This window comes from Xenopus laevis, chromosome 1L (assembly GCF_017654675.1).
Source record: "Xenopus laevis strain J_2021 chromosome 1L, Xenopus_laevis_v10.1, whole genome shotgun sequence".
Classification (NCBI taxonomy): Eukaryota; Metazoa; Chordata; class Amphibia; order Anura; family Pipidae; genus Xenopus; species Xenopus laevis.
In genome coordinates this window covers 180861751-181005929 of record NC_054371.1, presented here as the reverse complement: position 1 = coordinate 181005929, position 144179 = coordinate 180861751, and the positions used below count along the sequence as shown (strand labels likewise).

Below are 144179 nucleotides of genomic sequence, written 5' to 3'. Positions count from 1 at the left end.
AATGTGTGTGTGTGTGTGTGTGTGTGTGTGTATATGGCCACCAGCCTGCTGGGTCTCCACATTCGCCATTTTGTCTGTGTGTTCAGTGTTCCAGTCTCTTCCTACTGCAATCGCCTGTACAATTATGTGGGCTAGTGAATTGTTTTAAAGAAAACAGGAACCTGCCAGGCAAAACAGACTCCGTGACCTGGTATCCGTGTATGTGCCTGACAAGTAGCTTTATGTGGGATTGAGCAGGAGAGACTGACCCACTGGCCCCTGTATGGTTGGTCCGCGTAGAGCATCAGTCATGAGTGGGAACCAGTATTCTGGAGTCAGTATTCTGTTGCGAATGTGCAACATTTTCACATGTTTAAATAACCGGATCTCCTGTTGCTGGCTCAGTTGTGCATTTTTTGTATAATGACAATGCTTGAGACACTTAAAGGGGAAGGAAACCTAGTCGGTGCAAAACCCCCCACCTCCCCTCCTCCCCCGTGGCCTACCCGTCCCGCTGGGCAAATGCCCCTAACTTGTTACTTACCCTTCTGCGCAGGTCCAGTCCAGGGAGTTCACAGACGACATCTTCTTCCACACGATCTTCTTCCTCCTGTGAACGGCGTTTTGGCGCATGCGCAGTAGGATCATTTCGCCGGTACGGATCTACTGCGCATGCGCAGTAGATTGTACTGGCGAAATGATCCTACTGCGCATGCGCCGTTCAAAGCAGGAAGAAGATCGCGTGGAAGAAGATGTCGTCTTTGAACTCCCTGGACTGGACCTGCGCAGAAGGGTAAGTAACAAGTTAGGGGCATTTGCCCAGCGGGACGGGTAGGCCAGGGGGGAGGAGGGAGGGGGGGCAACAAACGGGTGGGGGGGTTTGCGCCAACTAGGTTTCCTTCCCCTTTAAGGGGCAAAACTATTTTTTTCAGGATAACCAAGGCTTTCACAAACTGCTGATATATTTTGTGTGATTCCACTTTACAAGCTTCTAAATGCATATACTGTATATACATTTCATTTGAAGCAACAAAGGGGGTTCATCACAGTGAGGTTGTGGAATGCACTGCCGGGTGATGTTGTGATGCTGATTCAGTTAATGCCTTTAAGAATGGCTTGGATGATTTCTTGGACAGACATAATATCAAAGGCTATTGTGATAATAAAATCAATAGTTAGTATAGATATGGGTATATAGAATTTGTGTGAAATTAGGGAGGGGTGTGTGTATGGATGCTGGGTTTTCATTTGGAGGGGTTGAACTTGATGGACTTTGTCTTTTTTCAACCCAATTTAACTATGTAACTATTTAATTGTAAAAAATTAGGGTCATTCTATTTCTTGCAATTAAAAAAAATATTTTTCATAAACCTGGAAATAGCAAAATAACTGGTGGCTGAGACTTATTTAAAAGTGAGTGTGGCCTACAATTGTGGGTGTGGCCTACAATTGTGGGTGTGGCCTACAATTGTGGGTGTGGCCTAATATTTTTTGCCGCCACGCTGCGCGCGGCTCATATACCATCCCTACACCTTTTTCAACCCAATTCAAGCACTGATTACAAATATACCATAACAAATACTCAACACTAGATAAGAGGTCTTCAGCAGAAAAATAGGCAGTTGCAATTCTTTGTGGGGTTTGTCCAGTATAGTGTATATTTATTTGAACTAGCTTATATCAACCAGGGATACCAAGCATCTGTTTATCACTTGGCTGCTTAGATTTCACACCATCTAAAACCTGCCGAATTGCTGTTTTGAAGGAATTTGATTGAATGCGCTATTCCTTCAATTCGATCGATTCAAATTCGGCCGAATTCGGACCTACTCGATCGAAAACGGACCTATTTGGCAAAAAAAACCTTCAACTAAATTTCGGTTGGTCTTTCTGAATTCGAATTTCAAGGTTTTTTTCAATTTCAAAATTCGACCCTTGATAAATATGCCCCTTAAGTTATAAAGATCTAAATTACGGAAATATCCATTATCCGGAACACCCCAGGTCCTGAGCATTCTGGAAAATAGGTCCCATACCTGTATAATAATATGCCCTACCATGCACTGTTCCTTTAATTTATCTTGTTTTTCTGTTAACAGGTGCCACAAATTACAGACACAATAAATCAGTGAAAAAAGATATTCCAAGCAAAAGATGTTTAGAAAAAACTGAAAAATCTGCACTACTACAAAGCCAACTACCAAAATGAGGTGCTTAAAAATGATATATATTGGCTGGAATTCACTCAAAGGGCAGAAATGGCAATATCTTTTTCAGAGAAAGAGATAGCAACATCCATTCAGCTTTGGTTTATTCACAGCAGGTCTTCCATAAACATGTATTTCACAAAATATAGGAAAAGAAGGTCCTCTGGCAGCCTGAATGCCTCAGAAATTTGTTTTTGACAGTGCCTCGGCCAATACTAGGATAACTTAAACCAGGAAATTTACAAATAGTTTTCTTTAGAAATGTTTTTTAATTTGTTCTCCCAAAACTGCACAAATTCAAACATTACATCTGGTTCCCAATAACTATTTCCAGAAGTTCACTCACTAGCTCTCCCCTCTACCACAGGCAAATCACAATCCCAATCTTGGTTTTTAGTGCCAAGAATCAACAATTCAGTATTGGAACCAAAGATTAGTAAATTGTTTTCTAAATAATTAAAGCTAAAAACAAGAAAACTGTGGTGTTTATACAATTGGCCTGTAGATGTCACTGTGCTCTGACTTATACTGTGCATACCTCCTGTCAGCCTAAAAGTGAAAGTTACTGTTGTGTAATGGCTGCATGAGTCTCTGCTAATAAAGCATTGTTATACTCTACTCATCCTTGGCTACCAAAATATAACACAAACCTTTGGCCATTTTACCAATGTTAATAATTACTAATGATTTATTAATCAGTGTTATAATTGGTGATATAAAATAAGTCAGATACACAGACTAAAAGGTGAAGTAAAGAAAAAGCTGCTGGCAAAGACCTTCATAAGACCAAGGGGCATATTTATCAAGGGTCGAATTTCGAATTTGAAAAACTTCGATAATCGAATTCAAAAAGACCAACCGAAATTAAGTCGAAGGTTTTTTTTGGCCGAATAGGTCTGTGTTTGGCCTAATTCGAATCGTACGAATCGAAGTAATATCGCAATTCGATCAAATTCGAATCAAAGTTTTTTTTGGATTCCACCAATTGACTCCAAATAGGTTCTAGGAGGTCCCCCATAGGCTAAAACTGCAATTTGGCAGGTTTTAGATGGTGAATGTTCAAAGTCGTATTTTTAAAGAGGCGGAGCATGATAAATTTTAATATTCGAATTTTCGAATTCCCTAGTCGAAATACACAAAAAATAGTGTGGAATTCAAATTTTTTGAATTTGAAAATTCCCCTCGACCTTTGATAAATCTGCCCCCTAGTTTGATACTTTTACCATGTTACATACTGATACAAATGTGTGGTCGCTTTGAGAAAATTCAAGAAACATTTGCATTATGCAGCACAGCAAAAAAGAGTTAAATTCTGAGCAATGCATTTTAATTTTTCTTTATCTTGTGCAGGACAAATTGAAACAATTTCTGACATTTAGAAATGTTCTGCACTAGCTTGCGCTCACTTATTAGTCAACATAATTAAGATTATTTTTTTTCTTTTTATTGTGCACAGTTTGCAGCAATGATTTGATTTCTAGGCTGATTGTTTTGTTAAAACAAAAAAAGAGTCTCGGGGCAGATTTACTAACCCGCAAAAATTCACCAGCGTCCACTTCGCACCCAGCACAACACTTTGCCAGGTGAAAATTCACTCAGACAGCGCTAATTCACTAAAATGCGAAATTTTGTCATGGGTGCTGAACTCTGGCAACTTTTCTCTAGCGTTTCTTCGGCAATGTGAGCATTGGATAGTGAAGATGCGCTAGTGTTAATTTCTGCCGAGTGAAACTTGCTAAGGATCTTGCGCTCAGGTCAATTTGCATAGGGCGGCAAATTTTAAGTTGTATGGACGTCTTTATGTTAAACGTTGGTGCAAATTTTATCTTTTTATATTTCTGTCAATATATTTTCTATGTAAAATTTCTATTAAATAAAAAATAAAAAAAAATGTTGGTGCAAATACTTACAAATTAAATTTTTAAAAACACATGTCCAGGGAACCTTAATAAAGACAATAGAGTTGTTATAATGCCCTACTCATGATCCCACTGTAAAGTTAATGTTCCATATGTTAGAAAATCTATGGAGAAAACTAGTTACCAGAAAAAATATTTTAACGACTTTTGCAGCCTTTTGCAACCTATCACGCCAGTGTTTTTTGAACTTTGATGCATTTTCCAGTCACAGAATATGATTTAAGTGACAGAAGATTGAGGAAGATCTATGTACTTCATTGCACTTCGCCTGGTCTGAGCTGGCGAAGGCAAGTCTGGTGAAAAGGGTAACCTTCAGTAAAATCCGCATTTTATTGAATTTGCGGAGTAATGTCCATTGGTGATGTCCCTGCGGGGGGTAACGCTAGCGAATTGACTCTAGTGTTGGCCACTTTGCCCTTTAGTAAACCTGCGCCAGGTATACTTGAAAACTGAACATTATCATAATTGGTTTAATGTGGCTTCTACTTCCAAGAAAAGAGGTTTGTCTCATGCATACATTTTACTTTTCATATAAGCATATTTGTTTTTATTTGCCACCCTTATGACTGTGTATAGAAATTGAAATAGGGGTTCGCACCATTTCTAAATTGTATATATATATATCTAATACAGTGGTTTATGGACCAATCTTCTCCTTTCAGATCCCACAGATGGTCATGAACACCCCTTTAGCTTATAGAATAGGGTAAATATATTTACCATAAAGCCCACTGATCTAGACCTCCAAATTCATAAACCACTTTTATGATCACTGTCCAAAACATATATGCTTTTGTGGTCTTCCACTTGATACAAATAATTGGCTTGTCACTAGTGTAAACTAGCCTGTAGTCTCAAAATCATATAGAATTTGAAATGGAACTGTACAGTGTACATAAAGAGGTAGTTCATGTTTAAGTTAAATTTTAGTGTGTTATAGAATGTCTAATTCTTAGCAACTTTTTTTTATAGTTTTTAAATTATTTGCTTTCCTCTTCTGACTCGTTCCCCCTTTCAAATTGGGGTCACTAACCTAGAAGTATGATTAACCTAGAAAACGTGGAGTACGTGATGCTACGCATAATGTTTATTCAGCCTCCAGTAGCCCTAAAGGGGAAGGAAACCTAGTTGGTGCAAAAACCCTCCCCCCCTCCCGTGTGTTGCCCACCCTCCCTCCTCCCCCCTGGCCTACCCGTCCCGCTGGGCAAATGCCCCTAACTTGTTACTTACCCTTCTGCGCAGGTCCAGTCCAGGGAGTTCACCGACGACATCTTCTTCCACGCGATCTTCTTCCTGCTTTGAACGGCGTTTTGGCGCATGCGCAGTAGGAGCATTTCGCCGGTACGGATCTACTGCGCATGTGCCAAGATCGTACCGGTGAAATGCTCCTACTGCGCATGCGCCGGTCAAAGCAGGAAGAAAATCGCTTGGAAGAGAATGGCGTCGGTGAACTCCCTGGACTGGAACTGCGCAGAAGGGTAAGTAACAAGTTAGGGGCATTTGCCCAGCGGGACGGGTAGGCCAGGGGGGGGAGGGAGGGTGGGCAACACACAGGAGGGGGGAGGGTTTTTGCGCCAACTAGGTTTCCTTCCCCTTTAAGAAACCAATTAGCATCAAGTATTTACTGGTTCAATGTTTTAAAGGAAACATCTGACTGGTTGCTATACGTTACTAGATCTGGAGCAAATTTTGTACCTGTTATTAAATTTATGAATAAAGAGAGACAAACTTTGCTCAGGATGAGTAACACATAGAAACCGGCATTTGCTGTCCTGCTGGTTAACAGGCAACATGTTAATAGTTGCTAGACCTAAAGCAAACTCTGTAGCCCTTTTATACATTCATTAAACCCTGCTAGAGGAAGCACACATTAATAATGCATATGTTCCGCAAATTTAGCAATGAATGTAATTTGTTATGATTCTAATCATATTAGGTAAAAGCTAATCTCTAACTCGGCACACGGCTGCAATACCTCAATAGCTTGCAGGGTTTTAATAACTTTTATGAACGAGTACAAGTTTTGATGCAGTGTTAGTGGTGAGGCTTTACATTTTATACCAAGGATGAAAACCTTCAGCTATGCAGTTGCTTAAAAGAACAAAGCCCAATAAAGACCACAAGGCTACAGCTACACCCCCTTCTGGTGAAACTTTGAAACTATCCCTGACCCACAGCCATGGGCCCTTTATAAAGTTAAATATTTGTTTTAAAGTAATGAAAATATCATGTACTGTTGCCCTGCACTGGTAAAACTGATGTGTTTGCTTCAGAAACACTACTATAGTTCATATAAACAAGCTGCTGTGTAGCAATGGCAGAAATTGGAAAAAAGTCTATATGGCACAGGTTAAATAGTGGATAACAGATAACACCATTATGTTCTACAGAGCTTATCTGCTATCTATTTGTAACCTAAGCCTTTTCTCCTTTGAATGGCTTCCCCCATTGCTACACATCAGTTTATTTATATAAACAATAGTAGTGGTTTTGAAGCAAACAAAGCAGTTTTACCAGTGCTGGGCAACACTACATTATATTTTTATTAATTTATTAATTTGAAATATTTTTTTTATGTTACTGTTCCTTTAGGGCTTTAGCACACGGCAGATTCAGGGAGATTTAGTTGCCTGGCGACTAATCGCCTCTTCTTCAGGGCTACAATCTCCCCGAACTGCCTTCCGCCTGCTATAATGAGAAAACGCCAGCACCCATGCACTCGCAGCGCTTCTATTTCTGAAGTCACCCGAAGTTGTGTTCATTTTAGCAGGCGGAGGCAGGGTGAAGGCAGTTTGCGGAGATTGTCACCCCGAAGAAGAGGTGATTAGTCGCCAGGCAACTAAATCTCCAGAAATCTACCCGTGTACTAAAGCCCTTACGGACATTATCCAGGACTCTAAACTAGAGTGTTCTCACCCCTCAAACAGAAATACAAACTTCCCACTTCAATGTTTCTCCAACAAAGACATGCAGCGCAAGCCCAATTTAGGGTTTTCCCTAAGATCCAGCAATATTGGACTTCCATAATTGATGTTAAACCTATTCAACAAGATCTGCTGGTAGTTCGGCTCAGCCAAGTTTTTGAACTGGCTCCAACTAGGGAAGAAAGCACATTAATATCCATACTACTGGCATATGCTAGGAAATACATAACTATGAAATGAAAAGAACATGAGCCCCCTAGAATTTCCTTTTGTAAAAACAAATTGACTATGTCCTACATACTGTGCATATAAACTTATAAAACCCCTAACATCACACCAGCTCCCTACAGGAGCCCCTCATTCTCTACCACCATTTCCCACAACCATAACCCAAAACAACTCCATGGCTTCCAATGGGAAACTTTATTCACTATGTTTATGTTTCTTTACTATTATTGTTTTGCAAAATGTAGACATTATGCTTCTATATTGATCTTGAGATACACTCTGTATTAGTCTCTGTGTTTTCCCCTTGAAAAGTAATTGCATTGATCTGTGATACTATAATGGACACTCAAATGAAACAGAATTGTTATAATATGCTACAAGGCGCCTGCTTAAATTAATAAGCATATCAGTAGCTTTCATAGTAAAAAAAACACTGATATCCCAGGGCATATACATTAAAATGCTGCTCGACTGGGTTCCAATATCCATTCGTTAGAAAAATAGGATGGCACACACCTAAGCACATTTGCAAAGGTGTGTGCCATCCCTTTAGTTCATAGCCTAAAAAATAAAGTACTTCCGCTGTACTTTCCAAAAGAGAAACTACATTTCAAACAGTTCACACATCATTTGCAAAATGCATTAATTGCCATTTTCCTCCATGGATCTCATGTGTCAATTTGCTTTAATCTCTCAGTATAACAAGAGCCTTCTGCAAAGAAACATCTGCAAATATGGATTTTTTATGCTTCAAGGTCCTTCAATAACAGTTGATCGAAAACTTGTGCTACTTCTTTTGAATCTTACAGACACTGGATACATTAGTCCTTCACCAGAGAAAGGAACATCAGTGTCTGAAAGATATTGTCTCATATGCTTTAAATGTTCTAACCTATTTGTAGCATTGTGATCCTTTTGGTTTATTCAGCTACTTAACAATTTCCTTTAAGAAATGGTCTTTTGTCTAAAATCTTAGATTTGGAAGAATATTTTTTACTACCAAAATATCTAAATGCATTTTATATATAGATGTTTATATAAAAATGAGTAACTAGTAACACACTCCCCTTATAGGTAAAATAGCCCAGGTTCATCCAGGTAAAGTTTATACCCATATAAAAAATGGAGCACTCACAGAGCTTATAAATGGGTGAAAATTCATTTAGTAGTTGAAAAAGAAAAAGAAACATTGAAAACTTATATAATTATAAAGTTATACATTGTGTATCATTTTTTAAAAAAAACACATAGGTATGCACTGTAACTCAAACTAAAAAAAAGGCAAAACTACTGTTATCCAGGTTTTCTTTAAAACATGCAAAGATAAAATGATCGAAATTTATTTTTTTACCCTAAATGAATAGTTTCTCCATACAAAAGGACAGGAGTGGGCAGGAATTCTTAAACATTTTCTCCATTAGAAGCACAGCCGTGCCCTGGCACAAAAACAGAAAGCAATTTCCTTAATTAACTTCACTTTCAATGGTGAAATGTTAGAATACTTTGTGATTTCAAGGGGAATAATCAGTAAGCCTGACTCTAAGGGGAACTTTCCTCTTGTTTCAGAAGCCCTTAAAAATATTTTGCCGAACGCAGAAATAGAGGGGAGTATAAGTGTTGCTTTCAGTCAAGTATATAGAAACATTAGGAAAGTCAAAAAAAGAGCTGTTAGAAGATGAAAGACTGCAAATTCATAAATTCATGAAGAGTTTGCAAAGCTGAAACAAAAATGCAATAGTTTATTTCATTCAACAACATTCATTCCACTGACTAGTTTAGTGCCTTCCTCTATCCCTCTGTTTTTTTTCTTCTTCAAATTAAAGAAATTCTGCACTCCTGTTTCAGAACAGTTTACAGCCTAATTCATGTTACTTTGAATTCAGTCAAACAACTACCCTTAAAGGAACTGTTTAGCGTGAAAATAAAGTTAGGTAAAGTTGCTGTACCGTGTTAGCCAGTAAAAATGTTACAGGGCAACCCTTGTGAAATAAAAAAAATAACAAAAGTGGTATAAAGGTGATACCTTTATTGGCTAACTTGCTATGATTATATTATTTAGCCAATAAAGGTATTACCTTTATACCACTTTTGTTTGTTTTTTTGTTTCAAAAGGGTTGCCCTGTAATAAAGTTAGGTAAATAGGCTGTGTCAAATGTTTCTAATATAGTTAGTTAGCCCAATATGTAATCTATAAGGCTGGAGTGGAATATATCTAACATAATAGTAGAATGGTATTTTCTCATTTGCAGCTCTCTAATGTGTTAGTCAGAAACTTAAAGGGAGGCCACATAGAACGTTACTGTTCATTTAGTTTGCTTTTGATCCTTAGCATAAAGGTCAGATTCAAAAGCAAACTAACTAAACAGTTATGTCCCATACGGTCACTGATTTGTTACTGAGAGGTTACAGGTTAGAGAGCTGCAAAGAAGTAAGTAGTGTCCTGGCTATTTGGTTAGATGTCGCCTTAAAAAATTACATTTTTGGATAACTATATTAGAAATGTTTTTTTTATCTATTTACCCAGTTTTATTTTACATTGAACTGTTACTTTCACTTTTAACTGGTTGTGTGTTCCCATATACAGTAGTAGGCACAATACAAATATCCATGGGGCTACATTATGTTAAAGACTTAAAAGTGTTTGCATCTACCAGTCACCTGAAGAGCCTTTGCAGGCACATTAGTATTAGTCCCTATATAGGAACACAACTCCAGCCATTTGGGACTGCTTCTAAAGCCTACACTATTCAGTCAAAACATAAATAAATAAAGTCTGTTTAATCCATCCTAAAACCTGGCCAATGTTTCATCTCTACTGCTGTCTATGTTATAATTCTACAAAACAGTCTGTTAACTCTTTCCAACTTCAAAATTCTTGGAAGCCACACATTTTTATGAGGGGGCCCTAATCCTACAAGTATGGGATCCATTATCCGGAAACCCAGTATCCAGAAAGCTCGGAATTATGGAAATACCGTAGACTCAATTTTATCCAAATAAATAAAAATTATTTCCTTTTTTTTCTGTAATAATAAAATAGTACCTTGTACTTGATCCCAACTAAGATATAATTAATACTTATTGGAGGCAAATCAATGCTATCTGGTTTATTTAATGTGTAAATGATGTTTTAGCAGACTTGAGATATGGGGAGTAAAATTAATGAAAGGTCCCTTATCCGGAAAACCCCAGGTCCATAAACATTCTGGATAACAGGTCACATGACTGTTATGTTTTATTCTGTGACTCTCTGTTGGAAATTTATTGTAAGAGTGATGTTTGTTTTAACAATTTTGTGTAAACATGCAGGTCCTAAACAAATAAATAATGAAGATCGGGATTTCAATTTGCAAGTCCATTACACTCTCTTAATATGAAGTAAAAGCACAACCTGACACGATTGATTCTTAATGTAATTCAAGAGTTGCCATAAAGTAAGGAAGCACTGGTTGCTCTGGCATTAAGTGCATGAGTGGAAACTGCATTTATTTTCTTGGCAAAGCAGTCAGCATGGATGCTGATGGGAACTTTCGAAAGGTGAAACATATGGCAACCAGGTAAATGCACAATGGGAAGTAAAAGTGTCACCTGATAAAACTGGCACATTTGAAGAAAAATGTGCCCCAAATAAAAAGCAAAATGTGGTTGCCTCTGTATAGGATTATATAGCTGACACATCTGTTTCACTTTCCCACCATGTGCAATGTAATTTAGAAACTGTTGTGTTATGAATAGCCAAGAGAGATCAATCTGATTAGTGAAAAAAATCACATCAGGTAGAGGAGCAAGCAATCAGATTGGGATGACCATATCCAATCAGTATAGAACATTTTTATCTGAATGATGAATTTTGAACCAGTCACTGTCCTTGTAAAGGCTCCAAGTCTATTTGTCACAGCTGCATAAAAGTCGTGTTTTATCTTCAAAGTAACACTTTAGGATCCTGGATCCTGAATGACATGACCAGTTCTGAATACATATATATACAAGCTTCTTACTATATATATATATATATATATATATATATATATATATATATATATACACAAGTATATACATATAAACTGTATGTGTGTGTGTGTATATATATATATATATATATATATATATATATATATATATATATATATATATATATATATATATATATATATATAGCAACAAGAAGGACAGAATGATCTGTTCTGTCCCCTATTTTTAATCTCCATCATAATCACCCTATACATAGGGTGATACATAGTTTGAGTTAAAAAAAAAAGTCCATTAACCCCTCCAAACAAATCTGAGTGCACACACACACACAATATACCCCAATATACAAATATCTATATTTAACTAACTGTAGATCTTGAGTTCCATATAGGTGTGGATATCATGCTTGTCCAAAAAGTCTTTTAATCAATCCAATCTGCTTTCCTAATCCCTTATAAATACAATCTATCTATGCCTGGCCCTGTTATCCTCCCCACCACTACTAGAGAGTCTCATCTCCAGGCTGTTAGAAAGTTCACCCCAATCTGGAACTGCCATTCTTTCAATCTTGCTAGCACTCATTATGCCATTTTCAGTGCATGAAACAGGGGCAAACAAGAATAAATTATAAATGTTTTACTTTACTCCTAGTTTCAAACACAGGCAAGCACAGGGGCTTAAAAGAGTTCTGCTCATGTGGCTGCCAGGGGACAGGGAGTTTGTGAAGAAGAGAAACCTTTGTGACATCAAGCAGGTCAAAGAGATCTACTAATGGTCAGGGAAAATTACAGATGTGGATTAAAACAGAAAACTGTGCAGCACACAATGCGCATTTCATGGCTTATTTTTTACTGTAAGTTTACCTCTTCATAAAGTGAATTCATCCTGTTTACTTTACATTAAAACCTAAGATTATCTAGTCAAACATCTGTATGCTTAGGTTTCTTCTTGCAAATGCTCCATATACTTTTCCAGCTTCAAGAACATATTCATGCAGTTTTACATAAGGCTAAAACAAATATACTGTATGTAATAGTTTACTTAAAGGTTACTTTAAATACAAGGTTAGCCAATTGCTGGCTATAAATTTCAGAAAGGTCAAGGCAATCATTAATAGAATGTTACCAAAACAGGCAAACGTTGATATGGCTTTTTTCAGGTATAAATAAAAGCCCAATTATTCTCTAATATGATGTAATCTAAAGAATAAGCACAATATTGATAAATGCTATGTTTGTAAGCTGATTTTAATTGTAGTGAAATAAGTGACCAACCTATTTAATTAAATGGGTGAGTATAATTGATAAAGTTAAAGCATTTATGAAAGTGTTAAATATTTTGTTTCATATGATTTGGTTCAGAGGATTTTGAGCCATAGTGATCTTGACCAGAAATGATAATGGATTGAAAAGCAACTGAAAAGCGTCAAATAGAAAAAAAACATTTCTGTCATGATATAGGAATGAATAAATATGTTTATTAGCATGTCTTGAAATTTAGTATAAAATACTAATTAAATTTTTCTTGTCCCAAGAAGGGCTTCCTTCTGCAACCTTATCACTTCTTGAAGAATTCATAAGCACTTGTTAAAGCAACATTCACTTTCCATGCAGCACTTCCTAGATGTCTCTGCACTCTCACATTCACAGTCTCCCTCCTCACCATCTCTAATTGTGTAGTAAGTGCATGGACTTCGGGTCCACCATTCTGGTGCATAAACCAAATTTTAGGATGATGTAAAGCTTCCCTTTATAACAGTGTCCACAAAATGGCACTCACCTAAGTGCCCTAATTGTGGATTTTAAAGGAATGCTGGAAACAAGATTTAAGTAATTTCTGCAGTGTAAATATATTTATTTTGCTTGAGAAATACAATAGAAAAGATTTTGGAATTATCTTTTAGGGTGAAAGGTCCCCTTTAATATTGGGGGGGGAGAGAGAGAGAGAAAGAGAGAGAGAGAGAGAGAGAGAGAGAGAGAGAGAGAGAGAGAGAGCACTGATCTTAACATTTGGTGAAAAAGAGATCAAGTGACATAGAATGACAGAGGATCTGAACCGGCAGGGCCCACAAGAGCTGGGGCCCAGTCCAACCCTGTTTATATATATATATATATATATATATATATATATATATATATATATATATATATATATATATATATATATACATATATATATATATATATATATACATATATACATATATATATATATATACATATATACATATATATATATACACACAGTATAGAGGTATTTGGAATTTAGGCTTATATTACTTTTATTTAGAAACCTTTTCCTTGCAGAGCTATTATTCACTTTTAATTCAGCATATTGGGACTCAAAGAGAAATATTAGTATTACCCTAAATAGTTTTCTATTTAAAAAAAACTATATTTAATTTGACAAACAAAAATCTATTTTAACATATTTTTCCTAAGAGCTAGATATTCAAAGAATGACTTTTTCCTTTCAAAATGTCCTGCTGAGTAGTAGAAACTGTTACTTTCAGAAATGAAGGTCAGTTTTCTTTCTGTGTAAGATTAATCCTTTTTTATACCCATTACAGTTCTCAAACATGCTTGTCTAGACAGGCTCTCTCATTAATGGAATATTTATGCTTCAGAAGAAGGGCCTGAAACAGCCAGTCTATTTTAAGCATATGGAATGGAGAGCAGAGAGGAATATTGCTTGAGGCAAATAGCCAAGCATAGAAAATGGATCCTCTATAGTACTTAGGCTTTTATGTGTACAGACAGGATCTTAGGTGAGATATTAAAAGATGTCTTGCACCGTTTCTGAATGTAATTGACTGGAGTGTGGACCCTTTCAGTCGCAATAGAAGACTCAATGGCACTCATATTACCATTTTGGCCATGCAGCTCAGAATATAAATAGAACAGAGATGTGCTTTTGCATTTACGCTATATACAGTATATAAATATATATAAATGTATATATATAGACGTGTGCACCATCTTATAATTAGATTTTTCTGCTTTGCAAACATTATCCAATTTATGGTTATTGTTTTTACAATGATTTATTTGTGTAGCGCTCTCGAGATTATAGATCCTCCCATTACTTTAAAAGCCTTGTAATATCACTTTCCATGTGCTCCATGTGACCCTTGCTTTATGCAATCTGAAGTTGTCCTCTAAGACTGCATCAAGGACATGGACTGCTTGAATATAAGTGTTGTATTCCCTGAGACCATTAAGAGAAACTTAATAAATACTGTTGCACTCTGTACAAAGAGAACTACATCAAGGGACGAAAATAGCAACTGCTGTTATATACAGTAGTTTTAGCATCTATAATGGATAAGGAATTCTCCAGCTCTAGTAATAAACAGCAAACAATCACATATTTGCCTTAAACAGGTTACGAGAAAATACATTATCACAATTTGGACGCTGTCCCGCCATCAGTGCCTCTTGCCGCAGGTCACTTTTAATGGCCCTTTTACAGCACAAATATGTAGCGTGCTAGAAAATATATTTTGACCAACTAAACCTTAGGTTAGACTTGAGTAACAGAACTATTTAAAGCAGCATAAATGGCTCTTTACGGTGAAGGCAGTGAGGTTGTGGAATGCCCTGCCTGTTGATGTTGTTATGCAGATTCTATGAATGTCTTTAACAGTGGCTTGGATGATGTCTTGAACAAGTATAATATCCAAGGCTATTATGATCTTAAGATCTACAGTTAGTTTTGTATATCGATGTATGCAAACATATGTGTGTGCGTGTTAATATATATATATATATATATATATATATATATGTGGAAGGGCTGTGGCACACACTTACTGGAGTAGAGACCCAGGTGCTAGTCAGAAAGAAATTGTATAATCATGTAGAAAGCTGACGCACACTGGGATTTTTCTCAAAAAGAAGCATATTTATTGGATCCAATAAATATGCTTCTTTTTTGAGAAAAATCCCAGTGTGCGTCAGCTTTCTACATGATTATATATATATATATATATATATATATATATATATATATATATATATATATATATATATATATACCCATGTGCTGCCACAAAAAGTAATATCAGCATAAAGAACATGGAACACTCGTGGGATTCAATTTATGTGCAAAATTTTCAAAATTTTACAGAAGTGCCCCAGGACAAATCACAAAAGTAATTTACTAGATATATATTTTTTGTTTGTTTAATTTTTGTTTAAACTTTGTTTAAAATATGGTTTCAACAAAAAAACTACACGTCTTTATGGTATCTTGGTTCTGGAAACATGCTTTTTAGTTAAAGGAGAAGGAAAGGACTTGGGGTGCCAAAAGTTAGGCACCCCCAAGTGATTGCATGTACTTACCTGACACCGCAGGCCCAGGATTTATCCAGTGAGCACCATGGAGTGATCGTCTTAAAAACCTATATTGATTTCTATCAAACCTTAGGGTCTTCAGGACTTTGAGGGTCACCAGAATATAGAGATGTTCACTGCATCTTTAAATAAGAACAAGTAAATGTCTTTAGCACATATGGAGCAGACATAAGGACTGCCAGTGATTAATCCCAGGGTACTCATTTGCTGATATCTAGAAAGCCTCTACACTGCAGATATTACAGTTGTTTAATAATGTATTCTAATGTTATGCGGCAAATATTTCTTGGGATGCTTTCATTTGAGTTAAAGGACACACTCTTGCTTGGTTGGGCCATATTCGTGGATTTCCATACATTCTGGTAAGAGCCCATGATGTGTGAAGTAACAGTGAAATGGTACAGTAGGTAATGAAATGTTGTGCCTATGACAAAGATGACTAGGGTTTATCTGTGCAGTTTTCCCCTGCTATTTGTGCATGTGTGGTATCCACCCACTTAGCCGGTAAGCTTTACAGGGCACAGACCACTTTCCTATGGTGCAAAAAAGGCCACAATCTGTACTTGCACTGCATTCTGTTGTTGCTCTTTGAAGCACAAAAATCCAAGGCAAGAGGTAAGGACAGGGCTCATCTGTACCTCCCTGCATTTTTCTTCTCTTCTTCTTTGAAAACCTTCCTTCCTTTTTATCAACAGACCACAAGTCCAAGTAACATAATAAGAGGATACAACCTGTAAGACAAATCCTTTTAACAAGCAAGTGGTTTGGGCAGGCATTAAGCTGAAACAATTCCAAAACCAAAAGATCAGATATTAAAGATGAGTTACAGGAACTTTGGAACTCAGGACTCGGGAACAAGGGTCAAGAAGGAACAAGGTAAACCAGGAACTTAGAAATTATTTTGTTTGAAAATAAGAAGAAGACTGCATTCAACTTTACCTGCCACCCTTGCAACCCCATCAGGATTTTCACAGAAGTGTTCCAAGACATGTCACAATATAATTTTTGTATTTTTTTTTAATTATTTAGCTTTTTATTCAGCAGCACTTCAATTTAAGTATCCTGCTTGCTAGGGTCCAAATTAACCTAGAAACCATACACTGATTTGAATAGGAGACTGGAATATGAATAAAAGAGGGTCTGAATAGAAAGATAAGTAATAAAAAGGTAGCAATAACAATAAATTTGTAGCCTTACAAAGCATTTGTTTTTAGATGGGGTCAGTGACCCTAATTTGAAAGCTGGAAAAAGGATGAGACAAATTCAAAAACTATAAAAAAAAAAAAAAAAAAAAAAAATATGAAGGTCATTTGAAAAGCTGCTTAGAATTATCCATTCTATAACATACTAAAAGTTAACTTAAAGGTGTACCACCCCTTTAAATATGCCCTTGATGACAAGATTGTTGGTGCCTAGCCCTTACAAGATTAAAGGAGGAGACTGTTAGGACACTAGAGAGAGGATATGGTTAAGGGTTTGAAACCTGACAGCTCAGATACATCACATGTACTACCTATTTCACTGCTCCCCTGTGGCCTTATATTTAATATATGGCTTAAAATGTTGAAGTATTCTATATAAGAATGGAAGATGCCATGCTAAATGTGAAGCTAGAGGTCATCAGATGCATCTGTTAAAATGTAAAAGAGTGTAATTTAAAAGCTACAGTATGGTGAGTAAGAATTTTCTGTCAACATTTCTGCCTTGTTTATATTAAACATTTTTTTAATTGTATTTATTAATGCTAAGAGCATTGCTTATACACATTTAATTAAACTGATTTAACTTTTCAACCTTAACACTATCTCAACTTTTCTTTTGAATGAGAAATCATTTTCTTCCTGTATAATTTCACTTTTTGTATTTTACAGTATAATCATGTTAGGGCTCCATTGAATCCTCCACCAAACATTCAGCCAAATAGAAAATCTAATATGCAAATTCAAATGTAAGCAACATTTTTTATAAAAAAATAGCTTTGTGTAAAAAAAGATTTTTAGCTTCAGCTGTTGAGTGTTATAAAGTGCCGTGATATTAAGGGTTCAGATTAGATTTGGTGTTAGACTCAATTCTCAGCTATTAATGGCCAAAGGTACATGAACAATGGATTGTGCGCACTGTGTTACATGATTTAGCAATATTGCTTTGGAACGAAAATGATGTCCCCATTTCTTGCTGCTGAATTTCTCTTTTCATTAAATTCGTTTTTATCTAGCAGATGTATCAGAAATCTATTTTGTGCCACCAGAATTCAAGGGCACAAAAGAGCTAACTATAATGTATTAGCAATAGTTGTGCCTCTGTTAGCACCAAGAACTGTCAAAACAAATGGGGCTTAGTTATGACAAATGAAATAACAGCACCAGATTTCACTGGAGAGTCCTCTGCTGCCCTCACGTGGAACTTTTAAAAAACTGAATTGAAAAGAATTGTATGTACGAAAGTAATATTCCCAACTTTTATGTTCAAAATTATGTCGGAGCCCCCCATAAGTTGCATATTTGAAATGATGAAAAATATTTAGCGATTTGTATAGAATTTCAAGAATATCTAGGAGAGCAAATCTTATTTTAAATGACCTTCAAACTGGACATCCAGGTGTATCAATCAGAGCCAATAGGCATGTTGCTCCAATATCATCCCTGACTGGTCTACAGACTAAGCACCCTAATTCACTATTCCATACCCCTGCCACTGCAGTAGAAAACTATATAATAACAAGCCCTGGCATTTTTCCCATGATGAGGCCACTATACTGTTACCTATAAATTTCCAGGCTATTAAGAGGAATCAGAGACATACATAGAAGAGGGAAAATCACAAATCTGCTATCATAGGTAGTCATTATAGTATCCATTTAATCATATGCACCTGCTGAAATCTGAATTTAAAAAAAACTGGCTCGTAGTGGTGCTCACATATATCTATTTTTAAAAAAGAGCTTATGATGATTAATTGACCCATTTTACACTACATGAAGAAGGCCTGGTCTCTGCTCTATAAAATTTACAATTTTAGTGAGTGGGTAACTTACAGGCACAAATTTACAATGTAGAAGCATTGACCTAGCAACGCCAAGATTAAATCAGTAGCTAGTACCCCAGGGGATAGGATTTCAGTTTGCTTTTAAAAGAGACTGATGGAAAATTTTGGTGATGGAATTCCAAGTAAGGAACAGTTTATGGTAGGAAAAGGCAGTGAATGTGTGTGGGGTGAAAAGGTTATACTCTGAGGAGCAGCAGAAAGCATATGGAGACCCAAGTGAGATGTTGAAAAGTGAAGGGCTTTGACATGTATTTTATTTATAATAAGAGCTAAAGATTTTCTGTTAAAGGTTTTAACAATGAAGGAACAAGGTGAGAGCACGAGGATTCTAGCAGTGGAGAATTGGGAGGGAGTAGTACCCCGCATCCCTCCTGATCTACTCCAGCTCCACTCAACCCCCCACCCCCCACTGCTGGGGCCCCTGGAAACCAGCTCATCCCTGCTCTCTCCTGACACGACTGTCACTGCTCCCTCTCGTGATTGGGGGAAACAGGGAAATTTATTGCAGGTGGGGATGGTGAGAGGGGTGACAAGCAGTGGGTCCTGTCTTGGGCTCAATCAGTTCCACATAACAAGTCATAACCAGAAAGAATCAGTGTCACACTTATCATACAAGAAAGCCTGGTTTCACTATTTGTAAAATACTACAATGTAAATTCTTGGTATAGATCAGTGGTTCCAACAATGGGTTTTGTATATAGACATACTGTACCTTGAAGAAAGGGTATTTTTCAGAGAGAGTTGTGACATTGTGGAATTCTCTCCCTGAAGTGCTTGGGCAAGCAGAAAAATAAGATACAGTTTAATAAAGGGTTGGATGGATTTTTACCAAATGAAAAAATACAAGGTTAATGATAGTAACACTCCTAATACAAAGTTCATCAAGGGACTGGTCTAATATCCCTTTAAAGTCAGGAAGGAATTCTTCTTTTTCTTTGTTTGATGCAAACATAAGCTACATAAGGATTTATTCATTTTCTCTGGCTCAACTAAAAGTAGGGCATCATTTTCCTGGGGCAAAAAAACAACAACTTGGATATGTGTGTTTTTTCCTCTTTACTATATTCTGTAACCATATGTAATATTTATAGCCGAGTGTAGTTTATTTTTGCATCCAGATTCTAGACCTAGCATGGATGTTTCAAATGGAGCGATTGAACAAATTCTGCATTCAATATACATTACTCTGCTGAACTATAGATATTGGCTCTTGCTGATTTTTCATTTGTTCTCAAGAATAAGGGGAAAAAGCTACAGCAGCTTAATCTACAAACTCCGTTATTGTGTACATTGTGCCTGCTTATTCATAGTCTTAGTGTGGACATACTGCTGTGAACCTGTCTTGCTTGATCATTTACATTGCAAGTGATGGTGTGCTTTCATACATTTCCCTCCTCGATATATTGGCTCTGTCTCTGAGATGTGAAACCTGATGCCCAGCAGCTATTTCTAAGTCTCAGCATCCAGCTGAAATAGTTGCAGTTCTACAACAGCTTGAGGGCTGTAGACAGAAGCTCAGAGTCAGCAACAAAGCACCTGAGAAAACCTGATAACACCAGGAAGAATAACTGAACTCTCAGTTCGTTCCAAAGGATGATTATGCCACGAGGTAATATTTTTGCAGCATAACTTCTGTAGGGACAGCATCTGTCTCCTTCTGAACAGCGCCTTTTATTTTTTATAACAATTCAGAATATGAAAGAGAAAGATAAAAAGTACACCCACTGGGACAATTCCAAGAAAGAGCAGAATACAATAACAGACAAAGAGAAAAATAGACCACACAGAGGATATAACCTGTTTTCATAATTGATCTATTGATCATAAATTCTTGAGAGACTACAGCATTTTTTTTTCTGCAAAAGTACATAAAAGTGCTAATGAATGAAGACCATGCTAGCATAGAAGCCTCCTGGGGAGACAGTTTGATCCGGTTAGCCAATAGCAGCTCTGAAAGGGTTCAATACCAGCTAGAAAGATTAAAAGACATGATCACAGGAACAATGTTTGTACTCTATTTGTACATGATATATTGTGTTCAACGGAGTAAAGAAGGATAGATGTTTAAAGGTTTGTGCTTTTTTTTGTTATCCCCCAACTCAGATTATACTTTCAGGGAACATACGTCTTCCATTTTTCTTTAGTTTTAAATTATTTGTCTTGTTCTGCCTCTTTTACTGACACAGCAGCAAAAAAAACTGCTTCCCTTTGGGACTACAATTTAACGGCTATTGTTAGTTTTTATGACATATCTTTCTGTTCAAGCCTGTCCATATTCATCGTTCAGTCTGTCATTCAAACCACAGCCTGGTTGCTAGGGTAAACGGAATAGCAATCAAAGAAAATGCACGCACTCCTGCAGCCAGCTGGTGAGGTAAAAGTGAAGTTTTATTCCATATTGTTAAAAGTTACACGTCCTAAACTGAATAGCAACATGATAGCTGCTGAACTTGCCTACTGGAGAGAGAGATTAAAATTAGTTTAAAAAAAATGAAAAACAATTGCTAATAGTCTTAGAATGTCTTCATAATGCTAAGGGGCATATTTATCAAAGGTCAATGGTCTGAGTTATAAAAACTTTGAATTAAAAAAGACCAATCGAATGGAGGTCGAAGTTTTTTTGGGGGTCGAAGTGGGCCTTCTTCGAATCGTACGATCGTACTTCGATTCAAAGTTTTTTTAACTTGGACCTTCGATCTCCCAAACTCCACCAATTACCTCCATACAGGTTGTAGGAGGTCCCCCATAGGCTAAAACAGCACCTTCGGCAGCTTTTAGGTGGTGAATGGTCAAAGTCGAAGTTTTAAAGAGACAGTACTTCAAAAAAATTCGACCTTCGAAGTTTTTTCAAATTTGAATCGAAGTATCACTATTCCCTAGTCGAAGTACACAAAAAATATCTAGAAATTCAACGTTTTTCACTTCGAAAATTCACCTCGACATTTCCTAAATCTGCCCCTTAAAGTTAATTTAAAGGTGACCCACCCCTTTAAGTAAGTCACTGTCCAGTTCTAAATTCAAGTATGGGACATGTTATCCAGAATGGTTGGGACCTGGGCTTTTTTTAGACAAGGCATCCTTCTGTAATATGGGTCTTTATAAGTTTACTAAAAATTATTTAGATATTAAATAAACCCAACAGGATTGTTTTACCTCCAATAAGGATTAATTATATCTTAGTCTGGATCATGTACAAGGTACTGTTTTATTATTACAGAGAAAAAAGGAAATGGTTTTTTTTAAAATGTGAATTATTTGATAAAAATGGAGTCTGAGAATGCTCAATTCTTAAAAACACTAAATCCAAAAGAGATGAGAGGACCTCCAGTAATAAAGAAACAATAATGTGTAAAAAATTAGAAACATTTTATTATCACAATGTGCACCATAACACTTGAGGAAGTGATTGTATGTGATTTATGTAAGTGTAAAAACTTTTAAAACTTTTTAAAAAAAATAAAGGCAAATTACACTATGGGCGCTGTATCTGCGTTTTAATGTCTTTACAGAAAAGGAATACCCTGGAGTTGATATGCTGTTTTGAAATAAGGAATCGTGTAAATTGCTAATCCCACCAGAGACGCCACATGCTGAGTTTTATTGTTTATAGAAAACACCATTGCACTTTGCTTTTATTCGTTCTACCCTTTGAAGAAAGCACTACAAGCACCTTGTTTTACTTAATTACAATTTTATTTTTGAGATAGCACTTTGTAAAAATCACTGTAGCACTTCAGAACACATAAGAAAAATCTGTACCTAGACTTTCTATGGTTCAAGACACACACAGATTTGTGTTGCAGCACTCTGGTGACTGCACTGAATATTAACAATATTGCACTAGGTTCTGTTATTTGTTTTTTTCCATAGCCTGTGGCGCTGATCTTTAATTTTATCTTGATTCTATGACAAAGAATTTGGAAAATAAATACACAAAGGACAAACGTCATAGAGTAGCTCTTCTTATATTAAGGAAAGATAAGACAGACAGCTTCTAATATCACTGTGTTTTTAAAAGAATCCTTACAAAGCTGATAGCACTCAAAAGTCTGCAAGCATTTCGAACTTGAAAAATTTGTATTTCCAGTGTTTTTTAAGTAGCTTGTTATATATATTTAGTAACACTGCTTGAGGAGTCATGACGAAATTTTTTGAGTAAAAGTTGTAATGAAGCAGAAATTCAGAGACTCGGGGGTAGATTTACTGGAGGGCGAAGTGGCTAACACTAGCGTCAATTTCGCCAGCGTTACCGCTTTCAGGGACTTCGCCGGTTTACTAATGGGCACTGGTGTCACTTCGCTAGTGAAGGATATAGACGGTAGGGGTGATTCACACTCTAACGACAGGCGACTTTTCGCTCTGCCGAATGGACGTTACTCTGCAAATTCACTAAAATGCGGATTTTACTGAACGTTACCTCTTTCTCCAGACTTGCCTTCTCCAGCTCAGACCAGGCGAAGTGCAATTGTGTGCACAGAACTTCCTCAATCTTCAGTTACTTACATCATATTTTTGGAGTCCAAAAAACGCTGGCATCTTTTTCTTTTTTCAGGCTGATAGGCTGCAAAAGTGTTTAAAATTTTTTTTTGTGTTACCAGTTTCCCCCATACATTTTATAACATATGGGAACATTATTTTACACTGGGCTTTTGTGTAGGGCATTTTAACAACCCAATTGGCTTTATTAGGGTTCCCTTGGCATGTGTAGCTATCAGTCTAAATCTAATGTATTAGATGCAACATGTAACAAAAAGACGTGCATTCAACTTTAAATTTCCAGCCGTATGCAAATTTGCCTGTGCGCAAGACCTCTAGCGAAGTTGCGCTAGGCAGAATTGAATGCTAGCACTTCTTCGCTTTGATTTGCGCTTTTTGCCAAAGTAACGCTAGTGAAAATTCGCCTGCGTCCGACACTCAGAACTAAACTTCACATTTTAGTAAATTAGCGTCTGCGAATTTTCGCCTTGTGAAGTGTTGCGATGGGTGCGAAGCCGTCGCTGGTGAATTTTCGCCCACAAGTAAATGTGCCCATCTGTGTATTATCACAAGACCACCATATATGAAACATGTCTCCTATGCCTTTCTGACACCTACAACAAAGATTTGAGTTTCCGGGATATATTTTTTTAAATTTTGGAGGGGGTGAGGTAGTTTTTATTGTTTTTGTGTACACTTAGTTATCTTTTAGTATGTTATTAAATGGCTTATTCTAAGCAACTTTTCAACTGGCCTTCATTTTTTATCATTTTTGATTTCCCGCCTTATGCTTACTCTTTCCAGCTTTCAAAAGGGGGTCACTGACCCCATCAAAAAAAAAAAACAAATGCTCTGTGAGGCTACAAATTTATTGTTATTGCTACTTTTTATTACTCATCTTTCCAGTAAGGCCCTCTCCAATCCATATGCCAGCTTCTTGTTTTAATAAATGCATGGTTGCTAGGGTAATTTGGTACCTAACAACCTGATTGCTGAAAATGCAAACTGAACAAAAAGCTAAATAACTCAAAAACATAAATAAAACATAATCACTCTCTAGGTCATACTGAAAGTCAATTTAAAGATGAACAACCATTTAAAAAACAAATAATTACTAATAAAGATGAAAGGCAGATTAATGGTTACTAAATGTAATTTTTGATGCAGCAGTGCTTGTAAGAGCTGCCATATGGTACAGAGTGTTGAATATCAGGGTATTGTTAGAACACTCAATAACTCATTCCCTGACCTTTCTACAGATGCTATACCATACTCACCTGATTCATTTTAATGAGTACTGCCTAGAGAGAGGGAAGAGGACAAATGCACACTGATAATATCGAGGTACAAAGAAACACTTCAATCATTATAAAAGCTAGGCTTAAAAGGTACAGGGCATAAAAAGTTTCTGCATGATCAGAACATCAAGTCAACCATTTAACTATACACGTTAAAGGGTAATTGAAACATGATAATATTCTGCAGCAGTCTAGGGGTAAAAAAAACTATCATGCCTTATGGAATTATTTACTCTATATGGACAGTTGTGAATCCAATCACAGCCCCAATTTGAGACGGATAACTGAAACAGTGTACAAAATTGGGGGGTTGTGGAAGCACTCCTAAGGCTAAGCCTTAGGAGTGCTTCCACAACCCCCCAATTTTGTACATTGTATTAGCCTGAAGCTGTGGCTTAGCTTCATGTGGTTTTTAATAGCACCCCATACCCACCCCTATATACTAATGGTGGTCCTATGCTTTTAAATATGGGCGTTGGTTTGGGCAATCTCTCTCTCTTAAAAGCCTTAACTGGCGGGGGAGGATCTAGGCTCCAGAGTGAAACCAATGTTCCACAAACACTGAATACAGGTAATGCTATTATGCAGAGAATTGTCTTTTTATATTATGACCTGAGAATAAACAAGTTAGGGACCGCCATATGGGGTTTACCTTGACGTGGTATGGTGGCTTTTCAACTTTATGATCATAACTTTGTAACTAAAAACCCCCTGTCTTTGTAAACACATGCACTTGCATTTATACTGAATTACTTATGAGACAGGGGCCCAGGGAAGTGCATTGTAAGTAGCACTTCCATTATACTTAAATATACTTTGATTTAGCCTTAGGAGTGCTTCCACAACCCCCCAATTTTGTACATTGTATTAGCCTGAAGCTGTGGCTTAGCTTCATGTGGTTTTTAATAGCACCCCATACCCACCCCTATATACTAATGGTGGTCCTATGCTTTTAAATATGGGCGTTGGTTTGGGCAATCTCTCTCTCTTAAAAGCCTTAACTGGCGGGGGAGGATCTAGGCTCCAGAGTGAATCCAATGTTCCACAAACACTGAATACAGGTAATGCTATTATGCAGAGAATTGTCTTTTTATATTATGACCTGAGAATAAACAAGTTAGGGACCGCCATATGGGGTTTACCTTGACGTGGTATGGTGGCTTTTCAACTTTATGATCATAACTTTGTAACTAAAAACCCCCTGTCTTTGTAAACACATGCACTTGCATTTATACTGAATTACTTATGAGACAGGGGCCCAGGGAAGTGCATTGTAAGTAGCACTTCCATTATACTTAAATATACTTTGATTTAGCCTTAGGAGTGCTTCCACAACCCCCCAATTTTGTACATTGTATTAGCCTGAAGCTGTGGCTTAGCTTCATGTGGTTTTTAATAGCACCCCATACCCACCCCTATATACTAATGGTGGTCCTATGCTTTTAAATATGGGCGTTGGTTTGGGCAATCTCTCTCTCTTAAAAGCCTTAACTGGCGGGGGAGGATCTAGGCTCCAGAGTGAATCCAATGTTCCACAAACACTGAATACAGGTAATGCTATTATGCAGAGAATTGTCTTTTTATATTATGACCTGAGAATAAACAAGTTTGGGACCGCCATATGGGGTTTACCTTGACGTGGTATGGTGGTTTTTCAACTTTATGATCATAACTTTGTAACTAAAAACCCCCTGTCTTTGTAAACACATGCACTTGCATTTATACTGAATTGCTTATGAGACAGGGGCCCAGGAAGTGCATTGTAAGTAGCACTTCCATTATACTTAAATATACTTTGATTTAGCCTTAGGAGTGCTTCCACAACCCCCCAATTTTGTAACTGAAACAGTGCCAGTGCCACCCATCAATTGGTATATCATAATGTCTAGACATAAACTCAGTTAAAACACAGTTGCAATACAGTAAATAAATGTAAATCAGTCTGGAATTAGCATAAGAGCTTTGCTTTGATGAACTCTCTTCAGGTCAGTTACTCTGGCACACTTCTCGTGTTCCTACTGCATGATCTGTTCTTGGTGTAGTTTCCTATGAACGATTTTTAAAACTGCCATCTGTTAGCTCAATAGGAATCAGGAATGCTATACAGTAGGGCTTAAGAACATAGGCGATAAACTCTAAATATTTGCCAACCAATTGTGTCTTACTTACATTTCCAACTTGTAGTACCATATTTAGCATATATTTTTGTAAGTCAGCACCAGAATTCCCAGTCTTGGGAAAACATGTTTTTTTCACATCAGTTAATAGTGCTTCTCCAGCAGAATTCTGCACTGAAATCCATTTTTCAAAAGAGCAAACTGATTTTTTTATATTAAACGTTGAAGTCTGAACTGGGGTTAGACATATTGTCACTTTCCCAGGAGCCCCCAGACATGTGACTTGTACTCTGATAAACTTTAGTCACTCTTTACTGCTGTACTGCAAGTTTGAGTGATATCACCCCCCCCCCCAGCAGTCTAACAGAACAATGTGAAGGTAACCAGATAGCAGCTCCCTAACACAAGATTAGCGTGAGCTTGTGGAGAGAGTTGTTTTCCCAGGCCCCTGGGGGTCTGGGAGGGACCGTTTGAACAGCAAAAGCAAGGTTTCAGCCTTGTAAATTCATTTGTTTGGACTTTTATTCAGTTTTTCCTCCCCAAAGTGGCAGCATGAGGAAGAAAGTGGCTAGGAGCCCTAAGAGCAGTGGGGAAGCCAAGGCTAAGAGTCCTGGTGCACATCTGGCCACAAGCAAACGTGTGACTAGAACTAGAGTTTGTGCTGCAACTGTGGAAGCCAAGAAACCCAGTGAGTATTGCAGGAGAAAATCAAAGCTGTTTCTGCTGCTGGGAGGAAAGGTAATGGAGGAAAAGGGAATGAGGTACCTGCGGCCATCTTGAATGAGGGAAAAAGTGCCGAACACCTGAAAGGAATCCCTGGTGAATGTTCTGGTTCTATTGCTTTGGACTGTGACTCCCTGGACGGTCAGGCTGTGTGGAGGTCTGTGCTCCCCCTGAGAGGATAAACTCTGCAGTCACAGCGAGACCCCCCTGGGAAGTAACCTGCACAGAACTCCCCTGGGGTCACAGACTCCATGGAGGAAAGACACAGCAGCGGCAGTGCAGGGCAGGAGGAAGCAGCTGTACCTGAAAACTCCCATGGGAACCCAGGAGGATGCTGGGAGGAAGGTCAAGCAGCAGGAGAAGTGAGTTCCATGTGCTGGTCAGAGGAGAATCCAAGATGGTGCCGGTGTGTGAGAATCTGGCAGTGAGTGAAGCAGAGAAGGCTCTGGAGAGAAGGAGCAGTGCTGGGGCCACTATAAAGCAGGTAATACCTTTCCCTCATATTCGCTCTGCTACTTATGGGCCCCAGGGGGCCAATATTGACTGTGAATTGACTGTAGTAAACTGGGTCCTGTATCCCCCAATGAAACTGTTTTGTCTCTGGTGCAATAATGGCAGCCAATGCGAGTTATGGAGACTTTGCAGTGCAGGAAAGTGGAGCTGGAAGCTGCCATACTGACTGAGGTCAGTGTAATGTCCCAGGCTGAGAGAGAAGTGAGGGCCCAATCCATCAGAAGGGTCACACTGCTGAACAAGAAGCTGGAGGTTGTGGAGCAATAAATCACACAGACTATGAGTTTAATCAAACCCTGGAAAGATTTCTATACAAACAGGCCCCAGTGTAAGGAGATAGAGGGCGCAAGGGAGTTGCCTTGTGAGACTGTGCAGCACTTACTAGCTGATTTAAAGTACTTTCTGCCTGTGAGTAAGCAGCAAAATCCTGATCCTGTGCAGAATGCTATGGACATTACCCACACAGACAGTGTGACTGGAGAGAAAGTGGTGAGTGAGGATAGAGGAGGGCAGCAAGTGGAGTGTATCAGTGCTGTGACTGGGGGTACAACTGATAATGGGGGGGTACCTACACAGAGTGACTGTAAGGTGCTGGGTGAACACATGGTGTCAGAGGGGGGGGGCAGATGCTCATGACAGCACTGAGACACAGGAAAGGGCCCAGAACCAGTGAAACCCAATATCTGGGAATGGAGATTCTTTGCCAGGCATCCTCATAGGAATGAGGATTTTGAGTGACAGGTGTTCAAGAGAAGGAATGTAGTGAGGATCAAGTGGGAGGGAGAGAAGGCCCCTGTGGAGAGGTTTGTAGCCAACAATCTAATAAAACAGTCTATGGGCTTTACCCCCAGTGATATATTTGCCTTTATCTCTCTGAGTTTGACATCAGCTTTAAACTGTCCCAAGGCCTGGAGAAATTCTGGGCTCTGTATGAGCAGAAGGAGGGCTCCATAGAGTGGGAGGGGTTTCCAGCGACCCCCATTTCTAGGCCTGAAACCAAAGCAGTCACCATATTGTTTAAGAAAGAGTGCACTCCACCCAATAATGTTCTTGTGTGTCTACAAATACAGTGCTGCCCCCCTTCAGCCAGTTTATAATGAGGAGGGTTTCTGGGTGGCAAGATGGAGGGTGCAGGTCAGGCTTCAGGTACAAAACAATGTCCCTAAACATCTCCCTAACTCCTTCTTTATAGGCAAAGAGAGGCTCCTGTTTCTACCCGGGCCAGCCGCGGCAGTGTTTCAGGTGTGGGTCAAGGCGCCATCTGGCCAGTAAAACTCTGACAACAAGGTGTGTGCACTGTGTGGGGCCCATGGCCACATCAGTAAGGAGTGCAATAAGATCCGCTGTAATCTGTGTTCATCCTTGGGCCACACATACCGCCAGTGCCCAGATGTTTGGCACTATTTTGTCAAGGCTTGTCCCTGGTGGAGAGGGAGCTCATTGGGAAAGAAGTGATAGAGCAGGAAGTGAGGATGGAAGCAGCAGAGGAGATGAGGCCGGAAAGGGAATGTTATGGAGGCAGCAGAAGGGAGAGTGGAGGGACAGATTGAGAAAGTGAAACAGGAAGTTCAGGGAGGCAGGTGGGAGGTTCCCCAGTACAAGGATTGAGGGAGGAAGACTGGCGAGTAGTGGGGAAATCAAGAAAGAAGCCAGGAAACCGGTACTTGGTACTGACATACCCGCCTCAAACAAGTACCTCCTGCCAGACGGGAAGAGCTGGGGAGACCTAGCAGAGGAGGAGGATTTGAGAAAGATAGAGAGGGAAGAGGAAGAAATGTAAGTTACAGAGGAAAAGAAAAAGAAAAGGCAGAGTAATAAGGCAGAAGGTGACAGTGAGGTGGAAGGCCGGGAGGAACAGAAAGGGAGGTTGCAGGTTCATGCAAGCGAATCCCCTGTTTTTCTACAAGAGCAGCATGTGGGGAAGGAGCCCATCATAGAGGATCGGGGGAAGAAAAGGAAAGGAAGGGCCCCTAAACTGGGAAAGCAGGAGTTTCAGAGGGAGGGGGGCTGGTGTTTCTGGAGGTTGAAGGTGATTCCCAAGGAGTAAAAGGAATTCAGGTAAAGAGATTTGTGGATGGATTGGGTGAAGATTTTGTTAAATCCCCAAAGGCCCCAAAATCCTCAAAGAAATCTAAAGGGGCAACTAATTACAGTTTAATGTAATATAGTGAGTGTCTGGAAAAGGAGAGGAAGCTTTCAGTTAATGATACAGCTGTAAGGGAAAGTTTTTCGGGGAGAAACAATTTGCTTATTAACTGTTTGGTTTGTATATGTTACATTGTTGTTTGTGTAAAGAAGATAGTATATTGCTCTCTTTTTTTGTGTTATGTTATAAGATTTTGTTACTTTGTTATAGTATTTTCTCAATAAAAAAAATTCCCTAACACAGGATAACAGTTGCCTGGTAGATATAAGAACAGCGATCTATATTAAAAATCCAGGTCCCACTGTGATACATTCAGTTACTTTGAATAGGAGAAAAAAATAGCAGTCAGAAAGCAGTGTTTAACAGTGTAATTTAGTAATAAAAAAGACACCATAAAAAGCATGACAGAATGCCTTTAAATGCCTAACATAGATTAAATGATTTTGCGATTGCAGATCCAGTTTTTATTGGGTGAAATAATTTTCATATATGATGCAGATGTTAACTTTCAGTGTATTCCTAAAGGTTGTCATTCAGCAGCAGCTGGAGAATTTTGTAGTCGTAAAACCCCCTCCACTCATTGGGAGGGAAGAGTTTTTACCTTGGTGTTCAGATGTGTTCCGACACAAGAAATATGGAATACTTCATTAATCTTGACTATAGATGACATTAAATATATAGAGTACTATCCACCCTGCTATAGACAGGCAGTCATGACTACAGATTTAAGGGCTTAGATTGAGAGTGCTACTGTGCAGTAGGCTAGTTAATGATCTGTTGCTGAAAAGTAAGCCAGACACATTGCAGCTGAAATCCTTGTTGTGTACTTTATACTGACTGTGTGTGATCACTGAAGGATGAAGTAGAAGGTCTAAAAATACAGTTGTGACAAGATACATAAAATATGACACACACAGATGGATACGGGTTGTTTCGCCTTATAGTTAGGAGCTGCTGGGTCTATAAAACGCTCACTATCTATACATAATAAGCTGTCAGACTGAGGGAAACCATCATTTGTTAAATGGACCCACATACAAATAAAACTAAAAACAAGTAGAATGCATGAACTTGAATTTCAAGTTGCATTTCATGTGCCCCCCCCCCAATTTATCCCCATTGTCAATGCTCCCCTGCAATATCTCACCCACAGCAAGACATGCACCCACATACTATTACACAGCAGGGAAAGGGTGGGCATTCAATATGATCCATTAGGCGTCACTTAAATTATTTATCCTACTTTGGCTGGGTTTTCCTGCATTACTTGCTCCTTCTATCCGATCAGTAAATATCATTAACCTGTGCCAAGCTCAGCCGTGAATGCCCCCCCCTTTTTTTTTTTTTTTTTTAAACCTATTTTCCACGATCCTTCCTTTCCCCACATTACATGAAGCATCTCCCTTCACATCACATAGAATATACAGGTACAACATTTTGTATTACTGATTTTAGAGGCCCATTTATCAAAGGTTGAATTGTGAATTCATGTGAATTTTTTTTTTTTATATAAATTCGAATATACTCGAAATTATATATAAAGAGGTTATTTAAGAAAAAAATTGAATATCTAAAACTCGAAATAATATTACCGACCCAAAAACTCAAATCGAGTTCTTTCTCCGAAAAAAACTTGAATGTCAGGAAGGATATTAACATCTTCAAAAGGGTCACTGGACCTCTCCCATTGACTTATGCATGAACTCAGTAGGTTTAGGTGGCAAATAGTCAAATTACTCTCAGGGTATAGGTTTTATAAATCTCAAATTTCAAATTTGAATTGAGTTTGGATAATTCCCAATTTGAATATGTGAGTTATGACCAAAAAAACCAATTTGAAAATTCAATTTCCTATTCGACCCTTGATAAATCTGCCCCTTAATGTTGTTTTTGCTTGGAACACTTCCCTTTATTACAATCCCTCTGTGAAATATAAAACTAAGCATCAGCAAACCAGTAGAAAAAAAAAAGTATGCTTTTTTTAATTATCTCTTCGTATAATAAGGTAGGGCGGCATGAAGGCAAAAGCATTACACAAATGGCATTTTGTTGACAGCCCAATGAATCACGGCGGCTGTTACAAACACACAATGTACGCATCAGGAAAAAAATCTTTCTTGCAGCAACAAAATAGATAAATCAACCTGAACAGTGTTATGCAGGAGAAAACTCTATTTTGTATCACACTACTAAAGCCCTCCCACGAGAGACAGTCATCTAAAGAGCACGCTATGCTCTATAATGTGTTTGCTATACTTGTAACACTATTAAAGAACAAAACTGTTCTGCATTAACAACGTTTAAAGACTCCCTAGCCCAAAACTTTAAGGAGTCATATAAGTATAAAATCTTGGGTCTCTGATTTCATGGGACCTGCTGCAATCTCATATACAAGAGGCCTGTCTGACTGCATTGTGATACTCTTAGGGCTGTATGGTTCTCAGCCACAGTTCTAAAATATAATTCAAATCATTTCATTGGTTCATAGCCATATACACGCATAGGAAAAGCTTTGCATGTGTTTTGCAAAATGCATAAAAAGTGAAGGGGCTTTTAAAATGATCTGTTTACTTCCCTGCCCAAAAGGTAATTTCAAATTTTTTTTTGTATTATTATTACCTTATTTTACATTATAATAAAACAGTGACCCCAGGTCACAAGGATTTCTAATAATAGATCCTATATCAGTATTTAAGGGGAAAAAAAACAATTCATCTAGCCTTAAATTTTTTGCGAATCCTTATGTTTATATCAAATAGAGAGGAGTCATTTTCAGTATGCAGGTAAGAGTATTGACCACTTACACAATAGATTTAATATGCAGACAAATAAATGAACAACCTTGTAACTGTACGGTCTATAAATGGGTCATTTAAATAAAGTATCATTTTCAGCATTATAGATGACATAAAGAAATCATATTACGTTGCTAAAAAAAAGTGAAAAAATGGAAATACAGGTATGGGATCTGTATCCAGAAAGCTCGGGACCTGAATTTTTCCATATAAGGAGTGTTCTGTAATTTGGATCTCCATACCCCAAGTTCTACTAAAAAAAGTTTAAATATTAATAAAGAAAATGTTGCATCCAATAAGGATTAATTTTATCTTAGTTGAGATCAACTACAAAAAACAGGTTTTTTTTTATTACAGGGGATTTTTAAAAATGAGAATTATTTGATTAAAATAGAGTCTATGGGGTGGTAGCCTTCCTGTAATTTGGAACTTTTGGGATAATGGGTTTCTGTATAACGGATCCCATATCTACAATATATCCCACTGCTATTTAACAGCAGAACATTGCAGAGTAGGTTATTCTAGAAGCAGCACTGTTTATTTTGCACTAGTCAAGCCGAAATAGATTCAGGCACTAGAAAAGGATTTGTTTGTAAAACTATGTAGCTAATGAACTCACTAGCAATAGATGTTGGGATTATTAGTACATTTTGGATTATGTGGCATCACAGGAGGCCGATAAACAGGATTTAATTGTTTAAACATCTATTCCAATTCTACAAAATAGGGAAAACAAAAAAGCTCAGACAAAAAATGTTTTTTAAAGGGGTGACGAGCAATGCGAAAATGAAAATATATTACAAAACACTCAACATAATCAAATTTAATTTCAAGGAAAGCTATTTATTACACTTTATTTTGTGGCTCATCAAGCCTTCAAAGAAACAAACGCATGAATGTTAAGCATGAAGTTCAGAGAATCTGTTTCATTGGATGGGACAGACTGCAGTAACTGATTTGGCTTGCTGTGCCTGGCAAGCTACTAGCCTGGAGGCCAGCCCATCTGGCGTCCACCAAACACATGAAGGTGAATGTGGTACACAGACTGGCCACCATCTGGCCCTTCATTCAGCGCCAGCCGGTACCCATTTGTCAAACCCAAATCAGCTGCACACTTGCTGCCAACGATCATCAGATGCCCAAGTAGCTGTGGATTACAAGTGAGAAATAACATGGAGTTTATCATATTGACATTACAGCACACAGAAAAAAAGAAACAAATATCATGATTTCCTAATAATGCTGAGAAACAGAAAAAAATGGGATTTTAACCAGGACCTGGTCCTTTTTGTATTTGAAGCATGGTTAGTACAGTGCACCTACTGTATGTTTTTGCCTGTCCCTGCTGCGGCACCCACATTGCTTACAGGCACTAACCTAATACTTTCCATGGATATTTCAGACCTTTCTCAGCTTTCAATCTGCTGCTTTTATATTGTTATGGAACTCCAATGTGTCTTCTAGTAGCCTTATAAATTACAGCAGAGAGTACATTATTCTCTATGTTTCAAAGCTTGGCAAGGCTTTCTTTAAACACCACACTGCTGTTTAGCAGCTTGGGAAAGCAATTCTCTGAATCCCTTTCAGCTCAAAGGCTAAATTTTACTTAATTAATCTTTTGGGCTCCATAGGGATGATTGCTTTACAAAAGGGCTGAAATGCAGCAAAAATGTGACAAAAAAATGTGTATTTCCATAACAGAAAGTCAGGTTAGCTCCTAAACTATTATGTGACTGATTACTTCCCCTTATGTTTACTGTGGGTGATTACTCTTTACTGAGTGACTCTCCAGCTGTTGCTAAAACCAATCAGCCAATTGTAGTTTTGAGAGTTGTAGCTCGGCAATTGCTGAACGTCACCTCTTCAAGGCTATCTACATACAAAGTGCGCCATCTAGTGTTTGGATTTACATAGAGGTGTTTTCATCAAAATATTATCAGGTAACTTTCTTATTATAAGCTAGCTTTCCACCAGTTCTTATTATAATCTTTCTGCCTCAAATTTATATTTACAATATATATATATATATATATTATTAGGCACACAGTGCAGCCAATCACGGTCATGAGCGAAGCTAGTCTTGTTCACAAGACCAAGATAAAGAAAGTTCTGGAACTGTAGCCTATAGGTCTGTACCCATGGGAGTGAATTTGGACGGTGAATGCAGATTAATCTGGACTGTCCAGTTTTATCTGTATCCAGTGTTTAGAAGCATGCAAGAGAGACAGACCAATTATCCGCATCCTCCATAACAGTGTGCTCCCAAGGATACAGATCAATAGCCGAGGTTCAAATCAATTAACGTCTGTGTTGCTGTGCACTGAAATAATCATAAACCCACCACAAAATGTCAAACACATGACTTTAGAGTGACATTCTGGGACACATGACTTTACTCGTTAATAGTCTGAGCCTGTATAACAAAACTGCAACTCACTCAGACGGGCTGCTGAACATTACAAAAGTACAGCAGTTAATATGCAGTTTATGTAAAAGGGGTGGTTCACCTTTAAGTTAACTGTTAGTATGTTCTAGAATGGCTAATTCTAAGCAGCTTCTCAATTGGCCTTCATTTTTTCTTTTTTATAGTTTTTGAGTAATTTGACTTTTTTTCTTCTGACTCCGTCCTTTCAATTGGGGTCACCATCCAAAAACAAATGCTCTGTAAGGTTTACACATTTACCGTTATTGTTACTTTTTATTATTCATCTTTCTATTCAGGCCCTCTCCTATTTATATTCCAGTCTCTTTTAAATCAGTGCATGGTTGCTAGGGTAATTTGGACCCTAGCGAACAGACTGCTGAAAAGACAAACTGGAGTGCTGCTGAATAAAAAGATAAAAAATAACTCAAAAACCACAAATAATAAAAAATGAAAACCAACTGCAAATTGTCCCAGAATGTCACTCTCTACATTATATTAAAAGTTAATTGAAAGGTGAACGACCCCCTTTAAATTATGGCAACGTTCCCACTAAGACTGTAAGCTCTACGGAGCATGGACTGCCTTCTCTCCTGATATTAATTCTGTGTATATTTATTATGTATTTTGTCTTCCCTGTGTATACTTTTATATATGTTGCACTTTTATGCATGCTGCAGCTCCTTAACAGCGCTTTACAAATAAAGTTACACATACATACGTACGTACGTACATACGTACACAATGCTGTGCGACCTGTCTCTCGTTTCTTCTTAATGCCATATTGGGGTTGAGGGTAAAAAAAAATAGTACAGGTCTAGGACCTGTTATCCAAAATGCCCAGGGTTCTGGGGTTTTCCATAGAAGGGGTCTTTCCGTAATTTGGAACTTCATACCTTGCTATAATCTTTCTAACATTAAATAAACCCAATTGTTTTCCCAATAAGAATTCATTATATCTTAGCAGGGATCAAGTACAAGGTACAGTTTTGTTATTAGAGTAAGTTTTGAATTATTTAATTAAAATTGAGTCAATGGGAGATGGACTTCCCATAATTTGGAGCTTTCTGGATAACTAGTTTCCATATAATGGATATTTTACCCGTACATTGAATTACTAGAGAGAAACTGGGCAGGACTCGTATTTCTGAAAGCATGTGTATCTTTTTACCTAGTCGTAACCAGCATTACCAATCAGTAAAAATTACTGATGCCCTGTAAGAAGACCACTTAACTTATATACTGCAACACAACTCAAACACTAATCATTATAATACGTGCCTGTTTATTGATGTGCCATGAATCATGGGACTGTTGCTGGTAACAGCTGGACCACAAGATGGACTTTGCAAAAGCTGGACCACAAGATGTCACACAAAATGTAAATGTGATGTTACTGGCACTTTAAAATGTTACACAGTGAACAAATATTACTTACTTCCCTGTCAGAGGCATCTGCTTTAGACAAATGGGAGATGAACTTTTTCGGGACCACCAGAAAATGTACTGGGGCTTGTGGAGCTATGTCATGAAAAGCGATACACTGAATGGAAAATAAAAATAAGAAAACAAGTAAATAGATATATCACAAGTGCAGTAACAGTTAGGGGCAGATTCATTAAGGGTCGAATTTCGAAGTTAAAAATACTTCGAAATTCGACCCTCGAATTGAAATCCTTCGACTTCGAATATCGAAGTCGAAGGATTTAGCGCTAATCCTGCGATCGATCGATCGAAGGATTTTTCGTTCGATCGAACGATTAAATCCTTCGAATCGAACGATTCGAAGGATTTTAATCCAACGATCGAAGGAAAATCCTTCGATCAAAAAATCACAGGCAAGCCTATGGGGACCTTCCCCATAGGCTAACATTGACTTCGGTAGGTTTTACCTGCCGAAGTAGAGGGTCGAAGTTTTTTTTAAAGGGGAAGTACTTCGACTATCGAATGGTCGAATAGTCGAACGATTTTTCGTTCGATTCGTTCGATTTCGTTCGAATTCGAACGAATTTAACCAATTCGATGGTCGAAGTACCAAAAAAATACTTCGAAATTCGAATTTTTTTCATTCGAATCCTTCACTCGAGCTTAGTGAATCGGCCCCTTAATGTCACCTAAGGTAGTAGTTCCCATACTTTAGTAATGCGAGGTCTACTTTTAGTGATTATGATCTACATCCATAATATTACTGTTAGCATTCTGTTCCATGGAATATATTACTTAAATATTATATTAATTTATAAGAGAATTTATATTACTATATTTAAAAAAAAAAAACTTTATGTAGCTTTAACAGAATAAATATCTGAATGAAAAGAATAAAGCAGAAGGGTAATTTAGTCAAGCTGTTTGTTGACATTGTCTTGATCTACTGATCACCAACTTAAGGTCTACTGCTAGATCTGATCTACCTTTTGGACACCCCTGGTCTAATGGAATAAACTAAGGAGCCTGTAAAGACTAATAAAGGCTATGTAGTACACACCTCTTCCTTCAGCTGTCATTTACTTAAATGCGAAACATGTGAAATTTCTGGTACAAGTGTTATTTTGCCCATTATAGGCTGGAAAAGCACCACTACTGGAGGTTTCATGGAACAGTAACACCACAAAAAAAAAGTGTTTTACAGTAATTTAAATATAATGTACTGTTGTCCGGCACTGGTAAAACTGCTGTGTTTGTTTCAGAAAGACTACTATAGTTCAAATAAACAAGCTGATGTGTAAACATGGGGGCAGCCTTTCAAAGCACAAGTTACATAGCAGATAACAGATGCACTCTGTATAATACCATTGTATTCTATTGCAAAGCGTATCTGTTATCTGCTAAGTAACCTGTGCCTTTTCTCATTGAGGAATTCTTGTACTGCTAATGTAAACAGCAACCCCTGCTGGTTAATTCGGCTGAACCAGCTTAACCGGAAAGAAATTCAGACAAACAAAAGTAAAATAAAAGTATTTTGATGTAGCCCTGCTCAGAAAAGATCAGAGAAACATCAGATGACTGGCAATTATGCCACTCAAAAAAGCACCATTGAGCAATTCCAAGATATAACCTTTCAAGTAAGTAGGTTGTCACTTTCAGGCACTCTGCATTAAAAGTGAATAGGAAGGGGGGCATTTTATACATTTATCTCCCAGAGCATCAAATTACCCATTATAGCCTCACAATCACTGCAGAAGGAATGTCTCACTATCAACCTATAAAATACACCTCTGCAAATACTTGGAAGGTCTAGATAATTATGCAGCATCCAGCCCACTGCTTTTATAAGGTTAGATTTAGGGCTCTTACTGACGAGCGTTTTTACCTGCGCTCCCCCTGCATTCCGTTTTTCTGCGTTCAGCCGCAGGGGAGCGCAGGAATAGACGCATTACATTTTTTCCAATGGGGCTGTACTCACACAGGCACGTGTAGGTGCCGAACGCAGGTTGAGACGCAACATGCTGCATTTTTCCTGCGTTCAGAGCCTACACGCGCCTGTGTGAGTACAGCCCCATTGAAAAAAATGTAATGCATCTATTCCTGCGCTCCCCTGCGGCTGAACACTGAAAAATGTAACGCAGGGGAGTGCAGGTAAAAACGCTCGTCAGTAAGAGCCCTAAAAATGGCAATGCTATTTACGTTAACAGTTCTGGCAAACGTGCATTAATTAGCAACCAAACTGCAATAAATCAGCTGACGATCTAAAAGCAGAGTGATGGCTATTTGCAGTCTCAGGCAAGGACGTGGGGTTACCAGTCTATGGGAACTGCAAATCCTCTGCCAACGGAACTCTCATCATTGTTGCCCCTTACATTTCACAGCAAAAAAAGGGGGGAAGAAAAAAGCGTATTTTCTTAAAAACACTTCATAATAATGATCGCATAAGAGCAATTTTCTAAAAATCAAACTTGTTTCTTTTCGATTTTTCTGATGGTACGTGTTCTCACATTTTTCCCTAGAGGACTTATTTCTTACATTTCACTATTCCTCTTGTCAAATTGAATTGCACTTTTTTTTGGTGAAATTTCTAGTTTGTACAATCTTGCGCCTCAACCTTTCATTAATAATCTCATTAACAACAGTTTCCTATATTACATTAAAAAAACTGCATAAAAAAAGTAACTTAAACGTATGTTTGCTGCTTTTATGTTGAAATCGATATGTTTATTAATACTTGTATTTGAGATATAACCTTAGTCTACATTAAAACATGAAAGCTGTTGATGCAACTGATTCAACTGTCACACGCCATGTTTCCTGGCAGAAAGTCCCTCACTGACAGACGGATTACAATTCTGCCAAATCACATAGATATGAAGCGGAGGGGTTTGAATTGGGGTTTTCACCGCCTGCATAAAACGTGATATTTAACAGTGGCCTAAAAGTGCATCCGCAATTGTGGTGAAAACCATCATTGTGAGTAAAAAATATGGCAACTTGTGTCCAAATTTTCCACTGCTTATGTAAATAAGCCCCCCCCCCGCCCATTTAATAGAACAATTACTACAGAACAGAAGGAAGCCTCAGCATGGAATGAATAACTGCAGCAACACCTTCTACTGAAATAGGGACTACATATATTTTTGCCAAGTGGGAAGCTTATGTCACTTTCCTTTGTGGTTCTCATAAATGCCTTCATATCTAAAAAAAACACTTTAGAAAAATACATAAGGCGAGCTAATACCGGTTCCCACACGGCCCACATTACATTCCCATACGGAACGCATTTTAGGACATCCTGCAGCAAAATACAGGACATCGCATGAATGACAGGTATTTCGCTGCAGCCTGCAGGATGTCCTAAAATGCGTTCCGTATTCCCAGCCCCTTTTCTGAGTGCGCAGGGATACACGTGTCTTATAACTCAGCACGCTGCCTCTCTATGCCCTAAAACATAGATTCTGCCGCATACTTGCTCATCTTCATAGATAATCTTGGCCGGTATTTCTTTGCGGATAATTTTCCCAAAAATGGTATCTCCCCCTGGACAAGCTGTCTGGGCTTTACTGATCTCATCAGCCATGTCTGCCTCCTGCAGCAGAAAAGCCTGACAGGAGGTCCGTGCTAATGTGACGTACACATGCGCACTACGTCACATGAAGCCGTTGCGACGGATCTGCATTAACCAGCAGTTGTAATAACCGATATCTACGTCAGACGTGGATGCGTCACGAAGAGGGCGTGTCAGTTCATGGCATGACCAATGGCTATCAGGAGGAGGGGTCTGCTGACCCTGTCTGGTGTATATGCGGTATGGAGAGTAAGATGAAGGTGAGTGAAGTGGACTGAGTACGCTTTTATATTGCCCGTTGTGTTTTTAGTTGTGAGTAGTCAAGAATTTGAGTAGTTGGTGCTGTTATTCAGTTTCAATTCAGCTATAGTTGGAATTATATAATTTAGGATATTGAACTCAGCATGTGCACCAGTGTAAGTCCCACTTCATGTCTTCAGTACAAACAACTGTGACAACAACACTAACCAACAACTCCTGATGTAAGGGCTGAACAGTGTGGACTTTCCTCATGCCATTTCTCTACAACTATACGATTTGAGCCAGGCACGTAGGGTAAAGGTGCTGTTCAACTTTAAATTAACTGTTAGTATGACAGAGAGAGTAATGTTCCGAGACAATTTGTAATTGGTTTTCATTCTATGTTATTTGTAATTTTTGAGTTATTCAGCTTTTTGTTCAGCAGCTCTCCAGTTTGCAATTTCAGCAATCCGGTTGCTAGGGTCCAAAATACCCTAGCAACTATATGAATAAGAGACTGGAGCATGAATAGTAGAGGCTTTGAATAGAAACAGGAGTAAGGAACAGTAGCAATAACTATAAATGTGTAGCCTTACAGAGCATTTATTTTAGGTGGGGTCAGTGAACCTTAAAAATTAGGGATGCACTGAATCTACTATTTTGTATTCGACCAAATCCGTCTCAAAAGATTCGACCAAATACCGAACCTAATCCTAATTTACATTTGCAAATTAGGGGTGCGAAGGGGAAATCATTTTTTATTTCCTTGTTTTGTGACAAAAAGCCACACAATTTCCCTCCACGTCCCTAGTTTGCATATGAAAATTAGGATTTGGTTTGGCCAGGCAGAAGGATTCGGCCAAATCCTGCTGAAAAAGGCTGAATCCTGGATTTGGTGCATCCCTATTAAAAATTGTCAGTGAGCCTTAAAAATGAGCCACCCCTATATAGGGCATTCTTTAATGAAAAAGAAACTTATCTCCAATATACTTTAATTAAAAAATGTGTACCATTTTTATAAGAAACCTGACTGTATGCAGTGAAATTTTCCCTTCATTTACTGCTGTGGATGGGAATTGTCAGACGGTCCCTAACTGCTGAGCAGAGAAACAATCATACTTATGAACAGCAGGGGGAGCCTTACTTCCCAGCCATGCAGAACTCAAGCAGCTTTGTTTATGACGTTTCCTAAGCAGCCCAGACCACACTGAGCATGTGCACAGTCTTAGTCTTGCAAAGATGTTTAACATAGTTCAAGATGGTGACCCCCTGTAGCCAACTTTGAAAGCATAAATTATTTGTTTGATTAGGCTTGTGGTGCAGTAAGTTCATGTTTATATTTAGTATACAAAATACAGCATTTCTAGCCTTATTCTATTTTAGACTTTACATGCCCTTTAAGTTAACGTTTAGTATGTTATTGAATGGCTAATTATAAGCAACTTTTCAATTGCTCATCACTTTTTTTTTTTTAGTTTTTTTTAGTTTAGTTAGTTTTTTAATTGTTTGCCTCCTTCTGACTCTTTCCTGCTTTCAAACCTGGGTCACTGACCCCATCTAAAAACAAATGCTCTGTAAGGCTACAAACCTATTGTTATTGCAACTTCTTATTCATCTTTCTTTTCACATCCTCTCCTTTTCATATTCCAGTCTCTAACTCAAATCAATGCATGGTTGCTAGGGTAATCTGAAACTGGAGAGCTGCTGAATAAAAAGCTAAATAACTCCAAATCCACAAATAACCAAAAATGAAAACCAATTGCAAGTTATTTTAGAATATCAATATCTACAGCATAATAAAAGTTAATATAAAGGTGAACAACCCTGAGTTGTGCAAACTGTTGAAGTGGCTATACATGTGTGTGCCTACCTTTCTGTAGGTTTGTTCATTTGGCTAATAGCCTAAACAAAGTGTACTCGCTGACAGCACATTGGCATATGTAGTGTTTAGACATTGGATTGCACGATGATCACACAAAGTTGCCCCCAAAATGGCATACATGTTGAGATGGTTAAAATTGCCCTACCAAATCTGGGTATATATGGGAAGCGTTTGTGGTATGTAATCGGTTAAATTGCAGTACACTGTGCTGATTTATCCCCCTGCCAACAAAAAGCTGTTGTGGTATTTTTTTTTAATATATGTTACAACTTTAAATCATAGCAAGGGCGAAAGCACTTGGCAGGTCAGACAGTTTCAGATCACTAAGGGCTATGTCTCGGGTTTCCACCTTTTCTGGAAATAATTCTTAGTATTATTATTTATTACTCTTATTAGCTTTCTTCCCTATTGTGAACAGTGGATAGCGTTCCATGGTCTTTATTATTTATGCAGTCCTGTCTAATAACCAGTTTTTACTTTAAGGTGTTGAAACTTTTCAGAACGTTGCATCGCACAAGGCAGTGTGTATTTCAGAATGACCATCGTGCACTGGAAGGTGAGTATCTTGCATTACTAACAGATACAGAAGATCAAACAGAAGTTAAATCTATTTTATTAGGACATGATAAATAGCCATGATGCATCTTGTGCCTGATGGGGCACTTACTCATAGACTGTTCACACTAATAGACTTGACTTGGTTTATGCAAAGTGCTAATCCAATCCTTATTAGACATACCCCACCAGCACCCAAGGCAAGCCCCCAGCATCACCCACATCTCCAAATTGGATATGTTCGGGTTGTATTTGTAATGCATTATTATTATTATGGGTGCAGGTTGTAACATATATTTGAAATGAAGCATTCATCGTTATTGAACCTTTTATTGCATTTATTTCTGTTTAAATAAAAATCTGTGAAGATATTTGTTCTAGCCAGATGCCGCTAAGCAAAGGCAAAGCACTTTCTACACTTTGAAATTCATTTTCAGTTTTTTGATACCCTAGCTGCCAGACAAAGAATCAATGAAGAGTTTAAGAAAAACAAAAGGGAATGTTCTCCTGCAAAAATATCAGAGGTAAAATCCCACCATGTTGTAATACTTTATTTATAATTTACAATTAAAGGTTATGTTCGCCTTCTGACAATATTCCAAATTTGAACAGCCCCTATTAAAAAAAAACATTTTTCTAAATCAAAACATTTTGAATGTTTTTAAATGTATAATTTTGAAGCTACACTTGATGCTGTGTATGCCTTTCCTCTCATGCTTCATTTGAAAGCCATAAGCCGTGCCAGTACGGTGTGACCTTCCTTATTAGGCGCTGTACATCCTGGTGTCAGTGACCCCCTACAGAGAGAGAGAATCTTAGCAGTGCTGATCCACATCATATACAGTGCCCTCCATAATGTTTGAGACAAACTCTTTTTCTTTGATTTACTCCTCTGCCCCTCTGTAAAATTGTGAAACAAACAATTCAGGCATTTATTCAGCTATTAAAGTGCACATTCCAGACTTTCATTTAAAGTTATTTGCATGCATTTCAGTATCACCATGTAGAAATAACAACATTTAGTATACATAGTCCCCCCTCACTTCAGGGCACCATAATGTCTGGGACAAAGTAATGGTAGGTGCTTTGCTGCCTGTCCCTGCAATGACTGCTTGAAGTCATATCACCAGGTGCTGCAGCCACCTTCAACTCCTGCTTGTTTCAGGGACTTGTTTCCTCTTCAGCATATGGAAGGCATGTTCTCAAGTGACTGGCTTGACCATTCAAGAATTTTCCAATTTTTTTTAGCTTTGAGAAATTCTGGTGTTGCCTTAGCAATATGTTTAGGATCATTATCTTGTTGCAGGATGAAAAGTTGTCCAGTGAGTTTGGAGGCTTTTACTGGAACTTGAGCAGATAAGATGTTTCTATAAACCTCAGAATTCATTATGCAACTGCCATCAGCAGTTAGGTCATCAATGAAGATAAGTGTGCCACTACCCGTGGCAGCCCTACATGCCCAAGCCATGACACCCCCACCACCATGTTTAACAGACGAACTGGTATGCTTTGAATGTTGGGCAGTGCCCAACTGTGATCTTGACTCGGAGAAAAAGTGTGTCTTTGTCCCAAACATTATCAAGGGCACTGTATGATTTGTAGCTTCAGAACCAAACATTTAAAATAATAAAGATGATTAAAAACAATGGCTGTTCAAATTCAGACTATTGTTTAATACAGAAGGGAAGAGTTTTTCTTTTCTGATTCTGTATGTACAGAAATGGCTACTAGCAATTATTGTGGTTAATTTTAAGCACAACGTTTTGGAAAAATATGTGTATGTATTGTGTGTAATATATATATTGGGCTGGAGCACACACAATCAAGGAAAACAACTGCCTGGGTGCTGGTTATAAATTAATGTAAAGGTATAAAAAAGGAAGGAACCGCACTCACAGGTCTTTCATGAAAAATTCAGTGGTTTCGTTTAACGTTTTCGCTCCTAAACTTAAAGCGAGGAAGGAACCGCACTCACAAGTCTTTTGTGGAAAAAAAAGTGTGTGTGTGTGTGTATATATATATATATATATATATATAATTTGTTCTAAGAGTACCTGCACTCTTCCTTTTACAAGGAAGCTGTGGTCAAATTTAGTATAGAACCTTGAGAATGGACAAGCGGACTATAAATAAAAATAATTTATTCAAACATCACTTCTGTGTCCCAAAACAAATTTCTGGAGTGCTGGTCCATTCTGAAGGGGACACACACACTTCCCCAATTTATTTTCCTGTGGTTCATTGTCCGTGTATCTCAAGGTCAATGTAAGCTTAAGTTTAGTATATATAATCAACATTTTAGCTGTGTTAACATTTTAGTTTTACTTTGAAGTATATTGTACCATCTGTTGTGAACATTTATTTGTATTTTTCTTGACAGTTGCTGAAATTTGGAACTGATGTAGAAATTCTTCTCAGAACATCTGTTGTTCAGGGTATTCATAAAGATTCAGATACATTAGGTATGCCATGGTTATTGCGTTTTCTTACTCGTAACTTCATTGTATACTACAGTGCCAGAAATATGAGTAGAACAGGGATTGCAGAGGCTGTTCTGTGTTTAGATTGTTATCCACTACAGAAGATTGTTATCCCATAGAGAGTGTAATCTCAACAGGTTAAAGGCTCATTAAAGCATATAATGGGTCAGTTTAATAAAATTGGGCAATATACAAAAAAACTGCCAAATCGGTCCTCTGATTTTTGCATCTTTCTCTCATACTCTTTGTTTGGAACATAAATTGATTAAATGGAACATAAATTGATTTTGGATAAAATAGGGAGATAGATTGATCTGCACATGTAAATTGAATTTTAAATTGTGGCTGTATATGTGTGTGTGAGAGAGACACTTCGAGATATGCTCTTACAGCTATAGCACATGTAAGTAAAATGTTTCCCAAGGGGAAGGAGGGAGTAGGACAGAGACATTTGTATCATGGGTAAAAAAGAAACAGGGGCTCTAGACTAAGCAGGGAATCGGCTCATTTTCTACCAACATTATTGTGAAAGTTGTAAATTTGTATTCTAATTGTATTCTAATTGGCAGAGTATACGTTAGGAGCATAGCTATTACTTTCCCAAGTCAAGCCTTGGTCACATCTTAATTATGTATTATAAACATCAGTTATGCACCTTAATTCAAGTGATGGAGGACCGGTCAAGGGTTTTGTTTCTCAGAGCTGATGAATTACATTCAGATGTGTTTGGTTGCATATTACTCATCTGTTCAACCATCTTTATCTTTCCTTTTCAGTGCTACAAGCTAGGAAAGACCTTCTTCTAGATAATATACCATTTTGTGATGCACCGGAGAAGCAAACATGAGCATAAAGATTTATTTTAATGTTTTCAATAAGTTGATTTAATCATCAGTATTTTTTTATTCCAACAATTTTGTGCCAAAAGTAAAAGGACATTTTCAGAGAAAAGAAATTGTGCCTCCATACTTGTATCGCAAAAGTTTGGTTCTCATACCATCACTTTGACCTTATTTCTATGTAACAGAGAGTTTTTGTGTTAAAGGAGAAGGAAAGGAGGAAAACCATACCTTGCTCATAATATAGTACTCCCCCAGACCTCCTGAACCGCTATATTGGAATTGCCATTGCGCTGATGAAATCCGTTATAACCGATGTTACTGTGCGCAACGGTTCAATATGCACGCAGGCGCCATATTAGTGCAGGTGCGCCCTCTTCCTGTACTTCTTAGTTATTAATGCGCATGCGCAAGAAAAAAAAAACAATCGCATATGCTGATTACTATGCGCGTCATCATGGCTTGAGGAAAGGAAGCGCCCACTGTACTTGCGCAGTGGATGTTAATTGTACACAATGCACATCGAGGCTGCCTCTGGCAGCCTGAAACAAGATGCCTCTGCAAAGCGTGACGTCACCCCACTCTGCCACTGCAGTCTGCGTTTGAGAGCAACAGCTTACTGTCCATTGAACGGATTAATATTTTCAAAGGCTGTGTAAGTACTATTTGTAAAAGCCTTTGATTAGAGGCCTATTTATCCTTTGCCTTTCCTTCTCCTTTAATATAAAAATAAAAATGTTTTCTTGTTAAACCTTGTTTTATCTTTAATATCAATAATACTGGTTTTCATTTGCAAGCAATAGCCAAGCCACCCTTGGTTTGTTTACTTGCATAACATAATAGCCTTATGTGTTAATAAAGAGTAACACTGGAGTGCTCATAGCCCACCAGAAAACAATATAAATGGCTCAATTTTATTTTTGTCCCTCCCTAACCTCGTTCTCTCATTTCAGCCTTCTTCTCCCTCTGTCCTGTTATGTCTTACCGTTTTTTCTCTTTTTTATCTTCCATTTTTCTTCTGGCACGGGCTTTCCTCTCTTCCTTTGCTTTTCTCTCACTATATGCCTGATGATCCTTTTTTTGCCATATTGTGTTATATTGCTTGTGCTGCTTTTTGCATACATATCTACGTGTCCCAATAGTTTCCTGTGTACTGGATCTGCTTTTCTATATTTTGCATTCATAGTCTTTTCAGGTGCAAACCACTCTGTAATTGACCAATATGGGAAGTTCAACCTTGAAGCCTGCTGGTTTCAAACCAAAGTAGTAGTTGGGCTATACCTCAGTACATTAATGCATCATTCTCACATTGTTCTGCTATGCTGGTGGTAGTGTTCTGGAGCCCTAGAAGTGTTCCATTAACTGGCACATGTTTACTGACCAGAACTTCAGATTGTTGTAAGTAATATTCAAGAGCAAACTGTCTTGTCATGGTTTTTAGAACCAGGAAGGAAACGCCTATCTCTGCATTAATAAAAAGCAGATAAATCATATGGACTGCAAATTCCAAAGGCAAAAGTACATTTCTGTTATCAGTTAGAAGGAATAAGATTAGAGGCAACTGTATTAAAAGGGTCAGGATCAAAAATCCAGCCAGTTCTGGAACCTGCCAAAATACAAGGAAAAAAAAAAGTGTACTGTGATTAGTTTGTAACATGTTTTTCACATTAATTTGTATGTTTCTTCTACTGCTTTTAGTATCTACATTCTTCATGGAAAATTAGGCACAATTAGACTCACATGGCTTATGTTAGGTGTGAGTGGCTATCGCCTAAAGTACAGCAATTTGAGGTGGTAGTTATTCATATGCGGCAGTTGATTTCCATTAACCGTTATCGGAGACAGTTGTAAGTTTTCCACTAAGATAGAGGCCGTAGCTACAAAGAGGTAGGAATCATCCATTTTTAGATCACTTGGCACATGCTATGAACGTACTTTTTTTTGTACAGAAATAAATCAAACATACCTTTTCCTGTAAATTTCCAACATATCCAATATATAATCTCAAACTTTCTACCATTGTAAGAATCACCACAGATGTAGTCAGAAGAATTTGATAGTAACCAGACAGGTGACCAAACTGAAATATACAAATGTAACACATGTAAAATATGTGATCTCCAAAAACAAATAAAAATAATGAGATGGAGAAACAAGATCAAACACTATTTGTTTTTTTTCATGATGTAAAGAACTGTGCTCTATGCATACATATACATAATTGAAATTACAGTATGCTATAACCCAATTCCTGTTTTGATTAATCATGAGAATTCATTTTTCTTCATATTTTGCACCCTTGATAACCAAGATCTTTCTTAAGATAGTAAAACATAGAATAACACTTGTAATGGTAACGATTTCTAAAACATAAATATTGGGATATAGGTTGAATAAGATCCATAAAAAATAGGTGGATTCTGCAAAATTGTATATCTTTTGGAATACCATTACACGAGTGAAGTATGTAAAGGCATAAATGTGCTCTCTTCATAACCTACCCTATTCCTGTGACCCAGTCCAAGAGCATTGTTTTCATTTACTCTACAAAGCACAATACAGACATTTATGGGCCGATTTATTAAGGTTCGAATTGTTGTGTTGGATTTTTGGTCAAAACTCACAAATCCGAGTTGGGAATAATTCAAATTAGATATTTATCATTATATGCGTAAATAATAATCATGCCTATGACTACGTATCTTAGGATACAAAACGCGTCCGGATTTGATGATTTTAATCTGCTGAAATAAAGTTGCTTTCTACTTCATGAGTGGCGTCCGGAGTGCTTGCTGATTTTTCTTCAATTGCACAGATACTGTATTTATCATGCCTTGACCCTGGGAAGAACTTTTTGCCACCTAAAACCTGCCGATTTCATGTAGAAGTCAATGGCAGAGGTCCAGTGACCCATTTGAAGATGTTAATAGCCATCCTGACAATCAAGTTTTTTTTTTTATTTGAGTTTAGTCGAATTTGATTTGAATTCAATTCGAGTTTTCAGGTCGGTAATATTAGTTTTAGGCATTATATATTTAAATAAGATACTATTCGAGTTTCAAGGTCTTTAAAGGGATCTTGTCATCAGAAAACATGTTTTTTTTCAAAACACATCAGTTAATAGTGCTACTCCAGCAGAATTCTGCACTGAAATCCATTTCTCAAAAGAGCAAACAGATTTTTTTTAAATTCAATTTTGAAATCTGACATGGGGCTAGACATTTTGTCAATTTCCCAGCTGTCCCTGGTCATGTGACTTGTGCCTGCACTTTAGGAGAGAAATGCTTTCTGGCAGGCTGCTGTTTTTCCTTCTCAATGTAACTGAATGTGTCTCAGTGGGACATGGGTTTTTGCTATTGTGTGTTGTTCTTAGATGTACCAGGCAGTTGTTATCTTGTGTTAGGGAGCTGTTATCTGGTTACCTTCCCATTGTTCTTTTGTTTGGCTGCAGGGGGGGGGAAAGGGAGGGGGGTGATATTACTGCAACTTGCAGTACAGCAGTAAAGAGTGATTGAAGTTTATCAGAGCACAAGTCACATGACGGGGCAGCTGGGAAATTGACAATATGTCTAGCCCCATGTCAGATATCAAAAATTGAATATAAAAAGATCTGTTTCCTCTTTTGAGAAATGGATTTCAGTGCAGAATTCTGCTGGAGCAGTACTATTAACTGATTCATTTTGAAAAAAAATTTTTTCCCATGACAGTATCCCTTTAAGTTCATTCGAGGTAAAAAAAAACTCTGGACATTTGACCTCTGATAGATCAGCCCCTTACTGACACAAGAAAATGTTAACTCATAGAAACACATTAATCCAAGAAATCTGCTGCTTATGATCTTGCTCTGATTAGCTAAGGGGCACATTTACTAAGGGTCGAATATCGAGGGTTAATTAACCCTCGAATTCGACCCTCGAGGTAAATCCTTCGACTTCGAATATCGAAGTAGAAGGATTTACCGCAAATCCTATGATCGATCGATCGAAGAATTTTTTCCTTCGATCAGGAAAAAGCTTAGAAAACTTATGGGGAAGGTCCCCATAGGCTAACATTGTAACTCGGTAGGTTTAAAGTGGTGAAGTAGGTAGTCAAAGTTTTATTTAAAGAGACAGTACTTCAACTATCGAATGGTCGAATAGTCGAACGATTTTTACTTTGAATCGTTCAAATCAAAGTCGTAGTCGATGGTCGAAGTACCCAAAAAAAAAGTCTAAATTCGAAGTTTTTTTACTTCGAAGCCTTCACTCGAGCTTAGTAAATGTGCCCCTAAGTGTTTGGAAATGCAGAGCAAGCATTCAGGACTGACGCATGGACCCTTGACGGGGCGCGTCAGCTTATGCATATTTTGTACAAACGTTGCAAATAAAAGTATCTCTTTTTACTAAAATGTAGACATGTTTAATGTGTGCAAAATTAGGTTTTGTTTTTCTCTTAAGGCTATATAATGGAGTCCTAAGGTAATGTGTGTGTGTGTATATATATATATATACTGTATATTTGTCTTGTTATTCAACGATAGACTATTTTTGGGAAATGTTTGCAACAAAAATAGCATATCTATTCATTGCAGCTACCCACATTTTTGCTGCCAAATGTTTTCATTTAATATTTCAAGTTTTTTTCGATTAGTATATCTCGAAAGTTTGAGTTAAAAAAAGTAAAAATTGTTAAAAGTTAAAATTGCTGTGCTTTTCTTGATTTGCAACAAAAACTCAAATATGGGTTTTAATGAATTTGCTCCATAGTCTTGTGTGTACAAATACAGGACAACATGGTTCCTACAAAAAACTTCCTATTAGAAGAATAGAAATATCTCACCTTGAGTTCCAAAGTGATGATCTCTGATAAAATCCAAAAAAGAAAAAAGAAAGCATTGAAATATAGCATCATCTGTAGTGGAAGGCTTGACAGTAGGACATGGCCTAAAAAATGGAAAGTACACAAACATTTCATTTATTTTCAGCCAGTTAATCAATTTTTAGCCTTAGGTTTTAATTGTGGAACAGCTTGTAGTATCAAACCAAAATCAATTAAAATAGATTATATTCCCTTTTTTCATTTTCTTTGGTTTATTGTACGGTATTTGATAAGAATACAATTGATGCCATCCATTTGTACTAGGAAAATAAGCTCAGCAACCTCTGAATGAGGATCCAGTACTGGCATAGAGTTCTTATCAAATACCCTGCTATCACATCAAATGATTCTATACAACATAATAACGATATAATAACAATGTAATAATAATTTGTTTTGAGATGGTGGGCAATGACTTTTGGAGCATGGATAAAGGAACTCAATATTCATGGAGTATTTGAATTTATGGTAAAATAATACCATTAGAGCCAGCATATTATCTGAATCCTGCAGACTGTAGTTGTGAATAGCTACTGAACGCTATCTTCTTTCCCTGATTATTGGGATAAAGCTGATTGGCCTTTGACAGATGGAGAAATGTTTCTGTCTCCATAAAATGTGCCAGATGATAAGAGCTACATAAGCTGGTGTATAAAAAAATGATGTGCTTGTTAATAATAAAAATAAGATCTCTAAAGTGTATTGTATTAAGTGTGTTCATTGACTATCAATTACATTTGCCCTTGTTTAAAGTCCCAAGTGTCACGTACCATCTATTCATTGTCAAGAACAAATGAACACATATTTATAAAGCTCCAGCATAGTCTGCTGCACTGTACAATGAATGTATGTGACTGTGTACATTAACCTTACAGATTACATACATATATTGTCAAATCAAGACAGTAACAGCTCCTCTGTTTGATATTAAACATAAGCTCAAACTATATAATAAAATAAAGGCTACCTCTGGTCTACACTCATGAGACTTACTTTCTGGAAATATTTACACTGCAAAAGCAATCACGAGTTTTTCCTGATTTCCAGAACACTATACCTGTTTGATATGCATGTTCTTCCCCACAGTCTCTGGTTTTATTTTGAATGAAGAGAGATCCACTAATTCTGGCAAGTCCATGCCGAACGCTGCCAGGCAGTGGAGTAAGAAGAGCCATCGTCACTGTTTAGCAAACGTTAACTCTGTCTTTCTATAGAGATCAGACAGGATTACTGTCATCCTTGCATGCTAATTAAAATGTTTCAATGGGATTTGCAACAGGCTGCTTTACTAAAGGATTACATTAATCAGAACCCGAAAAGAGCTAATTTGATACAATCCTGCTGTATTCGACAGTATTTTTCCCATTCAAAGTAAACTTTTCTATACTCCAATAGTTTGTAGTCTAACCTCTTCCACCTTATTGCTTGTCTACAGCAAATAATCACTATTAAAATTATAATTGACCTTTGATATTGTTTACTTTTTACTGCTACAACCAATGATAGGTAGATTATTCATATGCCCTGTCATTGAATGAGTGATTGAAGGGTTCCTTGGAAAATGATGTTTCCTTCTGTTACTCTTATTAAGGCCTATGTTCATTCTCAGACATTTTGCCACTTTTCCACACATGAAAATGAGCCATCAAACTGGCCCCTGTTGTTTGATATTGGAATTGTGTCAACATTGGATGTTTTAAACATTGTGTTTTGCTGGGGAGGGATACTTCCAACTTACTTACTTTTCTGACTGCTTTGATGATACCACCCAACTGTTTACTAGTCCAAATGGACGTCTCTAGCCTCTATACTGTTATCCCTCCTGAAGAAGGCATCTCTGTGAAGCACTGAGTACGTCATACTTGGGGACTCCTCCCACCGAATTATAAATAACCTTATTGGATCTAATCTTATCTCATAACTATTTCACATTCAAAGAAGCGTTTTACATACAGACATCGGGGACAGCCATGGGATCAAATGTCGCCACCTCATTTGTTCATGGAACAACACGAGACAAAATGGCTGCTACCCATGGGGTTGGAAAAAATGTATTTCTATAAAGGCTACATTGATGATCTGTTATTGATTTGAAAAGGGACTGTAGTAGAATTGAATGAGTTCCACCGTGCTTTGAATGAGTTCGATTCACTAATTAAATTGAGTCTGGAGTACGACATACAACAAATCCATTTTCTAGACATCACCAGGGGGACACGTTAAGACCACTCTTTTTAAGAAACCCACTGACCAAAACAGTCTCATTCATGCACACTCACACCATCCTCCACACATGTCTCGAGGGATCCTATATTCACAATTCCTGTGAGTTATCAGGAACAACTCTGACAGAAATATAGCTGAACTGTAACTCACCACTATTGCCAAGCAATTTGCCTCCAGAGGATACACTGTGGAGTTAATTAATGAACAGTTACAAAAGGCCTAGATCTCAATCCCAGGAAGAAGTTTTACAAACCCATGAACACAAGCCTAAGAATACCCCGGAACTCCATTCTGTGTGACAGAATGGAGTGACATGAGTACAAAGATCAACAAGGCTTTGACTGAAAGATGGGACATAGTAAATTCGGATGTCAATCTACCTTTTTTTGGTAAGAAGAAACCATTGGTGGCGTATAGAAAAGGATGCAATCTAGGTAATTTACTAATGAAAAAGGACCTGGTTGAAACCCATAAGACGTGTCAAACTTGGCTCGACAGACCCCTCAAAAAAGGTTGCTTTAAATGTGTGGGCTGTCTTACATGCTATGGAATGTTACAAAATTATTTTTTTACTCATCCCAGGACTGGCATCAAATTTGAGATTAAATACAGAGTCACCTGCACTACGGACCAAGTGGTATACATGGCCTGGTGCCCATGTGGACTCCACAACATATAGGGAGCGCATGAACAATCATCGGTGTGCCATAAGGACTGCATTGAGCACTAGGAAGGATGACCAACCAATCTCCAAACACTGGCAATCAAATAAACATACAGTGCCAAAGTTCCGGCATATGATCATTGATCACATACCAATCTCACGCAGAGGAGGGAATAGAGACCTTCTTTTGCTACGTAGGGAATCGATGTGGATATTTAAATTGGACACCCTGGCTCCTAAAGGGTTAAATGAAACTCTTCCAATGTCTCCATTCTACTAAATAACTCTGATTGACTATCAATAGTTATATGAACAAAAAATGATTTCACATGATTCACCAAACTTCATTACATGTCCTATGTTCAGTCTTATTGTTACAGGTGGTACATTGAGTTACTCAAATTTCCCCAGTTATGTATAATTTTGTATCATTTATGTATAAACTACAACATTGTATTTAGAGTATTATATCTTATTGCCCAATTTAAGTCTTTTGGCTACATGATAACTTGTTTCACATCGGTGACAGACATTCTTTCCAGGTCTTTTTAACCCCAAATGGAGTGCTGATACATGTAGGATGCAGGTCGGCCCGGAACTAGTGAGCAGACCATTGAGCTGGGGTTCCCCTGTGTTTGAAGGCAGCGCCGCACTAGGTACCAGGGGCAGCAAAAATGCTGCTCCTGGTACTTTAAGAGCGAATTACCGGGGGAGGGGGGGCAGCAGCAACTGCTGCTGCCTCAGGCAGCTGAGGGGCCAGGATCGCCCCTGGGCAAAAGTACCTAACGGGAGCGCTGGGAAAATATACCCGATTGTCGTATAAACTGAATGTCTAAGCTACAAACATAGTTACATAGTTAGTTACATAGTTAAATTGGGTTGAAAAAAGACAAAGTCCATCAAGTTCAACCCCTCCAAATGAAAACCCAGCATCCATACACACACCCCTCCCTACTTTTAATTAAAATTCTATATACCCATACCTATATTAACTATAGAGTTTAGTATCACAATAGCCTTTAATATTATGTCTGTCCAAAAAATCATCCAAGCCATTCTTAAAGGCATCCCCTTTAAGAATGTTTTGTGTCCCCCTGGACCACAAAACAATGGGTTAAAACCACCAAATAAGTGACTGCAGAATGGGATATCTATTAGGGCAGAGTACGCAAGTGCCACTGGGTATCTTGTGGTACACTCTTGAAAGATTCCCAGATGATCCTGGATAACTCCGGTCTGAAGTGTGTAAGCTGCGTGGTGGTGCCTTGGTGTCTGTAGGTCGCATTGAACGATTACCGGGTCCTAGACAGACGGGGGGGTGTGTAGCGAAAATTATGTAATGGACTCTACACTGCGAGTGCAGATCCTGTGGTGGCTAAGCGCTGATGTCAGCGGACACTACACAACAAGGGTTTCCTGACGATTTTTGTTGGTATGGCTCCAGGGCGACAAAGAGGTAATAGTGCGGTTAATCATCAGACATACTCCGTGGGGTTGGGGCTCCTAATTTGGGACTCCGGACACAAAGGCTAAGGATGCCCTCTTTTTTAACATTTACGGTCACTTGTGTCACAGGGCTAATACTGATGCACAGGTATTACACTGATTCACACACTTGGGTCTCTCTGATAAATAATACAGTGGTGTGAAAAACTATTTGCCCCCTTCCTGATTTCTTATTCTTTTGCATGTTTGTCACACAAAATGTTTCTGATCATCAAACACATTTAACTATTAGTCAAAGATAACACAAGTAAACACAAAATGCAGTTTTTAAATGAGGGTTTTTATTATTTAGGGAGAAAAGAAATCCAAACCTGTGTGAAAAAGTAATTGCCCCCTGAACCTAATAACTGGTTGGGCCACCCTTAGCAGCAATAACTGCAATCAAGCATTTGCGATAACTTGCAACGAGTCTTTTACAGCGCTCTGGAGGAATTTTGGCCCACTCATCTTTGCAGAATTGTTGTAATTCAGCTTTATTTGAGGGTTTTCTAGCATGAACCGCCTTTTTAAGGTCATGCCACAACATCTCAATAGGATTCAGGTCAGGACTTTGACTAGGCCACTCCAAAGTCTTCATTTTGTTTTTCTTCAGCCATTCAGAGGTGGATTTGCTGGTGTGTTTTGGGTCATTGTCCTGCTGCAGCACCCAAGATCGCTTCAGCTTGAGTTGACGAACAGATGGCCGGACATTCTCCTTCAGGATTTTTTGGTAGACAGTAGAATTCATGGTTCCATCTATCACAGCAAGTCTTCCAGGTCCTGAAGCAGCAAAACAACCCCAGACCATCACACTACCACCACCATATTTTACTGTTGGTATGATGTTCTTTTTCTGAAATGCTGTGTCACTTTTACGCCAGATGTAACGGGACGCGCACCTTCCAAAAAGTTCAACTTTTGTCTTGTCAGTCCACAAGGTATTTTCCCAAAAGTCTTGGCAATCATTGAGATGTTTTTTAGCAAAATTGAGACGAGCCTTAAAGGGGAAGGAAACCTCGTCGGCGCTAACCCCCCTCCCCCCTCCCGTGTATTGCCCCCCCCCTCCCTCCTCCCCCCTGGCCTACCCCTCCCGCTGGGCAAATGCCTCTAACTTGTTACTTACCCTTCTGCGCAGGTCCAGTCCAGGGAGTTCACAGCCGACATCTTCTTCCACGCGATCTTCTTCCTCCTTTGACCGGCGCATGCGCAGTAGGATCATTTCGCCGGTACGATCTACTGCGCATGCGCGTGACTTTTGGCGCATGCGCAGTAGATCCGTACCGGCGAAATGCTCCTACTGCGCATGCGCCAAAACGCCGGTCAAAGGAGGAAGAAGATCGCGTGGAAGAAGATGTCGGCTGTGAACTCCCTGAACTGGACCTGCGCAGAAGGGTAAGTAACAAGTTAGGGGCATTTGCCCAGCGGGAGGGGTAGGCCAGGGGGAGGAGGGAGGGGGGGCAATACACGGGAGGGGGGAGGGGGGTTAGCGCCGACGAGGTTTCCTTCCCCTTTAATGTTCTTTTTGCTTAAAAGTGGTTTGCGCCTTGGAAATCTGCCATGCAGGCCGTTTTTGCCCAGTCTCTTTCTTATGGTGGAGTCGTGAACACTGACCTTAATTGAGGCAAGTGAGGCCTGCAGTTCTTTAGATGTTGTCCTGGGGTCTTTTGTGGCCTCTCGGATGAGTTGTCTCTGCGCTCTTGGGGTAATTTTGGTCGGCCGGCCACTCCTGGGAAGGTTCACCACTGTTCCATGTTTTTGCCATTTGTGGATAATGGCTCTCACTGTGGTTCGCTGGAGTCCCAAAGCTTTAGAAATGGCTTTATAACCTTTGAAATTGAACTCAGGTGTGATAAACCACAGTTAAGTTATTTTTTAACAAGGGGGGCAATCACTTTTTCACACAGGCCCATGTAGATTTGGAGTTTTTTTTCTCCCTTAATAACGTAAACCTTCATTTAAAAACTGCATTTTGTGTTCAATTATGTTATCTTTGACTAATAGTTAACGGTTTTTGATGAGCAGAAACATTTAAGTGTGACAAACATGCAAAAGAATAAGAAATCAGGAAGGGCGCAAATAGTTTTTCACACCACTGTATATACTATACCTTGTCTTTCTAATGTGACTCACCAATGCGATTTTTTGCTACACTTTCCCCGTCACTAAGATACACCCACACAAACGAATGACACACCCACCTATGATGTCACTGTTTGCGCCAATTTGGCCGTTAAACAGTCAGTTTGGCTTGTTGTACTTCACTTCCTGAAGACGGCTTGAGTGAGGAGCCGAAACGTTGAAGGAATAAATGGAATATGTTTTTGCACCTAAAAGTCCTGTGTAGTACGGTTTTGTTTCATTGTGCTAATTATATATTTACTAATTTTTTAACCAGCACCCAGGCTTTGATGGACAGTGTGTGTGCACCACATACATACATATATATATATATATATATATATATACACATACATATATATGTTCCTCCTTTGGTAAAGATGTTAGAAAGACTGTCAGGCTCATTTATTAACACTGGGCAATTATCTGATTGGTTTCCATTGGTTACTGCCCAGGAGCAAATTTGCCCAGTGTTTATAAATAACCCCCAGTGTTGTTACTCAAAATGGAGCATGTTTGGGGCAGAATGGCCCCTGTTCATGGGAACGACCACTGATGTGGCACTTGAGGATCAAACTGTCTCTGGCTCCACCACCACTGCAAGAAAATAATATTTTCCCGTTGCACTAAGCACAAATGAAATGAATTGGCATGGACATTTATTACTGTAATCTAAGCTACATGGTCACTGTTGCACAAGAGCCCGGGACATTTGCTGCACATACTGTATGTATTCTGGGCTCCATCCTAGTTTGATTTGTAGTTAGTTGCTAATTTCCAAATCAGCAAGTATAGGCAGTATTATTAATATCTTGATAACCTTCAAACCAGAAAAATTACTGAGCTAATACAGACTTCAGATACAATTAAAGTGCAGAGGCCAAATACTGTATAAAGCTATATTATCAATAGGCCTATTGGGGGTCAAGTCCTATAGTGTGTTATGATTAATGTATTATTTGATATCTTGCTTCTTGCAGATCCAACTTTTTTCATTATGAATATAGGGTTTGAAAAAAATAATTTGGGGGTTAAATAACATATTTAATACACAGTATGGGGACTGTTGTGTAACAAAACGTCAGTGGCACAAAACTGTAACTATACGTTTACATTGAAATCAAAGTATTTATTGACATCTAGTGGTAACTTAAGGTAATATAGGGGACATTCACCTTTCAGTGGCCTCCGTTGTTTACAAATAAGATATCATGAGATGGCACAACATTTTTAAATTATTTTTGGAATAGAGCTTAAATAGTGTTCACTTATGCTGAACAGTAACTAAAATAATTGAAATGTTTAAATCGTTCTCTTTAGTCTCTGTGGATATAAAAGAGGTCAACATTTTGTGACTCATGTCTTTGGCTCACTTTTTACCATTACATTAGGCACCTATTTATCTCCTACTTATCATGCTGTGTAAAAGAGTAGAGAAAAATATCACCGGTGATGTTGCCCATAGCAACCAATGAGTAGTGATGGGCGAATAAATTCGCCAGGCATAGATTCGCTGCGAATTTCCACGTTTACGCTGCCCGCTAATAAATTTGTGAAACTACAACGAAAAATCTGCCGCGACAAATAAAAATTGTCGCATGTCAAAATTGTTGCACGCATAAAATTTTCGCGATTCAAAATGATACAGACTCTCATTTACTTTAATGCATTTGGACCTAATAGTCGTGTGTATAAAAAATTGTTGCAAGTGAAAATTATTTTGACGCCCATTGACAATGCGTTTCGCACATTTTATCGGTGTTTCACAATTTTTTTGGCGAAACAAAACGGAATAGATTCGCCCATCACTACCAATAAGATTTTGTTTTCTAACTTGTAGCTGTCTTTTCAAATCCAGTTGCTAATTGGTTGCTATGGGCAACATCACAGCATGAAAAATGAGATATTTGTGATCCTCCCCACCTGAGATACAGGTTGTTTCCTCCATTCATTTTATCACGCAGTGTTCCTCCCTTCTCAGACTTTTCTGACACCCCTGAAAAAGTGGAGGGCGATTTAAAAGCAATATTATATAATGCATGCTTTACATAACGCATGTTTCTACAGTATGTATTTGCTTTGTTTTATTTTTAGTAGAAGATTTCCCTGCAAGATGAGATGAAAATGAAATGAATGTGAACTATGGACATTTTATTATAAAAGTGTAATCACTGATTTTTCGTTAATGCTTCTGGCATATATGCCAATTTAGGACAGCACAGGCTTTGCAATCAAATTTTCACAGCTCATCCCGAGGTGCTTGGAGAGGCAGGTGCTGGAATTCCTTAGGCACCTCTTCTCCTTTCTGTGATTTCTTGTAGAATCCGGCTTCGTCCAAGATGGCGCTAATTTCATCCGCTGTCCTGCCCCCTATTTTTATCACCTACAAAATAACAGAGAACTTACCATTTGTTTTATATTTTTACAAAACAAAATATACCCTATTTATTAGGGTTATACAGAGCATATAAAGCATGAAGGTGCTTCCATTCTCTCTATAGATACAGTAGACTTGATAGAGAAGTGGAGGCTACACATTTTTGAGTTTTTTTCTCGACCACTTGAACGTGAATGGAAAAACGCAATTAGTTTGTAATGAAAAAAACATCATTGCAGAAAAATATTGCAGTGTTCCATTCAGTTTTTAAAAATCTGTTTTAAAAAGTCAAAAAAACATAACTGCTTGAATGTTAAAAATCTCCCATTGACTTCTATAGAAACTTGCCCAGTTTCTGTTGCCACATTTTTTTATTAGAATTTTAGCGATTCTAGTAACTACTGAAAGTTTTTAAAAAATCAAGTTCAAAAACTCAAATTCAAAAAAATTTGAGATCTTCTTGTACTTTAATATCTTTTTTATTATTATTATTTTTATTATTACTTTATAATATTTTTTTAATGCAATATGGCTGATTTACTAAGTATTTGCATTTTTTACTGAGCAATAACTAAGGTTAGCAATCCATTAAAACAAGTGTTTCCCAAATTGTTGATCTCCAAATTAAATTTCATTGGGGATTAATGATTTTAAGAAGTGTTATGCTCAACAACCCATAGGTTAAGAATCCCTGCTCCAAACACAGTTACACATAAATTACAACACAGTTTAAAGTGCATCATTTTGGAAATGCATTGTTTTTTAAGTTAGGCTCACAGAATATTTTTCCATAGGAAAAATTTCCAAACTCAAATTCACACTTTCATGCCAAAATCAGTTGATACCAGCAGTGTCAGTCAATTACAGACAGTACAGCTGAGTTTAGATGTTTTTCATACTGGTGGGAAAAACACCACATGGATCAGGAACCTTAAGAATACTGTCAGTTTATTTTTATGGGGTTTAGGGGCAGGCCATGAATATGTATTATCAAAAGCATCTTTGAACACAATAGACTGGGTAATTTTCAGAAATTTAAAAAAAAATTATGGCTGTACACAGTGGAGTAGATAGGAAACACAATCTTCTCTGTGAGCTTCAGAGAAAACCAATGCCAAATTTTATTTTCATTGTTCAAATTGTTTTTCATTACATTTTTCTTGAAATATTATATAATACCAACCTTCAGAACTTCATTTTTAAAATTGTAGAATATTATCTGAGGTTCCTTTTCTTCGGTGGATTCGTATTTCAGGTTATGGCTATACATTTAGGGTTAAGAGAAATGCATGTATGAATTCATTTTTTCTTTCATTTCTGTAGGTTTTTAAGGGCATATTTATCAATGGATTAATGTGAGAATTCACCGTTTTATAAATATGATCAGAAATTTGCACAATTTCACTCTGTAGTAAGTTCTAGCTTCACTCGATGATAAATATTTCCCATTTCCAATATGCTCCATTTATGCAGTTTTTACAGTTCAACAGGTAGCATTTCTGATCACCCCTTGTAAAGCTAATGTCTTATTGGTTGCTGTAGGTTACTGCACCTGGCAACCTTAGTGCCTTTCATAGTGATAATGTGTTCATTATTTATTAAAAGATCCAAATATAAAAAGCACAAACGAATAGAAACATGCAACAAATCAAAACAAGTATATGAAAACCTCAAAATCCTTGGTTACTCCTAATTTTCCATGCATTTATTTATGAAAAAAAACCTTGAAAAAATCTAAAACCTTAAAGTAACAGAATAGTTTTTCATCAGATTTCTTCATGGTTTTTAAGCTTAATAAATATTGAAAATTTAAAGTTTTAAAACTTTCACATGCAAGATTTTTAGGGCTGGAAAATTCCAATGGTCAAAAAAAAATTGAAAATAAATAAATAGTTATGGGCGAATAAATTTGGCAGGCATGGATTTGTGGCGAATAAATTTGTGAAACTGCGGCAAAAATTCACCGCCGCAACAAAAAAAAATTATTTTGACTTCAATGTGTTTCACAAATTTTCGCCGTTTCACGAATTTTTTCGATGTTTTGTGGATGGGAAAGTCAGGGCAGCCATCAGCAAGGCTACACTGTCAGAGCTGTCAATTCCCCCTATTTTATTGGGAGTTACCAGATTTTACAGTGTGTCCCTTGGTCTCCCGCATACCCCAGATTTTTGGCTATCTCTGATGATTTTGCACTATTGCCCCCGAAATTTACCCCCGAAATTTACCCCCGAGTGTTGCTGTTATAAAGTTGACAGCTCTGCACTGTCCATGGGACCCTGAAAAAGCAATACTTTTTAAAACAGTTGGCCCCAATGTCCTACTTGTATTGGGCCCTATGTGTCCAACTAAGTTTCTAGAGGTAACCCTCATTCTTTCACAGATTCTGCCAGCCTTTTGGAACAAAGGATACTAAAGTGCCCAGATCTCCATCATGAACTTGTAAAGTTCTGGCTTCCTTTTTATAGAACATCCTACAACACTTGGTGCCTAAAAATTAAACAGATGTGTTAAGTCATGACATACGACAAACATGCAGTATTAATACTCTGGAGAGGAGAACCCATCAGTCATGCAGTCATCTTTGTACAGTGTATTTCACTATTTCTTGCATGTGCTCTTGTTAATGTGACAGCATTTCTGCATTTTAGAAAGGACATCAAAAAGTTCTTAAGGCATCAAAGGTCTAAATCTTTCCATAAATTGGATGTAATATATGTGTAATATTTTATATTGGATTAGGGGGAAAAATCATAGGGTCCACAAGAAATTGCAGTTAGAATGCTGGATCATTAATTCACAAGGTGCCAAGTCAAAGGTGAAAAAAGAAAATAGCTTTTCTAGGCTAGATGTCTTCCTCCTGGACCACAAGGGGTCACCAAACCACCACAGATTGCAGACAGGAACAGAAATGGAATTGACACAAAGGGCCTTTTTTTATAAAATTTTGGATTTGTGTAATTTTAGAGTTGTTTCTACTTAGAATAAACTCAAAGGTTACCTTATTTATTAAAAAATCAGAACAAAAAAAACAAGTGAATAAAATCAATGAAAAAAAAAACTTGAATAACTCAAGTTTGTGAGTTTACAAGCTCAAAAATAAAAAGTGAAAACCTCAAATTGAATACGTAGTTTAAATTTTGTATGGACAAACCCGTTGACTTCAACATGACCTTGCAAACTTCTAGATGCTGAAGTTTTACATTTGATTTTTTTAGCTTAAATTAAAAATTTGGACCATTCGCCATCTAAATCCTGCAGAATTGCTGTTTTAGCCTATGGGGACCTCCTAGAACCCATTTGGAGTCAATAGGTGGACTATGAAAAATCTAAGTTTTTTGGGGGAAAAACTTTGAATCGAATTCGATCAAATGCGCTATTCCTTCGATTCGTATGATTCGAATTCGTCCGAATACGGACCTATTCGATCTAAAATGGACCTATTCGACCAAAAAAACGTTGACATAATTTCAGTCGGTCTTTTTGAATTCGAATTTCGACATTTTTTCAATTCCAAATTCGACCCTTGATAAATATGCCCCTTGGTTAAAAGTTATAATTCCAGTTTGTGTGTTTTAACACAAAAAACCTCGAATCGTGGTAAAAAATAAAATTCAGCACTAAAGTGTTGGGGATTAAAAAATGCACCTATCACTAACATTTTAAAAATATCTCGTCTTTTTTTCACTGGAGGAACAAATTTGTTTTTAAGATAATATAATATTTTTTGCAGCATATGTTTAATTGATGGAAAAAGAGTGAAAATCCCGTTTGACAGCCATGATAAGAACATTTCTCCCAGCATAAAAGCATATACAGCAAAATAATTTTTAGAAATTCCAAATTTTAGTACATTTCTGGAACATTTCTGGATCCTAACTTGACTTTTTTTTTATCAGTTACACTGTTTCCTATGACATGACATACTATATTTCACTGTTCCAGAGTCCCTTAAAACGGATTAAGGGAATTCAAATTAAGGAAAGCCCAATTATCTGGAAATCCCCAGATCCCCAATTCTGGATATCAGGTCCCATATCTGCATTATTGTGAATGTACTTACTATTACTGTTCCTCTAGCAATTTCAGTGTCTTCTATTAGTGTTATGTTTTTTCTGTCTTCTGTCGCTGTGACATAAAAGCACACGGCTAAGAAGCACAAGAGCACCCGTACAGCCATTACACCAGATTCTGCGTTACAACTAAAGCATTGCTAGTGCCACATCAGTTAAACACTTTGGGAATGAACCACCTTTCCTATGGGGGTGTACTCATCTATATATATAAATATACAGGATTTCGTTTGTGAGCAAATAGGACAGGTGGTTCTTTATCGATTTTCCCCACATTAATCATTCTTTCCTCCAAATGTGTAAACTTTTTTTTTTATAGATATCTGCATTTATGCTGTTAAACATTACTTAAGTCGAAGAAGACTCGTTGTACATAAAAGTGCAGGCTGACTGCAGGAACCAGACATTTTTGCTTTCAGTTATATTTTAACATACATAAATGACTTGAGACAAAATGCCATTGCAGGAATAATATTCAAGTGGCTCTTCAACAATTGATAAATTACACAGATCATTGGATGGCTGAATATGCCTTATTTTTTCAGTGGCAACTAGAGGTACATAATGGGAATTCCAGATGTAAGCATTCCAGAACTTTGAACCTATCTTTACTTGAAACTGACGTCATTATTGCTTATTGTGTTAAAGGATCAGTAACATCAAATTTTTTAAAAATAAAATTTTATGTATACTATGAAAAAAAACACCAACACATATTAAACTTTAAAATCACGAAGTCTTTATTTAGAAATAACTGACCGAATCTCCGCTTGCGATCCCCTTCAGAAAAGGCGATCGGGTGATCCCTGCCTTCCTTATAGGAGATCGCCAGGGAGGAGAAATAGAGCGCCGCACGATGGATCCTCGCCCTGTTGCCTTTTCTGAAGAGGATCGCAGGCGGAGATAAGTTATTTCTAAATAAAGATTTTGCGATTTTAAAGTTTAATATGTGTTGGTGTGTTTTTTCGTAGTATACAAACAAATTTTTTTTTAAAAAAAAAATTTGATGTTACTGGTCCTTTAAAATTAATTGTGCTTAAACTTCTATATAAGTTGGACGCATTTGCTCTGAAATATTTCCAGTTTTGTTCGGTTGACATAATTTCCAGCACTCACAGTAGGAGTGACGTGTGCACTCAATTCTTTTGCCACATCTGTGCTGCAGCAATTAAAGCATTCCCCCATGGGAACCCTGGAGCTACCACCTGGTTAGGAGTTGGCAGTAGCTCCAGGGTTTCCACAGTGAGGTGCAGGTGCAGAACAAGATGAGGATGCAAGCAGTTATGCAGACTGTAACTATACAGAAGTGCAAGGAGCACATAGTCATACAAGTACCTTTAATTAATTGGATGTTTGGCGCAACTGACTGTGAGGAAATCTGGGGCCCACAACTGCAGTAAGTAAATGAGTTCTATAGTTTTATTAGAGAGAGACAATTATTTTAGAGACAACTCAACAAAACTATCTTGAAATACATGTTTGTGGCACATATATAGTCTCTCCATGGGTTATTTAAGCACCATTTACAGTCCAAGGTTCAATATTGATAAAAGCAAGGTTATGCACTTTGGTAGAAATAATATAAATGTAAGTTATACACTAAATTGCGTGTTGGGAGTATTGTTAATTAAGAATGATCCGGTAATTTTTGTAGATAACACATTGTCTAATTCCAGGCAGTGTCATTCTGTGGCTACTAAAGCAAATAAAGTTCTGTCTTGCATAAAAAAGGGCATTAACTCAAGGGATGAAAACATAATTATGTCTCTTTATAGGTCCCTGGTAAAGCATTACCTGGAATATGCAGTGCAGTTTTGTGTTTCAGTCTTTAATAAGTATACATGAGCTGGAGAGAGTGCAGAAACAATCCCTTTTTTACTTTCTTTAATGAAAAAGAAACCTATCTCCAATATACTTTAATTTAAAAATGTGTACCGTTTTTATAAGAAACCTGACTGTATGCAGGGAAATTTCCCCTTTATTTACTGCTGTGGATAGGAATTGTCAGATGGTCCCTAACTGCTGAGCAGAGAAACAATCATACTTACGAACAGCCATGCAGAACTCAAGCAGCTTTGTTTATGACGATCCCTAAGCAGCCCAGACCACACTGAGCATGTGCACAGTCTTAGTCTTGCAAAGATGTTTAACAAAGTTTAAGATGGTGACCCCCTGTAGCCAACTTTGAAAGCATAAATTATTTGTTTGATTAGGCTTGTGGTGCAGTAAGTTAATGTTTATATTTAGTATACAAAATACAGCATTTGTAGCCTTATTCTATTTTAGACTTTACATGCCCTTTAAAGGGATGGAAGATTTAAATTATGAGGGTAGAGGTCACAGTTGTGGTTGTTTTTCTGGAATATAGATGCTTGCGAGAGGACATTTATGGGACCCTTTTTTTCCATAGAAAGAATCAACACACCAGAGGCCACCCCTTCAGACTAGAAGAAAAGAACTTTCATTTGAAGCAACGTAGGGGGTTCTTCACAGTGAGGTTGTGGAATGCACTGCCAGATTATGTTGTGATGGCTGATTCAGTTAATGCCTTTAAGAATGGTTTGGATGATTTCTTGGACAGACATAATATCAAAGGCTATTGTGATACTAATATCTACAATGAGCACAGATATTGTTATATAGTTTATGTGAGTGTGAAAGGGTCAGTATGAGTGTGTGTGTGTGTGTACATTGGGGCTCACTTGGAGCGGTTGAACGTGATGGATATTTTTCAACCTTATCTATGTAACCCCACCTCCAATCAATACACACACATATATAATTAGAAGAAAAAAAGCGAGAGAGAAAATGAACAAATAGCAGCAAAGATTAACTAGAGGGCACATTCACTTACCATGTGAGCATTTCGAGTGTAAACACTGTTTTTTCCCCACTATGCAGCATTTTTTCCTAGAATTCCAGCATCATTGCAGACGTAACCTGCGATTCTGCAATTCCACTTAACCTCCTCCATCGCAGGTGACAAAATGTCTGAAGTTACCTGAGTACATTCCTAACGGCTTTAATCTAAATTTCCGGGCCTAAAAGCTGCTGGGGGAAGTGTGGAGCATAGGGCCCTCTCCCACATATATTTTGGGACTGCCCCACTATCCAGCCTATATGGCAAGAGTTGGTGGCCTTCATTGTAGAATTTTCTCCTGTCAGAATTCAGTAGATTTTGCACTCTCTTCGTAGGCAAACCTCTGCCAAAATTATGCAAATGTGGCCATGCACTTATCAACAACGTACTCACAGCGTACTCACTGTCAAACTAGACCTTTCAACACTTAACTGTCTCACCCTCAAGCAGTTATATATCTATTTTTGAAATTGTATTGTTTTATCTCTTTGTATTAATTCTTGAACAAATGACACAAAAAGCACAGTTACTGTAACAGTACTCACTGTAATGTTAAGATTCTAATATGGGATGTATCATGTGTCTTTTGCAATGTAAACTTATTTAAAACTAAACATTATAAGTTACAAAAAAAAAAACCAAATGCATTGCATAGTAGCCCATGGTTGCATTACATATGTTTTATGTAATATACTTGTTTTTCAATGCAATTTTTTACCACTGGAAATATACATGAATGCAGGTAGAAATGTAATTTTTTTTTTAGGTTTTATTGTCCATGTAGGAGAAGATTAAGCACAAGCAAAAAACTCCCATCTGAAATACGTTGCTTAACCCTTTAAGTGCCAGCAGAATTTCACATTTTGGTTACGCGAAATGCCAGCCGTTTTTGAAACATTTTGTGCTCTCTCACTTTAGGGGCATTTTCTGAGGGGAAACCTATAGTTTACCTAGGAAAACTATACATTGTTTTTTTCGGTAGAAACCGAGCTTTCTAAATCTGCCTGAGTTTTCATGTATTTCCACCTGTGCAAAAAAATTTATAGTGCTAAATACCAAAAAAAAATGAAAAATTATCATTTTTCATCGTATATCAATTTATACCAGAAAAATATTTCATTTTACGGATGAAAATCCAACTGATTTGGAAAGCCTTATGTCTCTCGAACGTGCCAATACCAGATATGTATAGTTTTAGGGAGATTTAGGACTTCTGTACCTCAAAAACTCCCGGCAGTATATTGCCGAATTTTGAAAGCACTAAGGCAGAAAACGGCATGCTTTAGATTCCAAGGCAAAAACTCCTGAAACCGTAGGTTTACCCCAGAAAACCATACATTTTTGAAAAGTACACATTCTGCCGATTACAAAATGGGTAACTATGTCTCTCTAATCCCAACTACCAAACATAAAAGCTTGTCTGAACATAGCGGTTTTTCAAAAAAAAATTCAAAATTCTGAAAAATCATTGCAAAGGTTTTATTTTGCTGCTCCGCATATCCCAAACTATATTAGGTACCAAGAAAAAGCACCTGAAATATGATTGCCAGGGGTCCACTGAACAGTTTGATACCCATTATGCATAGGTTTACCAAAGTATCTGGCATTTAGAGACACCAATATGAAGTTAGCACATCCAAATTGATCAGGACTTTACTTCAGCTACTGAGAAATCAACACATTGACTGCATTTTTTGTGGGTAAAAACACAGAAATATATGTTTACCCCCCAAACCCATATATTTTTGGAAAGTACACATTCTACAGAATCTAAAATGGGTACCCATGCCTTTCTGCTCCAAACTACTGAGTCGCAAGGCTTTCCCAAAATTGTCGGTTTTGGTGAAATATGTGAAAATTGCCTCAAACCTTCAACTTCCCAGCACCATATCACCCATGTATCATTATGTACTAAGAAAAAGCACCCTAAATATGATTGCCAGGGTTCCTCTGAACATTTTGGTGGCCATTGTTCATAGGTTTACCAAAGTATCTGGCATTTAGAGGCCCCAAAATGAAGTTAGCGCATACAAACAGTCCCGTGGGTAACTTCAGCTAATGAAAAATCAAACACATTGACTGCATTTTTGTGGGGTAAAAACACAGAAATATATGTTTACCCCCAAAACCCATATATTTTTGGAAAGTACACATTCTACTGAATCTAAAATGGGTACCCATGCCTTTCTGCTCCAAACTACTGAGTCGCAAGGCTTTCCCACAATTGTCAGTTTTGGTGAAATATGTGAAAATTGCCTCAAACCTTCAACTTCTCAGCACCATATCACCCATGTATCGTTACACACCAAGAAAAAGCACCCTAAATATGATTGCCAGGGTTCCTCCAAACAGTTTGGTGGCCATTGTTCATAGGTTTACCAAAGTATCTGGCATTTAGAGGCCCCAAAATGAAGTTAGCGCATACAAACAGTCCCGTGGGTAACTTCAGCTAATGAAAAATCAACACATTGACTGCATTTTTGTGGGGTAAAAACACAGAAATATATGTTTACCCCCAAAACCCATATATTTTTGGAAAGTACACATTCTACCGAATCTAAAATGGGTCCCCATGCCTTTCTGCTCCAAACTACTGAGTCGCAAGGCTTTCCCAAAGTTGTCGGTTTTGGTGAAATATCTGAAAATTGCCTCAAAGCTTCAACTTCTCAGCACCATATCACCCATGTATCGTTACGCACCAAGAAAAAGCACCCTAAATATGATTGCCAGGGTTCCTCCAAACAGTTTGGTGGCCATTGTTCATAGGTTTACCAAAGTATCTGGCATTTAGAGGCCCCAAAATGAAGTTAGCGCATACAAACAGTCCCGTGGGTAACTTCAGCTAATGAAAAATCAACACATTGACTGCATTTTTGTGGGGTAAAAACACAGAAATATATGTTTACCCCCAAAGCCCATATATTTTTGGAAAGTACACATTCTACCGAATCTAAAATGGGTACCCATGCCCTTCTGCTCCAAACTACTGAGTCGCAAGGCTTTCCCACAATTGTCGGTTTTGGTGAAATATCTGAAAATTGCCTCAAAGCTTCAACTTCTCAGCACCATATCACCCATGTATCGTTACGCACCAAGAAAAAGCACCCTAAATATGATTGCCAGGGTTCCTCCAAACAGTTTGGTGGCCATTGTTCATAGGTTTACCAAAGTATCTGGCATTTAGAGGCCCCAAAATGAAGTTAGCGCATACAAACAGTCCCGTGGGTAACTTCAGCTAATGAAAAATCAACACATTGACTGCATTTTTGTGGGGTAAAAACACAGAAATATATGTTTACCCCCAAAACCCATATATTTTTGGAAAGTACACATTCTACCGAATCTAAAATGGGTCCCCATGCCTTTCTGCTCTAAACTACTGAGTCGCAAGGCTTTCCCACAGTTGTCGGTTTTGGTGAAATATCTGAAAATTGCCTCAAAGCTTCAACTTCCCAGCACCATATCACCCATGTATCATTACGTACTAAGAAAAAGCACCCTAAATATGATTGCCAGGGTTCCTCTGAACATTTTGGTGGCCATTGTTCATAAGTTTACCAAAGTATCTGGCATTTAGAGGCCCCAAAATGAAGTTAGCGCATACAAACAGTTCTGTGGGTAACTTCAGCTAATGAAAAATCAACACATTGACTGCATTTTTGCGGGGTAAAAACACAGAAATATATGTTTGCCCCCCAAAACCCATATAGTTTTGGAAAGTACACATTCTACCGAATCTAAAATGGGTACCCATGCCTTTCTGCTCCAAACTACTGAGTCGCAAGGCTTTCCCACAATTGTCGGTTTTGGTGAAATATCTGAAAATTGCCTCAAAGCTTCAACTTCTCAGCACCATATCACCCATGTATCGTTATGCACCAAGAAAAAGCACCCTAAATATGATTGCCAGGGTTCCTCCGAACAGTTTGGTGGCCATTGTTCATAGGTTTACCAAAGTATCTGGCATTTAGAGGCCTCAAAATGAAGTTAGTGCATACAAATAGTCCTGTGGGTAACTTCAGCTAATGAAAGATCAACACATTAACTGCATTTTTTGTGGGGTAAAAACACAGAAATATATGTTTACCCCCCAAACCCATACATTTTTGGAAAGTACACATTCTACAGAATCTAAAATGGGTACCCATGCCTTATTGCTCCAAACTACTGAGTCGCAAGGCTTTCCCAAAGTTGTCGGTTTTGGTGAAATATCTGAAAATTGCCTCAATGCTTCAACTATCCAGCATCATATCACCCATGTATCATTACGTATTCACAAAAAAGCACCCAAATTGTGATTGCCAGGGGTCCTCCAAACAGTTTGGTGCCCACTGTGCATAGGTTTACCAAAGTATATGGCATTTAGAGGCCCCAAAATGAAGTTAGCACATACAAATTGTCCTGTGGGTAACGTCAGCTAATGAAAAATCAGCACATTGTCTGCATTTTTGTGGGGTAAAAACACAGAAATATATGTTTTGGAAAGTACACATTCTACAGAATCTAAAATGGGTACCCATGCCTTTCTGCTCCAAACTACTGAGTCGCAAGGCTTTGCCAAATTTGGCGGTTTTGGTGAAATATCTGAAAATTGCCTCAAAGCTTCAACTTTCCAGCAACGTATTGTCCATGTATCATTACCAGCATAAAGCATCCTAAATATAAACATAGGGGTCTACTAAATAGTTTGATGCCCAATGTGCATAGATATACCAAACTATGTGGCGCACAGAGACCCCCAAATGACAATATGTATAGACATTTTCACGGCTGACGCGCTGGCTGCTGCAACATAACCACCTGGTGTGTGTATTATGCGACATTAGACCACCTAACAGTACAGAGACCCCAGAAAACCATATATTTTCAGAAAGTACACATTCTGACGAATCCAATATGGGTAAATAAGTGTTTCTACTACAAACTGCCAAACTGCAAAGCAATGCTGAACATAACGTTTTTTATCAAATTTCTGAAAATCGTCACAAAGCTTGAATTTTACCCCATTATATGCCCCACATTTCGTAACTTATCAGCATAAAACATCCTAAATATGAACGCCAGGGGTCTACTGAACACTTTGATGCCCAATATGCATAGATATACCAAACTATGTGGCGCACAGAGACCCCCAAATGACAATACTGTATATACATTTTCACGGCTGACGCGCTGGCTGCTGCAATATAAGCACCTGGTGTGTGTATTATGCGACATTAGACCCCCCTAACAGTACAGAGACCCCAGAAAACCATATATTTTCAGAAAGTACACATTCTGACGAATCCAATATGGGTAAATAAGTGTTTCTACTACAAACTGCCAAACTGCAAAGCAATGCTGAACATAACGGTTTTTATCAAATTTCTGAAAATCATCACAAAGCTTGAATTTTACCCCATTATATGCTCCACGTTTCGTAACGTATCAGCATAAAACATCCTAAATATGAACGCCAGGGGTCTACTGAACACTTTGATGCCCAATATGCATAGATATACCAAACTATGTGGCGCACAGAGACCCCCAAATGACAATAGTGTATATACATTTTCACGGCTGACGCGCTGGCTGCTGCAATATAAGCACCTGGTGTGTGTATTATGCAACATTAGACCCCCCTAACAGTACAGAGACCCCAGAAAACCATATATTTTCAGAAAGTACACATTCTGACGAATCCAATATGGGTAAATAAGTGTTTCTACTGCAAACTGCCAAACTGCAAAGCAATGCTGAACATAACGGTTTTTATCAAATTTCTGAAAATCGTCACAAAGCTTGAATTTTACCCCATTATATGCCCCACATTTCGTAACTTATCAGCATAAAACATCCTAAATATGAACGCCAGGGGTCTACTGAACACTTTGATGCCCAATATGCATAGATATACCAAACTATGTGGCGCACAGAGACCCCCAAATGACAATACTGTATATACATTTTCACAGCTGACGCGCTGGCTGCTGCAATATAAGCACCTGGTGTGTGTATTATGCGACATTAGACCCCCCTAACAGTACAGAGACCCCAGAAAACCATATATTTTTAGAAAGTACACATTCTGACAAATCCAATATGGGTAAATATGTGTTTCTACTGCATACTGCCAAACTGCAAAGCAATGCTGAACATAACGGTTTTTATCAAATTTCTGAAAATCGTCAGAAAGCTTGAATTTTACCCCATTATATGCCCCACATTTCGTAACGTATCAGCATAAAACATCCTAAATATGAACGCCAGGGGTCTACTGAATACTTTGATGCCCAATATGTATAGATATACCAAACTATGTGGCGCACAGAGACCCCCAAATGAATCTATAGCAGACAAAATTTCCATGGGCAAAACGAAGTAACATAGAACTGAGCCAAATGGTATAAAATCAGTAAAATCCAACAAAACCACAAAAATCAATGGCTTTTTTTTTTTAGCCTAATGTAATTAACGGTCAGAATCAAAGTTTGATTATTTTAGCATAGCTAAATAGGTTTTACAGATAGAAATAAGCGAACAACACCTACGCAAAGCTGAAAATGAAATAAAATGGCTAAACATGCAATAAAATGGCTAAAAATGTACAAATATCACTGAAATTGCAATATAATCACCGAAATAACATACAAAAGGTATTGCGCGGTGCAATTAGCAAATACGCTATTCGCAATGGCAATAAAACAGTTTTTACAGGCAAAAATACAGACGATGCGATAAAAGAAAATAAAAACACACAAATAGCGTATGTGTGTGTACAACAGGCAAATTGTGTGTTGTATGCGTGTTGTTTGCATGTGCAAGTGTGTGCAAGCATGTGTAAGGGCTGTGAATATATGTGACCCCCCCTGATCCCCCAAAATTGAATGTATGTGTGTGTAAGTGTGAATATAAGTGGGAATGTAAGTGTATTAGTACAATAGGTGTGTGTGGGTGTGTGTTTGTGTGTATGTGTGTGTGGGGGGGGCACTAACCTGGGGTGGCAGGCTGTAGGTTGTCCAGGAGGGCTGCATGATGAGCTGGAATCGTCTTCATTGCTGGATCTGGTGAGTGGGCGGTGCTGTAGGGCTAGGAAGCACAGGCAGCAGCAGGGCACCTAGATTTCATTGTGCCTGCTGCTGCCTTGGGGCCCCTGGGCGATCGCGCCTCAGGGGCCACTCGTTCCCCGCTTCTGCTCGTTGCCTAGGGGCTGGGGGACGAGTATGAACGGAGCGAGCGGCTTTTTTAGCCGCTCCTCCGTTCAAAAAAAGCAGGCAGCAGGCAAACAGCAGCAGAGCACGTTTATTTTGCGTGCCTGCTGCTGCATTGGGGCCCCTGGGCGATCGCGACCCAGGGGCCCATTTTCCCTACGTAGGCTCGTTGCCTAGGGGAAGGGTAAGCTGGCAGGGACACTAAGAACGGAGCGAGCGGCTTGTAAAGCCGCTCCTCCGTTCTGAAAGTGCAGGCAGCAGCAGGGCACATATGCTGCACGTGCCTGCTGCTGCCTTGGGGCCCCTGGGCGATCGCGACCCAGGGGCCACTTGTTCCCCGCCTAGGCTCGTTGCCTAGGGGCTGGGGAACAAGCAGGAACGGAGCGAGCGGCTTTACAAACCGCTCCTCCGTTCCCAAATCTGCAAATGCTGCAGAACGTAGAATCTACGTTCTGTGGCATTTCAAGTTACTTTGCTACAGAACGTAGATTCTACGTTCTGTGGCATTTAAAGGGTTAATAATATGGACAAAAGGTATTGTCTATTTTGGACCGGCGTCCGAAAAGTCGATCGCGTCAAAATTGCCGCGTATCAACACTATTCGGACAACTATTGACTTTAATGCCAGCGACAAAATTAACACGATCGACTTTTCGGAAGCGCGTCCAAAATTTACGCAGGTGTCCATTTTCGAGCATCACAAATTTTTAGCCGTTTTGTGAATTTTGCGGAAAATTCGCAAAATGGGAGAAATTCGCCCATCACTACAAAGAACCCTTAGGTTAATATAATTTGGATAACTATTGCGTGCTTTTTAAACTGATACAGGTATGGGATCCATTATCCGGAAACCCGCCATCCAGAAAGTTCAATTACAGGATGGCTGTCTCCAAAAGGCTTCATTATTATTTTATTATAATAAATTAATTATTGTTTTTGCACTTTGTAAATACATTATCCCTTAATATAAATACGTTAATAATATTCTGAATTGTTATAAATGGATGAAGAACTTAATTTGTGTAATTCAACCACTTTGTCGCAATCTTCCACTTTCCTTTCATATTTGTGATGTAAATAAATACAAGAAGAAGATTAATACTTTGCCTCTTTTATTTCCTCTGAAATATATTGTATATTTTGGATGAAATTTTTATGTAAAGTTCAAAAAACTACCAAAATGATTAGGAGCAGCATACATAGGTCTTGGTTACACCACCATATTCCTTGCAACTTTGGATAACCAGGAGGTTAAATGATTTCATCTTAGACATTTTAGTAGTTGCCCCTGATAGGTCAGCAGGATGAGCAGGGAGTTTGCTACAGGCCTTGTATAAAATGTTCAGTTCTTTAAAAAAAATAAACTCTGGTTCCTCTTTCTGTAAGTTTTTCAGATGATTTGTTTCAGTGCATTTACCAGTAACACTTGAAGCTTATGCAATAAACGTCTTTATATAATCTTTCTTGGTTTCATGATCTACTTGGTACTTCCCTTGTGATCACTGAAGTCTCAGCAGAAGGCCATGGCTAAATATTCCTTCGATAACTAGATGAGAAATGCAAAAGCATCTATGTCACAGCACACAATCAACAGTGCGTTGGCACGTTTTTTTGTTTTTTTTTTAAAGTAAAATGCTTTGTATTGACAGTTCTACATGCGCGTGTTGCTTGATGCAATTGCTTTAGTTTCAATGCGAACAATCTTCTGTGCTAAGATCCCTTCCCCGTCAGCCAAGATATATCTCCAGTCCTTAAAGAAACACAAAAAAGTGCTGTATTAATTGTACTTTTTTTTTTTAGTGGGATATATGCAATACATTTAGGGGCAGATTTATCAAGGGTCGAAGTGAATTCGAGGGAATTTTCGAAGTAAAAAAATTTGAAATTCAAAGTCATTTTTTGGATACTTCGACCATCGAATAGGATACTGCGACTTCGACTTCGAATTTGATTTGAAGTAAAATCGTTCAAATGTTCGACCATTCGATAATCGAAGTTCTGTCTCTTTATAAAAACTTCGACTTCAATACTTCGCGAAATTAAACCTGCCGAAGTGCTATGTTAGCCTATGTGGACCTTCTAGAGCGGTTTGAAGTCAAAGAAAAATCGTTTGATCGATGGATGAAATCCTTCGATTCGTTCGATTTTACTTTAACCGCAAATGGCCAAATTCGATGTAAAAAAACTTCGACTTTGATATTCGAAGATGAAGTATTCCAATTCGATGGTCGAATTTCGAAGCTTTTTCTACTTCGAAATTCAACCCTTGATAAATCTGCCACTTAAAGTGATACTGACACATTCCTATAAAAATCATAGGAACTTGTCCATATCAGTAAAGAGATGCTGCACGCCTAATGTTTGCAGCCAAAATCCCCCCAAAGATGCCCAAGCCTTATTGAACCTTAATGAAGCCGACCCACCAACACAGCTAAGGGATCTTCAGCAGCTGTTTCAGTCATGCTGGGTTGGGGGCAGCGAGATCCTTCCATAGGCTGGAATAGTTTTTTCATTTGTATTTAGCATGTGGATACCCAGCATGACTGAAGCAGCTGCAGAAGATCCCTTAGCTGTGTTGGCGGGTCGGCTTTATTAAGGTTTGCTGGGGGCGGCTTTGGGGGCTTTTGGCTTTTAGGAACGAGTCAGTATCGCTTTAAGTTGTATTAAATGTGCTTGCAGAGAGTGCTGTAGTGGCAAAAGGCTGTATCAGACCAAGACGCCACATAGTATAAATGTACAGTGAAAGGATACTTTGCAGGTGTCAGTGTCACTTGCATTAAAGCAATGGCTGCATTTAAACCCTAATGTAAAATTAAGCCTAGGTTTTGTGCTACAGACAACTCATTTGGGCTTCTTGAAAGATTTTAAAAAAATTAATCTGAATGTACCACCTGCCAGGACAGTGCTATGCACTTATTTCTAATCTGGCAAAATCCCTGCTCGTGTCCAATGTGTATGTGAAGGTTATTTTGTCCCTTTAATTTTTCTGCATGGATAGCAGTAAATGACCACCAAAGACCCTCAAAATAAACCCTGAAGACAACATAGGGTTTTTTGCAGATGAAAGTGGAATGTTGCTCTATAGTGAGCTTTTTACTATGTGTAACAAAATGAATTGCACAGTATGGGGGTAATTCTAAAGTGGTAATCCAATGCATACAGGAGTCCTACAGGGGTCAGTATCATATTAAATAACAATGAGGATTTTTTTTATTCTAGTTAAATCAAATATTCTGAAATCCAGATCTGTGTTAAAATTATTTGCCTTCTTCTTCTGACTCTTTCCAGCTTTCACTGACCCCATGTAAATAACCAATGCTCTGTAAGGCTACAAATGTATTGCTATTGATACTTTATATTAATCAACTTTCTACTTAGACCCTTTCCTGTTCATATTCCAGTCTCTTATTCAAATCAATGCATGGTTGCTAGGGTAATTTGGGCTCTAGCAACCAGATTGCTGAAATTGCAAAACGGAGAGCTGCCGAGTAAAAAGCTAAATAAGTAAAAAACCACAGATAATAAAAAAATGAAAACCAATTGCAAATTGTGTTAGAATATCACTCTCTATATCATACTAAAAGTTAACTCAAAGGTGCACAACTCCTTTATGCATCAGCATGATAAAATAAATACAGTGTTTCTTGTATGAGCACATCTAATGGTTTTTGTTAAATAAATATACCACTGCCAATTATCTCTAGACACACATTGCTTCCCAATAAATATATCACTGCAGCCCCAATGGAGAATCAATAAAGAAGCCAAGGGTTGCCACCTATTACAAATGCCAAATATGAAGAAAGTGTATGTGTATATATACTCCAGTTGAAATTAGTATTTTTAAAGATGGAATTAAATTGTTGTCTCTTTCTAACCTCTATTGGGGGAATGTAATATGTTTCCTTATCGCAAAAAAACATTCACAAAGACCATTGCGAATGTTAGCGACCATGGCTTTTGTGAACATTCGCAGTGTATGTAATAAAATTTCGCAATCACAAAGCCTATTTTGCAACAAAATATTTAACGAAATCGCTATAGATTCGCAAAAACACCATTGCTTGTGATTTTTAATGACATTCTCCGTTATGTATTTTAAAAGTAGGAGGATGAATAGAGTAAATGAAATGAATACTGGATTTCTGCATTTTGGACAACTGTGAAAGCCTTTCCATACCTCTCACACTTAGATAGGTGGCAACCCTTAATTCATTACATATATATGCATTGCTACCATATTGCTATAATAAAAGTAAAATACAGGATCCGTTATCCAGAATGCTTGGAGCCTTTGGTTATTTGTATAAGGGGTTGTGTCTTAATTTGGATCTCCATACCTTAAGATGCCGGATTTTCCGAAAAATTTGTGATTTTTTTTTAATAAAAACGGACTTTTAAAAAAATCACAAATTTTTCATGATTTTTGCATTCAAAGTTTAGTAAATAACCCCCTAGATAAATCCAATATGATTGTTTTGCCACCAATATGGATTTATGCAACTTAGTTACCTTTAACTACACAGTATTGTTTTATTATTACAGAGAACAGGAAATCATGATAAAACAGAATTGTTTGCTTAAAATGGACTCCAGAGCTTTCTGGATAACAGGTTTACACAGATAAGGGATCCCATACTATTTTTATTTGCAAATCACAAAACAAATGCATGTTTATTTAATTTGAACATACTTGCCATGGCAGACAAAAATCCTTGGAAGCATAGAGGAAAAATGTTTCAACATTTATTATAATTGTGTTTTCTTGTGATTTGAACATATATGATGTGGTGTGACTTAAAGCACTGAGCAATGCTGTCATATGGTGAGGGAATATACTATAACAAGATGTAATCATGCCATTTGTATAAAGTATTAAAAGTAGTAATGGCTGCAATTAGTCATTTTTTGCACTTTGCTCACTCTCAGTGTGTGGGACGTTGTGAAAATAGCCACATGCTTGCGGGAATCTAGTGTGAGCTGCATTAGGCTGTGCTAAATTCAAACGGGGGGGGGGGGGGGCACGTAGGAGTCCTCCCATAACTTGTATGTCATTCTGAGGCACAAGAAATGAGAAAGCATATACGAACTATGCCCCAATTTCATATTACCTTTAACAGTGACACAGTGACAGTTCCTGGAGTACGTTTACCAATATAATAAAGTCATCAGAAGTTTTAATCAACACAGTACTTACTCAACATCCCGTTTTCTTATAGTTTTTCCAGATGCCATAATTTCAGCCACTTTGGACACTATAGGATCATAGTTCATACTTGCAACGGCGATAACCTCATCATTCCTGCAAAACATTAAAGCGAGTTTTGTTTGATTTTGTATTTTGTGGGGGGTTTTTTTTTTTTGCCAAACCTCTTTTACAATGATTACAAGTAGCATCCAATCTGGAATACTAAGCTTATTATAGTATGTAGCAACTTTTACATAAATAGTAAAGCTCCTCTTATAGGGACTTTATCATTTTAAAACAAAAACAGCATGTCAATGTGGTAGGTTGAGTAAAGTAAAATAGTAGAAACAGGGCCGGATTTACATAGTGGGCGCCCCTAGGCCCACTGCCGTTCGTCGCCCCTGTCCCCTCCCCTTTATTCGTGCAAATTTTCCTAATCAATGGGGATTGGCGCATAGGGAATTTAAAAAATTAATGTATCTCCAGCGCATCCCCAGTGTTTTTGAACCAATGTGGGTGTGGTTGGGCAGCATGCCGCCCCCCTGAAATCCTGCCGCCCTAGGCCCGGGCCTAGGGGCCTTTCCACAAATCCGGGCCTGAGTAGAAAGGTCTATTTATTTTATGTTTTTAATGTTTAGCCTGCCTTGAGAAAACACCAGGGTAAATAATTCCAATGGGACTAAGGGGTAAATTTACTTAACTACGAAAATTTGCCGTTTAGATGGTTTTGCAGCCATCGCAACACTTTGCCAGGCGTAAATTCGCTAGGATAATGCTTATTTACTAAAATTCAAAGTTGTGTCCAGGACGCAGAAGGCTAGCTTTACTTCGGCAATCAAAGCGAAAATGCACTAGCGTTCAATTATACCTAGCGCAACTTCGTTGCGCAGTCTTTGATCAGGCTTATTTGCATACGGCGGATAATTTAAATTGAATGGACATATATGTTGCAGCAAATACATTACATTACACAAGTCCAGGGAACCTTAATAAAGAAAATAGAGTTGTTATATTGCCCTACACATGAGCCCACTGTATAGTTTGTGTGCCATATGTCAGAAAATGTAGGGGGGAACCCGGTTAAAACAAAAAAAAATTTAAGGACTTTTGCAGGCTATCACTCTGAAAAAGGAAAAGACGCCAGCGTTTTTTGGGACTTTTTCCACTAAAAATATGATGTAAGTAACAGAAGATTGAGGAAGATCTATGAACTTCAATGCACTTCAATGCAAGTGTGGTGAAAGAGGTAAAATCCGCATCTTAGTGAATTTGCAGAGTAACGTCCATTCGCCAGAGCGAAAATTCACCTTGCGATAGAGTGAGAATGACCACTAGCCTCTGTCTCTTTCGATAGCGAAGTTACGTCTGCGCCCGTTAGTATATCCGCAAAATGCCTGAAAGCGGTAATGCTGGCAAATTGTCGCCAGCGTTAGTCACTTCACCCTTTAGTAAATCTGCCCCTAAGTCAGTGTAAAATATGGCTTTCGTAGAACCATATAAAAATTAAAAAAAATACACTAAAGCAAGAAAAGCCCAATCAATAGAAATGAGGTGCCACAAAAAAATCTATACCTCCTTGTACCCAGAGCAAACAAGAAATTATGGTCATTTAACCCAAAAACTATACTGAACTAGCATTTGCAAATGTGCATATGGGCATGCAGGTAAAACCACATGGACTTTATGTAGGTCTGTAATGGAATTATTTATCATTTTAAACTCTGGGATATATTTCAATTCTGTATGACTTGTGACTATATTCAATGTTTATGGTTTCTTTGCCACATTTATATTTATATGGTGCATATTATGTTCATATGTCTATTGTAGTGGATCATTGTAGCCAACTTTGGCCATGCCCATTGTATTACTTCTAACAGATTGGTAAACTTTACATGCAGTAAAATGAGCTAAACAGCCACAAGGCAAGAAGGTTCTGCTGCAGCTCTAAAGAAAAACTGACCAGAACCTGCAAGTTTAGAAAGAAGAGGGGCTTTGGTCAGCATTTGTAGGTTAGCAATTGGGGTTCCCAGGGGTTACTTTTCAAACTGGCACCCACCCAACTTTATGAGCTCTCCTTGTTGTTGAAATACAGAAATGAACTGTGATAGTAATTCTAGGCCATAGCTGTGGGTGAGCATATCAACACGCCTTTAGGGGCCTATTTATCATGCTGTGTAAAACATTAGAAAAACATCAAACATTATAGCAACCAATCAGAGCTTTGCTGATTAAAATCTAATTATTCATAGGTGAATTTAGGATTTATTAAAAAAGCCCACATTTATCTAAAAGGATGTGAGATTGAACACCAGGTAGGCATCAGTCATATTAGCAAAGATATGTTCTAGCATGATAGCTGCATCCTAATTACAATATTAAATCAAATTTTTATAAAATCATTTTAAATAAAAAAACACTGACACCGAAATCAAACAATTTATATTTATTTCACCTAGAAACCAAAATATTAAATATAAATAAGAGGTAATTAATGGCAAGTTAGATTTAAAAAAGAGAAAATAACACGGTCATTGTTAATTTGTATTATGAGTGACATGCAAGTAGGCAGATGTACCAAGCTGCAGGCAGGTTGACAATGAACAGAGGATTTTGGGGGAGAAAAATACAGCTAGACATATAAACTGTATTTGAAAGTATGAAGAGTTGTTATTTTCCAGTTTTGCATAGGTTTATTAATTATTTTTTAGGTAATTATTAAGACTCCTCTTCTATCTTTAGACATGTAGAAAGCTTTTGGCTGGGTGTCATGGCCATATAGTAGGTGATAAATAGGAATTCTTTAAAGGAAGAGTAATACCAAAAAAATTAAAGTGTTTTAAAGTAATTATAACATATTGTACTGTTGCCCTGCACACGAAAAACCATTTCATTTGTTTTAGAAACACAGCTATTGTTTATATACTGTATACAAGCTGCTGTGCAGCCAAGGGGGCAGCTATTCAAACACAGGATACACAGTAGATAACGGATAAGTTCTGAAGAATCCCATTGTATACTACAGAGCTTATCTGTTATCTTCTGTGTATCCTGTGCCTTTTCTCCTTTTTCAGCTTTGAATAGTAGCTCCCCTGGCTACACAGCAGCTTATATAAACCATTGTAGAGTTTCTGACGCAAATGCACTAGTTTTACCAGTGTAGCACAACATTTATTGATGTTATGATTCCTTTAAAATGCTTGCAGCAGCAATGATGGTTTAGCCAAGACATTCTGGCTAACACTTTTAAATTAACAAAAGGAACTTACCACGATTGCTCCTATCATCTCTGCTATTACCTGATAGGGAACTACTGACAGTGTCAGATTGGGATGCCAGTGGCCCTCCAGAAAACCTTAGATTGTAGGCCCACTTTACAAACTTATTCCTACTCTCCTCACTCAGCCTCTTCGTTTTTCTAGTCTTTTATCTCTACTTACTATACTCTATTCTGCCATTATTAAGCCTCATAAAGAAATTTGTAATGAGCATGAAATAGGCCAAATGGTTAGAAGCAAGAGGCCCATTGACACCTGGGCCCACCGGGAGTTTTCCTGGTATCCCAGTAGGCCAGTCCGACACTGACTACTGAGGCTAGTAAAATAGGATCAACAAACATCAGCATAAAACAGGCCTTTTTGCAAACATGTAATAATATTTTCAACACCACCATCCCCTAATGAAAATCCTCTCTGAATGTTGTCTTCTACATAGTCACCATGACAAAAACCCCTATGTCCATTGACATTGGCTTGCCAATCAATTGCTATCTCCACTATCTCCACTGAGACCCAAGTTAAAGTTGACAACATAAAAATATACAATATCTAGACATTTCCTCAACTATATCAGGAAAATACCCAATCACTCATAAAACGTGTGTGTGCATTCATGAGGGCACAGCTTAAATAAAATATTCAACATAAATCTCTTCTATATATGAAAGACCTTCAACCTCAATGTTTCTCCATGCTCAGTGATAAACTATACAATCTCTTTCATGCAATGACCACACTAAGATGAAATACATGTTTGAGTTTTGCTTTATCAGACTGTAAAGCCTCATTACTTGGCCTATGCTGTATCTGTTTTGCATCAATTTCTTATTCTGTTCGGTCCAAAATTATGCTTGATGCCAAAATTATTAATAGGAAAAAATGGCAAGAATATAGGAAGGCTGGTATTTTTTTCTATAAAAGGTGACAACCCTAGGTACAATACTGAGCAATGGTCAATATTTTAACATGGTAATTCCATGCACTGACCTTCTGTATAATGTGCTATACAAAACTGGAAACGTAAATTACATATTTTGTACGATCATGAACCAGAGCCTATTGGGTCCCTTTATTTCTTTTAAAAGTGTTTAATAAACACCAGGAGAATAGAGACGAATGGAAGAAATATGTGTTTCAAAGCCCGCTTCCATTGTAATTAGAGGACTGAACAGTAGTATTGCCATCACAGTGGTAAATAACATATGTTTTAATGTTAATATTCTGTTATGTATTTTATAATTTTATAACTAAATATATTCTGCTGTTGATTAATTGGGGTTTTTATGCCAATAACAGTATATTCAACAGCCCGCCAACATCCTGTTTTAGGAAAGAACCTAAATCCAAAATAATGAATTTCCTTTTATGACAATGTAATCCTAAAGTGGACATTGTAGGCAATGCTAATGTTCAGTGCAGAAGGAATCCAGACAGAGAATACCCGTTGACCTTGAGCCATCAATATGTGCTCTTAAATATTACCTCCAACGGTCTACGCAGGATGTCATCCTACTATAGGAATAGAACCTTCGTTTGGATCTCCTGAATAGCAAAATAATGCACAGCTCTTTTATTTTAGTGACTGAGAATCTTTACAATGAAGTCAGACATTAGCAACATAATATTGTTTTTATTGGAGATTTGCGTGATTGGTAAAAAAAAATATATGTTTTTAAATGAAATGTCATGTGTACCCATGCTCCAGGTGCAGTGATATTCATTAATAATTTAATTAATAACAATGTAGAAATCACAACAAGGAGCAACCTGTAATCTCTCAGAAAGTGTGTAATGTGGCCGTTGTTTTGCACATTGCACAGTGCCTTCGCCTCTTTTTTAAATCTGGTTCAGAGCAAGAGATATACAGCTTTAGGAATATATTACTGAATGTGTTTAAACCGGCATTAGATGCATTTCCCGGGGCAAAGTGCTAGTTAAATACTAAGGGGCACACTCTTGCACCCCTTAGTGCTCTAGCACTGTAATGTGATGTTGTTTGTCTAATAATAATATAGGGCATTACTTTTAGTTATTAACATGTTCCCCTAATCATATGGAATGTGTCAGTTTAAAAATAACAAAATGGCCCGGGAAATCATTTTTCAAGAATTGTGGGTTAATTTTTTGAATTCCTTACCTTGTATAAAAAGCCACAAACTTTAATTCATCAATGTCTCCTTGAATGATGACATCATCAAAACCTTCACCATGTCCTGGTTTAACATAAAACAAGGAGGACCAGTAAATCACTGTGCCTTGGGTCAGGGCTCTTATAAATATATACTTTTTCTTCCATATAAGTATATCAGGGAACATGTTGTTCTAGCCACACTAATAACAATATTCATGTATACAATGCACTAAGGGGCAGATTTATCAAGAGTCGAATTTGGAAGTGATAAATACTTCGAAATTCAACCCTTGAATTAAAATACTTCAACTTCGAATATCGAAGTCAAAGTATTTTTCACCGAATTTGGCCATCATACGATTGAATTTAAATCATTCGATCAAATGATTTAATCATTCGAATCGAACGATTCAACCGATTTTAGCGTACGATTGAACGATTTTACTTCGATGCGTAAAGACTTCGGGGCAGATTTACTTATGGTTGAATATCGAGGGTTAATTAACCCTCGATATGGTTAATTAACCCTCGATATTCGACTGTCGAAGTTAAATCCTTCAATGTTGAATATCGAAGTCGAAGGATTTAGCGCTATTCGGTCGATCGAGTGTTTCGAAGGATTTTAATCCATCGATCGAACGATTTTTGTTCGACCAAAAAAAGATTGCTAAGCCTATGTGGACCTTCCCCATAGGCTAACATTGACTTCGGTAGCTTTTAGGTGGCAAACTAGGGGGTTGAAGTTTTTTCAACTATCGAATGGTCGAATAGTCAAACGATTTTTAGTTCGAATCGTTCGATTCGAAGTCGTAGTCGAAGGTCGAAGTAGCCCATTCGACGGTCGAAGTAGCCAAAAAAACCATTCGAAATTCAAAGTTTTTTTTCTTCTATTCCTTCACTCGAACTAAGTAAATGGGCCCCTTAGAAAAATGGTCTAGAAGGTCCCCATAGGCTAACATAGCACTTCGGCAGGTTTAATTTGACAGCGTTTTTTTAAAGAGACAGGACTTCGATTATCGAATGGTCGAATATTCGAACGATTTTACTTCGAATTGAATTCGAAGTTGTAGTAGCCTGTTCGATGGTCGAAGTATCCACAAAATTACTTTGAAATTAGAACTTTTTTAACTTCGAAAATTCACTCGAACCTTAGTAAATCTGCCCCTAAATGTGTGATGGCAGCCTAGCACTAGCAGGGGCATTTATTTTATTAAAAAAAAACCTATTGTTTCCCCCATACCTATGGTGGGGGAAACTATTTCAGGTGACAGGTGCCCTTAAGGGCCATATTTATCAAAATTTGTATTTTTGCAATTTTAGAGATTTTTTTCTAAACTCAAAATTAAAAAAAAACCACAAATGTTAACTTATTTATTAATGAATCTGAATATAAAAAAACTTGAATAAATAAAATGGTGGAAAAAAACCTCCGATTTCTGTTTTATTTTTTAATTTTACTACTTTTAATTACTTTTCATTTTTAGTGAGTTTACAAGCTCGAAAAATTTGAAAAACTTCCAATTGAATAAATAGTTTACATTTTGGCTAAAACAGCTCCCACTGACTTCTACATGACCTTGCAAGCTTTTAGATTCAAGTTGTTCGTATTTGGAAATTCATGCTTTTTAACCCATAACAATTTTTAGTGCAAAATAATTTGAATTGCTGTTAACAAATAACCTCAATTGCTTTGATATAGGAAGACCATTAGACCATGTTATACTTTCTGTGATCCCATGTCTGTAATCTATTCAGATAATGTGTCCAGGATTTGACCATGACTGCTTAACTTCTGCTTCTTCTGTGTCTCATTATTTATGATGAATGAGGCAGCAGCAGCTAAATCACAAACTGGCACCTGCTTTCAGTAAATCTACCCAAGTATGTGGAAACAAATCCCCTGTATTTCAATTATTTACCTGCATATCGTATACTTTTTCCAAACATTGCTGTCCACAGATATGGAACTGTATTGATTTCAGTGCCTTGGGCCAACATGTTTAGTGCTGCTATTCGGCCTGTGAAAGAGAAGGAAAATAATAAAAAATGGTTACAAGAAAAAAGAAAATAGAATAAAATGAACATTGGCTTTAAGTGTCATATTAATGTAATCATGAGCTGATTTATTAAATGAAGCAGAAATGCTGCTGTGAGCTTATCCTCTCCTTTGCTTTAGAGAAAGAATGGGGCACATTTAACAATTTAACAATTTTGTAAAGTAGAGCAAATGTTTCCGGTGCAGTCACAAAAATATACACCATTATAGTCGTATTATTGTAAGAGATACTATGTGCCTGCATTATATGACAGCAGAATGTGGCTTGATATACCCTATAAAATTGCAATATATAGACCAGACATTTATGGTTTGATAAAGGAAGTGGATGCTTCTGAAATGTCTACAGCGGGGTCACGATCTGCCAGGGGGGATTTCGGTGGTGCGAGCCCTGATCCAATGGCACCCCCTGCTCTCCCGGTAGTTATACCAGTACATTAGTCCTGATGCAGAGCTGAGAGAAGACTGACATCACTGACTAAGCACCACCCACACTGGAAGGAGAGAATCTGCAGCGTCAGCGGAAGAAGCAAGCCGGAAAAACCCGAAGGAGAACTGCTCCCCTCCACCGCTCCGGAAAATCCAGAGAAAACCCTGAAGAAGCAAGAAGTGCCGGAAGATCCGAACAGCGGGACATCTTCACTTGCTATCCGGGACGGCGGGACAGGCAGGTAAAAGCGGGACTGTCCCGTGTAATGTGGGACAGTTGGGAGGTATACAAGAGTGAAAAGGAATATAAATCAGGGTCTGTCGTGCTGGGATTGGATCAGCTGAAGTCCACAGAGATACATCAGAACAGAGCTCAATTTTACAAGTACTAATACATTATCTACTTTTACATAGAGAGCTCTCCATAGATTAGTGACATATTTGAGCTACATTTTACATATATACTATTACACACTAGGGATGCACCGAATCCAGGATTCGGTTCGGGATTCGGCCAGGATTCGGCCTTTTTCAGCAGGATTCGGATTCGGCCGAATCCTTCTGCCCAGCCGAACCGAATCCGAATCCTAATTTGCATATGCAAATTAGGGGCGTGAGGGAAATTGCATGACTTTTTGTCAGAAAACAAGGAAGTAAAAAATGTTTTCCCCTTCCCACCCCTAATTTGCATATGCAAATTAGGGTTCGGATTCGGTTCGGTATTCGGCCGAATCTTTCACGAAGGATTCGGGGGTTCGGCCGAATCCAAAAAAGTGGATTCGGTGCATCCCTATTACACACATATAGTTTTAAATACATTTTTGGCAGCAAAATGAAGCAATTAAAAAGTGATGTGAAATCCCTTACAAGGCAGTGCAGAGAAAGGTAACTCTTGATCACTTCAGTACAGGTTAGTATGACATTACATTTAACAAACTGATGAATATGCAATTTATTCAGCTGTTATCAGTTTCACAATCTGTCTCAAGTCTATTTAAATGGCAGGTAAATGTAGGATTCTCTAATAAGATAAGCATCCTTTTCCCTTTTGAACTCTTGATACCAGACTGCGGCACAGTACTGAATAATTCTGCTGTACTATCCCTTTATATAGCTCATTATCTTTATGGGACAGACTAATCAGACTTGAAGATAAAAAAGCACTAAAGCCATGTACTCACATAAGATCTCAAAGTTCAGAGGTGTCTTTTTATGGGTAGGTACATGATTTTAAAGGGAAAGTATCACAATGACACAAGTACTTGTACTATGGATATCAGTTAGTTTGGGCAATGGGCAGGTGTGAAAACTTAATGCCAATGCATTCTGGAGGAAAGAGTTTTTTCCCGACCCGACTTTTTTTTTTACTTTGTTTAGTATTTAACTCTATAATTTCTTAACACCATTCAGGCAGAAAACCAGGCATCAAGTAAATTCTGCCATTTCTTACAACCCGAGTGATCATATAGGGATGTCATTATGCTGTTTTTTTAGTTTGATAAATAGGCAGATCTAGTATACCCTCTGTCGGTTTACAGACAGATGTCAGTTTAGAAACTGATGTAAGGTCATGCTTATCTATTTATAATACACACATACAGTATATAGGTAGTAATAATGTAGTAATTGGTGTACAGCAGGCGTGTCCATACTTTGCTAATGCAGCCAGGGTCTACTTTTAGTGATGATCCAGGTCTAAACCACAAACAGCAAACCAGTATACTCTACCAGTGTATTCTGATCAGAACTGAAAACAGCCCTACTCAGCAAAAATAATTGTAGAATGTTGCTTAATGCAAGACTAGGATTACCCATCAGTAACTACCTTGCATGTGTGCCATCTGCCAGTGAGGCACATTCATCTTTTTGTTGTTCCGAAATGCTAGTGGGAAGGTAACAACATCTCCAGCAGCAAAGACGCCAGGAATGTTTGTTTGCATCATCTGAAGGAAAGAAGCCACAGTCGTGTCATTAATATAGCACAGCAGCAATGCTCTCTGCAAAGGCAGCATATAAAATGATTGCATGGATTAGTTGGAAGGATTTTTAGATTACTTTAAGATATTTAGACACTAAAATTAATATTTTGGGTGGAACTCCCATTTAATAATACAACATAATATAAAACACATAGTTCAAGGTTGAACTGTTCACTATGCACCCCTTTAAAATGGGAAAAATAAATCTTTTTTTAACCCTACATGATATGCAGGGATATTTTTTTCAAAGTGGCATAAAATATAGAAAAATACTCTCCAGTTATAATATGTAACCATAATACCCTAGGCAACTGTCATTACTTTTTGGGTGCCAAGTCAATCATCAGACAAGCCTTCATTAATAGTGATGAGTGCATTTTTTGCCAGCCATGAACTTGTGGCGAAATTCCTCATTTCACCATCTGCAAATTATTTGCCACGGATACAGTCGCTGAGACTAAAATAGCCTCCATAAGAAAAAACACCCATTGACTTTAATGCATTTGGACAAAAAAGTCCCTATAGAAAAAAACGCCCATTGACTTTAGTGAATTTGGACAAAAAAGTAGCAGAGACAAAAAAGTTGCCACAAGAAAAAACTCCTAATGACTTTAATGAATTTGGAGCAAGAAAAGTTGTCGCTCATGTAAAAAATTGTGGAAGAAACTTGACACCCATTGACTTTAAAGCATTTCGCAAATGTTTTGCCATTTTCACAATTTGCGAAACTGCTCATCACTACTCATTAAGAAGAATGAATAAATAAGTTCAATTTATTATGTTCTATCCCTGATTAACATAGTTGTATCTCTTCTTCAAGTCTGTTGAAGAAGCAATACAACTATGACAGAATCGGTATTTCTCAACTCTATTCCCAGTAGTCTATAAAGCCTTTTAATTACAGTATCTAAGTTGTTGTCATTTCTTCTATTCTGTCATTCTGTAGAGCAGTAAATATAAACACTAAAATTACCTTATTAACTGGAATATATCCTCTGGAATCTAGGGCAACACCACTTTGTTTCAGAAACCCAGTTGTTGGACTTGCTCCTAAAACAGAGAATCATAAACATATAATTTCTAAAAAAAATCATGTAGTTAGCATCCTTCCATATCATCTATTAAGTTTTCGGTAAAAAAACTTGAATTGCTCATATTTATAGAGTTTTCAAGTGCAAACCATCGAAAATGTCACAGCTGTTAGACTACAAGGTCATGTCCCCTTTTCTTTCTTTTTTTTTGTTAGAATTATAAAGACAACAGGATACATGAGGAAGGTGATAATCCTCATCCTCAAAGCATTGTGACATAGAAAATCTGAAAATTGTCCAACCCAGAGTTTGGAATATCATTGCATACCCTTATTAGGGAAAGTCAGGGTTCCACGTCTATGGTTTAGGTGACATCTCCAGGCCCAGCTACTCACAGTGAGATATTCTGACTTTAAGGTGGAACAATGGCTTGTACAATGCAGCCCATAGAATTCTGTTAATTATAGACCATAGTAGATATGTTTCCTTAGATTTAATTAGCAAATGAACAACATTACCTTACCTATACCAATTACACACACATCAGCTCTAAGGACCTTCCCACTTTTTAGCACCACTTCCTTCAGCTGAACAAAGACAATAAAAGAACAGAAAGGTTAACATGCAAAGTAAATTACAAACCTATAGTAGAATCTCCTCATAGCATACAGGCCACATCAATAAATATTACCTTTCCTTCTTGTTCTCGTAGTTCTGAAACTTCTGTCTGCATATAAAATTTGACTCTGTTGTTTTCAAACATCTGGAATAATTTTTAAAAAATGCATTTAGCACTTTTCTTTCTTCGGTCTTTTATATGAACTATAGAGTCACGGACACTGCCCGCTGATAGTTTCATTATATAAAAAAGCAATAGATAAATGCAATGATAATAGGGCCCATTTACAATTCGCTAGGCTTTTCAACCAGAATAATCTGTACTCAATGCTTGGGGCACAAATATTAGAGTAGGTGGGTAGTGACTAGGGCTTATTTGGGTTTTCACCTACCATGTCCTATAGGTGGAGCTCACAGTAGGAACTCCATATAACACCTGCTCAACAATGTGCTCCCTTGTTTCCAAGAGTGCTGTGCATCATGTGTCATTCTAGGTGCAACTGCCAGAGCAGTCCTATAATGGTGTGCAGGTAGGCACAGCATTAGTCATTTTAATGGGGTCTACTTTGCACCCTTTATTACACTTAGCAATCTCTCAATGTGCTATAAATAGAAGTTGAACCACAAATATATTTTGATCAGGCAATGAATTCATATGATACCTATATACACCTACCTATTGTACAGCATTGCAGAACCTTTTGGCGCTTTATATACTGCACATGTTAATAATAATCAGGAGCCAATTATCTTATTCAAATCTTTTGGATCTTGGAAGGAATCCATAGATACCAGAGGGAAACACAGACATGCTGAACCCAGATTCCTAGAACTACACCAGAGCTACTCTACATCCATTTGCCTTTATAAATCCTATACAGCTTCTGGTTATTTAATTCCATGAGCCTAGATTATACTGCAGAGGACACTGAGGATGCTGGTAAAATGTTATATAAAACTCCTGTGAAACCTAAATAAAACAAATATATGTGTTTTATGAGCCCTTCTTTCAATAAGCTACATTATTATGCTCTTTGGCCCAATTACTAACCACCCTGTGATCAACAACAAAGGAGCAGAGCAGTTCTAAATGTTTTCAGTGGAAATACTGATGATATAGTACAGTGCATGCTCAACTGAAGCTGAAGGAACATTAGTGATAAACTGTTTTGGCATCAATATATGTTAATATAATCCTAGAAAGCCATTAATATTGCACACAATTGCTCTGGATCAATATTTATTTTCTCATTGTTTATGAAAATTGTACTTTTACATTCTAAACAATCTGTATGGAAGATATATTGCCACTTTTTTCAAGCAAATTCTTTTTACACCTACTGGCAATATATCAAGCATGAACTGACTACTTACTATGTAACACAAATAATGCCCCTTACACATCCAATCAATGACAGGTTAATTATAAGTCTACTATCAGGTAGATACTGATAATAGCAATCTGCAGTATCAGTGGAATGACTTATTAGGCTACTTTACCTCATAAAACTGTTACTATAATTGCTATGAAAACCAATCAATCTATAGATATTAGTAATACCAACAAAAGTATTATTCCGAATAGCAGTTTATTGGTTTACAAATAACAACTTTTTGTGCTATTATGAGTATTAAGATTCCTACTCAGTAACAAAAAAACACTAAAGCTGAATTATTGGACTGAATAAATTGGACTAGTAGCAACCAATCCGCTCTATTCTTCCATGTATTAAAACTGATTTTATTGGTTGTTGAGCCTCGGGTTAGAAAATCTGTCCCAATGTATTAAACGTTCAAGGATATTGTATAGCTGTGTCAGCAGCTAATTCAAGTTTGTCCAGATCTTTAAGTCCATTTGACAAAAAAAATGTAAGCCGATAATGACCTAACATAGCACAAACAACCTTAAACACTGCTCCCTCCTTTCTCAAATGAAATAACATAATAACTTAATATGATTAATTGCGTTGAAATCTTTTTCATAATTCTTTACTTCTTCTGTGTAAGTGGAACTATGGCTTTTGAGAGTTGCCCCATTTAAAACCATACAGGCTATTATTGAAAGGCAGCAACCTTGTGTTAATGCTTTGCATACTTGCTGATAGGCTAACTAGCTTCTTGTATATGATGCTATAGGAAGAAGAGGTTTGTGGCCAGACAGCCAGTAAATAGAGGATGCACACATACTGCCCCAGAATAAGAAACAATATCAAAGAAGGTAGACTGGATAATGCAGAAAATAGCTCAGCTCTTTATATTTCCATTACATAAATAAAGTATAGAATATTAAGCTTATTGGTAGTAAAGTAGGGATGCAACAAATCCACTATTTTGGATTCGGCCGAACCCCCGAATCCTTCGCGAAAGATTCGGCCGAATACGGAACCGAATTCAAATCCTAATTTGCATATGCAAATTAGGGGTGAGAAGGGGAAAACATTTTTTACTTCCTTGTTTTGTGAAAAAAAGTCACGCAATTTCCCTCCCCTCCCCTAATTTGCATATGCAAATTAGGATTCGGATTCGGTTCGGCCTGGCAGAAGGATTCGGCCGAATCCCAATCCTGCTGAAAAAGGCTGAATCCTGGCCGAATCCCAAACTGAATCCTGGATTTGGTACATCCCTGTAATAAAGACTTAAAATAATAAACTAGGCCCACTTTATTAAATGTACAAAGTCTAAGTATGAATATTACAAACTGGACCACCAACATGTATAACTGAGACTTTACACTCTATCCTAATAGCACAATTTGCTTGAATACATTTTACTTGTTTTCCCCACACTCATGGTAATTATTGCCCAACACCCAATTATAGCAACGGAAGATTTTAACACTGATTAATCTAGTTACATCAAATATGTTCCTTTGTGAGCTCACCAATAAAACCAGAACTTAGCTGATAAGTTTATTAAAGTTATTAAATGAATTTAAGATATAATTTGCATAAAAGGATGTGATTCGTCTTCTTAAAACAAAGAGTTACCTTCATGATTGCAAGACCAACTTTTTCGCCTAAAAATTTCTTGAAGGGTATATTTTCCAGTTCAACCACTGAGACAGAATGAGCTTTTTCACACAGATAGGCTGCAACTTCCATACCTGAGGATGAGTGTCAGTTATAAATATTGATATGTACAAAGATAGCTCCTGTACAACACAAAGCCTAACAAAACATTCAGGTGAAAGGGAAAATCTTGCATTTTGCAATTCTCAAGTACCTGGTGGTAAAAGAAGAAACGGCATATGATACAATCCAGTAGGTATTTTTGACAGAAATAAGCAGTATAGGACAGGGGTTCCCATTATTTAACAGTGTGTTTTAGCAAAATTTGTCATATTGTGATCCTTTGTCAGATTAACTGGTGAGGAAGAATATAATTTTGTGTATGCAGCTTCCCCCAGGCGCCCCCCAGACTTGGATGGATTCTGTTCTCAAGCTAGCTTTTGTTACTAGCACCCTGACCTTAAAGCAGAACCACCTGATTGGCTATAGGAGCAGTTCTTTGTTTTTCTGTGCTAGGAAGCGATATCTCTACGCTCTCCTACCGGTAACTCCCTTTAACACACGTATGTTCTCATATCTATAAAACTCTGTGATCCCTTGGATTGGGATTCTGACTCTTTGTGGAGCTCTTGTCAAATTAACTTTATCTTTCACCTCAAGTGATCTCCAGTAGCTGAATTTCTACAACAATGGACACCAGCTCATGATCGACTGGTAGATCACAATATACATTTTGTCAGACTATGAAGTCCTATTCTGATTAGGTAAGGTCAACTGATCTTTGATTTCGGATCAACCAACATCACAGTAATGAAAATCCAGCAGACATTATTGATTCAACTTGTTTAATGGCTTGTGGCTGGTAATCTGTGTATGGGGCTGCTCACTATTATGAGGATCCAACTTCTGTGCAGTCCATATTATTAAAGTGGAATTTTTTGTAATCAGGTTTTTGCAACAGCTGAGATAAGATAAGCAAGCTGTCTGCTTTTTGCCTATGGCAGCAGTTGCAGGGAATTTATATAACCCATTGTAAAACATCTCACTTGCAGCTTGTGGAGCACAAAGTAAATGAGTGGAAAGCTGAATCTGTTGTACTGGCCATAGTAATGATATGTTGTTGATATGACGTCCTGTGCATCAAATTACACAAACAGTATTGGCTGCATAATGAGGATCTTGGTCCCATGATCACTCACAAGAGTCTATGGAAGATGGCCTTCCCCTAATTCAGAGCTTTCTTGGATAACAGATCGCATACCTGTACTGGAAGAAGGTATGGATGACAATAATCAATCAAGTCCTATGGACCTGTGCCTTTTCTCCTTTTTCAGTTTGAATGGTTGCCCATGGCAATACAGCAACCTATTTCTATAAACTATAGTAGTCTTTCTCAAGCAAACACATAACTTTTACCAATGCAAGGCAACTGTATATTTTGATTACTTTACAACATTTAAGTTTTTTGGTGTTACTGCACCTTTAAGAACTTTTCCAAAAATACTTCACAATCACCATGGCGAGAACCCAAACAACTGTCTTAGTGTTAATTTAGAATGTTGTCTGAAACTATTAAGTAGGTATAAACTACAGTATATAACAAAAAAAATGTTACATGAAAAATCAGATTAGGACTGTGGAGTTAAGTTACCTAAAAATGATGCTCCCACAATCACTGCATTCTTGCTGCTAGCCAACCTCACCACTTTATTGGCATCTTCTGGTGTTCGGATAGTTATTACATTATCCAGTTCTTTGCCTTTACATGTCAGTGTTTTTGGCCTGTAAAATAAATTGACTATTTAATGCCATTATTATGGGTAGTATATATAGATTAAAAGATCGCTGGTTATTAAATTCTAATGACAAGAGAGCATAACAATAAGGAAAGACCGAAACATGGTTCAGCTTTACAAAATGTAACTTTATAACTTGTAAGCTTGAAAGTAATGCTCTAATGACAAAATGTGCACTTGAAAGATACAGAGAGAGAAGTAAAAGAAGCATCTTCAAGTGGTTAGAACTCCATTGCTACTGAATTCTGAAAACTTTAACATAAAAAACATGACATGGCTGTAGCTTTGCCCAAGTTAATCGAAATGGCAACAGCTTTGCTCAAGTTAAGATGAGTTCTTGTTATAACTTATCTTAACTTGTGCAAAGTTGCAGCCGTTTCCAACTTCTGCACTAAAACTATAACAAACACTTATTAAAAACAATTAAAGCAACCCAAAGGGAGAGTGCTCCTTAATCTTATTTGCACAAGTTACACAAAGAAGATTGGCGCTACGGCAGTGTGCAGGCAATTCTAAAAGTAGGCAAAGTTAAGGTAAGTAGGTGAATGTAATAAAAGCTGTAAACTGGAAGGCAAATTTGTCTCTCACAGTGTAATGTTCTTCATTAGCCAGTTATTATATTGCAAATTGGATTTGTGCATAGTTTCAAGTAAAGAGCTTCAAAAAAAGCTTTCATGATAATTCTATATACAGTAAATTTATCTGTAAACATAAACTTACGTGCTCCCAGTGGCAATCAGAAGCTTGTTGTATTCCATTCGGAATCCATCCTTAAACATCACTATTTTGTTTTTCGTATCCACACTGACAACCTGAAAAAATATTCCTACAGAAGGTGACTTTTGATTCCTTCAAGGAAGTTCTATAAGTAGGCAAAGAATAGTACCCTGCACAGTACAGCAATCATGTTATAACTAGCAATTGTGGCAATAAAGACAATTCCAAAAAAATACATTACAGTGGGGTATGACTATAGGATGCAATGGAATCCCTTTATCCAGAAAGCTCCAAATTACTGGAAGTCTATCTGCCATAGACTGAATTTTAATCAAATAATTAAAAAATTTTCCCTGTAAAAATAAAACAGTATCTTATACGCCATCCCAATAAACAGTATATCTCAAGGTTTATACAGTATAACCCTTACTGAGGGTAAACCCATGTTTAAAAGGTGTTATACTAGATTAAGGGGCAAATGCATCAAGGGTCGAATATCGAGGGTTAATTAACCCTCGATATTCGACTGGGGAATGAAAATCCTTTGACTTCGAATATCGAAGTCGAAGGATTTTGCGCAAATACTTAGATCGAACGATCGAAGGAATAATTGTTCGATCGAACGATTAAATCCTTCGAATCGAATGATTCGAAGGATTTTAATCCAACGATCTAAGGATTATCATTCAACCAAAAAAAGTTAGCCAAGCCTATGGGGACCTTCCCCATAGGCTAACATTGCGTTTGGTAGCTTTTAGGTGGCAAACTAGGGGGTCGAAGTTTTTTCTTAAAGAGACAGTACTTCGACTATCGAATGGTCGAATAGTCAAACGATTTTTAGTTTGAATCGTTCGATTCGAAGTCGTAGTCGAAGGTCGAAGTAGCCCATTCGATGGTCGAAGTAGCCAAAAAAACACTTCGAAATTCAATGTTTTTTTTCTTCTATTCCTTCACTCGAACTTAATGAATGGGCCCCTTAAAGTAATTAGATGCAAATTCCGGAAAGACATCTTATCCCAAAAAACTCCAGCCCCCGAGCATTCTGTATAGCAGGTCCCATACCTGTACTTGCACCATTTTACTGTGGTGGGTTTTGTGCAAGTTTACTAAACGTGTACCATTTTCATCCCATTTACTTTAATGGATTTTGCCTAAATTTCACTGTAACTCTGAAGAATACATTTTTATCTGTCTATAGCTGCACTTCTGAGTAGAATACAAGTACATAGCAAGTGCAAATTATTAATGAATTTAGAAACATTTAGTATGTTAGCATATTTGCCCATTTATAACTGAGAATACAGTACATTTTGTTCTTACTATTACTCTTACTCTGCTAGTAAACAGGCTATTATTGTGGTCTATAAATATTCATTCTGTACTGAGCAGTCTTTGCAAATCTGTCAGAATCTAAACTGAGAAGGTCTTGTATACTCTACCATACCCCACAAGGACCAGAAACATAGGGGGTATTTATCAAAGGTCAAGTGGTATTTTACCCAAAAAATTTTTTCAAGGTTATTATTTAGCAGGAATTCACCGAATCCACTATTTTGGATGCGGCCGAACCCACCAAATTCTTTGCGAAAGATTCGGCCAAATGCCAAACTGAATCCGAACCCTAATTTGCATATGCAAGTGGGAAGGGGAAACATTTTTTACTTCCTTGTTTTGTGACAAAAAGTCAGGGGATTTCTCTCCCCACCCCTAATTTGCATATGCAAATTAGGATTCGGTTGAGCCAGGCAGAAGGATTCGGCTGAATCCGAATCCTGCTGAAAAAGGCTAAATCCTGTCTGAATCCCGAACCGAATCCTGGATTCGGTGCATCCCTATTATTTAGTCAAAACTCAAATTTTTCGAGTTTTTTTTTTTTTAACTTGAATTTTTTGAGATTTATTATACCCCTGTAAATAGCTTGAATCTACAAATACTCCAAAAACTTGTGGAGGTCATGTAGTAGTCAATGGCAGAGGTCCCTTGAACCATTTGAAGATGTTTGCAGCCTTCATGATGTACAATTTTTTTCTGTGGGTTTTGCTCAAAAACTAGTTTTTTTCTGCAGAATTCACCCCAAATTCACTGATTCTCGTTTTTTCCATTGGAGTTTTTTCTTAAATTAGAAACTATTTGAGTTGTGAGTTCATTCATAGTATGAAAAACCTCACAAAGTTTTAAAATTGACCTTTGATGAATAACCCCCGTAATGTAATGGCTGCCATGTTGATACTGTAAAAAGTGAGAGATCCAGCTCCAAAGGTGAATGTTCATGTTAATATAGCGTATGGAAGACTAATAAATTAAAGCCCAAGATGTTTAATATACAGCATACTGTATATGTAGATGAACATATGCTAGGTTTCTGGATTTCAATGGCTGCTGAAGGACTTCCCAAGGCTGTTTCTAGAAAATCACTAAGTTATAATCAGACCAGCAAATGTTTGAGGTGCTATAATGAAAAACTCAACTAAATGAATGTCCTACGCCCCCGTGTAGAACACAAGTTCCCACTGCTCCTCTTGACTACAAATACATATTCTTTGTGCATTATAGTGTTAGCTTTGATTAAATAAGGATCCCAAATTCAAATCTAAGGCATCTAATGCATGTAGAAACATAGTATTATCAGAACTGCAGAACCTACAAAATTAACAAATTAATTTATGACAAATTATTCCATATTACTGTGGGTTACCTGGGTTTCTGTCAGCACTTCAATGTCATACGTGTGGAAAAATTCTTTGGACCGGAGGAAAATCTGCTCTGCTTGAGAATCCATTGACTAAAACCAGAATTTATTCTATCAGTCATAACAATAGCAGCATATGCCTTATGAGAATATAAAGTGCAATTAAAACTATAGGAATAAGCCTAACCCCTGGATACTTTGAGAGTCGTTCTGTAAACATCAGGATAATCTCAGTTGGTAAATTATAGTTTAGTTGTGCTTTTTTTTGAATTATCTCACTTCAAAACAAGTACATTTTATACCAATAGTGATTCATCACTATAAGTGAATTTATACACCTTTAATAGAGCTAGTCCAATAAAGAACAAAGCTCTAGGGTCTATTTATTAAATGGGAGAAAGGTGCAAAATCACACAATGAATTCCAGCCCCGTAGAAGTTGTGCATGCTTAAACTTCCAGAAAGCAGCACAGAATGCATTTAATAGGGTTTGCAGCACATACACAACACCTAGGCCCTATAGCATGTCTGTCTCTTGTACATAATTTAAGGAAGCAGTGCTAGAGGATGTAATGTGCTCTGGAAACCAGTAATTAATGCCTGCTCAGGAAAGGCATTGATTACATGGAAAATTGTGCTTTACTCCTTGTTGCTCCTCTTCATCAGTGTCAAGCATTTTTAAATGTGCCCTTATAGGCTTAATTAACAGAGGGAATATTTTACTGCTGCTCCACATCGATCATGGTTCCAGATGCAAAGGGACACATTATCATGAATGATGCAACTTTTATAATCATTCTATGAATTTTATTTTAAGTGACCTGCTCCAACAAGAAAGGCCCACATTTCCAGGAGCAACAATGTATTATTTCAAGCTCTGTTCCATTGCGTGGATTATTATTTTCTTTGTTTTCAGAGAAGTCTTGCAACTATCTCAAAATAGTATTGCAGGCAGAGTACACTCATGAAAGATTTATTCCTAAAGTGTATGATAGAGAATGGCACATACCTTGCTTAATTTGGAACGGTCGTACGGTAAGTTTTTCTCTGAAGTGCACATAACGATTCTGTCTGAGAATCCCTCCTGCCTGAGTGTTTCAGCGCACACTAACCCAGCAGGGCCTGCAAAACAGCAAAATTGTCTGCTTAAACTAAATCATTTTACTGAATAATATAGCACACCTGTTCATTTATATTTATGTTTTGTTTATTTTATGCATTTTATACAGTGTCTCTCTTACATCAACCACACTCAGATTAAAGGGATACTGTCATGGGGGAAACATTTTTTTCAAAATGAATCGGTTAGTAGTGCTGCTCCAGCAGAATTCTGCACTGAAATCCATTTCTCGAAAGAGCAAACAGATTTTTTTATATTCAATTTTGAAATCTGACATGGGGCTAGACATATTGTCAGTTTCCCAGCTGCCCCAAGTCATCTGACTTGTGCTCTGATAAACTTCAATCACTCTTTACTGCTGTACTGCAAGTTGGAGTGATATCATCCCCTCCCTTCCCCCCCCCAGCAGCCAAACAAAAGAACAATGGGAAGGTAACCAGATAGCAGCTCCCTAACACAAGATAACAGCTGCCTGGTAGATCTAAGAACAACACTCAATAGTAAAAACCCATGTCCCACTAAGACACATTCAGTTACATTGAGAAGGAAAAACAGCAGCCTGCCAGAAAGCATTTCTCTCCTAAAGTGCAGGCACAAGTCACGTGGCCAGGGGCAGCTGGGAAATTGACAAAATGTCTAGCCCCATGTCAGATTTCAAAATTGAATATAAAAAAATCTGTATTCTCTTTTGAGAAATGGATTTCAGTGCAGAATTCTGCTGGAGCATCACTATTAACTGATTCATTTTGAAAAAAATTTTTTTCCCCATGATAGTATCCCTTTAAAGAAACACACACGGAATCATTACCTGCACCAATGATTAGGATGTTGGTAATTGCTGTACTGTAGTTGCTGAGTGCTATACATTTAGCCATAACCTTTGTCCTCCTCTGTGACAGAAGAGCCTGAAAACATATGCATGATTATGAAAAATGTTATCACCATTTAATAAGAGAATTGTGCACTTAAAAATCACACAGTATTTTGATACACTATGGATTGTAGAATAAACATGAGGTATTTTGTCTCCATGTAGGCATTCACTTCCATACACCAGAATTCAAAATAATCTACCACTTGAACCATCATTTACATATTGCACCTATAATTATAATATGTTTCCAGACGTGGTGCAACAATAAATGCATTTAGGTAGAAAAACAGATAAATATTGTTGGCATATTATGTGCCATTTGTACCTGCCACTTAATTTCAGCACTAGATATTACACCTATAGTAATAAATATTAAAGGGGTGGTTCACTTTTGAGTTAACATTTAGTATGATGTAGAGAGTGATATTCTGAAACAATTTGCAATTGGTTTTCACTTTATATTTTATGTGGTTTTTGAGTTATTTAGCGTTTTATACAGCAGCTCTTCAGTTTGCAATTTCAGCAATCTGGTTGCTAGGGTCCAAATTACCCTAGAACCCATGCACTAATTTGAATAATAGACTATGAATATGAATAGGAGAGGCCTGAATAGAAAGATGAGTAATAAAAAGCTATAACAATATATGTGTAGCCTTACAAAGCATTTGATTTTAAGATGTCAGTGACCCCCATTTGAATGCTGGAAAGAGTTAGAAGAAGACAGTAAATAATTAAAAGACTATAGAAAATAAATAATGAAGACCAATTGGAAAGTTGTTTAGGATTGGCCAATCTATAACATACTGAAAATTAACTTAAAGGTGAACCACCCCTTTGAAGTCTAGAGTTTGCTGTATATGAATTAAGGAATACAATTAGGGCTAACTCTGTAAAGCTTTAAATTTTTTCCAATTTATAAGTAATTTTGAAACAAGGAGGCTTATTCCAATGCACTGTGTGCAACAACAGAAAAAATTAATTCTAGATGCAGTTGTCAAATTATCCACTTACCTGTTTACTTGCCCGAATATACACTCTCTCTTTCTCAATTTTGACCTACATCAGAAACAGAACAGTTTTGTTAGAAATTTGGAAATACAAGGCTCATTTTGAAGCACGTGAAGGTGCAATATCACTCACTGACTCCATTCTTAAAAGGTACTTGTGCCCGTACAAGCTCCTTGCACTTTTGAGTAATCCTCCTCATGCAACAACAAGAGCAACACTATCTATTAATGACCACTTTAAGATCTGCAGCTCTCCCATATAGAAATACATGCATAGGTAAAATTTACTTCTACTGTCTGAAATAAGTAAATGATTGATGAACCTCACCTTTACAAGTTGATGTAAAGCCATACCGTAAATTTAAGAGAATTCTAGAATGCCTAAAAGTAATCTAGGTTTGTATCTAGCTAAATGGTCTGGTTAACTTCACTAGCTCTGCTCACAATGTTCAAGAAATCCAATTGGTCTCCAGTCACTCTGTCTTCCCTGTGCAGAAGGAGCCAATTGGGAGCAAGTATACCTGGCAACTAAGGATGATGGGGCATATTTACTAGTGCGAAATTCTCCTCATCTTACATCGTCAAAGTTCACTTCTAATATTTACTAAAAATCGTAAGTACACTTTTTCAAGAGAAATATGGTCAATTTTCTCCTAGTGTAAATTCTCTGTCAAATCTGCCAGTATATTTTCCCCATACAATTGTAGTGGGGAAAATTCTCTATAAAATTTTCACTACTGCAAAGTAGTTGTATTTTCCTTTTAGTAAATTGTCAGTGTTGAAGGGAATCTTCATTTTTGGTGAATTCACTCCAATATCTCTCCTATATACTTGGTTCTGATTGATTGAGTTACTGGGAGCTTGTATGGGTACAAATACATTTGTGAATCATTTTTGTGACTTAGTGCTTTTCACTTGCATTTGTAAATATGCTTTTGTGAGGTCTTTTGGTTGTAAGAGAGATTTGGGAGAAGCAAGCAGGTTGTTGGAGGCAGAAAGAAATACGGTCTGAGATAACAAGTGGGAATCTGTAGAAATATCTGCATTTATAAATATTTCCATTAGGTAAGCACCAATGGAAAATGCAGTACTATTGAGTTTGGTAACCTTTTAATGACTTCATTAGTTGGCGCACTGTATCATTTTCTTTGCTTCCAGTAATCCTAATAATCTGGTACACACCTAATATTTATCATCATAGATAATGATTATAAGAAAGCTACAGTTCCACAAATTAACGTGCTGTTTGTTGAATAATTTTGCATGAGCCAGCTGAGTACCTGAAATTTCGGCAGACCATCCAATCCTGGGAAATCCTCTATGTCACCCGTTGCGATATTAAAGCATGCTCCATGCCATGGGCAACGCACTCGACCTTTAGAGAGCACACCTGTGTGCACAAAAGCTAATTAGATTGTTGGTATACTAAACTAATTTTGAGTAAATTTGTAGAAAAGTATTTTACCCTACACTATCCTATCTGTAGTGGGGATAAATAATTAGACAGACAAGATAACACATATACCTTAGAACGGTATTGTCCAACATTTCCAGAAACATCAGTAATGACCTTAGTAGCATGCATTGCTGACATGTACATTACATGGAAAGCGATTTGCCTCAATCTTCAATCAACTAGCTAGGAATACTTAATGGGGTTGTTCACCTTTAAATGAACTTTTAGTATGACGTAGAGAGTGATATTCTGAGACAATTTGCAGTTGGTTTTTATTTTTTATAATGTGTGGTTTTTGAGTTATTTAGCTTTTCATTTAGCAATTCTCCAGTTTTTTATTTCATCAATATGGTTGCTAAATTACCCTAGCAACCATACATTGATTTCAATACGAGACTGGAATATGAATAAGAGAGACCTGCATAGAAAGAGAAGCAATAAAAAGTAACAATAACAATACATTTGTACCTTACAGAGCATTTGTTTTTTTAGATAACCCCATTTTTAAAGTTGGAAAGAATCAGAAGAAAAAGGCAAATAATTAAAAAAAAAAAAAAAAATAATGAAGACCAATTCAATAACATACTAAAAGTTAACTTAAAGGTGAACCATCCCTTAAAACTGAATACATTCCAAGTGAAGAAGAAACTAGTAAGGTTGGGTTGAAATAGTTGGTCCATTTTATTTTGTTTGTAAGGCATTAGAATTGCTGTATATCAACCCCATGCATGTCTGAATTTCTTTACTGAATTAGTCAGTTCCCACCACTTTAGGAGAAATCCTATTCATGTATATATTATTCTTTTTGTAAATAAATGTTTCCTTATATTGTCATTGTTTTCCCTCCTATTAATTGTATCCCCTGAGCTGACTGATGACTATAATGTCACCTTTCTAATAGCAATTTTTACTCTCAATCATATAATTAACCCAATCTATGATATGATTGACTTAACCAAGGCAAAGACAACATGAAACAGCCATGAGTCCACATTCTAAAAAGAATATTTCTTTGCTGCTTACAATCAGAGACATAGTTCATACATTATTTATTTTGAATCTATCTTGCATTTAAGAGCTGAATAAGAGGATGGTCATTCAGAGAAAGAAAACGATTCAGGGAAGGAATCAGCTTTCAAGGGTTAAGGCTTTTAGTGAATCGGATTTCTTCTATTGTTATTTGCTTTATCAATTAGAGGCAAGCTATGGTAAGATTGTATTCATGCATTTCCATTTGCTCAATAGATTTGTGATTAGCATGAAGGTCCTACAAAGGTCCAAACCTTTGACTAGTGGTGCACCATAGTGAGGACACTTGTGTCCCATTGCATAGTATTCTCCATTCTGTTTAACCAGCAAAGCTTTGCCACATCCTAGATCAACCTCCCGCATTCTATTGGGAAAAACAAAAAGAAAGAGTCAATATCCCCAGTGTTCTCTAAATGTACAGTGAAAAAAACTGATTTTAATACAGGTATACAAAATAACAATAAAAAACATAACAAAAGTGGAGCCAATGTGATACCTTTATGGGCTAACCAAGATGATAATCACAGCAGCGGTTTAGAAGATGTCAGTTCCTTTTTCAAAGCTGGTTACCCAGTTCTGAAACTAGCTTCAAAAAATAAACTGAAATCTTGCCGTGATTTTCATCAAAGTACTTCCACTAAAGGTATCGCATTTACTCGATATTTGTCATGTTACATGTTATATAATGTAAGTTTTGACCTGGAATAATTGTTAAAAGGAACTAGAAAAGTGACCTTTACTAAAATAAATTAAAATAACTACTTGAGTAATAGTAGGAGCATGCTAAAAAGAAAACTTGGAGAAATCCCCACATCCCTTAAAATGCATAAGTGCTCCACAGTAGTGATGGGCGAATTCGGGAAAAATTTGCGAAACGATTTTGTTTTTGCTACCGGCGTCTCGTTTTTGATGCTGGCGTCCATTTTTTTTTACGCCGGCGTCCGTTTTTTGGACCCCGGCGAAATTTTTTTTGACACCGGTGAATTTTCACTAGTGAATTTTCAAAGCCGTTTTGCGAATTTATTCGCAGGCGGCGAATATCGCAAATTCGCCGTAAATTCATGCCTGGCAAATAAATTCGCCCATCACTACTCCATAAATCCGACCCTCTACATTCTACATGTTATTTAGATACATACTGTCCATTTTCTAGGTCCTTCACATGACACACTGAGGCTTCCACCACATCCTTGGGATTTGTATAGGGATTAAGGACTATTGGTCTCTCCTCGTGGTGATATAGCCGAGTTGTTCCATTTGCTTTGTAGGCAAGAGGGCTGGCTTTCCCATTTGGAGACATCTCTTCTTTTTCTCTTTCTTTCTCAGGCAGGACAACCTCAACTTTTACCTCAACTGCAAAAAAGGACAAGGTTCATTACTTGGTCTGAGCATCAATGAAAAGTAAATAGCTACACACAAGGTAGAACAAAATAGTAGCCATAAAGAAAGCCAGGGCATATTTATAAAGGTGTGTAAAAAATAATACCCACTGCCATCATTGTAACACCATGGTATAATGCAGGGATCCCCAACCTTTACAACCCGTGAACAACATTCATAAGTAAAAGGAGTTGGGGAGCAACACTAACATGAAAAATGTTCCTGGAGTACCAAATAAGGGCTGTGGTTGGTTATTTAGTAGCCCCTATGTGGATTGTCAACCTACATTGAGGCTCTGTTTGGCAGTACACCTGGTTTTAATGCAGTAAAACTTGCCTCCAAGCCTGGAATTCAAAAATAAGCACCTGCTTTGAGGCCACTGGGAGCAACATCCAAGAGGTTGGAGAGCAACATGTTGCTCGCGAGCTACTGGTTGGGGATCACTGGTATAATGAATATAAAATGTGGGTTGAAAAGATCTTGTTTTAAAAGAAGCTTTAAAATATCCTTTTTTTGTACTGCTTTTCACATTAGATATTCCCTTAATGTGTCTTATTGATGTTAATGTGATTCTGTAATTGAGATGCATGGTGTCAATTAGACATAAGTACTACAACAGAGCATTATAGATGCATTATTTTAGAATTTTTTTTTCTTGGTGTCAAATTTTCCATACTTTTATAAGTATCCCCTCCAGTTTGGTAACAGATAATACCTTTCTCATATATGCAGCTCTGATATCAAGATGTATAATGACTTCACTCATTTCTAAAATACCACTTTGGCAAATATAAATATATTGGTGCTATTAGTATTTTTTTCTTTTTTTATTAACTTGTTTTTATTTAAGTTACAACATAGTAATTATTCGTTGCATTTTTACAAATCTTTTCAAAATGTAACAAAGTTGTGTAATTATAACAGCAAATATCAACATTTTAGTAACTGTTCCAACTTGCAGCTCGTATAAAGCATATGGACGTCTAAATATAGATAGGTCCTATGAGGAATTACATTAGATAAGAGGCTAGTAATCTGTTAGTCTGATGACTCCTGGGAGGTGTTCTGAAGTATTTTTAATACAAGAGAGGATAGTGACCAGAGAGGATAATGACCAAACCAAGAGATGGCCTCCAGGGGTTTTCTTATTGAGAACTGGAAGCAAGAGAATGTCAGTATGGCATTGGCCTTGGATGTCTACCAGAGGAATAAAGTCGCTGCACCATTAATGAAAAGTGTTCTGTGGAAGTTACACTGATTCAGATTGCCAAATGACTGTCTCTAAAGATCAATATGAGAGGAGACTAGTACTAAATATGGTATAGGTATAGTCAATACAAAATTACATTCTCCTCTGCATTAACCTTCTCTCTATTTATCTCTCTTCTCTGATATTCTGTATAGTTTCTCCCCTTTAACTTCTGTATTGTCTCTTCTACATCCCTGCACTCTCTTTTCCTCACAATTTCTGTCACTCATCTCATCTCTATAATTCTGCTTTCTCCTTTTCCTCCTCCTCTTCGGTGTCCTTTCCCTCTTTACAAAATACCCAGAGCATCCATCTTTCAACTATGTTCAAGCCTCTGGTACTTGGGTGCTGTACTTTAAAGGGATACTGTCATGGGAAAAGTTAATAGTGCTGCTCCAGCAGAATTCTGCACTGAAATCCATTTTTCAAAAGAGCAAACAGATTTTTTTATATTCAATTTTGAAATCTGACATGGGGCTAGACATTTTGTCAATTTCCCAGCTGCCCCAAGTCATGTGACTTGTGCTCTGATAAACTTCAATCACTCTTTATTGCTGTACTGCAAGTTGGAGTGATATCATCCCCCTCCCTTTTTCCCCCCAGCAGCCAAACAAAAGAACAATGGAAAGGTAACCAGATAGCAGCTCCCTAAAACAAGATAACAGCTGCCTGGTAGATCTAAGAACAACACTCAATAGTAAAAACCCATGTCCCACTGAGACACATTCAGTTACATTGAGAAGGAAAAACAGCAGCCTGCCAGAAAGCATTTCTCTCCTAAAGTGCAGGCACAAGTCACATGACCAGAGGCAGCTGGGAAATTGACAAAATGTCTAGCCCCATGTCAGATTTCAAAATTGAATATAAAATAAATCTGTTTGCTCTTTTGAGAAATGGATTTCAGTTTTGAAAAAAACATGTTTTCGGATGACAGTATCCCTTTAACATAACTGGGTTGGCAAAGTCCCTTGGGGAGATCACTGTTAGGCTTGTAAAAAAAAAGGCTAACATAATGGAATCCAGTTAAGAATTGCTTGTGCAACCAGCCATAATATCCTGCTGGGTTTTCGCTCATGTTTGGTCATTTTGCACTTCTATTTAATTGCTGCAGAAAAAATAACCAATGTTCTGCTTACTAAATACATTTATCTTTTTACTTATTTTTTCACCCTTAGAAATGTTACCATTTTAATCTGACTGAGCTAGAGTAAAACTCATGAATGAAGCATAAACTCAATTAAAATAGTTCATCACTTTTATACAGTATTGAAATAGGAAACATTATATTTTGAGGGTTGTAAAAAAGAGCCTCATAGGATTTGCCTGTGGAAAACCAATTAATGAATATCTTTACAGAATTAACTTTTTCTATGGGACTGCCATGCAGCAAAAAGTTAGCCCAATTAAAATGATTTTTAGTATACTCATTGCTTTGACTCGGCTGCCAAAACAAAGTAGATCTAGAAATACCTCCTAGTCATGTGCAACCAAGAATGATAGGATTTTAAATTATTATTATGGCATGGCCTTGCCTAGTACAGAATATATGTGTCAGAGCTCATTATAGGAGCGTCTGTGTTCTTTGCAGCAGAATTTGCTGTACATGAAAGAAAGCAAAGCATACATTTTCCAGGATTAATTGTAATTTAGAGCACTTTTTAATCCTCTCTGCAAGAGCTAAGAATTAAAATTCCTTCCAGCAGTCACCACAGAGTTTGCATGTCTGAACTTGTTCATTATGTATAGCAGTGAGACATGGCATTTGTGGCAATTCCAGTAACTCACCTGGTTTGGGCTTGGAGAAGCATCCTCCCATGGTGAGTTAAATTCATGAAACTAGGAAATCCAGAACAACCAAAGTTCCCCCAAACATGGATCTCATGGGGGATGCTAAGCCATATTTTAATTGAGCAGAGACTATAAAAGATCATATTGATTGCAGGAAATCTGAGGCATCCACACGAGTGAAAGAGCCACTGTTGTCATTGTGCAAGCTTTCTTTATACCCTATATAGACAGAACCCACAAGCAACCAATTAATAAATGATTAGAATTAGATTACCCAAGATCTAGCAGTGCATAAAGGCATCAATCAATACAACATTATAATGATTCAGGTGGCTGCTGTGTTGAAATGGCCAAAGCATGATTTTTGAAGCCGTCCTCTGTACCTATGATGTCAATTAAATAACAAATTATTCCACATACAGATTGGGTGAGCGATAGATGTAATTGTGATTTTCAGATGTACCATAGCCATATACTGTTCAGCCAAATGTTACCCACAATTTTCCCATTCATTTTTTTGTAAGCGATAATATTTTCAGCTTGGGGGCAAAACAAGTTGTATATTTTGTATGTGGAACAAAATTTTTGTGCCCTCCACAATTATTTGTTGTCACTGGGTCATAACTCAGACACCTAAAGAAGAGCATACACACAATGGGGTAGATTCACTAATGGGCAAATTTTCGCCAGCATCAACTTCGCACAATTACCCTCAGTTTGCCAAGCGCAAATGCACTACGACTAGGCCAATTCACTTATATGAAGAGATTTGTCATGGACGCCAAACGCTGGTGATTTTTTGCTAGCGTTACTTCGGCAGTGCGAGCATTTCCTAGCAAAGATGCGCTAGCGTTCACTTGTGCCTAGCGAAAATTTTCTAGTGATCTTGCGCTTAGATCAATTTGCATAGGGTGGGTAATATAAAGTTTTACGGAGGTCTTTATTATAAATGTTGGTGCAAATGCTTGAAGTTACCACTTTTTATTACAAATGTCCAGGGAACCTTAATAAAGACAAGAGAGTTAAAATAATGCCCTACACATGAGATCACTGTAAAATGATTGTTCCATATGCTATGAAATGTCTGGAGATAACCGGTTATCCAAAAAAGGTTTGTTAGGACTTTAGCAGCCAATCACGCTTAAAAAAAGGAAAAGTCGCCATCGTTTTTTGAACTTGAATGCATTTTTTCGGCACACAGGATATGATGTAAGTGACAGAAGATTGAGGAAGATCTAGCTTCTTTTAAACACTTCACCTGGTCTGAGGTGGCGAAGTCAAATCTGGCAAAAGAGGTAACGTTCAGTAAAATCCACACTTTACTGAATTTGCGGAGTAACAGCCTTTCGACAGAGTGAAAAGTCGCATGGCAATAGAGTGCGAAAGAACGCTAGGGATGGTCTCTTTCACTAGCGAATTGACGCCTGCGCCTGTTAGTGAATGGGTGATGTCCCTGCAGATGGTAACGCTGGCGAATTAGCCACTTGGTCCTTTAGTGAATCTACCCCAATGTTTGAACATTTATAACTCAAACCTTTGGTTGCAAACTACTTACTGTAAGTAGCTTGCCCTGTAAATGTTAACTTGTTTGCTCATTGTTTACAAATTCTAATATTTGGTATTTATAAAAAAAAACTTGAATGTCAAACTTTGGCATCTAAAACCTCGCAAGTTCATGTATAAGTCATTGGGAGTTGTCCTAGGCAAAATGTTTTTTGACATGTTTTTTCTTTCAAGATTTTCACTTTTTTTAAGTTTATAAACTCATTTTCCAAAATTGTATTCATTCGAGTTTTTTTACATTCTGATTTTTAAATAAATAAGCGAACATTCAAGTTTTTTTTTTTTAATTATGAGTTTATTCAAAGTAGAAAAAAAGCTCTAATACTTCACAAATTTTTGATCAATAAGCCCATTAATATTTGATTATGACACAGTTAATGTGGAAATCTTACATACAAACTGTGAATTTGATTGAGCACTGTGTACAAGATTTTGTTTGTTCTTTTACACAGATTGTTAGCAGTAGTGTTTTCACTTTTATAATGTAGACTTTTAAATTTTTTCACTTTTATAATTGGATTCATATTTAAACATGAATATTCAAATTAGTAATTGCAAATTCAGAGGTGTATGCAATGTGGGGCTAATTGAAAATGTAGTCCCAAATGAGACTGGGTGGATTTTGGAAAGTCTAACATTTTAAACAGTGTTTGGATAACCTGATCCTAGTTCCCCACTGAATTGCGGAAAGTGTGTTAGTGATATTTGGCTTGTTTGGCAGAAATAGGAACTTGTCAGTGGGAATGTGTGAATGTGTCATTGACATCATATCAGCAACAAATATCATATCATAATTCAAATGCAAAAACATGCCAAACTCTTTGGAACTATTAGAACTTTCACCACACACTGAGGGACATTTCAATGATTATGTCAAGGCATAGAAAGCTTTAAAATATAATCAATGTTTTCTATTGGTATTCTGTTTGTATTTAAAACATTTTTATTCATGTTTTGATCTGAGACATGGGCATGTCTTTATTCCCAGGTGTATAGAGATCCAGGTGCCATGATTTCTACCAGTTTAGTGCAAAGAGCTTGTGTATTTGAAGTCTATACAAGCATGGGATCTGTTATCCGAAAACCCATTATCCAGAAAGCTCCAAAAGGCCATCTCCCATAGAATCCATTTTATCTAAATAATCCAAATTTTTCAAAAGGATTTCCTTTTTCTCTGTAATAATAAAACAGTACCTTGTACTTGATCCAAACTAAGAAATAATTAATCCTTATTGAAAGCAAAACCAGCCTATTGGGTTTAACTAATGTTTACACGATTTTCTAGTAGACTTATGAAGATCAAAATTACAAAAAGATCCATTATCTGAAAAACCCCAGTTCCCAAGCATTCTGGATAACAGGTTCCATACCTGCACTTCATTAATTTCATTTCCATCATTTTTATTTTTTTTTTGAAATCTCTGTTTATTGAGTTTTTCACACCAAGTTTGTGCATAGAAAAATAATAAGAAAAATAAAAAAAATTGGAAAAAAAAGGGGGGGGAGAATGAAGGAACGGGTAGGAGGTAAATTATAATAAAACATTCTTTACAAACATTGCCGGCATATTAACAATTGTAAATACAAGCTTATTCAATTAAACTGCTAACAATTGTTCACAGGTATCAATATATCAATAAACAGTAGATCAATAATCTCGGAGCTGTGTTCTAATTAAAACAGAGAGAAAAGGATTTTGTGAACTTCTAGGGGGATGATTGTTTGTAGTAATCTGACTCTTTGAATGCGAGCCAACTATACCATTTTGTACTATAGCGAAGGTTTTGGTCTGCTGCAAAAAGGGATAGTTGTTCAAATTTGTATATTTCTTCTATCTTGCTATACCATTCTTGCAATGTAGGAGTAGAGGTCTGTTTCCATTTCAGTGGGATCAGCATCTTTGCTGCGTTTAGTAAGAGAGTCAATAGTTCAATAGTCAATGTAAAATTATTAAGTGATTTGTCCATATGGAACAATAACACATAAGCCGGGTCATCTGGTATATTGAAATGTAAAATATGGTTCATTGTCTGTCTAATGGTATTCCAAAATGGTATGATAAGTGGGCAAGACAAAAATATGTGAAACAGCGTTCCTTTGTCTATTCCACATCTCCAACATCTATCACTTGTATGTTTGAAGATGTGTTTAAAGGGATCCTGTCATGGGAAAACATGTTTTTTTCAAAACACATCAGTTAATAATGCTACTCCAGCAGAATTCTGCACTGAAATCCATTTCTCAAAAGAGCAAACAGATTTATTTATATTCAATTTTGAAATCTGACATGGGGCTAGACATTTTGTCAATTTCCCAGCTGCCCCTGGTCATGTGACTTGTGCCTGCACTTTAGGAGAGAAATGCTTTCTGCCAGGCTGCTGTTTTTCCTTCTCAATGTAATTGAAGGAGTCTCACTGGGACATGGGTTTTTACTATTGAGTAAAACCAAGCAGCTGTTATATTGTGTTAGGGAGCTGTTATCTGGTTACCATCCCATTGTTCTTTTGTTTGGCTGTTGGGGGGGAGGAGGTACAGCAGTAAAGAGTGATTGAAGTTTATCAGAGCACAAGTCACATGACTTGGGGCAACTGGGAAATTGACAATATGTCTAGCCCCGTGTCAGATTTCAAAATTGAATATAAAAAAATCTGTTTGCTCTTTTGAGAAATGGATTTCAGTGCAGAATTCTGCTGGAGCAGCACTATTAATTGATTCATTTTGAAAAAAAAAAAAAATTTTCCCATGACAGTATCCCTTTAAGTCTAGAAGGAGTTAGGTACCATCTGGAGGCTATTTTGTAGTTGGTTTCCTGTAGCCTCAGCGTCTGGAACTCTTAAACAATTTGTGCATAAAATTGGTGAATTGCTCTTCCTGAAATTGAATACCTAAATCTGTAGACCAATGTTCTAGATAGGCTGGTATTACGAATAGGTGTGGTTGGCGTAATATTTTATACACTTGTGAAATTACATGTCTAGGGGCGGACTCAGTGGAGCAAAGGGTCATTTCATTTCCATCTTACTGCAATTTGTTCTGTAAAGAAACGGTCATAAACCTGACTTGCTCATACATGAGTCTTCATATGTAGATTTAACATAAGACAGTCTTACAATACTCTTCTTATACTCTTTTAAACAAATATGCAATATAACAACATTTTACAAAATATGTATGTTTAAAAGACACTGGCAAGACATGTTGTAATTAAAGCACCCATTGTTTTCTTGTAACAATATTAGATAAAACAAAAGAGCCTGTAGCTTATATATATAAAAAAGACTTTTACAAAACTCCAGTATAGATAAGCTGCTACTGAGCATTGTTTCACAATAGCCTAAAATTGTGTAGCAACAAATAAAGGAAATGTGAATTTTAGAAATGATGGGCAAGGGAGAACATTCTCAGTCTCCAGAAATACAATGGCAAGAAACTAGGAAATCAACATGCATTGTTAAAGTAGGCTACACATCATCCCCTTTCCCCTGGGGCTTATGTACTATGAACTAGTGGAGGAGAGTATTAAGATACTTGGCTGTTGGCCTGCAAGTTTAAACAATTAAAAAATAATCCTTTTATTCCTGCGTGTTCCAGAGTATTTTAGAAAACTGGCCATGTGTGTCAATATCCATTTTAATAACTACATTGTTTTTGCATACTAATCCTCTTAGATTCTCCATAGCTACACAGTAGTTCTGAACATTCTTGGTGGATATACTTATGAACCAAGAGTCTGCTCTGTTCTTATGGACAGCTGAAATATTTCCACTCAGATTAGATTAGGTTGGTAAAACTAGTACTGACCAGATGATTAAAATATCATACAAAGAAGGATGATAAATAATAAACATGCTTTTTTTCATTGCAGTTCAGTTGCAGACCAGTGGAAATTGCCAGATATTTTCCCATGAGAATAAAATACCAATATGCATTAAAAATTTAATTTTTTTTACCAGTGCAGAAGGTATCACAGTGTGAGATACACCAATATGAGAATTAAATAATAATATGCATTAACAATGTCCTTTTTTACCAATGCAAACATTGGGGTATAACAGTGTGAGATTTGTCTGCACCACTGTGATATGCCTAGTGTAAAATGGGGCTGCAGTAAAGCTAACCAAGTACATTTTACAGGTATGAGATCCATTATCCAGAAACCCATTATATAGAAACCAGTTATCCAGAAAGCTCAGAATTAAAGGGTGGCCATCTCTAACAGAATCCATTACAATCAAATAACTAAAATTTTTAAAAATGATTTCCTTTTTCTCTGTAATAATAAAACAGTATCTTGCAATTTTTATTGGAAGCAAAACAATCCTATTGGGTTTATTAAAATGTAAATTATGTTTAAGTAAAGTTAAGGTATGGAGATCCAGATTACAGAAACATCCCTTATCCTGAATAATAGGGTCCTGATCATTCTGAATAACAGGCCCCATACCTGTATAAGGCACTAAGCTTACCTGTGACATGGTATGCTATGGTCAGGTTGGTCCCCAAATGTTCTATAGCTATATCATTTTTCCACAGAGGGTAAATTCCAAAAGGTGCACTCAGATAGAGCTATTTTCAAAGCTGAGCTGATCTGATACATGAGCACCAAGAAGCAGTAGATAGGTGAATGAAAAAAAGTCTGCTGACATCTTGCAGCATGTAGAAGATTTGTATTCATGATGTATAAAAATACTAATGAATTGAAGAGCATATTCTGAATTTTAAACTTTTCTGCTCAGTAATGTATGCGATTGCTATAATTAGACATTGGGTTAGTAAAGTGATGCAATTTTAATATTTATGCTGAGAGTAGCTGTATGGAGGAGCAGCATATTCCCTAATGTGTATCAAGGGCTTACACGTGAAGTCTGATCAATTTCATCACCAATTTCTTGTGGGTTCAAGTGCAACTAAAATTGCACAGAAATATATTTCATTATTTTCTTTTTGGGTGTTCACAATAAAGATTGCATCAAAAGCTAAGAAACAGCCGTTTTAACCCTCACCGTTGGTCTTAGAGAAGTTTTATTAACATCATTAGGGCCATATATACAAAGCTGTGTAAAATGTTTGATGCCTATGTATCAGTGGTATCAAATAAATGATACATTGTAATGCTTATGTGTAAATTAATGGCTTGCCACATGATCACATGAGTGATCCAATAGAAAGCGCAAGTTGCAGTAGTTAGAAGAGCAATGGCACAAGATGAGTATCCAAACAAGATGAAAATATTTAGCAATTAAGAAGGTCTAATAATGACCCTCAACACTAGTGATGATTGAATTTTTTCGCCACCCATGGATTCGCTGTAAAATTCCGCATTTTGGCATCTGCAAATTTTTTCGCAAAACTGTGGCAAAAATTCACATCAGAAAAATTTGCTGCGGCAAAAAAGTCGCCAATACAAAAAAGTTGCCATAAGAAAAAATACCCATTAACTTCAATGCTGTTTTGCTCAGTGCAGATTTGATCATCACTACTCAACACACATAACCGCTTCCCTACACCCCACCACTACTTAACTAGATATCTCAACCTCCCGTCTCTTGAATTGCATACTTCGATATTCTAAGTAGAATTCAAAGGATTTTTAACATCCTACAATCTGACGATTATACTTCGTCTTCTAAAAACTTAGCCAAATGTTGGCTTTGTGTTCTATAGCAATTTGGCAGGTTTAAGGTGGTTAAGTGTTGAATTCAAAGTTTTTTTTAAAGAGAAAGTACTTTGATTATCGAATGGTCGAATAATCAAAGTAGTTTCACTTCAAATCAAAGTCGAATTTAGGCCTATTTGATGGTAGAAGTACCCAAAAATTCGAAGTTTTTAACTTCAAATATTTACTTTGAATTCAATTCGACCCCTGAGTACCAACTACCAAGTGTTGTCATGGATGTAACTTTGGTGTCACACTGCCAGTAAAAGCTGGACCTTCTGAAATAATTTCAGTATATTCAGAAAATTTCTCTCAACTAGCCAGTACTTGTGTATTTCAAATTAAAAAGCGATTGTTAAAAAAGGTTTTTGCCAAGTGAGTCAAGTTTGGCCAAGACTCTTCATCCACATCCTTACAGCTTCAGGTGGATAAGCAAGGGGACATATTCTTCAAATGCACTCTCAATAGTAAAATGTTTGGCAGCAACAAATTATGTATTGTATTATGTAAAGAATTATTCACACTGACCACAGCAATAAAATATTACGGAAGGCCATTCTAGTGTCAAGCCAACTGTCTCCTTAAAGGAGTAGGAAAGGTTAAAACTAAGTAAGCCTTATCAGAAAGGTCCACCTAAATATACCAGTAAACCCTCCACGTAGTGCTGCTCTGAGTCCTCTTTCAAAAGAAACACAGCATTTATTTCCTTCTATTGTGTTCACATGGGCTTCTGTATCAGACTACCTGCCTTCTGCTTAAACCTCCTTGCCCCAGGCGTGAGCATGCTCAGTTTGCACCTCTCCCCCTCCCTTCTCTGCTGTAATCTGAGCCCAGAGCTATAAGTGAGCAGGGAGAGACTCAGGCAGGAAGTGGTGTCACACCAAGTTAATACTGTAGCTTCTATCCTAAACAAACAGAGAGGGTCGTAATAAAAAGTTATTTACTTTTTACAAACAACTCCCTTCCTTTTACCTTTTTGTGGTGTTTTGAGTAAGATTATGTCTAAAAAATATATATAGAGTTGGTAATGACCAGCACTCTCTTGAATTCAATTTAAAACAAAAAACTCTTTATTTCACATACCATTAGGACCTTTATCAATGTGGACCAAAATGTTGGTATGTGGTGAGTCTTAAATTGAATACAAGAGAGTGCTGGTCCTTACAAATAGGGATGTAGCGAACGTCGGAAAAAAAGTTCGCGAACATATTCGCGAACTTGCGCAAAAATGCGAGCGGTTCGCGAACGGTTCGCGAACCCCATAGACTTCAATGGGAAGGCGAACTTTAACATCTAGAAAAGACATTTCTGGCCAGAAAAATGATTTTAAAGTTGTTTAAAGGGTGCAACGACCTGGACAGTGGCATGCCAGAGGGGGATCAAGGGCAAAAATGTATCTGAAAAATCTGCCTGTGTGTGCTTGGAAGAGATAGTGTAGGGGGAGAGCTGTTAGTGATTTCAGGGACAGATGATAGTAAGTTTGCTGGCTAGTAATCTGCTTGATACTGCTCTGTATTGGAGGGACAGAAGTCTGCAGGGATTTGAGGGACATTTTAGCTTAGGTAGCTTTGCTGGCTAGTAATCTACTGTTCTCTTTAAACAACTGCCATACGTTGACCTTGTAGGCATTGTTTGCCCAGTTTTTTTGGACGCAGCCACTGAAGCACAGTTGCCAGAAAAAATATGCCATATAAATGCTGAAAATAGTCATTTTTCGCCATACGTTGACCTTGTAGACATTGTTTGCCCAGTTTTTTTGGACGCAGCCACTGAAGCACAGTTGCCAGAAAAAATATGCCATATAAATGCTGAAAATAGTAATTTTTCGCCATACGTTGACCTTGTAGACATTGTTTGCCCAGTTTTTTTGGTTGCAGCCACTGAAGCACAGTTGCCAGAAAAAATATGCCACATAAATGCTGAAAATAGTCATTTTTTGCCATATACGTTGAGTCAACGTATGGCAAAAAATGACTATTTTCAGCATTTATATGGCATATTTTTTCTGGCCTCTGTGCTTCAGTGGCTGTGGCCAAAAAAACTGGGCAAACAATGCCTACAAGGTCAACGTCGTTGACCTTGTAGGCATTGTTTGCCCAGTTTTTTTGGCCACAGCCACTGAAGCACAGAGGCCAGAAAAAATATGCCATATAAATGCTGAAAATAGTCATTTTTTTGGTCGCAGCCACTGAAGCACAGTTGCCAGAAAAATTATGCCATATAAATGCTGAAAATATAAATTTTTTTGGTTGCAGCCACTGAAGCACAGAGGCCAGAAAAATTATGCCATATAAATGCAGAAAATATGCATTTTTTTGGTCGCAGCCACTGAAGCACAGTTGACAGAAAAATTATGCCATATAAATGCTGAAAATATAAATTTTTTTGGTTGCAGCCACTGAAGCACAGAGGCCAGAAAAATTATGCCATATAAATGCAGAAAATATGCATTTTTTTGGTCGCAGCCACTGAAGCACAGTTGCCAGAAAAAATATGCCATATAAATGCTGAAAATAGTAATTTTTTTGGTTGCAGCCACTGAAGCACAGAGGCCAGAAAAATTATGCCATATAAATGCAGAAAATATGCATTTGTTTGGTCGCAGCCACTGAAGCACAGTTGACAGAAAAATTATGCCATATAAATGCTGAAAATATAAATTTTTTTGGTTGCAGCCACTGAAGCACAGAGGCCAGAAAAATTATGTCATATAAATGCAGAAAATAGGCATTTTTTTGGTCGCAGCCACTGAAGCACAGAGGCCAGAAAAAATTAAACCAGTAGGGTTTGCACCCTAGTTTGTAACGGTGGCGGAGGGAGGAGGAGGACGCTAAAGGACAGCTGTGTGTGGAGTCATGAGGCTTGAAGAGAAGGACAGCTGCATAGAAGTCAGAACAAGTCTTCCGGCGTGCAGTAACCCTCCGAGATCCACCCCTCATTCATTTTAATAAAGGTCAGGTAATCGACACTTTTGTGACCTAGGCGAGTTCTCTTCTCAGTTACAATCCCTCCTGCTGCACTGAAGGTCCTTTCTGAGAGCACACTTGAGGCTGGGCAAGACAAGAGGTTCATGGCAAATTGTGACAGCTCTGGCCACAGATCAAGCCTGCGCACCCAGTAGTCCAGGGGTTCATCGCTCCTCAGAGTGTCGATATCTGCAGTTAATGCCAGGTAGTCCGCTACCTGCCGGTCGAGGCGTTCTTTGAGGGTGGATCCAGAAGGGTTGTGGCGCTGCCTTGGACAGAAAAACATTTGCATGTCTGACGTTACAGACTGGCCAAAGGGCTTTGTCCTTGCAGGTGTGCTCGTGGCAGGATTACTGGCACCTCTGCCCCTGGAATGTTGATGAGTTCCTGAAGTGACATCACCCTTAAAAGCATTGTACAACATGTTTTGCAGGCTGGTTTGTAAATGCCGCATCTTTTCGGACTTGTGGTATGTTGGTAACATTTCTGACACTTTATGCTTGTACCGAGGGTCTAGTAGCGTTGCGACCCAGTACAGGTCCTTCTCCTTAAGCCTCTTGATACGGGGGTCCTTCAACAGGCATGACAGCATGAAAGACCCCATTCTCACAAGGTTGGATGCAGAGCTATCCATCTCCGCTTCCTCATTATCAAGGACTGCATCATCCACGGTCTCCTCCCCCCAGCCACGTACAAGACCAGGGGTCCCCAAAAGGTCACCACTAGCCCCCTGGGAAGCCTGCTCCTGTTGGTCCTCCTCCTCCTCCTCCACAAAGCCACCTTCCTCCTCTGACTCCACTTCTGGCACCTCTCCCTGCGTTGCAGCAGGTGCCTGGGTTCGTTCTGGTGATTCCGACCAGAAATCGCGCGCTTCCAGCTCCTCGTCACGCTGGTCTACAGCCTCATCTGTCACTCGTCGCACGGCACGCTCCAGGAAGAAAGCGAAGGGTATTAGGTCGCTGATGGTGCCTTCGGTGCGACTGACCATATTTGTCACCTCTTCAAAAGGTCGCATGAGCCTGCAGGCATCGCGCATAAGCACCCAGTAACGGGGGAAAAAAATCCCCAGCTGTGCAGATCCAGTCCTACCACCCAGTTCAAAAAGGTACTCGTTGATGGCCCTTTGTTGTTGCAGCAGACGTTCCAACATAAGGAGCGTTGAATTCCAGCGAGTCTGGCTGTCAGAAATCAAACGCCTGACTGGCATGTTGTAGCGCTGCTGAATGTCAGCAAGGCGTGCCATGGCTGTGTAGGAACGTCTGAAATGGGCCGACACCTTTCTGGACTGGGTGAGAACGTCCTGGAATCCTGGGTACTTGGAGACAAAACGTTGGACTATTAAATTTAACACATGTGCCATGCAGGGCACATGTGTTAAATTGCCTAGTCTCAACGCTGCCAACAGATTGCTTCCATTGTCACACACCACTTTTCCGATCTGCAGTTGGTGTGGGGTCAGCCACCGATCGGCCTGTGACTGCAGAGATGACAGGAGTACATATCCGGTATGGTTTTTGCTTTCCAGGCACGTCATCCCCAAGACAGCGTGACAACGGCGTACCTGGCACGTCGAATAGCCTAGGGGGAGCTGGGGGTGCACAGGTGTGGAGGAGGAGAAGGAGGACCCAGCAGCAGAGTAAGAAGAAGAAGAAGACGAGGTAGAGAGCGATGGAGGAGTAGAGGTGGTGGCAGAACCGCGTGCAATCCGTGGCGGTGACACCAACTCCACTGTTGTTGTTGAGCTACCCATTCCCTGCTTCCCAGCCATTACCAAGTTCACCCAGTGGGCAGTGTAGGTGACATACCTGCCCTGACCATGCTTGGAGGACCATGCGTCAGTAGTCATATGGACCTTTGGCCCAACACTAAGTGACAGAGATGCGGTAACTTGGCTCTGCACATGTTGGTACAGGTGTGGTATTCCCTTTTTAGAAAAAAAATTGCGGCTGGGTACCTTCCACTGCGGTGTCCCAATTGCTACAAATTTGCGGAAGGCCTTAGAGTCCACCAGCTGGTATGGTAAAAGCTGGCGGGCTAAGAGTGCAGACAAGCCAGCTGTCAGACGCCGGGCAAGGGGGTGACAGTCAGACATTGGCTTCTTACGCTCAAACATGGCCTTCACAGAAACTTGGCTGGTGGCAGATGACTGGGAATGGGAACAGGTGGTCAAGGTGGAAGGCGGAGTGGAGGGTGGTTCAGACGGGTCAAGGAGAGCAGAGGTAGAGCAGTAAGATGCTGGACCAGAAGGAGTGTGGCTTTTAGTTTGCCTGTTGCCTTTGAGGTGTTGCTCCCAAAGTGCTTTGTGCTTGCCGCTCATGTGCCTTCGCATAGAAGTTGTACCTATGTGGCTGTTGGGCTTACCAAGGCTCAGTTTCTGACTGCACTCATTGCAAATTACAATGCTTTTGTCAGAGGCACACACATTAAAAAAATCCCACACTGCTGACTTTTTGGAAGTGTGCGATCTGGCGGTAACAGTAGAAGTTGGCGGAGTTTGCGGTATTGGCGGCAATGGCGGGTGCGTTGGCCGGCTGAACACAGGTGCCGATACATGTTGTTGCCCTACTGATCCCTGCGGGCTGTCCTCCCTGCTTCTTCTAAGTCTTATTCTCCTACTGCCTCTCTGACTCTCCGTCTCTCCATCTGAACTACCCTCCTCTTGCTCTCTTCTACTAGGCACCCACAAAACATCAATCTCCTCATCATCATTCTCCTCAGATGCATCAATTTCTTCTGACACATCACAGAAGGAAGCAGCAGCGGGGACCTCCTCCTCATCACTCATTATGTCCATCTCTATCGTGTTCTCTGCCAGAATTAAATCTGGTGTAAGGTCCTCATCTCCTTCATCTTCTTCTGGCAATAATGGTTGCGCATTACTCAGTTCAAGAAACTCATTGGAAAATAACTCCTCTGACCCCAGTGAAGAAGGGGCACCGGTGGTGGAGGAAGTGTTACGTGGGGTGGCCATAGCAGTGGAGGATGAGGAGGATGTTGTGGTAAAGTTAGAAACGGTAGAGGATGGGGTGTGCTGTGTAAGCCAGTCAACTACCTCTTCAGCATTTTGGGAGTTCAGGGTCATTGGCTTTTTAAAACTGGGCAATTTGCTAGGGCCACAGGATTGCATAGCAGCACGGCCCCTAGCACGGCCTCTGCGTGGCGGCCTGCCTTTGCCTGGCATTATTTTTAAAAAAACAACAACAACAACAAAAACTCAGTTGGTTTTTCTGGAAACGATAATACACACAGCTAGATGGCGGGTTGAAGAAAACACTGTGCAAATAATGCCTACAAAGTCAACGTATACACTACTACAGCGGTGGATACGGATTACGTAAAATATATGAATGCTGCTTGAAAAAAAGTAACTCAAGTGGTTTTTCTAGAGACGATAATATTATCAATATTTAGACAAAATGTGAACAAGGTCACACAGCTCGATGGCGGGTTGAAGAAAACAGTGTGCAAATAATGCCTACAAGGTCAACGTATACACTACTACAGCGGTGGATACGGATTACGTAAAATATATGAATGCTGCTTGAAAAAAAGTAACTCAAGTGGTTTTTCTAGAGACGATAATATTATCAATATTTAGACAAAATGTGAACAAGGTCACACAGCTCGATGGCGGGTTGAAGAAAACAGTGTGCAAATAATGCCTACAAGGTCAACGTATACACTACTACAGCGGTGGATACGGATTACGTAAAATATATTATGGCTGCTTGAAAAAAGTGACTCCGGTGTTTTTTCTGGAGACGGTAATATTATGGATATTTAGACAGAATGGGAACAAGGTCACACAGCTCGATGGCGGGTTGAAGAAAACAGTGTGCAAATAATGCCTACAAGGCCAACGTATACACTACTACAGCGGTGGATACGGATTACGTAAAATATATTATGGCTGCTTGAAAAAAGTGACTCCGGTGTTTTTTCTGGAGACGGTAATATTATGGATATTTAGACAGAATGGGAACAAGGTCACACAGCTCGATGGCGGGTTGAAGAAAACAGTGTGCAAATAATGCCTACAAGGCCAACGTATACACTACTACAGCGGTGGATACGGATTACGTAAAATATATTATGGCTGCTTGAAAAAAGTGACTCCGGTGTTTTTTCTGGAGACGGTAATATTATGGATATTTAGACAGAATGGGAACAAGGTCACACAGCTCGATGGCGGGTTGAAGAAAACAGTGTGCAAATAATGCCTACAAGGCCAACGTATACACTACTACAGCGGTGGATACGGATTACGTAAAATATATTATGGCTGCTTGAAAAAAGTGACTCCGGTGTTTTTTCTGGAGACGGTAATATTATGGATATTTAGACAGAATGGGAACAAGGTCACACAGCTCGATGGCGGGTTGAAGAAAACAGTGTGCAAATAATGCCTACAAGGCCAACGTATACACTACTACAGCGGTGGATACGGATTACGTAAAATATATTATGGCTGCTTGAAAAAAGTGACTCCGGTGTTTTTTCTGGAGACGGTAATATTATGGATATTTAGACAGAATGGGAACAAGGTCACACAGCTCGATGGCGGGTTGAAGAAAACAGTGTGCAAATAATGCCTACAAGGCCAACGTATACACTACTACAGCGGTGGATACGGATTACGTAAAATATATTATGGCTGCTTGAAAAAAGTGACTCCGGTGTTTTTTCTGGAGACGGTAATATTATGGATATTTAGACAGAATGGGAACAAGGTCACACAGCTCGATGGCGGGTTGAAGAAAACAGTGTGCAAATAATGCCTACAAGGCCAACGTATACACTACTACAGCGGTGGATACGGATTACGTAAAATATATTATGGCTGCTTGAAAAAAGTGACTCCGGTGTTTTTTCTGGAGACGGTAATATTATGGATATTTAGACAGAATGGGAACAAGGTCACACAGCTCGATGGAGGGTTGAAGAAAACAGTGTGCAAATAATGCCTACAGGGCAAATAATGCCTAAAAGGTCAACTTATACACTACTACAGCGGTAGTAAAATAAAAAAAAGTAAAATAAAAAAAAATGAATATTAAAAAAAAAAATTAAAGTTGGTGCTGCTGAACTTCTAGGAGCAGCAGATTAGCACACCAGTCCCACTCCCCAACACTGCTAGACTAATAGCACTGGGCTCTTATAGTAGTAGTAGTAGTAGTAGTAGTAGTAGTAAAACAACAAAAAAATAAATAAAAGCAGTCCTTACAAGGACTACTGTTATTGCAGCAGTCAGCAGATGAGATCAGAAGCAGGACAGCTGCCCACTGCAGCTACATACAGAGCACTGCAGTAGAAGGTAGATTACTAGCCAGCAAAGCTACCTAAGCTAAAATGTCCCTCAAACCCCTGCAGACTTCTGTCCCTCCAATAACAGAGCAGTATCAAAACGATTACTAGCCAGCAAACTTTCAACTGTCCCTGAAATCACTAACAGGCAGCAGCTCTCTCCCTACACTATCTCTTCAGCACACACAGGCAGAGTGAAAAAACGCTGCAGGGCTTCGGTTTTTATAGGGAAGGGGAGTGGTCCAGGGGAGAGCTTCCTGATTGGCTGCCATGTACCTGCTGGTCTGGGGTGAGAGGGCAAAAAAAAGCGCCAACAATGGCGAACCCAAAATGGCGAACGTCGCGCGACGTTCGCGAACTTCCGGCGAGTGCGAACACCCGATGTTCGCGCGAACAAGTTCGCCGGCGAACAGTTCGCGACATCTCTACTTACAAACCATATGCATACTTAATTGACCATGCACCTCAATTAATTGTTTGAATAACAAGTGCGCACATATTGACTTTGATATGATCTGCGAATTTTTCTAAAAAAAAGTTGCCATACAAGATTGTTTGCATCATCCATACAGCTTTAGAATCTGAGTGGAGAAATCCATGTACTGTAACTGCCTTTAGATGGTAGGATTAGCTGATAACTACTTAACTACTGTGAATCCACAAGTGACTTGTGTTAACCTCATGACCCATGCTACTAGCAAGGATGCAGGTGTTTTGTTTTGGTTTTTTAAAAGTCGAACTTTAATCACAATGGATTATGATTTTCCAGGGGAAAAAAGATAACACCACTTCAGCCATATCTCTTTGTACCAGCCATAAAGTTAATCTTTCTTATGTATAATTTAGCTTTTACAACGTCAAAGATTCAGTTTTGGGGCAAACTTGGGGTAGATTAAGTATGTGGTGTAAAAAATGGCGAAAAAATTCTGCACACAGGCCAGGTTTCGCTGGGTATAAAAATGGCATAATTTTGTTTTTTTTTCATAGAGCGATTTTCACCATAACTTATTTAAAAACGACTGAAGTGGCTTTTTTAGAATCATACTCTACAATTACCCAAAAAAGGAGGTAATGTTAGAGAGAAAGGAAGAAATGGACTAGATCCTGCTTTCTAAACACTGAATGGTTTATATGTTTAATTAGAATGCAACCTGTTCAATTTCTGATCTCCTTTACATGTTGCATTAGCTATATTGACAACTACAACACTAAAGCACTCGTGTAGAGAAGTATATAATAATGTGAATCATTATGTATAAAATTACTTTTTATTTTTTCTACTCAGAAACATGGACCCAAAAGTAAATAAATTGGGCTTATTTTTAAACATTGGGCAAATTTTCACCTAAGCAGTAACCCAGAGCAACCAGAAATTAGCTTTTTGCCAGTTGCAGGTAGAACAATGCAAATATCTGACTGGTTGCCATGAATAACTGCCCAGGTGCAAATTAGCCAAGATTTATATAAATAAATATAAATGACTTCCAGTTCACAAATGGTTCATTTGCAGTGGGTGCACCTATTCAAACAACCCCCTGGTCACACCACCCACTTCCACTGCTGTATCCTGCAGTAGCATCTTAACTATGGGTTCCATTCCTGGTATTTCTCTTTCTTTTTCAACAAACAGCAAAAGTCATGTCCTGCTTATGGCAGGGATTTTAGATATGCAAATTATTCTTCAATTACTCAAAGGATATAAGCACAGTTGTGCCCATTTTTACTTTGAAATATTGAATATTTAGGGGCACATTTACCTAGGGTCGAATATCGAGGGCTAATTAACCCTTGATATTCGACCGTCAAAGTAAAATCCTTCGACTTCGAATATCGAAGTCGAAGAATTTACCGCTATTCCTATGATCGAACGATCGAAGGAATAATCGTTCAATCGAACGATTAAATCCTTCGAATCGAACGATTCAAAGGATTTTAATCCATTGATCGAAGGATATTCCTTCGATCAGGAAATTGTTAGGAAGCCTATGTGGGGACCTTCCCCATAGGCTAACATTGGCCTCGGTAGGTTTTAGGTGGCGAACTAGGGGGTCGAAGAATTTTTTAAAGAGATAGTACTTCGACTATCGAATGGTCGAATAGTCAAACGATTTTTAGTTTGAATCGTTCGATTTGAGGTCGAAGGTCGTAGTCGAAGGTCTAAGTAGCCCATTCGATGGTCGAAGTAGCCATATTCAACCATTCGAAATTCAAATTTTGTTTTCCTCTATTCCTTCACTCAAACTAAGTAAATGGGCCCCTTACTGTGTTATTGGCAGGGATGCACCAAATTCAGGATTCGGTTTGGGATTTGGCCAGGATTTAGCCATGTTTCAGCAGGATTTGGATTCTGCCAAATCCAAGTGCCTGGCCGAACCAAATCCAAATAATCACGTGACTTTTCATCACACAAAAAAGGAAATTTTTAATCACACTCAGGGTTCTCTTTTCCCCTTGCTTCCCTAATTTACATATGCAAATCAGGATTCAGATTCAGTTTAGGATTTGGCCAAATCTTTCACAAAGGTTTCGGAATTCAGCCAAATCCTAAAATCGTGTATTCAGTGCATCCCTAGTTATTGGCAAAAGTTAAGCAATGCAGTATTAATGTTACACTATGGGGGGCATGTGCAAGACCCCTCGGACAGTCACATGCACAAACTAAAGCAATAACTTATTTCTGCATGACTGTATGAGATGCCGACTGATTGGAATTGACTATTTACACACAAAAATATGACAATATATGCATCTGGTTAGTATAATTTAAACCTGTTAATGACACTAATAAAAACATGCACATTTGTCAAACAAACATTTTTGGGAACATCAGATCAAAATTTTGGTGTAAAATCCAGGAAAACAGCCATTGTAATGCACTATAAATTGGTGGGACCACATAAAAAGAGTGTAAAGGCAAGCAAGTGTGCAAGCAAGTGGAAACAAGTCATCAGGACATAGGACACAACATAAAAGTATGCCGAGGATATGTATTCCCTTCCCTTTCCTACAGTTTTAGATAAATCAGAGAGATTGATACAATGGAAAAGTAGATGGTGTCTTGTTTATGTTCAGTGGAGGAACTACTATATTGTGTGCAAATATATACTGTAGAGATATTAAAATACATTAATTTCTGTAATAAATAATTAGTCAGGGCTCTAATTGTTGCTGTACCCCAATATTCCTGCAGCACCATAATAGTCCAACATTGTCACAAGCTGATCAATATTCATTGGAGGGAACTATTTGCTTTAATAGAGAAATCCCTGAGGTGTTTTTTTTTTCTGGCTCTACCCCTGTCATCCCATCTTTCAACCTAAACAGTTACAAGCAGAAATCCCCTTCTGCAGCAAAATGGCAGCTTTGTGGCAGAAAAAAAAAAACGTCAGGGTCAGAACAACAGGGTCAAAGATCAACCACAGTATTCAATTTGGCGGAAAGTCCTTACTAGAAGCAGCAGGATTTTCTTGATCATTAAGTCTTGCTCAGTTTGTTTACAACCGGTTAGTCCTGATTTTTGCCCTTAGCAAAATCACTTAAAAGAAGAAATGGTTAGGGCTTCCACTGTCATGTGAGAAGGATTTTAAACTTGCACAGAACTGAAAACCATAGTGTTGTTTTTCTTGAAAGAGCCATTGAAATAAATGACAAACCAATAGAGTGGATGCAGGACTAGGTTACAGATGCACCCATAAGCGTTCTCTTACCAGCTGTGCTGCATATTGTAATTGAAAACTTGCCCTGCACCAGTGTTTATTTGGGTTATGGCATATATTCTTTACCCCACTCTTTATATCCTCAAGCACATATCACATCTGAAGATATATTTTCATTGGTTCCAGTGTCAAACACTGATGGTAAAACATATAAATGATGTAACCGCTGGAAAACACAAAAGGCAATTTCCGGTGTTACCAAGTTCAAATGTTTTGCCGCTAGCAATTGGCACTGGCACCAGTAACGTAGAAGGATCAAAACTGCATTGGCTTTTATAAGTTTCACAGGTTTACTGTCAGTCTGAGTTGGTTTACCCTCTAGCATCAAGGTCTAAATTGTCCAAGAATATCATGAAAAGTATAACTTCAATGCATTTTACTAAACGAGAGCATATTTTATTTAAAACCAGCAAGTACCCAGAAGGGTGATCTGATGGGAGTTATTCTGGACAGTGCTGGGCTGTTGTGATCTACAACCTACCTTTTGGGCACCTTGTGCCTAAATTATTGCCTTCAGATACGTGCAGCATAATGCCTGGTACTGAATAAACACAGTTGTAAAATACTGCACATAGGACAAAAAAAATGTGCAGGTTATAATGGAATGCATAAGTATTGTTTGCGGGTGCATTTCTGCGCTAGGATTAGGTACTACTGCAAGGCATTGATGTACATATACAAGTCAGTATTCAGGCACTCGTTTTTACATTTATGACCACATAATTAGCAATTCACGCAAACCAAGAATTTCTTATTAAAACCAAACCAACCAATTTTTCCATAATCTGTAGCCAACGTAAAATGGTTTTACACTATGCTGTGCCAAAGAGATATTTCTATCGACATCCTTTATACCACTTTGTTATTTTTTATTTCAAAAGGGTTGCCCTGTAACATATCCACATCCTAGTTTTACAGCCTAGCAAGTGAACTGAATTTTGATTTCACAAGGATGGAAGGATGGCTTAAGGATATGTTATAATTATGCAATGAGCTGGAGCACATGCATCAAGACAGAAGTGATGAATTGATAGTCTATGTATGAAATTATACATATATATATATATACATATATATATATATATATATATATATATATATATATATATCCCATGAACACTAAACTACATAACAATTATAGCCAGCGCTGTGCCATTTGGGATATTGCAAGCACCTGCATTCTGTCAGACTCAAAGCCTGCATTAAGACAAGTGCAGCTCAATAAACACACTACCTTGCCTACATATTTCCTTCTGTGATACTCTCTCTCTTACTTGGCAAGTCGACAACAGTTATGAAATGACAGGATAATAAAAAAACAAACAAAAATGAAGCAGCTTACCTTGGAAAAGAGCAAATATGTTAGAGGAAGAAGTGCTGGGATCCTGCAGACTGCTCACTAAGACTAATGGTGAAAGATCTGAAAATACTTAACATTGTATTCCACTTGGAGTATTTGAAACAGCAGGAAGGAGGGGTTAGGAGTATTTAGAAAAGGCTAAGTGGAGCCGGTATTAGAGAAACTGCTTGTCCTCGGTCTGCAGTTGAGAACACAGGCAGCTCCCTACAGCTGCATGCAGTATTGATGAAGTGAGTGAGGATGCAAGCACAGCAAGAATTGTCAAACCCTCTGTCCCCTCCCATGCCTGAACCTTAGATTCAATATCCTGGGCCGGTTACACTTCCAACATAAGAAATCCCTTGGGTGACTCAACTGTCACTCTGGTGGGACAGAACCTTTTTGACAGCTGCATTTTATAAAACAGGATGATCACGTTTTCACCTCTATCTTCTAATCCGTAAAAGAGCTAGATTAGGACATTTTTATTAGTAATTCCATGCTGCATTGTGATAATTCAATTAGAGTGAAAGCTGCAGTCACGTACAGCTATGTTCCCTGGAAGCTGATTCCATGCATTCTGCAGCAGTGTTCTTATTAGAACTGCATGCAATGGTACGCGTACAGCATACGAGATGTAATAAACCTATGTAGAGGGAAGCTTATCCTATTATAAGTAGTGTTTTTATTTTACTTTTATAGATATGTTTACAAAAAAAACAATGCTCTAAATATTTTCTTTTTCTGTTTGTTTATGTGACAGTAGCCACTGTTGATGTAACGAGAAAGACTCATCAAAGTACCCTAATCAAACAGAGCCCTCAGATTATTGTGATGAATGATATGAAGCTTTCTTGAATTTACCAATCATTCAATGTAGCAGATAGAAACCATAATGCATTGGAGCCCCTGTGTTTTAATCAGCAAGAACAGCCATGCAGAACATTTCTGCAGTAATTATTACTGCTGCCTTGCACCATGGAATCCTAGGGTTTGATTTCCTATATCCATAATTGGTCAGTTGAATGTCTCTTTTCCTTGATACCCACATGCCTGTGCTTTTGCAAATGAAACTCTGATATAACATTATTGTCTCCTTAGTTTCCTTTATTTAGAAATCTAACATGGTCTTGCTGAACAAGGATTTCCTGCAGAGTTTATCAAGTCTATTCATCACAATCTCCTGGCTGCAACATTAAGGATGAAACAGACATTTATCTACGTCTCTCTGCTGCAAAACAAGTAGAAAACAAAGGGATATGGTTTATAATAGAGTTATCTTTATTAAAAATGGTGCTTTTTTTTATTTGTCCAACAAAAGTTTTTGTTAATCTGGATATGCAGTTATATGTATGTATGTTACTCCATCTCTCTAAGTACCTGGTAATCACTATACTATATTATCCTACGCAATTCTGACTATTGCAATTGTGTCCACTGATTTAGGTTGCTTGTGTTATATGTTATAATAGGGTTTGTCTGTAGCAGGGCCGGAACTAGGGGTAGGCAGAGTAGGCATGTGCCTAGGGCGCAAAGCTGGGGGGGTGCCAGGCACGTACCTGCTCTGTCGTCTACCTCGTGTCCGGTCTCTCCCCGACAGCCGCTGGTATCTTTCACGTAAATGCGCTTCTGCAGAATTTCATGCATGTGCAGTCAAGCACGCACTGAGCCGGGTTGGCCCGGCTCTGGTCTGTAGGCAGGTCTACTCAGTGCTAGGAAGCTGGGGTCAAACCAGCAGTTAAAAAAATACAGGTATGGGACCTGTTAGGCAGAATGCTCAGGACCTGAGGGTCTTTTCATAATTTGCATCTCCAACCTTAAATCAACAAAAATTTCATATAAACATTAATTAATCCCTTCCAATTTTATTTTAGTTGGGATTAAGGACAAGTTACAGTTTTATAATTACAGTAAAAAAAGGAAGTAGGCTTTCCTGTAATTTGGAGCATTCTGGATAACGGGATTCCGGATAATGGATCCCATACCTGTACAATTTCTAAAGCTACTTTAGCTGTTGATACTGGGACATTCAGGTTGGAGGAGTGGAAGTTGAACATTTATATCTTATTATGTAGAATATGTTGATATGGCAGATGTCACGATTTTTTAGCATGATTAAATATTGGCCTATCCTTGCCTATAATATAATTATATAGCTTTTTACAAAGCTGACACTGGTCCCACAATTGACGCTCTGCACTTTAACTTATGCTGACTTTAGTGTTTCAGAATGACAAGAGTAAGAGAGAAAAGAAAACTTGCAACTAAGAGACTTCCCAATTGCCATCTGGAATCCCATCAGTCTTCTGTTGCTCCTTGGCAAAGTCACATGACCATCTAATGCAAAAGATCAAAATGAGGTCACCCCACATGACCGTAGCCAAAAATGGGTGGTTGGCGGATCAGTTTCTATGAGAAAAATCAGAAAATCATATGCCAGATAATTTATTAATTTACAGAAGGCTGATGGGATTTTAGATGGCAATTGGAAAGTCACTCAGTTGCAAGTTTTTTTTTACTTTTTTTACTCTTGTCATTCTGAAACACTAAAGTCAGCATAGTTTAAAGTACAGGCTGTGAATTCTGAGATCAGTGTCAGCTTTGCAAAATGACTGTTTCAAAGCTATATAATTATATTATAGGCAAGGATAGGTCAATATTTCAGAAGTACACTTGGTACAGTGGGAAAATAACCTTTGACTATGATAAACATCAAAAAATATGATTGCAAGCATACTTTGTTTACTGCATGAACAGCCAGGCTACAGCTGAGAACAATTTGCATTGCCAATGATTTTGAAGCAATGTATGTGATAGATTTATAACCTCATAAGACTTCTTTTGTTATGTTGTCAGCTGTTTAATAGTAGACTCTTGGCCAGCTACAGTATGTTAACGACATTCAAGAATAAAGAGTCTGCTGTATAGGACATGAAACAAGACTGTCTAAACATGCTAACATGAATGGGCCACTAAACCTACAATATACTTTTAATATACTTTCAATTTAAAAATCTATTTTTCTTAGGTGTAGCTGTATTGGAGATTATCTCACAATCCCAGTAGAAAGGCATTGCTCTGTGATATCATATTGGTATAAATAGTCCTTACAAGCACAATAGCATTCAGAAGTTTGGGATCACCCAGAAATGTTTTTTTTTATATAATGTGAGACAGTGCCAGTCCGGGCAGGTTCCCCAGGCAGCCTGGCCAGTCCAAGTGCCCAACAATCGCATAACAGACTGCCTGACACGCTCTGTGCTCTACTTTATCAAAGGTGAAAATTTCATCATGCAGTAGGGCAGTGATTCAACACATACCTGTAATTCAAAGACACGCAATTCTATTTGACAAAGAAATATGGATCTGGATATGGATGTCACAATCACCAGTCCTCAACCCTATTCAGCTCTTGTGGAAAGAACTAACAGCCAGTTGTACCTCTGGGAAGAGATACAGATGGTGTGGGTTGATATTTCTCCTGAATATCTTCAAAAATGCAAATCTAGAATGCCAAATGTCTGCATAGCTGTTAATGCTGCAAATGGAGAATTCTTTAATTAATGTAATGTGAATAGCAAAGTTGTGCATAGGCGTCCTCCACCCCAACCTCTTACTGTAACTCCTACAGATGTGCAGGTTATGGTGTAGCAGAGGTTGCAGAATGCACAGGGCCCTCTCCTTACTCTTTACTATATGGCTGCACTAACACTGTGCTGGATTTTTTATCCAATGTGAAGAGCAAAGCACAGTTATTTCCAAGGCAGAAGTGCTCCATGTGTGAGCTCTTGCACCCATTCTACTCCCACTGGCCTCTATTATAAGTCATTGTACTGATTACTGTATAAGATGACTGCAGTGTTCTTCAGCTAGCTTGAGGACAGGTTGAATTAGAGAAAATGCTTTTACCTATGTTTACAATCCTAGGTTAGATATATTTATATTTGATGGACTCCTGAAACCTTTTTGTCAGTGGTATTGCTGTCTCTTTTCTGCAAGCAATTGTGGTGTTATTATTCTTTTCCAGCCAGGTGAATCAAGTACAAAGATAATTATGTTTTGCCAGCTGCAACAAGCCCTTTTATAGCATTTAAAGGGTAAGCACTTTTTTAATTTACATTCATTATTTATTTTGTTTTTATTCCAAAATATTAAGGTATGCATGTGCTGTTAATATGAATGAATTTAGTTACAATAGCGCCACCTGCTGGTTAGTTTCCCACCAGTCTGACCACCAAGTAGTCAAGGAAATTATCAGGAGAAAGAAAGAAAGGCTGCTCTGATGTTGTTCTTCTTAGAAAAGATTGAGAAAGGTTTCTAATTATTTTCCTAAGCAGAAGAACATCAGAGCAGCCTCTTTCTTTCTCCTGACAACTTCCTTGACTACTTGGTGGTCAGACTGGTGGGAAACTGACCAGCAGGTGGCGCTGTTGGAACAAAATTCATTCATATTAACAGTACCTGTATCCCTTAATATTTTGGAATAAAAACAAAATAAATAATGAATGTAAATTACAAAAGTGCTTAGAATAGCCCCCTCATTAGTTTTACATTCATTTATTTTAAAGGTTTACTAATCCTTTAAACAAAATAGTTGTATATAGCATGTAATTGTGTAACTAGGGTCACACGAGACTGGTTGCAGGATTGGCACCACCCCTCCCCCCAACACAAAAATCTCTATAATCAAATCTCACGCCATCATGTCTCTGGTGGGCACCATGGGGGTGTGAGCCCAGGTAGTAATGCTACTGAGCATGTCAGTTCTTTCAGTTGGCAGCCTGGATTTTTCATAAACACTTTAGTTGCAGTAAAACCCTAGGACATGAGCATTGTGGTACTTAAAGGAAAATGTTTTATAATGATTAATGCAGTTAGGTAAAATGACCACTTACATTTTAATCCATTTAAGCCTACACCATAAAACCACTGGGCTCTTCAGTATGTGTGAATATAAAAGCAGGGGATTTTAGAGTGCTCTTAGCACAGTCTTGTTGTACAGCTGCAGTGAGAGGGGATGCCTGCTGTTGGTTATATTGCAGCATTTCTGTGTTCTCTGGAGTAAAATGATGACTGTTCTTAGTACATTTCAGCAAATTTGAAGGACTGTAACATTTTTTCACACTACGGGCTGATTTATGAAAGCTTGGGGGGGATCCTTGAAATTGTTTGTGCAGGTAACATAGCGTTTTTCCTGTTGAATTTTTTTTTTACATTTAGGAAAGATTTGTTTCAGCATTCTAAAACATGCCAGAATTTAAACAATTTCTAGAAGTCTAAGGGAAATCCCTGCATCTCAGTAAACTTTTTTCACATGTTTTTTACTTTGTAAAAATCAAAAACACAAAAAAATTTCCGGACAACTCTATAAATGATAGTTTAGACAGAAATGATCTTTTTTCACGGTTTGCTAAATATGCTACTAAGATTTGCTCTTTCCACATTAATTGTGGATCTATTCAGTGGGACGTGGCCAAAACAAGTGATATTTACAATGCTCCACACCCTCACAGTTGGCATAAGCCTCTAGCTTCTGTCCCAGTTTAGAATAACCCATAAGTGTAAAAGGTTTGTGAAGCTGGTTATATAGTCCTGATCCTAAACTGCACCCAAACTAAGATCTTGCCAATTAAGTACAGAAAAGGATCCATTTCTGGAAAAATAAATGCCAGCTTTCCTATCTCTAATATCTTTGTTATCTATCAATAACACCAGAATTAAGTTCCATATTTACCTGCTTGGCCAGCCAGGTGACAATCCAATCTTATATTAGTTCCAAAATCCCGAAAAATAGCTAGTGTGTTAAACACACAGAGATAAATTGGAATATGTTTTTAATATAACTACTAAATTCCCATAATATAAGTACTGTATATTTAGCAGTAACTGTGATATTCGCAAATTAAACTTTAACTTCTGGAACATCATATTTCTAAAATGTATGAATTTTTACAACTAGCAGACCAAAAGGTGACCTTAAGTATAAGAATATACTAAAGGAAGTATGTCTTTGATTATAGTATATAGCACTGTTTATACCTTAAGAAGTGAAGAAATCATAAATAAGAGAATGCTAGTCCATCTAACATGAGCTAGAAGTACAATATATCCCAAAACTCCTGCCAAAAACTACTAAAGTTGCTCCCAGTGGCTTAATTCTGCTTTATTCTCAATTCTGAGCTTGGAGACAAGTTTTGGTTGCATAAACCCAGATGTACTGTCAACTAGAACCTCCTTTAAACTGGCATATAGGGGCTACCAAAAAGGCAATCACAGCCCATATTTAGCATGCCAGGAACTTTTTTCATGCTTGTGTTGCTCCCCTCCTCTTTTTACAATTGAATTTGGCTCACCGGTAAAAAAAATTGGGAAACCCTAGATTAGTGGATTTGAATTACAAGGAAACAGTCTCAAATACAGCTAAGATAAAGAGAAGTGTCCTCTTACAAATGACATGGCTTGCAACTTAACAGATGACTTTTTCAGTAGGGCATGCAGGTAGAAAACTGATTCATAGTGTTTAGCAAATTATGGGTGCCAAGAAAGTTCGTAATACAAGAGAAGGCAAAACACTTCAGGAGCAGCGAATTTAATAAGGGACAAAGGGTGGTAGTCACACTCTGGGACAAGCACAGCCTTTTTAATGAATAGCTTGACATAAGCCTATTTGAATGAAGAATGGAACATTCCAGAAGCTAATAAAGAATTTACATTTTTTTGTGGGGAAAACAAAACAATATTTGTTATTTTTTGTTTTTGATTTCTGGCTTTAGCTAAAAGTAGTGTTTTGTGCCCAGTTTTATTCAGTCTGCTGCCAGAGGAAGTAAGTGCTTCAGGAAAGGAAATTCTAAGGAATGTAGTCCAACCTCATCTAGCAGCTCCTTGGTCAGAGGCAGGGCTGTGAGAGCAATAATATTGTTGATGAAAGACATAGTTTCTGTTTTCCTGCTGTCACCTTTTAAGAGTTAATTTGTTTAAAGCTTTCACCTCTGGCCCAACCATTCCAGCCTGGAGACAGTCCAAAAATAATTGCATTAGAAAGTGTATTATTAAGGTGAGGTTAAATGAGATCAATAAAAGAGTAAAACTGCTTAATGCAGGGCAGCATATATCTTAGCATATCTCTACATACTGTATGTGGTTTCTAAAGGCAGCGTGCACGTCCAATAAATCATAATGGCAAGTGGCTTCCAGCACATCAAGGGAATCTTTTCCATATGAAGAGAGTGGTAAGCAAAACAAACAGTGTACCAATGGCCCTACAATTAGCCATGTTGCTTAGTAATGCTAGTATTGTACTGTATTATAGTCCCACTATATATATATTATATTGCAGCATATTATGATATGCATACCATAACATACCTAAAAGCCACCAATACCAATAGCCACCGTCATAGAATGTCACCTTTCTCACCAGATGCATCTGCCATTGCAGCAAAGACGCCACATTTTGGAGTAAACATCAAATATAAGGACATTTTCACCCAAATTCGATTATTTTCATATTTCCGAGTTCTTGGGTTCTTATTCGAGTATTATTCTTGTTTGACTCTTATCCTGATCCTGAATATGCTTGACTGTTATATGCTCTGACCTGTACCTGGTTTCCAGATTACACTGTTGCCTGACACCTCTGATATCGCGGTACTGAGTTTTGCAATTTCCAACACCCAGTTGCCTCCTTAGACCTCATAATCTGGTCTTTATGGATTACAGCCCTGACATGTAGTCAGTGAAAGGTAACAATACAACAATAAAAGTTCTATGAAACCTAATTTAGATACAAAATAAAGTACAAGTAAAGGCTAGCTGAGTTTAGACAATCAAACCCATAAAAATAAAAAGATAAATTGTTGCAACTAATAACCCTTCTTACACATTCGTTTCCAGATGTCTAGTTCTAATTTTAAAATGTCTGCTAATACAGGATTATTTTCCAATCATTTGACACACTCATGCACAGTTGCTTTTGTTCATTGTATATTATATCCAGGCACCAGACTAATATGATTTTAATGCCATGAAAATTAACAACCAAACATTAACATAACAATCTTAAATACACAAGGAATGGGATTAAGGGTTTATGGACACAAAATTCTCCTTCAGACCACACGTTTCTTGTTTTTTTAATGCACTGCTCAATTGAGCAAGAACAAACTGGTAATTCTCAGAATGTAACCCGAAATACAGAAAAGCATATGGAAAGGGACTTATATAGTGCTTTTATAGAAAGCAAGGCAGCCATTGAATACATACTAAGTATGTCAGGACACCAGGAGATATAAGTGATTTGGGTCTCTAGCATGACATTCTACATTGAAGGCTGATCATGCTCATATTTACCAAGCCAATCAAAAAAGCAGGGCCTAGGTGTTTCAAGCTCCCCCCGTTATGTCAGGACCCCCTTGCCGATTAATTAATTTGCAGTTGCTGCAAAATGTTACATAGGTGCTTTTTTATAGTTCCAATAATATGTAAGAACGCAAATAAATGGTCCCCGAGTTGACTCATCCGACTGATCCAACCCAGGAGTGCCTAGGGCAGAAAACAGAAATCATCCTAAAAGCTCAGCTTTCGGATTAACTTGTCCCTATACTCTGCTTTCAGCCCCCGTCGGGTGTATATCCACACACTTTGGAAAACTAGAGTGCATTTCATGTTGGAAAATGGAAATGTTATGAACCTACACTGCAACATTCATTTACTTTCTGCTTTCATTGGGCTTTATATATTATATATGTTTCTTTTGCCATATACCATAACTAAGTCCTGATAAATTCATTCTTTTATCTGTGACATCTATTTCCCTACTGTCCTGTGCCATCGCTGGGCTGAATGTTCTTCATAGTTCTCTAAATATCTAAATACTCTTAACTTGAACTAGGAAAATATCTTGGTAACACTGCACAAATCAGAATATTAGCCTATAGTCCAGACTACATAAATCACCTGTAACTTACTGCTGTAAATGGATTAGTTACATTAGGGAATCAATGTTGTTATTAGATAAGATACATAAACTACTTTATTATAGGTAATAATAAGAAACCATATCTTGTCTACTCCAGCCTGCAATGATGAAATACATGATTATATTGTAATATAAAGTGGCTTAATGAGGTAAAGCACTGCACATTGTATTTCTAGAGCATCCATTGCATGAACAATAATAAATTCCATTATTGATATTGATACATGTTGGGTGCTTACAAGTTATACAGCATAAGATTTGTTAGGCTTGTGGCATACTAGCACTTTGATCTCTGCAGAGCTCTCAGGGAGAACATTGGTGGTCTAAACAACCTTTCCCATCTGCAGCTGCTTCATGTAAATGAGAAATAATGGTAATGTAACAATAGGTTACTGCCTAAAAGTGCTGAATCATGGATTAAATTGTTTGCATGTTGCAATAACCTCTCCAGCACTTTAGTTTTCACACAGTTTTTGGAGTGTAATCCATGGAACTATTTTTATTTATGCTGATTTTAGCATATTTCTCTTCTCCCTTAAATAGTCCTATGAAAATAATGAATTGTGCTACATTACACATTTGGTGCAATCTTAAAGGGGTTATTCACCTTTGAGTAACTTTAAGTGTGATGTAGAGAGTGATATTCTAAGACAATTTGCATTTGGTTTTCAGTTATTTATGGTTTTTGAGTTATTTCATTCATTTTAGCAGATCTCCATTTTGCAATTTTCAGCAATCAGATTGCTAGGATGCAAATTACCCTAGCAACCATGCATTGATATGAATAAGAGACTGGAATATGAATAGGGCAGGGTCTGAGTAGAAAGATGAGTAATAAAAGTATCAATAATAATACATTTGTAGCCTTACAAAGCATTTGTTTTTTAGATGGGGTTAGTGATCCAAATTTGAAAGCTGAAAAGAGTCATAAGAAGAAGGCAAATAATTCTAAAACTATATAAAAAAAAATAATGAAGGCCATTTAAAAAGTTGCTAAGAATCAGCCATTCTTTAACATACTTAACTTTAATTTAAAGGTAAACCACCACTAATTTGCTATACTGCATTATCTCTTACCTGACTTGTGTGTTTTTCTTTCTTGGATCTGGGGACTGTTTCACCAAAGACTCAGAGAACAAAGACAGCCTTTTTTAAATACAACGAATACCTGCTTTGTATGGGTTAATTAAACTCCAGTCTTCCCACAGGGCTGGTCCTAGACACCTGGTAGAGATATAATAATCCTAACCCCACCCACTGAAGGATCCTACCTAGTACCAATACGCCTCTCTCTACAGATGAAATATTTTGCACATTTTGCAGTGATATTCTCCTTGCTCTACTTTCACAATGCCTTCCATTTCAACAACGACCCTTTTAATATTTTCTTTTGATTTTTCAGATTTATAGATTTCTATTTGTAAACTCTAGTAAGCCAAGAAAATATAACAATAAAATGCAACCAATGCATTAAATCACTGCTCTTGGGAATAAAAAGCCTGGCTTTGAAAATATACAAAGGCTTAAAAGAAAGTTCAGGACTGGAGGAGGAAGCAGTCAGTGCAAAAAGTCAATCTCTCTCCACATGAAGAATAAAAAATGAGCCATTTGTGTTTGCAGAAGCATCCCGCAAAGAAAATTTGAATAAAAGGTGACAGACAATAACTATCAGTCTACTGGCTATTGAATTAGATTTATGATGTTGTGCTATACTAAGAGAAACATGTTTAACTCAAAGGGACAGCTCACATCACACAACTTTTTAATATTATTTATTTTAAATGGTGCACCACACGAATAATTTTTCTAAAATTTAAGATTAAAAAATGAATTAGTTTAATTTCCTTCCTCTTGTGTTTTCCTACGGCTCTCTAAGGTGTTGCATTTTGATACATAAGTTAATATATTGCTGTAAAAGCTTTCTGAGTGTGTCCCTGAACTTTACTTACATATGTCATAGTTGAACTTTTAGGGCAGTGACACATGCAGATTCAGGGAGATTAATTGCCCGGGCGACAATTCGCCTTCTCTTTGGGCAACCAATCTCCTTTCCGTCAGCTAGAATTTAAATCTACCAAATCTGAATGCCATCACGCCAGCGATTTAGATTCTAGCCGGCGGGAAGGCAGTTTGGGGCGATTTGTCGCCCGGTGACTAAATCTCCCCGAATCTCCATGTGTGTCTCTGCCCTTAGATTGGTTTCTGGCATTGATCTCATTCTTATGAGAAATGTATCAACTAATGTATCAGATTTTAATTGGCTGCAAAATAGCTTTAGAACTTAGAAAAGAGGGATGAGAATGAAACATTTATTTTTAAGCCTTTCTTTCCATAAAACTTTACAAAAAATAGAAAGCAAAATGTCGGCTTTACCTCACCTACTGTACCTGTTTCGGACCCTTCCGGTCTCCCCCCCTACGGGAATGTTGAACTCTCTACAAAAGCATATGAATAAATTTGTGTGGGACGGTAAAAGGGCACGGTTAAAATTTTCAACGGCTGCTCGACACCGCTCCAAAGGGGGGCTGGGTATCCCTGATCTGCGGAAATATTATACTGCTGCCCAAGTTGGTCAGTTGCTCCATTGGCATGACTCCCCAGACAATCCGATCTGGGCCACTATTGAGCAGGATACCCTCCCTGTGGGATCTTTACATAACCTACTGTGGTCTAATCCTCCCCCCAAGCGAGGCAGCTACAGTCCGGTAGTCTCACACTCCTTGAGAGTCTGGAAGTCTGTTCCCCTTTCGCACAAGTTATTTTCCCCCCATAAACCGGTGGTCAACTTTAGCCTCAACACGGAGTTCTCACCGGGGGCTGGGAAGGGGTCTTTTCAGTGGTGGAACTGAACAACCTCCACAGCATACATGCTTTGACCAAAACCGGCCAACTACTGGCGTGGCAACAGTTGCAGGACTCTTACCAAGCCCCTCAGTCTGAATATTTCCGATACCTACAAATCAGAAGTTATATATTTTCCCTCTGGCCTGACAAAAAATTTCCTAATCCCACCTTGTTTGAGAAAATGTGTTTACAAATACTCCCACGGGAGAAGGCTCTTTCTGCGCTTTATGACCACTTGATTCATCTGGTTCCTCTTAAGGACCTCCGTTTTATTCAACTGTGGGAAAAAGACTTGCGTATCTGCATGGAGGCAGATCAATGGCTTGATATCATTAACGACAACATACATTGTTCCGTGAACATTTCCATTCAGGAAACCTCCCAAAAGGTTCTTCACCAATGGTATTTGGTCCCCTCTACATTGGCCAGGTGGTACCCTGCTTGCTCCCCCCTGTGCTTTCGGAACTGTGGCCGCCACGGTTCGTTTCTCCATGTGTGGTGGGAATGCCCCAAAGCAGTCCGATTCTGGATTCGAATATACACGATGATTACAAATGTGACAGGACTTTCGCTTAAAAAAGACCCGGGGGAAGCATTGATCAATAAGAGAATCCCAAGGACTAACAAGTTCACCAGGAAATTATTAACACATATTTTCTCTGCCTCCAAGCAGGTCATTGCTGCAGCTTGGAAGTCTCCTATCCTGGACTTTCCTGAGGTTAAAAGGAGGCTGGACAACGTCCTAATCCTTGAGAAATTGACTAGCCACACGAACGGTTCGCAGAAATCTTTTCACAAAGTCTGGTCCCCCTGGTTATCTTACCGAAATATTTCCTCAACCTAATTTCTTTTGCATGTCCTCCCACTCTGACTCCGGGGAATCCCTAAATTTTCTTGTCCTATGCTGTCCCAGTTAGTGCAGAGATGTTGACAGTACTCACAAGTGTTATAGGCAACTGTTTATTCAGTTCTTGGTTTATTTTTGCTTATTTCTTTTCTCTTCCTCCTTTTTCTGTTTCTTTTCCTTTTCTTTTTGTTTAATTTTCTTGTCAGCTACTTGGGCTACTTTGCTATACTACTCAGGAATAATGGTTTTGTGCTTATGTGCCGTGATATTACTGCAGCCTGGGGATTGTCCAGTACCTGCAGTTTCTGAGTTTGACTATGTGCCACTTATTGCTACCTGCTGATATTTGAAAATAAAAATTTTAAATACAAAAAAAAAAAAAAAATAGAAAGCAACTGAAAAATGATTTTTATTTGTGGTACAGGAGATGGCATTTCTATAATTCTGAGCTTTCAGGATAATGGGTTTCCGGATAACTGATCCTATTATAGTTTTAAAAATATACACTTTGTGAACTGAACAAAATTATATATACATGTCTAATTTTTTTTCATCACACAATGGAGTAAGCAATACATGTAAAGTCATATCACAATATATAGTGAATAAAGTACCCCCTCTTGTAAAATATAAGGATATTATAAGTTACCGAGGAGTTTCATGACCATATAAAAACATGAGGCCGAAGGCCGAGTGGTTTCATAGAGGTCATGGAACTCCGAGGTAACTTCTAATACCCTCATATTTTGCAACAGGTGGTACTTTATTTATTATAATACACACATTTCAGTGAGTCATGTGACAGAAATGACATCAGAACTCACCGTTTATAACTGATGACATCAGAACTCACCGTTTATAAGGATATAATTTACAGGATATTCATGGCTTTTGTGTATTATATATTTATACCCTTCTATCTCAGTGTATGCCTCAGGGAAATGAAAGGCTTACATTTCCTACACCAAATAATCAACCAAATGAACAAAACTAATTTACACTGAATTCATGCAGATTAAAAACTTTCCAAAAAGACTGCTTTTGCCATAATTGAGAAAAAATATTGGTCTGGAAAGGGGGGACATTTTGGTTTGATTACACACAGTTTTGGTCACTGATGTTAGCCATTCATCAAATGAGAGATGTATCTATATACAAATTATTGATTATTACTGCAGGTCTGAAAACAGCAGGACTGCTTAGTAGGACTGTGTGGGTAACCCTCTTTGGAGGAGCAAGAGGACAAATAAATATTGGCACCTGTATGTTTTCTTTCAGATGAGCTTTATTACTGATTTCAGTTCTTAATGTTAAGTACCTGTGCACCATGCATAAAGGTTATTTTTTTATTATAATCTTTATTGGTTTAAAGGAGCTTTAAAACTAAACAGAGAATTTGAAAAAGTTGTTCTAAGCACAGCAGTGTATATTCATTAAAGGTGGCTGAAGCATAAGATAAATTAATAAGTGCTCTTCTTTTTTTTTTAGGTATCACATAATTCATAATGCTCTTGTTCCGCTCAAATAAGATGTGTTAGTTTGTAAGTTAATATCATAAAATGTGTGTTATTACCGCAAATAATAATAGAATATTAATAATATTGTCAGAGAGCAGTATCAATGCATTCTACATTAAACTGTTTCAGAAAACTTCATTTCACAGTTACACTATGGACATGTTATTAACATATAAATGGGGATTAACAGCCTATTGTCAGAGAACAAGGTTCAGCTTCAGTTGATCCTTGAATAACAATAGGTGTAAATAGACTTGTTTGAAAAAGTTGTCAAGAGTTTGTTTATTGTTATTTCATCAATATACGTTTGTAAGTACACAGTGAAACGAAACAATGTTCCTCTAGGACCATGGTGCTACACACAACATAGATGTACCGGACAACAGACAAAAAATGCAAGTGCAAAAATATGCAACTCCTGTAAGACAGGACAGCACAGTGCAGGGACAGGACAACACAGTGAACACTCAGCAGATGTAAAATGTTAAGTAAATAATGCTAAACGTCAGACATGATGGGTGTATCATTGTGATATGATAGTAGTAATAACATGATAAAGAACATAATAAAGTGCAGATGTGCCCATAGAGAACAATTGTATCCAATGGTTATTTATTTATACAATAAGGTCAGATGGAGTGTGAGTGTGAGAGAGATCTGTCCAGTCCCT

General features: G+C 37.8%; 5 protein-coding genes across 13 annotated transcripts; 1 reads left to right on the top strand and 4 right to left on the bottom strand.

Annotated features, from left to right (window-relative positions):
* Nucleotides 1-26862: 26862 nt before the first annotated feature.
* Nucleotides 26863-47011, top strand: lyrm7.L (LYR motif containing 7 L homeolog). 5 transcript variants are annotated; one of them, XM_018248201.2, is made up of 5 exons: nt 27175-27727; nt 42721-42793; nt 43246-43316; nt 45173-45254; nt 46049-47011. In XM_018248201.2, exons 1-5 carry the CDS (start codon nt 27575-27577, stop codon nt 46117-46119), a joined length of 450 nt encoding a protein of 149 aa, XP_018103690.1. In that variant the 5' UTR covers nt 27175-27574; the 3' UTR covers nt 46120-47011. The 5 variants fall into 5 exon arrangements, with proteins under 5 accessions (XP_018103682.1, XP_018103690.1, XP_018103695.1 ...); XM_018248206.2 differs by lacking the exon at nt 27175-27727 and adding an exon at nt 40246-40375; XM_018248213.2 differs by lacking the exon at nt 27175-27727 and adding an exon at nt 40466-40531.
* Nucleotides 33520-40145, bottom strand: hint1.L (histidine triad nucleotide binding protein 1 L homeolog). The gene is made up of 3 exons (XM_018264080.2): nt 40017-40145; nt 36558-36662; nt 33520-33844 (listed from the first exon to the last, which is right to left on the bottom strand). Exons 1-3 carry the CDS (start codon nt 40125-40127, stop codon nt 33680-33682), a joined length of 381 nt encoding a protein of 126 aa, XP_018119569.1. The 5' UTR covers nt 40128-40145; the 3' UTR covers nt 33520-33679.
* Nucleotides 47012-47261: 250 nt separating the features above from the next.
* Nucleotides 47262-52963, bottom strand: LOC108717233 (transmembrane protein 17B). The gene is made up of 4 exons (XM_018264099.2): nt 52026-52963; nt 50930-51033; nt 48078-48191; nt 47262-47717 (listed from the first exon to the last, which is right to left on the bottom strand). The coding sequence occupies exons 1-4, from the start codon at nt 52141-52143 to the stop codon at nt 47394-47396; spliced, it is 660 nt and encodes a 219-aa protein (XP_018119588.1). The 5' UTR covers nt 52144-52963; the 3' UTR covers nt 47262-47393.
* Nucleotides 52964-59700: 6737 nt separating this feature from the next.
* On the bottom strand, nt 59701-64299 carry LOC108695674 (selenoprotein M). The gene is made up of 4 exons (XM_018224614.2): nt 63899-64299; nt 62249-62325; nt 61022-61100; nt 59701-59844 (listed from the first exon to the last, which is right to left on the bottom strand). Exons 1-4 carry the CDS (start codon nt 64013-64015, stop codon nt 59701-59703), a joined length of 417 nt encoding a protein of 138 aa, XP_018080103.1. The 5' UTR covers nt 64016-64299.
* A 10754-nt stretch (nt 64300-75053) lies between these two features.
* aifm3.L (apoptosis inducing factor, mitochondria associated 3 L homeolog) lies at nt 75054-139756 on the bottom strand. 5 transcript variants are annotated; one of them, XM_041565860.1, is made up of 22 exons: nt 139379-139756; nt 108778-108999; nt 105503-105716; nt 104618-104727; nt 103159-103268; nt 101883-101927; nt 100806-100902; nt 99887-99999; nt 98885-98971; nt 96193-96284; nt 95328-95458; nt 93656-93771; nt 90742-90813; nt 90574-90637; nt 89993-90069; nt 88866-88983; nt 86475-86573; nt 84562-84637; nt 83907-83966; nt 79156-79260; nt 78652-78672; nt 75054-75708 (listed from the first exon to the last, which is right to left on the bottom strand). In XM_041565860.1, the coding sequence occupies exons 2-22, from the start codon at nt 108806-108808 to the stop codon at nt 75669-75671; spliced, it is 1878 nt and encodes a 625-aa protein (XP_041421794.1). In that variant the 5' UTR covers nt 108809-108999; nt 139379-139756; the 3' UTR covers nt 75054-75668.
* Nucleotides 139757-144179: the final 4423 nt, after the last annotated feature.

Bases quoted from the DNA above. Each gene is read 5' to 3' on its own strand.
- lyrm7.L (XM_018248193.2), top strand. From the start codon at position 27,575: ATGCTGGGAGGAAGGTCAAGCAGCAGGAGAAGTGAGTTCCATGTGCTG. The intron at 27,728-28,948 runs GTAATACCTTTC...CCTTCTTTATAG, and splicing joins CTGGGGCCACTATAAAGCAG to GCAAAGAGAGGCTCCTGTTT.
- hint1.L (XM_018264080.2), bottom strand. From the start codon at position 40,127: ATGGCTGATGAGATCAGTAAAGCCCAGACAGCTTGTCCAGGGGGAGAT. The intron at 36,663-40,016 runs GTATGCGGCAGA...TTTTCCATTCAG, and splicing joins TTATCTATGAAGATGAGCAA to TGTATCGCTTTTCATGACAT. The intron at 33,845-36,557 runs GTAAGTAATATT...TGTAATCCACAG, and splicing joins CAGATGCCTCTGACAGGGAA to CTACTTGGGCATCTGATGAT.
- LOC108717233 (XM_018264099.2), bottom strand. From the start codon at position 52,143: ATGGCTCTTCTTACTCCACTGCCTGGCAGCGTTCGGCATGGACTTGCC. The intron at 51,034-52,025 runs GTATAGTGTTCT...TCCATTTTTTAG, and splicing joins AGAACATGCATATCAAACAG to GCCATGTCCTACTGTCAAGC. The intron at 47,718-48,077 runs GTATGTTTGATT...GTATTTTGGCAG, and splicing joins TTGGAAATTTACAGGAAAAG to GTTCCAGAACTGGCTGGATT.
- LOC108695674 (XM_018224614.2), bottom strand. From the start codon at position 64,015: ATGGCTGTACGGGTGCTCTTGTGCTTCTTAGCCGTGTGCTTTTATGTC. The intron at 62,326-63,898 runs GTAAGTACATTC...TTTAATTTTTAG, and splicing joins TTGCTAGAGGAACAGTAATA to GCACCAAGTGTTGTAGGATG. The intron at 61,101-62,248 runs GTATCCTTTGTT...CTAAATGTATAG, and splicing joins ATGGAGATCTGGGCACTTTA to CCATAACCTGAAATACGAAT.
- aifm3.L (XM_041565860.1), bottom strand. From the start codon at position 108,808: ATGGGAGGATGCTTCTCCAAGCCCAAACCAG. The intron at 96,285-98,884 runs GTAACCCACAGT...ATATTTTTTCAG, and splicing joins AAGTGCTGACAGAAACCCAG to GTTGTCAGTGTGGATACGAA. The intron at 90,070-90,573 runs GTAAGGTAATGT...TCTCTGTTTTAG, and splicing joins TGTGTGTGTAATTGGTATAG to GAGCAAGTCCAACAACTGGG.